We start from the raw sequence: 111,511 nt of genomic DNA, 5'->3' as shown, positions 1-111,511 counted from the left end.
GGCAGAACCTTTTTTTAATAATATATGTTTGTGCGTTCGGTAACGATGGTTAGCAGACGACGACGGCCTCCCGGTGCCTTGCGCGACTCCACTCTGCCTACAACTGATCAATGAAAAGCTCGTCCTGGTATACTGTGGGGCCATGATATGTGGGCGTCACAGACCGGGAAAACACGAGTAGAATAAGGATAGCATCATTGATCATAATATGAAAATGTGTATAGTATAATACAATACCGACATACACCCTCGCATATTGGGGGTGACTTTACAATTTACAATGTTTTATACGGATTATACGGTGAAGTTTTTCTTTGAACAATTCTTAGAACTGTTTACTTCAATTTAAAATAGATTATAACCACAGCTTAAACTTGCATTACATAATCTCTAGACAGGGTGTTAGGGTGTTGTACTAGAGCTTATTTGTAACATAATTGACCAATAAACCGGATATCGACAATGAACGGCATTCGAATAGGCACGTTTTTTAACATTTTCATACTTTACTAAAACGGGCATGTAGTTCAAAAACTTTTGCCTGATAGCTAACGAATTAGTTATTCCTTTTCGCATATTACTTTTTTCTACGAAGATTTCTTAAAAAATTCATTTTCTACTTATATGCTTTCAAAAATGTATAAATATTATCGGTTCTGAGTTGTTATGTGCCAAAAAACAGCGAATACCTACACGTCATCTTTTTTACTCCTTGCAAATTAATATTTTAATAAAAACTTATGATTATTAAAAATAAACAAATCATAATGAAGTAAATCAACGAATATTGTGTATTTCATTAATTAAAATGTAAAATTTAACGCTTATTAATCAATTTAAAAAAAGTAACGTCTTCGTTTTGCTCCTATACTCGAATATAGGTCAAAATTTCGATTAATGTCGTTTAATTCTCGTTCTAGTTGTTAATAAATGAAGAAGCTACTTCCTAAGCATGTTTTTAATGCTCTAATGTCAACAATTTCACAAAACTCACAAAAACAATGACGTCGGTTAAAATTAGTTTTTGAATTATGGCTTTCAAAGCACCACAGTTCTAAAAATTTAAAACCTAACGCGTAAAAATTACAGTTAATAATACATAGAAAAAATCTTACAAATCCTATTTAAATAATAAACTAGTAATGAGTCATAAACTATAATAATAATTCCCTAATAAATAATTGACTATGGTATAAAGCTTTAAATATTTCTGAGAGATGGCTCTAAATTTTGTTTCGACCCTAAGCGAATAATATTTGAAACCTGCTCGAAGAAAATTTCTCCGTGTATATTGATGGCAATTTTATATATTTATTACAACTAGTCAATCGTGTCACCTATTATACGTTACACCATTTATTTTCATCTAATTAATTTATTTACCGTATAATTGTAATCGATTGTTTTATTCAATAGTACATACATACCTAAAATGTGTTTTATTAAAATATTGTAAATGTTACTTCTTGTTCTAATACAACAATATCAATATTAAATATTTTATCCCAAAAAAATTTGATTTTCTATTTTTAGCTGTAAATCAATATAATATCGTTTTCATAATAGTGGAAAAACTTTTTCATTTTTTTAATCTATCATTCATTATTATCACGCGTAACTTTTTATTCATAAAAATACGACCATCGTGTGCGTATGATTCATATTTACAAATATTTTTATTCCTAATTCCTGCTAGTGTTTTATATGATTCGAGAAAGAAAATCTGGAATAGGGACAAACATCGAGTAACTTAAATATTTTTTAATAATTGTTTTTAAAAAAAGCAAAAATTCAAAATTTAACTTTTATTTCAAAAATTAAAATCAAATAAATATAATTTGAAACACGCGGGTATTAACACAGACCTTGCGCCATATTTATCGACGTCATAGTCTGGTAATAACATCGATGTACAGTTCATTTCGATGTAAATTGTGAATACTACACAGTGGCGGCTGTACATTTAAAGCAAAAAGCTTTTTATCACACAGCATTTCGTAGTTACATTCAAAACAAACAATGCTTGCAATAGGCTTGCTCAGCAAAAATAGGCGATTTAATACGTAATCGCTTTTATACGATACAAAATATTTTGTATGATCGCATAAAAGCTAGATAAAAGCATGTTCGTTATTATGTTTTATAAAAGAGAAACGTGCTACTTTTGCTAGACAAAAAATATTATAATGTACGGCCTATGTCTGCTGAACAAGTCCAATGTAAGGGCTCAGCTTTATACCCGCGTCAAAAAACGTAAAAAGCTGGAATTGGAGAATATTTATTATTGTACACCAAATTTTCCTTTTTCCGCGGATAAGAACGATTTTAACTAAACTAAGCGCTAGTAGCGGCACCCCATGTATGACATTATAGGGCTCACATCGGCGAAACTCAGCCAATGATTTGAAATAAGGAATTTAGTAGATTTGGTTTAGTCCATCGAGACCAATATTGATTGTTTACTTATCCAATAGTTATGACGTCGTTACTAAAAGATATGATGTATGACAGCATATATCCGAAAATCTTCGTAGTTTCGTAGTAAGCAAAATTACAACACATAAACGATGTATACACACTATATATTGAATGAATCTTCTAATAAAGTTTCTATCCTTGTTGTAATACTACTAACCTCCACGGATGTCCTTCCTATATATTTCGTCCTTTTCTGACTAATATTGATACATCGAAAGAAATAAAGATAATCGATTTGGTTGAACTTCCGCATGTTGCTTGATACTTCCTTTTTTAATACGTTACGAGTCGAAATATCTATACGTACATTTCATTCTATATATGTCGATAATAAAATTAAGGTGATTCGAAAATCATAAAATTCGATTCATTTTTCGAATAAAACTGTAATATATTGATTCTTTTCTATTACATATACCTTTATTTTGAATACGAATTGCAGGTTATATAGATGAGAATTTTATAGAAAATGGAATTCAGTTATATTTTTTCTGATTATAGTGTGAAGACAATCGAATAATTTAACGCAAAGTGGAATTTTATTCGTAGAGAATTTCGGGAGAATCATGACTTAGCTCAATAGTCTTCTTAACATCAACCCAATGATATCAAATTAGCTTTATAGCATTTTCAGTTTTCAGCAAAGCTGCCAGTTCCAGTTTGTCCAAAAAATCTTGCTCCAAAATATCAAAGCAATGGTTCTCTTAACTTTCATTTCATTCCCTGCAATAATTATTTATTTTCCTTCATTTACAGGCTTCATCCCGAAAGCTCAATTTCCTGTGATTATATCTGTGAATGTCCAGATTAATTTCTCCTTGTGATTTAGTAATGCCTTAGTCCTATTGTTAACAATTCTAGACTACAAGATTGAAGATACTTAACTTTGAAATTTATACTTTATGACTTACTGGACAGTAGCGTCCTTTAAAATTCCCCCAAAAATATTTTATATACAAAGTACAAACTACTGGAACTAATTACTTATATCCACATTTGTGTCAAGCATAAACGGAAGAAAAAGAGTTGCTAGTTCAAAAATGTAAAATCTGTAATAAAGTTCGAGAGAATTTGTTCATGTTCTAAATTTAAAATTGGTACATTTTGAGATATTTGGTTCCTTCTTTCCTATTTAAGTATTTCTTCTTCTCCCTTTCGAAGTGACTTCATTTCTTAGGAGACAGCGTTAAGATAAATTATAAAACAACACCACTTTAAAATATGTTAGTCTGTCTTAGAATTTAAGCGTTCTGGGGATTTGCCCGGCTGGTTCTTCATTTTCAAACGATTCATTTTCTTCTCCCTTCTTCATTTTCGAACGATTTTTTTCGCTCCCAGGTATGCCAATTTCCCCCGTCTTCGTGTTTGTTCTTACGTTTCTAAGAACAGCGCTTTTGAACAACTCATCACCACCTTACCATAAAGATCATAAGATCTTACCAGTCTTATGATCTTTGACATTTACAGATTTAATTAAAAATGTATTACTTTATTCTAAAAATAAGGATCTTTATGATCTTTAAAAACAAAATAATGATTTTTTATAAACAGTTTTGTGTAAGCAAACTTTTATATTTGTAATTAAAAAATATAATTAATTAAATCCTATTATAATTATAAAAACAATAAATTTTATAAAATAAATATCGATCATAAAAATCTGTTATTCTCTACGTAAATTATCAAGACGTGCTTGTAAATCAGCATCAGCATCGGATAGTGGAGATGAATTCCCACCGCTGGCCCCACCACCAGCACCAGCACCCACAGCCACTGGTGTCTTGGCACCACCAGTTGTAAGAGCACCACCGGCTTGTGGTAATCCAGATAATTGATCGTTTAATTGTAATCCTAATTCATCTAATACTTGAGTCACAACGGTATCGCTGAAAAAAAAAACAAATAAAAATGTTAATATAATTATTTAAATGTTAGATTTTTAGGTTAGGAAATATATTCCACGGTCATTAAATAGGGAATATTCATGTATTTTTTTTATATTTTTAATTCATTGTTTACACCGTTATAACAAAGTAAAAAATATAAATACTGCTTAAAAATGCTGTATTTAAGTGTAAAAAAATATTTAAAATACATTATAATTTTGAGATATTTAAACGCATTTTTTTGACGCTCTCTGTTGATGACGTATAAGTACGTGATCTGTCAATTTTTGACAGTTCAATGTATAATTTACACTTAAAAAAATGAATTTACACTCGTTATTATTAAGTTTTCTAATAAAAAGCCGTAGAATAGTATAATTTAATGAAATACCTTATAAAATGTAAGTAATTAAATATCATACAGTATGTCAACAAATTTGACAAGCCCGTAATATGATGTCACGTCCGTATAAAAATTTTAATTTCCGTTTTAGAAATTGTTAAATGCCCTCACTGAATTTGTACTTTTATTAATTAATTTTAAGTAATTAAAAAGATAATAATTACTAAAATAATGGTTTAGTTGAAATTTCCAGTCATTAAAATTACGGAAGAAAAATATTTGAACCAAATTTAAATTTCATGAATATTCCCTATTATCTAGTCTACAAAATTGGATGGTATTCCAATCGAAATGCCCTTTATTCCTGATTTCTCTGTATAATTTCTATTTTGATACTGTCTAATAAAGATTAATGCTTCACTGAAGTTTTCAGATACATACGTTTCTTCTTCATCATCATCTTCACCCATTGCATCATCAATAGCATCATTCATCATTTCCTCTTTCATATCCATAATTTCCGATTGTTTCTCAAATTCTTGTAATATTCGTTGGATTTGTGGCATATTCATTTGTCGATTCATACTAGCCATTGCTTTTGTAACACCACGCATCGCTGTTGCCATTGCATTTTGTGATCGTAACGTTTGTATTTTTAATGAAACCGCTTGTATATTTGCTTTCATTAACATAAATTTTTTCACATATTTTCGTGTTCGTACTAAATCTTTTGCCATTATTTTTACTGCATCCTATATACAAACAATTAATTAATTATCCAGTCAAATTACACTTTGAAGGTTACAAAAATTCCCATAGAGCTAAAAATTGGTATGAATGTTCAGAATACTATTATAAATAAATTGTGAAAAGTCCCCATCAATCTCCCTTGTGCAAAAAATTTTATTGAGGGGTGAAGTTTGCAAAAATAGGCTTTTCGCGTTTTTCAGCAAAACGATGAATTTCATAGCAAAAATTATAGTTAATCCGATTCTCTACCAAAAGTGTCTCTACATCTTGTTTCATAAGTATTGCCATTTTCGTGATATAGCGGTTCAAAGAATTGAACAAATTATTTTTTTCGTAATATATTTTTGAACCGTTATACGAGTAAAAATATGAGGACTTATTTTTGATTAACCAGCTTCCTCTTTTAACAGCATCAATGCTACTCTTTCGAGTATAATTTTTTCGACACTGCACATGAATTTTTACAGACGTCTGGTCTTTCAGGTACTCCGAAAATTTACCACCTCTTTCAATACTTACGACTAACAGTATTTTGTGGAGTATGAGACCTTTGAAATCAGACAGGTATATGAGCATCACCACGCTGACAATTGAATGGAAGACAGATGGTACTCAGGCCATGCTACTAAACAAAAATAGGGACGGAGTTCTTGGCTTTGATTTATATTTAAAAAAATTTAAAATTTGTATGTATAAGATATAGGGACTCATATTTTTACTCGTATAACGGTTCAGAAATTTATATAAACGAATAAAATAATTTTTTCAATTCTGTGAACCGCTACATCATGAAAATGGCAGCACTTATGAACAAAGGTGCATAGACAGATTTTGTAGCAAATTAAATGGTCTACAATTTTTGTGTGAACTATTTTTGCTGTTAAATTCATCGTTTTGCTGAAAAACGCGAAAAGCCTATTTTTGCAAACTTCACCCCTCAATAAAATTTTTTGCACAAGGGAGATTGATGGGGACTTCATTTATAATAGTATTCTGAACATTCATACCAATTTTCAGCTCCATGGGAATTTTTATAACCTTACTTATATTTTATGGACTAATTTGACTGGATAATAATGTTTTTTTAATATTCTGTTCATTGAGTTTTCTTCAAAATTTTTTCAGAAAAATTGTTTAATTAATAACAGGGAAAGTCTTCTAATAAGTTATCAGATAATGAAAAATTATGGACAGAATGGGACAGATTAGTTCCAAATTTAAAAAGTTAAAAATTTCTTTTCGAATGATTAAATAGTCAATACGTTAAAATTATGTTGAAAGTTTTCTAATTATTTAATTTCAAGATATAAAACTTACCATTTGGCCATCTTTAGCCATTTTCTTAATATCAGCTATAATTTTCTTCTCTTGTTGTTCCATTCTTGCTTTTTCCCTATCTAAGTCTCTCATTGCCTTATTTAACGCCCGTTGATTTTTCCGGAGCATTTCTTCGGGTGTAACTTTTTTCCCAAATAACCACTCCATTTTTTATTTATTTAATATTTTTAAGTTTTTTTGGTCTTTTTAAGGATAAAAATTAAAAATAGTGATGACTAATACTTAATTCTGTTAATATACTTCTGAAACAAAAATTAGATTATCTTTTTTTTTAATCATTTTTGCATAAATTTTATCTAAAAATCTAAAGAAAAATGGAAATTACCATAAGTTTTTATCTTAAACAAATACGAATTAACAAATTACGAATCAAATTACCATCATTATTCACATGAAATGTCAAAAATATGTCACACCAAAAAATGTACTGTCAAATGTTCAAAACTTCATGTTATTGTTTTCCCCATCTTACCCCACTAAACTCATGGTCGTCTATTGAGATCACATGAAAATTGTTGCATACAAAATAAGAAAAATGAACGAATTATTTTTAATTAAATCGTTGTAAAAGTGCGTATGTAATGTAATAAACGCCGAAATTCAAATTCTCAAGAAACACATTAGAACTAAAAATTTTGAGAGTGAGCGAAAATAATCGTAGCTCTTTTACAACGTGTCGAATTTCATTGTAGAAAGTATTTGCGAAGAACTTATATTAAACCATTCCACGTTGAAATAATTGGGTGTTGGGAAATATTTCTTATCTCTTAAAAGGATTAACATGAACCAATTTCAGTTTTTCAATTTCAAGTGTAAACGTGTACATATTTTTATTTGCACAAAATAATTGTAAAATTTATTCACTGCTTTTAATTAAGGCTCATGCTCAAAAAGGGACAAGATTTCGAGCATAAGTGAGTGACCTATATTCTTAGTAGATAATATAATTTTGATGATTGACAAAAGTGGAAAGTGTCGCAAATAATACCTACCTGCATTAAGTTATATAAAATTTGGTTTCAGTCAAAATTGGAGAGTAAAAGTTTCTATAGCAAATTTCAGAAAAGTATTAAGTTTCTAATATATTCATATCTATAAGTAGAATGTTGACACGATATAGAAAGTTATAATTACTGCGTCATGTTTGGTGAAAAAAAAGCTACATCTTTTCTTAATTTGTTGATTAAAAATGATGGTTTCTAAATCAGCTAGCAGGGCGTATTTAGCGACTATAGTAAATTTAGAAATTGTTTTCTGAGTATGGTCTACTAATATAATAAAATAATTACTAATCGCTTATATGAAGTAGGCGTTTAGTAATACTGCAAAATCTGAATAGAACCGCCAAATAATTATTGCTGAACTATTATATTGGATGCGATCAATCGATTTGAGCCATACTGAGCGAAAAGATATTCACATCTTATCTCGCCAAAAAAAGGATTATTTTAAATGGGGTGCTTAGTAATTTTTTAGCTACCGCTCAGTAAATTAATTCACTTCGGCTAAACGCAGCTTTTATTATTATTATTCGCGATCGCAAGATACGGTGGCGCCGCGCAGCGAGGATTAGTGAAACTATTATAGAGGATTTTGAGTTTTGACAGCTACACAAGTGCTGAATGTTTTTGTTGTTGAGATGGAAATTATCAAAAATGAAAAACGTTGTGGTGTTCCCCAGTGTGGGAAAACAAGATCTACAGGCGTCAGTTGTCGCACAATGTCGCAAAAACATGCTTGCACTTGCTTCCCGCGCCCGCTTTGCAAGAACAATAGCATTCGATTTTTTTGTTGTCATTGGCTACAAACACTTTGATTTAGATCTCATGAGGTTTCTCGGTGATGTTCGACGTTTGCAAACATGAAGATTTGATTAATAAACAATTATTTTGCTTCGATTGGATACCACAGAAAAACAAGTTTTTGGAACGAGAAAGCGCCTCTCCTTCCATCAACGGCCTTACTGATCCACCAAGTAGATAAAATATATCACCAATATTAATATCCAGGGCTTTCTCCATGTTAAAAAAACAAATAAACAAAAAAAAAATGCAAAAATTTATTTTGACAACTTGAACGAAAATCCTCTATATCGGCCATATTGCATTCACACCAGAGCCATCTCTAGGTAATTTCGTTCGCCAATACCTTGTAAAACGAACATGTGTGCTAGGCTTTATTATTGAAGCAATAATAGAGTTTATTCTCTATAAATGAATGCTATAAAGAACTATTCCAACCTTTATTTGTTTAACATATGTGTATTGGTGTATGTATGGTGTAATGGTATGTCACAGTTAAAATATTTTTAATATTTTGACATCCATCTTTTAAGAAAAATTGTCTTGAATATTCAAGAAAGTAAGTATTACATTATTAAATAACTTTTAACCAATTACAATAAAAAATTTTTTTGAGTATTTCACTACGTTTTAGAGATTTAAAACATTTTATTATGTTTCCCGTTTCAGATGGGTTCAGACGATGAAGATTTAGAATTTTTACGATTAGCAGCATTAAAATCACGGAAACGAAAATTGGAAAACTGCAATACAGCTGGATCTGTAACAATACAAAATAATTCATATAAAAAATATGATGGAAATAATAAAAATTTCAAACGTAATAAAACATTGAAGGGACATCGAGTTGGTCGTGGGGGCATCAATAGAAATGTAAGTTTATAATCACATTTTATTTAATTTGTATTGTAATTTTATTTTAATAAACAATCTATATTTGTGTATATAAAATATTTATGTTTATCTTTTCGTCTCAAATTTCGTTACGTTTTAATTATGTACAGTCAGATCCGAAAAAAAATGTTCCAACATGTAAAAAATTGTGAAATATTAACATTCATTATTTATTAATCGATCTTCTTTGTTATAATAATTGGTATAGCTAATCATTATCTTCGCCATAAGTAAATTTATTATTTTTATTTACGTCTTAAGTTTATTTCAAACTAATAAAAATCGCCTAGGTCCAAAATGGCAGCTAATGGCGGCCAAATACATTTTCAAAAAATTATATATTAGCCATAGGCTACAAGATGAAGCAATTAAACAGTTATATCTTCGCCTAGAGATCAATTGGGTAATAAAAATATTACTGATCTTTGAAGGCATTGGTCTCATACTTCGTTGATTAGTTCCATTCAATAAAGAAAAGTTATTGTTTGTTAATTCTATGCATTTTAGTTATCTATTCTCAGAAGTGATTTAAGTGAAGTTTAATAACAGGCTACCCCAAAAATATACCGTCCTGTAGTTTCGGTTACTAAGTAAAAGTTGTTTAAATGAAATTTTTGTTTCGATTTCGTATGGATCATTTGTATTGAACAAAGCTGTACGTAAGTTTGATGCGTGGTTCTGAATTTTATCAAAATTAACAAAATTAAAAATTAAAAAAACAGATTTTTCCTTGTAGCTCTACCCAAATTGAACCAATTTTATTGAAATATACCTGAGAACACTCTCCATTAAATTGCCATCGAAACAAAAATCGAAATCGGTTCATCAGTTCAAGAGTTACACACACACACACATAGCGGTCAAACTTCATCACACCCTTCTTTTTGCGTCGGGGTTTAAAAATTGATTTTTATAAACATAGCATCTTTAATTATTTATGTAACTTATTATAAATACATCTAGTTGTATGTTATACATTAAAGAGACTGCATTTATACTGTGTGTTATATATAGAATTAGATAATCGAGTGTAGGAGGTAAAATTTGTTTATTGTGTAGTATTTTTTTTTTCTATATTCTCTTCATTTAATTCGATGATTATTTTAATCTACATATAATGACAGTAAGATCACAGAAGGAATGCTAGGAGAATGAATTGGGGGTCGTAGGGACAATACTTTCTATCCATAAGAGCCACGGTTTGCAATTCGCGCACGAAGTCGTGTATATAAACTAATAGCCTAGAAAATTCTTTACAATTTTTATATAAATCGGTTTAATGTGACTATTCCGCTGTTAGTTAAAAGGACCCTGCAGTTTTTATAATGATAAAGGCACAAATTTTTATTTTGTTGTCTCCATTGTTGCGCAAAACATAAACATTTTGCTGCAATTGAAAAATTGTAATTCGTATTATTATTTTCAGAACAATTCAAATCCTCGAGTCAATACAAATTTAATTGCTATCCCAATAGCGGCCGATAGCACATCAAATTCAGTGCCAACCGAAAGTAAAGTAGATACCACAACAGATTCGAAAGAAGAAAACAATTCAAAATTTAATCGCTACGATCATTCTGATCAATCTGAAAGCGAATCTGAAACCAATGATAAATCAAATTCATCCGATAATGAATCAGTTAAAGATCGTTCAGAGCGCGGTGACAGTCTGGACCGGCTATTGGATGAATTAGAGAATGAAATCGCTGGTAATGAAAAAATACTCGATAATCCTCAAGCAGAACCTAAAGCTAAGGACAAACCAAAAACTGCCAAAACTGTAAAAAAATTAGATAATAAGTCTCCAACAGACAAGAATGAAAAGACTTCGCCGAAAAGTTTGCCAAATTCCGAAAAGAGCGATGCAAAAGTTAAGAAAATTGAAGAACCCTCAGTGAAAACTGAAACTGTAGATAAAAAACCATTAGAAAAGAAAGCAATTGATGAAAAACCTCCAAATGATAAAATTACCAAAGTGTCTCCAGCAGAGGAAAAATTACCTAACGAAGAAGAGTTTAAAGACGCTGCTAAAAGACGCACGCCCCCTCCGCGTAAATCCCCACCTCCACGTAAAATGTCACCTGTACGTATGGGGTCACCTTTACGTAAGACGTCACCCCTACGTAAGACATCACCACTACGTAGAGGGTCACCACCACGTAATTTATATCGGCCAAAAAGTCCATTATACCGACGAGGACCTTCTCCAAAACGACCAGCACCACCTTTATCTCCTTTGCGAATCAACACAGAAGTACTAAATACAATAACAATGGCACCTTTATCACCAAGATCTGCAGCGTTTGTTTTACAAAATCGTGAAATTCTTGCAAAACGAAAACTATCACCGTCTCGTCGATCAATTTCATCCTCTTCAAGTACCTCATCTTCGTCGCCGTATCGAAGCCCACTTCGTAAACGTTCAATATCACCATATTCACGGCCACGATTTACATATTCCCCGCCTCCTAGGCGATATAGCCCTCCTCCTCGGCGAAGATCAATATCTCCACAACGAAGTGATTTACGGCGAAGATCACGTACACCACCCAGCAATGATCGAAATTATAAACGTCGATCATTTTCACCGCGACCATTTGGACGTAGTCCATCTCCCGCTCGAAGAATTGTTAAAAAGAGATCAAATTCGCCAAAAGGTGGGAAAATTTCATCTCCATCGAATAAGTTTAACGTTTATAATCGATTGGGTTACAAGGGCTCTAAACCTCCACCAAAATATGAGAAGAAACTTCCGCCAAGAAATGATTCTCCAAGAAATAATTCAACAGAAAAAGTGTCTGCTCCGGTGGAACCAAAAGAAGCTTCACCGAAAACATTTACAGATCCTGTTCTCGAAGCAAGGCGGCGTAAATTTGAAAGTAATAAACCAATTGAAGTTCCTGGAGACGGCGTTATTAAAATTAAACTTAACAAATCACCCGTTGAAAAGGAAAATGAAATTGAAAATTTAAATGAAATAGAAAATGAAAATGAGATGATTAGTGAAACAGAGGATCTCTTTGAAGAAGAAAATAGTAACACGGGATTAGCAGATTTATGGTCGACCGACGAAAGTGATAATGAAAATGAAGGTCGATTTAAAACACAATCTACAAATTCTAATATTGTAAGACCAATACGAACAGTGAATAGGACGGTATCGTTAGAAAAATCAGGTCCATTAAGTATTAAAAGTCGTGAGACACGTGATAAAACTAGTGATACCCGACGACGCCATATTGATTCACGTAAACGTAAAATTCATAAATCATCAAACGATGAAGTAGTTCATAAAAAATTTATAGTTAAGGACTCGAAAGAGAAATTAAGTAGTCGAGTGGTTGAACAAAACGATAGTAAGAAATCCAGTGATTCGACTCCAGCGGTAGCACCGACTGTTGATGTAAAATCAACAAATAATATGCGTATTGTGATAAGTGAAAAACCAACGATAAATATTAAAGAAAATCGTAAAGTAACTGAAGTGATAACGACGGCATCGTCATCACCGCCCCCACCCCAACAACCATCTTCGAAGGTTGTTAAGACTGTTAAGGAGGAGAAGAATGTTAAAGAAGAGAGTAACGATAGCTTTGAACCAGAAATTGTTTACGATAATGAAAATGAGGAAACAAATACAACAGAAGCAACACAAAATTCAGATGGTAAGTTCTCGATTTTATAATTTTAAGTAAATTTAGCGCTATCTGTATAGCACACTAGCTTACAAACTTAGTTAATAGACCGTGACACCACGGTTGTTTTTTAAATAATGAATACATACTTGAAACTTTGTGAGTGGTTTCCTCTTGACGAGTCTACGAAAATTCAAATCCTATTTCATGAAACATTTAGGTCATAGTTTTCCCAATTTTATAAAAAGTAATTATTGACAGAATTTGCTTTCGAACAGATTATTACCCACAGTATATTCTTGAAAAAGAAGAATTTTTTTTAGATTTTCTTTCAATTTATTATAGATCTCAGAACAGAATTAAGTAGGCGACGAGCTGAAAGAAAAACACTTTCGTCTCAATCACACCATCATCACCATGGTTCTTTAAAATCTGGTCCACCAACACGATTATTACGAAATGCATTTCAAGAAATGTCGAAGAAGTCACTTACATCATTATCAGCATTTCAGAAATCCAGTAAAGGTATGGTATCTTATCTTGATTAACAAAAATTATGACAAATGAAAAATGAAATGTATGAAAAATATAATTCTATTACGCTTGGCAACGTAGCACATGTGTTGAAGATATGTCATTGTATTGTCAAAAAATAATTTTATTAAATAATGATATACCGTCAAACCTGGGTAAGTGAGAACTGGATAAGTGAGAAAACTCTGTAAGTGAGAGTAATAGCCAGGACCCGTCATTTTAAGCTCCCAAAACCTCTATTAGCGAGAAACAGAAAGCTCTGTAAGAGAGAGTAGTTTTTCCCTCATGGACCTCCGTAAGTGAGACTGCTACTTATCTATTCGCTCCGTGCGTGAGTTTCGTTTCCATGGTAACGATACACTACTTTATAGAATTGTATGGATGCATATATAATTGTATGGATTGCATTTAAGACTTACATTTAAAATTTAATATTCTTGTCTCACAAATTTAAATAAATAATTATGATAATTTACATTTGAAAAATAATATTTGTTCAATTTGATTTCTTATTTTCACAATTTTGAATGCATTAAGTTTAATTAAATAGTGTTTTTCAATAATTTTAATTTGACATTTCTATTACATTAACATGTAAAGAATTGCAAATTAGTCATAACAGCCCCCTTTAACCCCAAAATTTTTCACTTAAAGCGCTGGCATCGATTTTATTGTCCCTACCATGACTACGCACACAACGAATACCTCTATAAGCGACAGTCAAGCTTTATTTATTTATATTATTTAGGGGGAACTATTCGCTTCGTGCGTGAATTTCGTTTCCATGACAACGATACACTACTTTAATTATAGAATTGTATGGATGCATATAGAATTGTATGGATTGCATTGAAAACTTACATTTAAAATTTAATATTCTTGTTTCACAAATTTAAATAAATAATTATGATAATTTACATTTGAAAAATAATATTTGTACAATTTGATTTCTTATTTTTACAATTTTTAATGCATTAAGTTTAATTAATTAGTGTTTTTCAATCATTTTAATTTGACAGTTTCTATATCATTAACATGTAAAGAATTGCAAATTAGTCATAACAGCCTCCTTTATCTCCAAAATTTTTCACTTAAAGCGCTGGCATCGATTTTATTATCCCTACCATGACTACGCACACAACGAACCGCTACAATCATATTACATATTTACTACATTCGTACTTGCTGTGACTTGCTATTGCTGCGCACCTCTATAAGGGAGAAACGTCACCCATGTACCTGCATTAACGAGAAACTCGGGTTAGGGAGAAACCTCTATAAGCGAGAATGAGATTGTGCTCCCATGAATTCTCGCTTATCCAGGTTTGACTGTAGTTTTAATTTATAAATTTAAATATAAAAAATTCAAGAATAAAATAATTATACTATCTTCAAATACAAAAAATTTGTTTATTTATAGTTGGCAGCTGATACTTCACATTTTGCATGGGACAGAGTGAGAGGGATAATGAAACTCTCTTGCATTTTCAAACAACCTTAATGTTTATACGCTTGACTGATTAACTAATTTAAAATAAAATTGTCTTTTCCTTAAGGAATAGTAATTCCTTTCTTCAATGAATAGTAATATTTTAATCTTAAGAAAACCAAAATAATTAAATTTATTTTTCGTATAGGTTTGAAAAAAGAACGAATAGGAAAATTACCAATACATATGCGTTTGGGTAAAACATGTAAAACAGAAGATGAACCATTATCGTCACGATCAAGACACAAGGAATCAGATGAAAATGATAGTGATGACGATGAAAATGATAGTGATGATGAATTTAGTCAATCATGCAATGAATTAAAATCAATTATTAAAAATAAATCATCAACATCCAGATTACAGAGGACGGAATTACCTTATAAAGGACGGAAAAAACGAATGTTTGGTTTACAGGTACAGTATTTTATTTCAGAGTTCATTTATATATTTACGAAAATATATTTCTTTTTAATTTTTAAGGCCTTTTTATATTTTTTAATAGCTAGTTTTTATTTTATAAATTTGGACACTATTTATATAATTATTAAAAAGGGTATCTCTCTCAATCGACTGCAGATCGAACGGATCAATCGATTTTCCTTCGTGAGTTTATCGTAGTTCAAGCATATTTCATTAGCCATTGTCTGTCGTCATGTTTTCTTTACCTAACACTTAAAAACATACTTAGAAGCTTAGACTAAGAAAATCTGTCCACCTTTGTTGGTGGAGATAGGCACAGTAGGCGGGTATGAACTTTACATATTGTCCCGCAAAAAAAGTGGAGCACTTAAAAAAATTTTAAATTTTCTGGAAATTTCAAACAAGTATATTTCAGCGGAAAATAATTGGATTTGAATGGAAAATATATGATCCGATAGCTTGTAATTTACAGTTTTTGAATCAGAATCTCAAATATTTTCGGATCATATATATTATTCAGATCCAACCATTTTTCGCCAAGATATACCTAATTGAAATTTCGAGAAAATTTAAAAGTTTTTTAAGTGCGTCACTTTTTTTTCTCGGGGCAGTATATGTAGATGCAAGTTTGAAAGTAATAGCTTCGTGAGATGTATCATATCTTTTGCAACAACTATTTTAACGGTTTTAAGAACTTCTTGCTTCAAAACATCATTAGCTCCATTACTTAATGCAAATCTTATTAAATTATAATTATCTTTCTTATTGATGCTAGGAAACATCTAATTATATTGTTTTTGTAAAAATATTTGTTAGATTTTATCCTTTTGTTTCACAAATCTGCCAAAGATATTTATTCAAAGTCAAAGCTGAGATATTTAAAGTTCAACTTCTGTGATTTTAAAAGATCTGATACTAATTACTATTTTTTTAATTAAAAGTCAGATTTAAATATGTGATATTTTGAGAACCTATATTAAAAATTTGTCAATTATTATTAAATTATATTAACTGTGATATTTTCAAATTGACATAAAATTTTAAGTCTGTAAAATAAGAAATCTCTCAAAATCTCAATTGTATACTTTATCAATTTTATATTTTTGGGTATTTTTATTGTTATTGAAATAAATGTATCATTAAATTATCCTTCACACATTCATGTAATAATCTATATTTATGTCACATCAAAATTAGTTATTGGGAATATTCATTTATAATAAACAGGTCTAAAACTCCGCCTCCCTTTAAATTAATGCATGCATTTTCTATTAATTTTTATCTTTGAGAGAAATCTTTGTTTTGGTGGATAAATAAGTAATAAAAAATATTTCTAGAGGAAAATTAGAATAGTTGTACAAAATTGTATGCTGATTTTGTTATGAAACTCTTTCTATTCTTTAAAATTTTTTATATTTTATATACATATTTACAAATAATTTAAAAAAAGCACACTAAAAAAATGTCGAGAGTAAAAATTCCCTCCTTTCATTACCGGAAGAAGTTCGTGATGTCAAATAAGGTTTTTTTTGAACTTAAGAAAAATTAGGTAAAAGTACTTTTTAAATTCTAGTTGGATATTTTATGTCACGAACTCCTACTAAAGATAGGTTTAAAAGTTGAGATCAAACTTTTTCTAAACAAAAAATATTAAGGTAGTATGGCAGTATCGTAGTCATACCAATCTATTCAAATCAGCAATGATTACTTTTAGCTACAAAAATTCAAAAAAAATTCAATGACATTTAAAAAACATTTTTTAATGATAATTTGGCCTTGTCTTAAATATGACTGCTAACGGAAAAACAAAGACAAAGTTCAACAAAGTGTGTGGTAAATCATGTTGAAATATCAACAACAAATACTTTTTTAGTGCTATTTATAATTTAATACACCAAGATGCTTTTACATATGAACTGTTTCAATTTTCCATGCATAAACCATTTCCGTAAAAATTAAACAAGAAAATCATAAGAGGTCGTGTATTTTTGTTCTTTTGAATAAAATTTTTAAAAAATAGTGGTTAACTGTGATCCTCTATTCTGCTATACTACCTTAACTTATATTTTGCATGAAACAAGAGTGGAATAAAAGTGAATTCAAAAATTAATGTATTATTAATACAAATTTTTTTTTAAAACTATGGTCAATGCACTGTTTAACTGGTAAACATAACTCTGAAATTGCTGTCTTTTTCGAGTCATTATTCTATTTCATAGTGGAAAAATTCCTGCCTGTCAAATAAAAAATTCTCTGAAGTTTTCAGTGGGTTTGCAATCTTATTATTTTGAATATCGATGAAATAAGTATTATTCCTTGCAATTTCTTGCAATAATAAAATTTAAGACATTGTAGATTAAGTATTATTAAAATATTATAAATAACATAAAATTTTATATATGTTTAAGATGGAATTTTATTCTAAGAGATGAAGTAGAGAAAGGTATCGAAATTTTTACCGTTTGGTAATCTACTTATTATATAATATAAATTCAAAAGTGTGCTTATTTGTCCATCTTTCACGTCATAATGGAATAATAGTTCGATCTAACTTTTTGCTACTTGATGAGCCGGAGGATAACATAAGCTTTATTTCTCAGGAAAATATTCCATTTCTTCAGTTACTGGGAAAAACTTATTAGTAATACACACAACATACTATGATGTGCAAATGGCGTCGAATATACATAGTGGAGTGGGAGGGATTCAATTATGTTCATGCGAAAAATTTTATAACTCTTAAGGAATTTATATTTTCTATACCAATTTATTTCTACAGGGCGGTTATTTTCTATATATAATAATTCGTGTTTATATGTTTCAAATGCCATACTGTAAAAATTTCGATACCATTTCTAACTTTATATCTTAGATTATAAATATTTCTTCAAAATAAACTTTATGTTATTTTATTTAGAAATTTCTAAATTATTATAAATACTATTTATTTTTAAATATCATACATATGTTTAAGATGTGTAGGACATAGTGAGACGAATCAATTCATTCAATTCAATTCGAAACGAATCAATTCAAATAAATTTTCTGAAACTTTCAATAAATGTATTTTTTTCCAAAATAATATGTAAAAATTTTTAAAATGTAAGCCAACTAAATTTGTCTCACTATGTTCAAAGCTCGTGAATGTTCGTAAACAAACAAAAATTGTACAAATACAAATGTTCAAAACAAACAGAAAGGTATGGGTTTCAAAAATTGATGGTATGAGAAATGATGAATGAAATGTGATGGTATCAACTTAGAAAATATTACTTTATAAGGCAACGAAAAGTAATTTTACAACGCACAAGCTAACATTAAATTTATTTTGTATCACAATATAGGTGTGAAGAAAATTCATCAATTTATTAAAAAAATTATAAATAAAATATCGTAAAAACTTCTTCCTATATCCAACTACAAAAAAAAACGACCACATGAAAAATTTCATCGACAAAATTAAAAATATAAAAGCGTCAACGAAAATATCCTGAAAACACAGAAAACTACATCGCAACGTATTTTCATCACTGTTCGAGAGTTCATTTCTTTTTCCAATTTTTGATGTATAAAGTTTTTTTTTTATAAAAAAAAAAAGAAAGCGATACACATAAGAAAGGTAAAAGTATTTTTCATTAGGAACGTAAATAAATTATTGATAATTAATTAGGTTGATTTAATAATATCAAATGTAATTAATTATTTTCAAAACAAACAAACAAATTGTGTTTAATAATTATTAAATCGAATAATATTATATAATAGAGGATATATTTTTCATATTTAATGGTATCATTGTGTTGTTAATTAAAAAGAAAGTTCAATTTACTTAATATATCAAAACTTTAATGTTAAAAAAACACTGAATTTAAAACAAAGAGTGTTTTCAAAATTGAAATTAAAACGCTAAAAGTGGCTGCCCTATGCGGGCCCCCCCATATTTAGGGCAAATATTTGATGGAGGTACTGAGGAAGGTCCAAGAAACCCCCATGTCTTAATATGACGCGCTCGAATAACTACACAAATCCCCTCTTGGGCTCCCTTACTATTATTTTTCTCATGAAGACTTAAAAAGCTTAAAGAAAGTGCGGAGCTTGCAAATAACATGAAATTATTTTGAAAGCATACGCCGTCATAAGTAACCGATTGCTGCATGCTTGCTTTTTGATTTTTGGTGTGGAAACGATTTGTTTGAGACAGACGGAGACAAATGACGTGAGATAGAGAAAGTTCGCATATTAATAAATGTTATTTGTATAATTTTATACCTTGCGCTAATTTAATGCGGCTAAATTTTGATACAGCATTTCTTTTTAAGTAATCGCTTTGGCATATGTCGAATCTATTAAATATACCCGAAGTTAATATAAAACTCATGCCTATGTTTAAAAAAAATTGATGAAAATGAGAAATACGTTTTAATTGAAAATTTATCTAATGTTAAATGATTTTAGACCAAAAATGGCACTACCGCATCTGTTTTGATATATTACGTAGGTTGACTAATTTAGATATTTTTCATTTGTGGATTCAACAAGAGTTTATGATAATAATTTAATCTTTTTCCTAGATACAACCTATTTATTTTCTTTTAAACAACCTTAAAGAATTTTTCTTTCGAAAAAAATAATTGTTTTTTTCAAAAATATCTTTCTATTATTTTTTGTGTTTTATTATGTTTTTAATTTTTGACTGAAAAATTAGCAAGAAATTTTTTCTGAAATGATTATATAAGTAATTAACGTCTTTGATTTAATGATTGTTATCTGTTATTTAAAAAACTAGCAGAATTTTTCAAGAGGGTCGTAATTTTTAAAAGGTTTTTTTTTTTTTTTTTACTATAGTCACAATTTTCGTTTGTCAATTTTTAAAATTGTTCAACGAATTAATTTTTATAACGCTGTTTCAGAGTACAAGTGTTTTTTACTACTTAATTCATTCTCGGTATTTAGCAAACTTTTATCAAAAAAACTATTGGCTGCAGAAAAAATTCATTTATTTAAAATTTGCATGACTTGAAGGCGGAAAATAAGGTAGCTCTTATAACCGCTTAATTGGTTCCTCTTCAGAGTTATGCGACTTTTATATTAAATAAATTTTTGGACAACCCATAGTTTTTTTGAATAAAATTCGTAACGCTTTATAATTAGACACTCAATTGTCTTCCACTTTAATTATGCTTCACGAACATAAAGTGGAAAAATTTTGTAAAATATTTTGTATAGATAGTTTTAGGTATATTTTTTAAGTGTATTGTTTTTAAACATTTGATGAAAAATTTTTTAATTTAAATTTGACTTTTTACCGATTTAGTGACTTAAAGTGCTCTCTATGCAATTAGAGGTATCAAAAAAAATTTACGATACCGTTAAAACGGACTACGTGATGACTGACTCGAAATATTATGCAAACTGTGAAATTTTATAATAAAATTAGCACAGGCATTGACGATTATTTCTAGTTGAATCATTCCTATATTTTTTAAAGAATGAATGTCTATATTATCCGATTTGTCTTGAAAAAGAAAGGAACATAATCATACGAGGTCCTTTTTAAATGACAAAATTGACAGTTGAACTGGTATGTCGTTGACGGATGTCAGATGCATGTGCCATTTTTGAATACGTCAAATTTGACATCCGATTCTCGACAAATAATGCCAGACGGCTTGAATTATAGAATATACTTTTTAAAAGGCGGTAGAACATCCAAAGGTAAATATTTTTACTTAATTTAAAGTTTTCTTCTATTTAGAAGAGTCAGTTTTTAAAGGTTTTTGGTCGGTTTGTAATTAAAAACGTAGTGACTTGCGTATTAGAAGGCGAATATTTTTAACTGAAAAATCGATGAAAAATTTATCAATTTTATATTTTAGGTAAAATATTTTTAGTAAAAAATTTGAACTTATTATTTATATAATCATTTATTTAAAACAAAAGATGGATCCAAAATACACAAGACTTTTATAAAAAAAAAAAAAACAAAAAACAAATCAACATTACATCCTATACTTTTTTTTAATGTATTATTTTTTCTCAATTTTCATTTAATCATATTTTTTAGTTTTTAAATGTTTGTTTTGTTTTCTCATTATTTTTAAACAATCAAAATGATTTTATTTACAGAAAATATTAATTTTTAAATAAAATGAATTTAAAAAAAATAAAATAAACTGTGTACTATTATAAGTTGTATATACGTTTGTATATTTTTTGATTTTATATAATTATATTAAAAAAAAAAACATTTAGTTTTTGAACAGGTTAGTAAATAATATTTCAAGCTTGTTGTGTATAATTTAATTTTATAATGTTATTATTATTCCAATATAAATATTTTAAAAGAAAATAAAATAAAATAAAAAAAAAAGATAATTTAAAAAATTACTTGGTGTTTTTATTTAAAATAAAGCTTTTATTTTCAGACAATAAGTTAGGTGTATGAATAGAGATAACAGGTAGGAGACTTGTCATAGAATTTGTACGTTTTGGATGCTTAACGCTTTTAGGGTCGTAAAAAGAAATGCTTGTTCATGTTGAAAAACGATTTTCTCAACAAAATTTTGTGTAAAAGTACAAATGAATAATATATTTTATAATAAGCGCTTTAAGGATGTATGAGCGAGGGCGTGGGGGTAAAAATTTAAAAATAGATATTTTCAATTTTGATGATAAATTTATATTATTACTTGACGATATAAGACGAAAAGTAAGAATAAAATTTTTCGATATCTGGCTTAATTTTCAAAATATCGAAAATTGAAAATTTTGTTTAATTATTTTAGCTTTCGATATTTCGAAAACCAAGACACATATCGAAAAATTTTATTCTTATTTTTCGTCTACATTCATGAAGTTATAACAAAATTCATCATCAAAGTTGAAAATAAGATAAAAATAATTTCAACCCTTAATCTACCCTGCTCTTACATCCCTTATATGGACGGTGACACTTAGTATTTTTCTTTTCTAATTCATTGCTAATATGTTTACTTTCTATTAAAAAGTTTTTTTTAATTTTGTTTTCATTCATTCCAAATGAAAATTATCAAAAATTTCCAAAATATGTCGTTTTTTGAGATTCCTCCATAAGAGCCAATGTATTTTATATCGATTTTTAATGACTTTTTTCTTAAAAATTTGCCCGGTTACATAAGCTGAAATTTTAACCACATATTCTTTGAGTAAAAAACTACCTACAAACAAATTTTGAGCCTTTAAATCAAACATTGTTGTCATGCTCATACATCCTTAAGTGTACAAAACGAACAAAATCGTTGACAACAATAGGTAAGTAATACGAAGTATAGGTACAAGGAGCCTGAACGTAATTTTGAATGAATGGTCTCAATTTAGTTGACAGGTACGTCCTGAATTCTTGAGCAGCCAGTGCCAGAAAAGAGAACTATGATCTGAATTTATTAGTGTGTGTATGAAACACACCTTCCCATTTCTTTTTATTACAACTAATTTTAAATAAATAAATGAATATTTTATATTTAATTTAATTGAATACAACATTCGCGAGCCAGTGCGCATTTACGCGTGATAATAATAATAATAGAATCGGTACGTCCAGAATTCTTACGTATCAGACAAGGACACAGGGGAACTTACTGGCAGTCTTCTCTCTCGCTTGGCTCATCCGCTAACAGGCTAGCGTTCGCTATCTTCATATCTCTATGGTTTAGTTAGTAGTATTTATAAGAAAGTATATATTGTGTTTTATAAAGGAGTGTTCCAAAATTAACGCAAGAAGTTCGAATCAGGCGTTAATTTTGGTACATCCTTTATTAATATAATTATTATTATTATATAAAAGTGATAGAATTTTACTTATTTTGTATAAGAACTTTAATAAGAAAATAAGAATGAATCTCTGTAAATTTGTTTTATGAAAATATAAAATTTTTTTTGTTATAAATAACTAAAAATCGTTATATATTTTAAATTTTGTTTTATTTTTAAAATTTTCTATCCTAGTTTTTCTTTCAGAACAGAATTATCAATTAATTAATTATTTAGCAAACGTAAGTATTAAATTAATTATTTATTAAATAAGCTGGGTGGCTGTGTGGGTAAAACAATTACCTATGAAACCACGGTACGCTGGTTCGAATCCTGGTGTGGTTAATAATTTTACTTTTAAATTAAATGAATTTTTACTGATGCTAAAATTTTTTCTTTTTATAGTTTAACGGTAGGTATAATATTAATAATTAAGAAAAATTGATAAAAAGGATAATTTATTATATATATATGTACATATTTCACATAAAAAAATATGAATGAATAATAATAGTTATTTAATTCAGTATAAAATCAATTTTCGGGATAACAAATTTTTCATTTTTTCTAAATTAATAAAAATTAATATAAATAAATAAAATCGTTACATATTTTAAATTTTGTTTGATTTTTTTGTATCTCATTTTTCCTTTCAAAACAAAATTATTAACTAATTAATTATTTTTGAAGGTAAGTATTAAGTTAATTATATGATTTTAAATAAGTCGGGTAGCTGTGTGGGTATAGCACTTGTCTGTGACACCGAGGTACGCTGGTTCGTATCATGGTGGTGCTATAATTTTTACTTTTATATTAAATGCATTTTTCCTGATGTTAAAAATTTTCCACTCTTTTTATAGTTTATTTAAATTATTTACATACCCCGCCCTCTTGTCATAAATAACGTCAGTTATGCATATGCCATAAATCACTATTCTGTCAGGAGGTGAGAATTTAAGTATATCTCACTCTTTTAAATCATATTCTCCTGCTACAAAATACTAAAAATTTATACAAATGGCTTGGTTATGCTAAAATTTGAAACTTTTTAATAGGAGAACATGTCATATAGTTTATCTCACTCATATTCTCCTATTACAAAATATTAAATTTTGTAATTATAAAATAAAAATAGAAGTTTGTTGCGACTAAAATTTGAAATTTTGTGATAGGAGAACATGGCTTATATTTTATCCCACTTTTTTATAACATATTCGCCTATTACAAAATATTAAAAAAATACTTGCTGAAAAAATAATAAGTTGCTTTTTTGTTGTACATGCTAAAAATTTATTGTTGTTAAATGAAATTTTATAAGATTTTGTAAAAGGAGAATATGTTATTTCAAAAAAAAAAAAAAAAAAAATTAATTATGTTAGTACCACCTTCCTATTTATGTCATAAATCAATCTTCTGTCAGGGGGTGGGAATTAAAATAACATAAAATATACCTCCCTCTCTTACTTATTTGTCGCTTTTGGTTCTTACAATCTACAATTATCTAAAAAAAAGACTTTATCTTGACTATTTAATTAATAAATTAATCGGGACAATGCCAGATACGAACCGAGGTACTCCGTAACAGAAGGTGTCTGAGCTAACCACTACTCTATCTTTAACATAATAGCAATCTAATGTAATATAAATACGTTTTACTTACGAAAAACGTTTTACATTTTTTGATGGATGTATTGACCTGCGGTTTTTTGCATTGGCTTCAGAAAATTATCCCTTTATAGCCCCCGCGCCACTGGGTTGATTGTTTAACCGTGAGCACGCAAATTAGGACAATATTTTGGTTCGATTTTCTCAAAAACTATTAAAGATAAGGACTTAAAAATTTGCAGGTAGCTCTAACTAGTAGCCTTATGAAAGACTCTCGAAAAACGAAAAAAAAATTCTAGAAAATTATTTCGAAAATATTATAAATTTTCGGCTACCATTTGTAATTATGTTGGTTTTTAATGCTTTTCTAATTCAACAAAATTAATGCAAACACTGACATTCAACACCTTCTATACAGGGTATTTCAACAATTAACTCAGTTAATTGTTTGTTTTCATTTGTTTTAATCTCTTTCATCCAAAAAAATTGAAAATAAGAAAAAAAAACATATTTTTGATTTTGCTAAATAAAGTTTTTTTTTGTAAAGTTTAACACGTTCAATTAAAAAGAAAATTTATTGAAAAATTTAATAATTAAAATGAAATTTTTACAAAAAAAAAAACAAAATAGATCATGATAATAAAACAAAAAATTTGCCTTAAAAATATTTTATATTTCGAAAAATAAAAAATACATTTATAATAAAAAAAAAAATAAAAAAAAAGATATATTCATATTTACTTTTAACTAAATTAATGGGATTTACTTAAATATAGTAATTAATATTCATAAATCTTAAATTATATTGTATTCGAGTTCCCCCACTATATTTTTTGCGTGCGACGACATTTTACATGTGGTCTTAATGAAAACGCCGAACGATACCTTATATTATGGGACACATGTCACATAAAACTGTGAATCTCTTAAAGTCTTTAATTTTTTTTTTCTAAGTTTTATGTTTGAAACAGTTTTTTTGAACCGACGCTCAGCTACAAAACGACGCTTGACATATCTCAAAATGGTCCCAAATTTTTGATAATTAACGTACTTAAATTTTTTTTACTATGACCAATTTCGAATCCTTATTGTTATTAGTGTGTGAAGTGTTTATTGATATTCGACCTAAATTCTTGTTAATTCGGGAACAATTCCGTTAAAAAACATGAATTTCAAAAGTGAAACTAATTGTGGTAACGAGAAATTTTATCAAAATGAACAGCAACAATTATTATGGCAACGGAAAGTTAATGAGGAAAATATGACGGAAAAACAATTTCAAAAATTAAATATATCCGTGAATGATAAAAAATTTCATAAAAAATCGGAAAATAATAATTGTAATAATGCGTCGGTTAATCATATACTCGAACCTTCGGCGTTAAAAAATAATAATTTTCATAATTTTAATAATAATAATGAAAATGTGAGAAAATGTTTGACATGGGCTTGTAAGGCTTGTAAAAAGAAAAATATATCGGTTGATCGGCGACGTGCGGCTACTTTACGTGAGCGTCGAAGATTGAGAAAGGTAAATATGTATATTTTTTCTGGATTTAAGAAGACTATGCAATGTCAAGAGGTCGTTTAAAGGTGTTAACTTAAAAATTTTATACGTTTACATTTTGAGATCTGAAATATAGATTACACCTTCTCAGGCGCAGCTAAATAATTAAATTTCTGCTAAATGTTTCTTCCGATAAATTAAGTAAGGCGCGTGCTAAAAAAAATTTCCTAAAAAAATAAATAAGTTTAAATCAAGAAAAACTTTGCTTTTTTAAGACATTCGTAATTAATCCAAAGCGCGGATCTAGCACCCTAGGTAGATTACGAAGACAAAAAAAAAAGACGAATAGTAGAAGGAAGCAGACAAATTTTTGATCAAAGGACTCCCGTTGGGGGACCCAGGCTTATTTACGAAGACAAATAAATGTTTTCTGGCACTATAAATCCTGTTTTTAGTCTAAATTTAATTCTAGATCCACGCCTGATGAGGTCCTTTAATTTAAATCCCCGATAAAAAGGTTTGATATAACTTTAAACCGCCTGTCTGTATATGGTATCAAAGTTTCCAAATGCGTTAGTAAATTTCAATGTGGTTTTTCCTCAAGGCTTCAATCATCGGGTTTGTAGTTGTGTTTGACCCGGTTAAGCGTTTCAAAATTGCTAGAAATTTAATGAATGATATAAAATTTGGAAGAGCTGAAAAGAATAAATTATTGAAATTTCTATGTTTTAAAATTTATTATTTCCTAGCGCATCTTGTTTATAGATAAAATTGTTTTTTTATCGTTCTACAAGGAAATTTTTAAAAATAGTTAGGCGTTGTTTCAAATTTTACCATATTTTTAAGAAATTTTTTGCCAGAGAAAATTATAAATTACTATTATTTTAAATCTCAAAACAAGAATGGAGTAGCTGCGTCTATTGAGAAAACGTGCTTAAGTAGACAAATAACTGCTTAAAATTTTCAATTTAAGAACTTTTCTTTAAAATCTGAAAATTGAAAAATCTATTATTTTACACCCGCGGCCGTCGGCAAAGAATATGTAAATTTTAAATTAATATGTACAAGTTGACATTGTATTATTATTCCCCAGATAAATCTTTAAAGTTATCCTCTTTAAATCAGGGAAATGTTTGAAATTTTTATTAATTAATTTGCATTTTTTTTTAAATTTTAATTGCCGAGAAATAAAATCAAAAGAACAATACATAAAGTTTTGGATCTTTCACTAAAATAGAATAAAATTCAATAAAATAAATAAAAAATCAATAAATTAATTTTTTGACAGATTAATAGATTTTCGACTCTAGTTTTTTATTTTTTTGAAAATCAAGAAAAACCTCAACAGTAATTTTGTGGTCGTGTTAATAGCTATTTTAAATGAACTTAATCTGTTTGTTTTCGTTGATAAAAATCAATTATTTAATATTTATTAGTTTTAAAAAAAAAATTTTTAATATGAAATTTGGATTATGTTTGCATGACAATATTGTATACATAAATTTTGAGCTAAGCTTTTTTGCGATTAATTTATATGCGAATTAATTCTTGGAAATTAATTTTAGCTATATGAGTGAAATAAACAAAATTGATTTTTATTTTTAAAAATTGCAAATAATAACATAAGCAACAAAATTTTTAACTGAGTGTTAACGTCTTTTGAACTTTAAATGTGTTTTTCTCGAAACAGCATTTTCAAAGTTGGCGAGCATGTTTTCTCCGAAACGGCTTCGACCTTTTTCGAATTTTTACGCAATTTTCTTAGATATTGTCCCATGGTTTTAATCGAAAGAATAAGATTTCTGAAAATTATTTCGTTGTTTTAGACCTATTTAAAGTTGGGAATTTTTTTTCTTGGAAGCCGTCATTTTGTCAAAAATCATAATTTCGACTGTTCTTTCATATTAATACCTGAATTCATCTATCGACTAAAGAAATTTTTTTTATTTTTTCATTTTGGATAATCTAAGCCAGAGATATGGCGCTCATCGCTAGACACCTTTTTTTGGGGGACTTTCATTCAGAAGATCGTCTACAGGAGCAATACCATATCAAATTTTTAAAATTAAACAAATGTCCTATATGTATACGTATTTTATATTTATGTAAAATAAATGGTATTCCCAAAAAAAAAACTCCCATAAAACATTTTTTTTGCGCTCGCAACTGGATATAACCCCTTCCCTTTCCCCTAAGTCTTCATACACGACGAGAAAATTGATTACACGAATTGGTTTCGCTTAAATTTATTAGGAATTCTTTATCTTATCTTAAATTAAGTACCCAGAATCTTTAGTTTTCACTTCTCACTAAACTTACTTTTTGCCAGCAATTTTGTTGATGTAACTCGCGTCGTAGAGATCATAATAACTTTTTGTTTTGTTTATGACAGTTTATAACAATTTTTTTTTTGCAGGTGAACGAAGCATTTGAATTATTAAAGAAACGAACTTGTGCAAATCCCGGTCAACGTTTACCAAAAGTTGAAATATTACGTAGTGCAATTGAATATATTGAATGTTTAGGCGAAATGTTACAAAATGGTACATCTTCAACAATACATCATACAAACTGTGATTTTTCATCAAATGTTACAAATAAATTAATTGTAAGTCGATTTTATATTTTTAAAAGTATTTTTCTTAATTTTTAGTCGTTTAATAAGAATATTGTTTTAGCAAAACGTCCGATCATATAAAATGTCATTATACAAAACGTTTTAAGTATATAAAGATAGATTCATTTGAATGCAAACTGATTAAGGAAATATGCAAGGATTGAATAATACTAGGGATTTCAATAAAACTTTATAAATACATTTTTTGATTAACAACATTATAAATACAGTTTCCAAAAGTCATAAAAAAATTCGTTGGTCATCGGGCTTTTTATTATTATTTATCGTTCAAAGTTGGCTAAGTTATCCTTTTCAATTGGATATTTCTATATCAAAAAATCTAGAGAGTGTGATAAAAAAACTATCTAAAATATTTAGACAATCTTGTAGTTTATAATAATACCATAAAAATATAAGGTTGTTGATGATATAAAAACAAAATTTTAATTTAATTGTGAGTTCATCGAAAATCCATCATTTGATGAACAGATACGACTATAGTATTGATGATTGAAGAGTGATATCTATATTATCAAATTTATATGCATCAATTGCACACAATATATTATATATTTTTGTAGTTGCGTGTATTATAAAACCAAAAGTAACGCATTACTTGACTACAAAGCATGTATTTGGTTTATATGAATGTACCGTGCAATAAACCAATAAATTTTAACAATACTGTAGATTTACAATCACCTTAAAATTAATTAGCGCTTACTTCAATATATTTTTCCCACCGCTTCCACCAAAATTTCTATTTCGTAGAACGAATTGTAAATTTTTTTCTCATGTACAGACCAAGTTAATTAAAAAAAGCTTGTATCAATAGTTCTGGAATATGATTATGGACTAGAATGATTTCTTAGGAAAAAAAGGCGAAATACTTCTTTTAATGCAAATTTATATCAAATCTAAAATTTATTTTTTCATAGTCATTCGATTGAGTTTGAAATATATAAATTAAATTATTTTCTATGCATGAAAAATTTGTGTGAAAAAATTTTTCGACATAATATTAGACATATAAATATGAAACTAATTAATCAACTTTTCAAACTTTTTTTTTTATTTACTCTTTTTAAAAGTGGATACGCATTTAAAAGATTGTTTCATAGTAATTAAAATAACGATCAAAGTAAATTAAAAAATCTCTGCTAACAATAAATATATTTTATATTTAAATGTATACAGAATGTTCGATTTACATCTAGGCATATAAATATCACGAGTATTACAGAATACATGCATTAAGCAATGCATCTAAGTAAGAGGTATTATAGGTGTTATATGAAATTGATATTTATATGCCTAGATGTAAATCGAACATTCAGCTATATATTATATTAAAGAATGGACTCGTTCATCAAAAATTTAATCATAAATCATTGCGAAATCATCTCAAATTTTTTAATAAAATTAGTTTGATTAATTTGAACACTCGAAGAAGTTCAAAATAGAGGGAGTATGTTATATAGTAACGATGAATTCTGTTGATTTACAAAAGTATTTTTGGGCGAATATATCCATCTACGATCTTATTTCAAACGACAACTCGAATCCGTGAACAGCCTCGGCCAACCAACACGGTTTTACATATTCTAAAAAAAAAAACTTGAAACTATAGAATTAAAAAAAAAAAAACGAGATTTATCGATAGATTTTAATTACGGAGAGCGCTATTTTTTTTAAACTGTCCACGGGTGCAAAATTTTTTAATCCACCTCTGTACTCTCCAATAATAAACATACGTTTACCTACACACTAAAAATATGCAAAAGGAAACACAAAAACTAAAATGAGGAATTTCGAAATCAGAAGTATATTGTCAGTTATATCTATTCTTCTTGGCGATACCAATGATTTTTACAAATTACCAATCAACATAAAGACAAATTGTTTTCAATAAAGTATGTGCCCAAATTTTTGATCTCAACAACGACAAACATTTAAGTACCAAAAAAAATAATATTATATAAATTAAACATAAAAATATTTTAAGTAATAGTGTCAGGCAGTTGAATTACTGTCTCCTTTGTTTTATATTATATACATGTATTATTTAAACATTTTAACATTAATTTTACATTTGGAATGACGAAAAGGTCACAATACTCTTAGGTCGAAGATTAAATGATTGTGATTACATAGGCGACATCAGATTAGTTAGATTCTATTCTAAGTTTGTATGATGATGGCTTTATGCCAAAGAAAAACTTCTTCTCTTTTCATATACAAATTATATAGGTAGATATATACCGACGGACGGACGATCTGTGCAACAAACCAAAAGGAATCATTATTTTAATGTTAAAATAAAATTAAAGAAAAAAAAAAAAATAAAAAGTTAAGACAATGCATGGATAAGACTTTTCCTAGTCAGATCAAAAAGTGCTTGAATTATTTTTGATCTTATATTTGTAGCAAATATAGATAAATAGATCTTTGGGTCTACGACCTGTGAAGGACTTTTGCTTCACTTAAAAGGGCTTCCCTGGGCTTTCTACCTCGAATTTTTGATTTCCAACCCTTCATCGTAAATATCATTCTTTAAGGTATTTCACTCTTATAGTTATACCAAGTCTATAAAAATATGCTCTTATATTCTTGCACTATTTGTGATAACAGTATACAATACTAAGACATTGTCATCTCAACACACACATACAATTGCAAATTTGTAAATGGTTTTTATACCATGTATATATGAAATATATCAAGGTATACTAAGTTTAGTCCCAAGTTTGTAACGCTTAAAAATATTGATACTAAGAACAAAATTTTGGTATATAGGTGTTCACAAAATCCATTTGAGCGATTGTCCTTCTGAATGTCTGTCTGTCTGCCTGACTGTCGCTACGATAACTCAAAAAGAGATATCAAGCTGAAATATTAATAGCGTGTTCAGGGCGTAAAAAGTGAGGCCGAGTTCGTAAAGGAGCAACATAGGTCACTTTAGTCTTGGATTGTTTTAATATTACACTTCAATTTTATTGAATTCCTAAGAAAAGCCTTTTCACGATTGAGCTGTCTTAAATTGATTTTTAGCATCCACAACTTCGAGATATTTAAACTAAGGCGATACTCGAGGTAATTCTGTTTTTGTACCTTTAGCTGGTTAACTTCTCTGAATATGGTTTTGGTATAAATATTAATCCCTTCCTCAGTTTTCTCTCATTTCCCTTGAAGTATTGTCTCTAAAATTTTGCAAATATTTCTGAAAATATGAGACCGAAAATAAATACAAGAAAAGTTTATTTTTTAAGACGTTATTAACACGTTAATATAAAGTTATTGATTGCAATTTTCGGGGCGAAAATAATAAATTTCTAATAGAAATTTGAAAAAATAAAATGAAAAATCCTGATAAATAATATGAAAATTGTGTTTTAGTACATACGTTGGTCATCCAACCGTTCATGTAGATAAAACAATGTTTTTTTAGAATGATATTGTTTAGTAGTTTATTTTTTTTAGGTACAGAGTGTTACAAACGATATGTAGTCTACCAAAACAACAATTTTGGATAGTAATATTCCTAAAACAAAAGTATGAGCACTTTCCCGCTAACGTATTGCTTTGAAAAAAATCTATGATATAGAATCATAAGTTGCAGCGGCATGAATAATATAAATTGTGGAATCGTTTGGAAGTTCGATTAATTTTAATCATAACAAGTGAAAACAAACAATTGACTGAGTTAATTGTTGAAATACCAAGCATAAATAGTGTTGATTACTCTATCACATTGCACATACATATACAATTACATACTACACTGCTTACGCCTAATTTGCGCTCTCACGGGTAAACAGTGATGTTTACGAAAAAATGTTTCGAACAAAAGTTGTTTATTTTTTTATAAGGAACATTTTTTACATTTAAACTTTTGTTCTTTCTCTAACGGTTTACAAGATGGGTCCTACTGACCCATAGGCAAAGACCCAATTGACGATTTTACGCTGTAAAATTTTAGCTTGATATCTTTTTTCGTTTTTGAGTTATCGTGCTCACAGACGGGCGGACGGACCGACGGACGGACAACCGGAAATGGACTAATTAGGTGATTTTATGAACACCTATACCAAAATTTTGTTGGTAGCATCAATATTTCTAAGCGTTACAAACTTGGGACTAAACTTAGTATACCTTGCATATTACATATATGCATGGTATAAAATCAACTTTAAGGCGTTTCGATACCAAAACGTGTTACAACAACCTGAGACTTTTGTGTGTCAATTAATGAGTATTTAATACGCCTTCTGTATAAATTTCAAGTCAATTCTCTGTAGGGTTTACGACATATTAATTATTAAAAAAAGCCCTTTTTACATGGCGGTATCTATATGAAGAAGTGGTAATAAATAAAAAGCTTTTATGTATCAAATAGATTAGAAAGTACCTAGACTTAAACGAATTGAAAAGTAGAAAATAAATTTTTTCCACAACCTTGTTTATTTCTCGATTTTTCTCATTAACGATCTTGATCTTTTAAATACCAAAACCCTTCTTGATACCAAATTTTATTCAAATCAGACTTCAATTGCGACTGGAACATTTTTGACATCTATTAGGTAGGATCGATGAACATTTGAAGAAATTTGTTCAAACTTCTATCATCAGTACAAAAGGAATAGCTTAATTTCCTTCGGCAATTCGCATAAAAAGGTGCATTACATTCGTTGCGTTGCACTTGTAACATTCTGTAATATAAATATTTCAGTGCAATAATATATTTTGTTATTTTGAATATATCAAGAGAATGTTTCAAAAGTTTTGTATACGATAATTAATTAATATATTGGCATCGTTGTTTAATGCGTGTTCAACGTTGCAAAAGAAAATTATTCTCAATTATAAAACATATAGAAAGCACACCGAACAACCACGTAGACAGACACTTCTATGTTGTTTATTGTTTTCAATAACAATTATTCGTTTATTTGATTTATTTAAGATATTTTTAAGTATCTTTACAATTAAAACTATCTACATCACATTCACAGCCATTTTAATAAATAATATTTTGCGTGTAGAATTTTGATTTATGATGGATGGTGTTTTTTTTAATGATGCATGAAATTGTTTCGTTCGCAGTTTTGCTTTACCTAAAAATTTTAAATTATAGGTCAAAACAATATAGATTAAATTAGTATATAATAGAAATTTCGTTAAATTTTTAAGAAAGTTTAAAATGAAGATCATTTGTTTGCGGATAGCTCTTAGGTATTTAATGATAATCACATTAGGTGTTTGAAAATTTTTAGCTCTTTTAGAAAAGCTCGATTTTAGAAACGCTTTTAGCTCGTGTAGAAAATAAAAATAAAATATGATGTTAAAAATAAAGTTAATAACAAGTAAAATTTACAAAATTAAAAAAACCCCCGATTTAATTCTTGTAAACCGATTTTTGTAAACTTGACTATAAAATGTTCTCAATCAAGTCAGTTCGACCGTTTACGGGCTACGATGCCACTCAGAAACATAGACGCACAGATAAACATTTTAAACTTATAACACTCCTTCTTAAATCAATATCAAAGTGATGATCAAGGACTTCAAATGAAATGAAAAGGATGCTTAGAGAGCTATCATTTTTTGGGACCAATTTTTGGAAATATTTTAATTAAAATTGAAATATTTGAGTTGAGTTTGTTTTTTTGAATTACCTAATTATTTTACCATTTCACTTTTCGAAATGAATTGAGTCATTTTTATTTGACCATTCATTTCCATATTAATTATTTATATGTTAAAATTATATGTCATGCCTTTTCCAAACTGAATTTATTTTGAAGATCATCGCCAATTTTTATTTTTTTTTTTCGGGTATGTAACCCTAAACTTGCACTTGAAACATAGCTAAGAACACACTCCGTTAAATTACCTTTCAAATAAAACCAAAAAAATTAAAATCAGTTCATCCGTTTAAGCGCTAGGACATTTAAAAGTATAATTTTTTCGATATACCTATACATAAAACTACATAGTTTTTTTTAATAAACTTCTTATGATAAATTGCATCAAATAAAAAGCGTATATTACGGCTTTTTCCGTGTCAATAGAATTAAGATTTCGTATGACGATAGAATTAAGATCGTAATAACGTAAGCAAAATAATTAATACATCCATAGTTATATCTATTTATCATAACGAGGACACGAATTTAAAATTTAAAAAAAATAAAAAAACAAATTTCTTTCCTAATGATTGACGACTGATTTTGATAAAACGATTTGAGTGAGATGATGGCCATGAATAAGGAGGTATTGTTAATATACATATCATTTTATTTAATGATGATTATAAAGTTTGGAAGCTATGCCATCAAGTTTTTAATGTTTGCCAAAATGAATATTAATACAAATTTATATCAATAAATCACAAACGATGTTGTATACGGATTTAGTGCTACGGAAATTTTTTTAAACTCATTTTCAATTTAAAATATTTTATATTCGTATATATATATATTGTAGATATATATATTGTAATAAATCTTATTATCTTTTATACAGGCTTTTTCAGCCTACTCATAAATAATCCTACAAATTATTTTTTATTAGAAAAAATAATCAAAAACTTTAACACTTGATTGACATACTAAAAATTGAAAGTGCTAAGAAGAAAAAAATGTAATTTGCTTAGGTACCGAGCAGTAATTTTCACATTTTATTCAACCTTTTATAAAACAACTGCTGAACGCACAAACTTAGAAATAAACATAAAAGAATTATCCCTGAAAGCGATAAAATTGCAATTTTTTCATAAATACTATAAGCACATCTCACTACATTCTAGAATCTGCATTCAAGAATTTAATTGGTTTAAAATTCGATTTTGTTATGTATCCCTCTAGTCTATTTCACTTCGAATCTCGATCTAAAGAGTTTATTTCAGGCTTAATACTTGCTAAGCGCAGACCTATATCAGGCCTAGTAGTCTAAAAACTTATCCCAAATTATTTATCCCAAAAATTGGCTTATATTGACTGTTGGGGTTCCTTCAATGGATAATTCTAAACGAATTATAACAAAGGTACAAAGATCAGGAATTTCCTTTACTTAGCTCACTACCGAAAAGTATATAAAAACCCACAAACCGTTCCCGAATATATTTGATTTTTGTCTAGTATAGAGTCCTGAACCACTTTTTACTCTAAATATCGATTTATTGGATGTGAAACAGGCATAACGGGCAATAACATTTGTCTAAACAATTGTTTACTATGACTCGTTGTTCTCACGCCAGAGGTCGCCAAAGTTGCGCAATTTAAAAGCAGCTTATGCGCCTCTAAAACATAAATACAATGCAATGTAAGCATCGTAAATTTTCAAAATTATTTGTTTAAAATTTTGCAATAATTTTCCAGTAGATTGTTTAAAAGTACAGGACCTTTTTTGTAGAAAGTTTTATTCTCTGTTCAAAGTTCTCTCGGTACTTTTTTCGTTAAACCAAGATGGCGGTCTTTTCAGAAGGGGTAGTATCCCGCCTTTTCAAATTTAAACTTATCGTTGACCATCCTAACAGTAGCCAAGGAGCTGGGCTTCCCCCCAAAAATGCTATTTACTACATAGAATTTCGGCTATGATTACTGTAAACTATCGGGAATTCATATTGAATTTTTAAGTTTGCGCGAATGAGTCCTATTTTCTTTGAGACATATTATTAACTGGAAAAACAAAATAAAAATTGAGTAGGTGCTATATATAATAAATAAATATTCAAAAAACAAATATCAAAATAATATATAAATTTTTGAAAACACTACCTATTTATATTATCAAAAAAATTAATGCGTCTTTCAAATATTTGGCATTTGTTTTATAATTTATGGAGAAAATGTTGTTTTATAATATATTTTTGATATTAAATAATAAAATTAATATCCAGACGGTTTCAAATAATGACCTCACACTGTTAACTAGGTTAACGAAAAGGGATGGACCATAGTCATTAATTATATAAAAAAAAGTTTTATAATTTCATATATTTTTGGTTTGAAAAATGATATTAAAAAAATATTGTGTTTTTATTTTGTAAATAACTAATAAAAGGTTTAGTTGCAGGCGTAGCATTTGATAATTATTTCAGAACATCAAGAAATTTGAGACACTGTTGTCAAGATCGTATCAAACGTATTTTTCCCCTACGAAAATTTTCATTGCCGGGGACTTCAATTTTGACGGGCCTTCAAATTTATGAATAAATCATTGATATTTTTTTAATTCATATTCTGGAATGTTATCTGCGCTTCCACCATCAAATATTTTTTAGTTAATCCTTAATTAGGAAGATCCTGATCAGGAAAATCGGACAAATTATTATACTGCCAGCGGCCCTTGAAAACCTTGAGAAATTTCAATTCAATTCGACGTTTTGAAGTGAGGGAAAAATGAAAATCACGTTCAAAGAGTTCGCAACATAGATAAGTGGATACATACCAAGCTAATAAGGCGAATTAAAAAAGCTTCAGAGCTTTTAAAACTGAGGAAAAATTATCTGAGAATACTTAGGAGTAAAGCCAATGAGCATATGCCTAAAATCAATCACACAGGGAAATATCTCTGTAGATTTTATGTTGAAGAGTAGGAAACAGGAACACACACTCCCTCTCAAACGACACCACCAATTGGGACGAAATGATCAAACTGATCGCAGTACAAAAGATCTTATAATTTACTCCTAACTAAAATTTAATCTAAAAGAGAATTCTTCGACTATGAAAATTCGTTCTGAAATGACTGTCAAATACTTCGTCTGATTCTTGATCTATAACGATTAAAATTTAAAATAAAAAAAGCGATTTTAATAACGCGTTCCCGTAAAAATAATAAAGATTTTCGTCAATGCTGTACCATATTAAAATTGTTAAAATATATTGTAGGATTTTACGATCGTAAAATTAATGTTTTGTATCTCTCACTAAATAAAATTGTATTTATTTTAATAAATCCAAGCTAGAAAAAAAAATGTAAATCAACAAATCGTTTTGTTTTCTAAAATTTCATATATTTTTAGAAACGAACGTAATAAAAGTGCGAAATTTATTGTTAATTAACATACTTTTATTAGGTTAGACTTTGTAAATGGTTTTATTTAACTGTCCTTTTCGTGTTACTTATTTCAGATATCGAAATCGAATTTTATTAATTTCAATTGATTGTATCTCATGAGATCTTGCAAGTACGAATCGAGTGAAAGGTCATCGCGAAATTTGCTCCGAAACATAAAATAAAGTTAAAGTAAGTAATTACATGGAATAGTTGAATTATTGTATTCATTTTAAGTGGTTTCTGAGGTTTCAGAGTAGTTTCTGATAGAGTACAAACAAGGAGACCGCACGATTAGATAGGAAAATGGCTTTATGTGAAACTTTTTTAAACTGCCCCAAAATGTTGTTTTGATCAAAAGTTCTTATGGCCACAAAATTTTTCTACAAACAGTTTTCGAGCTATGGACTTTGATCGTCAGTACCTCAAAAACTCCATTTGTGGACGTTTGAGACTGCTCGTAAAAATTTTGTGGAGGTGAGAGTTTTTGATCAGAACGATCCGAAGAACATTTTGGGAATGGTTTGAAAAAGTTTCACAGACAGCCATTTTCCAATCTAATCATGCTAATGTTGATCTTCCTGAGCAATAACTTTAGTCAATTGTCGCTTAATCGTAAAATCAACAAATCTAGCTTATTTGAAAATGATTTGGGTATTTTCCGAAATAAATCGTTTCCGAAATAAAACGTTCCGAAATAACACGTTTCGTACACAATTTTAGATGATATCTTAAAAACTAGTGACCCTATCGTTAAATAAATCTAATTTTTGTATTCCAATTTGGATGAAAATCAATTTCTAGAGTATTTTTGACCCAAAAGAATGCAAAAATTGGATCACTTTGACGATTGAACGAGAAGTTTCATAAATACAGGCCAAAATCGAATTTGAATGGCGATATCACGGAGAAATTTCAGTGGAAGTAATCGCAGAAACTTCCCAAAAGTCAAATTTAACAAAATAAACCAAATTTAATTACATATTTCCCCCTACTATAAGTTTTCTGGATCTTAAATTGCTTCCGCCGTACCTCGTACTAATTGGAAATGGTATTTAATCAGCAAATTTTTGAGTTTCATTGAATTTTTAGAAAACGACAATCTTTAATATTGTTTTTAAATACTATGGAAAAAAAAATTGATTAAAAAACAAAGTACATTAAATGATCCAATTTATTCAATTCTTTTCGCAACAACAGAAATAAGTTTTTGTTCTGGTAAAATATCTGTTATTTTGTTTCCATTAAATACAAATTCACTTGAATTCACATCTAATAAACAATCATATTTAACTTTATCCACAAAAACATGTCTTGATAAATTTCCGGTAGCTATTGCATTTGCAGCACCAATTGTAATATTTTTATATTTTTCAACATCATATTCTCGATTATTGATAGCTTGTGCTAAACGTAATGTAGCTTCTGTAACTCCTCCAGCTAAATTTTTTCCACGATAATTTTTATGTGTTATTAGAAACATATTTTCTAATAAACAATCAGTCTTGTAATGTTCGTATAAGTTAATTTTTTCATCCACTTCTAGCATAAAATTTATTAGGTCTATGGCGGGTTTTTGTTTTATTGATTGTATGAATGCTGTGTAAAACGGTATTTCATTGGGTGCGGGCTTTACCTACAAAAAAAAAAACTCGAATTAATATGAAGAAAAAAGAAAAATTCGCTTCGACATTAATCATTTTCGATAAAATAAGTATTTATAAATTTTGTGCGTCTAAGAGTAAACTCAACAAAAACAAATTCTTTTTAAAACACATGCTTTTATTGTACTAAAAAGTAGAAATAATTTTTTCTATGAGTCACTCACCAGCCTATTTGTAAAAGCGAAGTGTCTCAAGATTTTACCAATAGTCGTGTATGGGTGACTCATAGAAAAAATTATTTTATACTTTTTAGTACAATAAAAAGCTTGGCCATTAAAAATTATTATACCATGTATATATGAAATATATCAAGGACCAAGGTACACTAAATTTAGTTCCAAGTTTGTAAGGCGAAACAATATTAGTGCTATGAACAAAAATTTTGGCATATGTGTTCATAAAATCACCTAATTAGTCCTTTTTCGGTTGTCTGTCTGTCGGTTGTCGTCGCTGTTCATCTGTCTGTCCATCTGTGGGCACGATAACTCAAAAACGAAAAGAGATATAAATCTGAAATTATAGCGTGCTCAGGACGTAAAAAGTGATGCTAAGTTCGTAAATGAGCAACATAGGTCAATTGGGTCTTAAGTCCGTAGGACCCATCTGGTAAACCGTTAGAGATAGAACAATAGTTAAATTAAATGTAAAAAATGTTCCTTATAAAAAAACAAACCATACTTCATCTAAATCGGCAACCGGAAAGTGGATTAACTGCTAAACTTGCAGGATTTGATTACAGATTTAAGATGCGAGTGTATTCGCTAAAGTTTCTTGTCTGAAATACTGTTTCTGGATAGTCGGCACAGAAATTTCTCACCGCTCTTCAAACTTCCTAGAATCATCCCGTTTTTTATGCTTTTTCTACAATGCATTGTTTAAAACTCGATCCAAAGATTTGAGAGCTACAGGAAGATAAGCTTAGGCTCGATTTTTCTCGAAGACCAGAAAAGTTTGTTTGGATTAATTAACTTTGCAGCAATTACTTTATGCTATATTGCTGATATTTTGCAAAAAGTAATTTAAGGGAAAATAGATAAACCGGAAGGGACAATGTACCTGTAACTAGGTTCCCTAAGGTTTGGCTGGAAGATGTCACCAAAAACATTTTTTTAAGTATATAGAATCTTCCAAAAAAGATTATTAAGTGATTCATTCTTACTTGAAGCTTATTAAACAAAACTGAAGCAACTTTTCCTGTAGCTTTTTCAATTGCCACAATTGTAAGACCATCGTTTGCTGTAACTCGTGATAATTCAACTAATTCTTCTGCAGCCGCTGGATTAATTGAAACACCAGAACAAATTGAGATCGTTTCATCTTGACAAAATGTATTTCTAGTTAAATCAAGTGCTTGATTCAATAAATCATTTGGAGCATCATCACCAGTCGTCAAAAGTGTAACAAATTCAAATAGATCTGAAAATATATATAAAATTTGTTTTAAAATATGTTAATTACAGTTTTGTAAATAAATAAATAAATAATTATAATATAAGAAGTAATTTTAGTAACGATAATATAATTAGTAATAGTACAAAAATTATTTATCGTAGGTTGGCGGTAATTACTGCTTTACGCACGCTGCATTTCATAAATACAATAATATTCTGTCGAATATAATAACGTCTTTGAAAATTTGAGATAAAAATATGGAAAAATTATGTTTCTTTGACATTAGTCGCATCAATGAATGTTTTTACTCGAAAGTCCTCAATAATAGCTCCGATTTGGATAATTTTTTTTTTCAAAATGATTATTTTTGTATATTGTTTAAAATCAGAAGAAGGGAAATAATCTGGAGGAGGAACAGACAATGCCGCGATTGATATATCGATGCCAATCCTAAATTGCTAATGATAGAAGTTTGAAATTTCGAGAGGATATTGATTTTATACTGTAGATGTCATTTAAGAAAGAATTTTTCGAAATTCATACCCTAAAAGGGTGAAATAGGGGATGAAAGCCGTCATTTTCGAGTTCACTACGTAACCGATTTTAAAAATTTTTTTCATCTATTAAATGCTACATTATCAGCAAGTGTCATGGCCGTATTTCTTTTCAAAGTAATTAGGGATTCGCAATAACAGTTAAAATCCATTAAATAGTGAACAAAAGGGAATCTAAGAGAATTGAAGGCTATAACGTGGATAACTGCTAGATATTTATATTGTTTAAACAATATATTTGCAACTTATATCAAAAAATGACTTTTGCGTCATGGGTTTCCACAAAAAATATATTTTAACTGAACTTGAACTTGAAAAATCGTCAAAATCCGAGCTGTTATTGAGCATTCTTTAAGAAAAGATTTTTGAAATATTAGATAATTTGAATTAATTTATTTACTTATCAGAGTGTTATTTTGCAGAATACGAAGCAAAAACTTTGATAAGAAATAAAATTTCAGATAAAAATAAAAAATAAAAATAGAAATATTTTCACTTACTATCATCTGTTTTTCCCCAGACAATTTTCTTTTCATTTGCCATTGTTTGACAACAATAATGGTTAGAACAACATCAACACTATTTTTAGTTTGCAATAATTATTTTATTACTGCAGGAATAAATAATTTTTTTCGTGATAAATAAACAGACACACAATCAAATTTGATTGTGTATACTTTCAATATCCACAATCAACTCTAATAAGTAGTTTAAACTACAAGGTGTTTAAAAAGTGTACGCCCAACACACACTGATGCGATGAAGCAAAACGTTTGTTATATGCATTTTATTATAGGATCCAACGCAATCTTATATATAATTTTTCTATCCTTTTTTCTTGGAAACGCAATTTCCTTTTTTCTATCGTTATTCCTATATAAAATGCCTTGATTTACCCTTCATTTTCAAGCTTTTCCTACTCGCCACTGACAAAAAATAAACTCACGGTCTAAAATATACAGCTTAGGAAAATACAGATCAAAAAAATAATATTAAGATTTCATTTTGTTTATTATGCAAATTGTATATCATATCTGTAATAAAATTGCCTACAAATAAAAAGAAAGTACATTACTAGATTATATATTATTTGCATAGCCTATTTTTAGCCACGGTTTAAGCTAGTAGTTTTGTATAGAGACAATATTATTTTGTTATAATCAATGTCTTCTTAAAAGGCTTTTCAGTTCAATTTCTTATCTCAATACATTAATTGATCTGGGCTGAGCCCAATAGCTAACTTCCACAAAATTTAATTTTTGTCATAATATGGTATTTTCAGCAAATTTACGTCTGCGATATTCAGCTTTCTATTTCGTCGAAAACTCCACATGAAAAACCTGGGATAGTTGGACGCTTTACGAGAAAGTGTAGAAAGTTTACTTAAAAAACAACATTTTTCTCTTATTTTCTCAAAACTTGAATTTAACAAACTTTTTGATTACTAGGTTCTTACTATTTATTAACTTTTACGCTAATACGTGCCTCTTTCTTTTCAACTGCACTTTTATTTAATTAGCAACAACTCATTAATTAAGTACTAATTATACAGATGATAAAGAAGTTAACATTAACAAGTTTACAAGTTTTATCAAATTTCCGATATAAGGTACTATAGGTTGGAAAGAATTTTAGCGCTTTAATTTTAATAAAAATTTCAAGGCCAATTTCGAACAATAGGTATGGAAATGTTATCAGGTAATTGACCGGTTTGATCGTTGTAAATATATTTATTTGAAAAAAAAATAAATATATTTTTTATTAAGTCAGTGATAATTATGAATAATTATTATGTTTATAAAAATTATCATTTAATTTAATTAATAAAAAAAATATATTAATGATAGATAGCAAAAGAAAGCTTTATTAAAGGATTCGACCAAAATATTTTTAGTAATTTTTTGCCCAGCTTCTAAATTGAAGAGATTTGAATTAAATGATTGAAATCAATTGAAATATTCTCTTTAACTTGACTATGCTGAATCTTTTTATAAAAGGGAAAGTCTAATCTCTCTCAAGTGTCATAAGTATAGAGAAGAGATAAGTATAAATAAAATAAAAATTGCATTGTACTAGTATACAAAAAATATTATTATACAAACTAATCACGCTAAAAACACACTGGGGGTGATTAGCTTTTGACAAGATGATGCGGTGAAATGTGGAACTGGTACTAAATTCCTAGTGTAATGTATTTAGAAAAAAGTTTTTTGAAAAATTTGCACGTTTATGTTTTCCTAGTATAGACTAAAACTGAAGGGACGTATTTAGTCTTCCAGTGTATATTTATCCCTGAAAAGATTTTATTTAACTTATTTAAACTGTATCCCTTATCGCACGCTTTAATTTGTTTGCTGGTTTTGAAGTAAAACCACAAAAAGTGCAACAGACCTCAAAATCCAAAATGTAGATTACTGAGGAAACTAAATCTTTTTAAATCGATTCTGCTTGCCAGGAATTTTGAGGATATGCAAAAAACACTTTATAAATCGTCAATTTTTTTTTTGTCCAAAATTTATGTTTTTTCATTCAAAAAAATAAGTTTTGAGTTATCAGAAATTAAACATAATAATTTATAGGTAGAACAAGGAAATTTTATAGGATCGAACCCTAGTATTTTGGTTAATATTTCATTATTTTATGAAGCAGGCTGGTTTAACTCGAAATTACCTTTGCAATATCTTAATACGGTATTGGGGATACTGCAACTATCCTCTAAATACTCTCGTAGATTGTAGGTTACTCTCGTTATCAGATGAAGATACGATATAATAACATTTTTTTTAAATAAAATAATATGTAAAATAAAATCGAAGTTTCTAAGTAGATTCAATATTTCCGTGATGATATTTTAATTGTTTGTAAACATGTGCTAAGCACATGTAAATTACTATAACTGAGTAATAAAATTATGTCTAATGTTTATTATAGTGATGATAAATATATCAAAATGGATGAAAATTATTATTATAAAAAATATAAATATACTTATACACTATTATTATTATTAATAAAATAACAATATGACATTTGACAAAAAATATGTTAGAAAAAAAAATATGTTAAGAAATTTATTTAACACATTTTTATAATTTACTGTTTGAATTAATTTTATTTATTATAATTTTTATAAATTATGAATTATTTTATTTTATTTTTTTTTTTATATATATATATTTTATTAGAATTTTAATTTAAATAATAATTTTTAATTCATAATATTATTTTTTTTGATATGGATGTTAGTTATTTTCGATTTATTTTTATTGATATGGTTTTATTGATTTTAATTGTATGTAAAAAAAATATAATTAATCGATTTTAGCCTTACTAAACAATAATTTTTTTACATTTAGACCTAATATTTTAGCGTGTGATCCAATAGAAATAATATAAATTAGATTTATTGAATGTTTTAAACATTTCATTTAAAGTACACTTTTTTCAGAGAAAGAAAAATATTTTCCATTTTATTATTGACAGTACTTTTCTTTGTCACTGCAATTAAGTCGATGGCTAGATATTTTATGTTTTTCACTAAACAATCTAAATAATTAGCACTTAAATGTCATAAAGATTAGTTTTGAAATAGTTTATGACTTTGACATCAGACAAACAAAGATTGTTTTTTTCAAATATTCTATAATAAGCCAAATTTAATTTAAAAGAAAATTTATTTTTGTTTTCCGTGTTAACAAAGCCTAAATATCAATGATACTTTGATATTTACGGAAACGGTTGCAATTTTCAGAATTTTAGCGAACGAATATCTGTTTTTTAGGACACTGGGAAACACACAGACGCACAGATAAACACTTTAAACTTATAACACTCCTTCTTTAATCAATATCAAAGTGATGGTCAAAGACATCAGATGAGATGAAAAGAATATTTAGAGAGCTATCATTTTTTGGGACAAATTTTTGGAAATATTTTAATTGAAATATTTGAGTTGACTTTGTTCTTTTGAATTATTGTTTTGAATTACCTTATTATTTTACCACTTCACTTTTCGAAATGAATTGAGCCAGGTTTATTTGACCATTCATTTCCATAGTAATTATTTACATGTTAAAATTATATGTCATGTCTTTTCCAATCTGAATGGATTTTGAAGATCATCGCCAATTTTTTAGTTTTTTCGGGTACTAAAAACTAAGCTCGCACTTGAAACATAGAACACTCTCCGTTAAATTACCTTTCAAATGAAACCAAAGAATTAAAATCGGTTCATCCGTTCAGGCGCTACGCTGCCACAGACAGACAAACACACAGACAGACACACATAGCGGTCAAACTTATAACATCCCTTTTTTTAGTTCGGGGGTTAAAAAGTATAAAAATTTTATTTATGGAGAATTGCAAAAAAAAAGGATGATATACTTTAAAAAGATAAATTGATTTATATTTAATATAATCATTAATATTATATTATTATTTAAAGATAAAATAGTCAAATATTTATAATGAATTAATTATAAAATAAATAAAATAAAATAGTAAGTTTTTTTTTTATAAAACATATGTAAATAAACAGTAATTAAGATAATATTTGACAGTTTGTATACGAATTATTTAGATAAATGTATTTGATTAGACAAGAAGCGGTAAAATAGTACATATTTCATATAGAAAATATGAATATATTTATTTTTATAGAAAAATATATAAACGAGTCATAGAATTATAAAATATTTGGTTTAAATTTAATAGATGTAAAAAATTGTCTTAGATGTTTGACGAATTATATATTCTTAGTTAAAAGTTAGTAAAAAATTTATTAAACTCATCAACAATTCTTTACTTTAATACATTTTTCCCATCGCTTCCACCAAATTTATTCTACTTTGTGATGAATTTTATTCGAATTCGAATCATTTGAAATTGGGAAGAATCTTATCTCAAAACTGTGTTTTCTTTAAAAGTGTATTTAACGGAAATAAAGTTGTTCGTTATTTTATAAATTTTCCAATACTTTTCACCAAGTTTAGATCGTGAATATCTATAGACCGATGATTATGTCATATATGACAGGAACTAAGGCGTTTACCGGTTTTTATTCCAGGAATTGTTCGATGGTGTATTAAAGAAGAAAAAATCGCGGATTGCTATTAAATGAGACTGTGGAAATTGAAGGTAGGGGTGAAAGAGCAACTCATTGCTTTTTCCCAAACCTCTTGTAATCTAAACCAAATTAGTTGTTTTATACCATGTATACATGAAATATTCATAGTATATTAAGTTTAGTCCCAAGTTTGTAACGCTTAAAAATAATGATGCTAGGAAAAAAATTTTGTCATAGGTGTTCATAAAATCACCTAATTAGTCCATTTCCGGTTGTCCGTCCGTCCGTCCGTCTGTGAACACGATAACTCAAAAACGAAAAAAGATATCGAGCTGAAATTTTTACAGCGTACTCAGGACGTAAAAAGTGAGGTCAAGTTCGTAAATGAGCATCATAGGTCAATTGGGTCTTGCAAACCGTTAGAGATAGAACAAAAATTTAATTGTAAAAAATGTTCCTTATCAAAAATTAAACAACTTTTGTTTGAAACATTTTTTCGTAAACATCAGTGTTTACCCGTGAGGGCGCCAATTAGGCGGAAATTTTGTAATATGTACTATACTTGATTATCAGTTATGTATGTGTCACATGTTTGTATGTGCCATGTGATAAAGAAATCAACACTGACTATGCATGGTATTTCAAAGATTAACTCAGTCAATTGTTTGTTTTCACTTGTTTTTAATTAAAATAAATGTTTCATGACAAAACAATTGAAACAAATGGGAAAAAAAAGACAAAATTTAGATTTTTTGCTTTTTCTTCTGTATCTTTTTTTTTTTGCGCAGAGATAGGTATAGAGAATGCAGCAGGCAGAAGAAAGTAGATTAAATTTCTTTTTAAACAATATACTAAAAAATGATTTTGGTTAAAAATTGACCGAGACATAGCTATTTCAACCTGACTTGTCTATCTTCAGGTATATCACCTTCTTTTACATTGTCACAATTAATCCTCATGCATTCCTTTACAAAACTTTGAACAGCTAATTTGCGACCACAGCTACCACGTCAACCCTTATTTCTCGTGTTCGTGGCCCTCTATGTTTCCCTGTGAAAAGTGTTTCTTTTGTGATAAAAGTATATTATGTGAAGCAAATTACCACACAACACTTACTTCTAAATTCAACAATGGAAAGGAAGTCACTTGAAGTCCCTGTGTTGGGGTTGGAAAAGGTTGATGTATGGACTAATTGCAAATTGGCACAAAGGCACCTCCAGCACCAGAGTTAGACTCAAATTCCCATGTATTATTTTCTTAATTCTTTAGATTTTCTAAGTCTATGAATATGATAAATTTCTATTTATTTAAAGCAATGTTCGTAATTTGTATTTTTTGTTTGTATCGTTGATTTCATTTTAGTTTTTAGATAAAATAGTTAAATAGACTCACTCAACTCAAGTAGTTGATACATACATATACAATATACATATACTCATATTATTATAATTTTCTACTAAGTAGTCGTATTTTATAACGTCTACTCGACTCAATTTAGCCTCAATGTGAGATGTTTTGCTTTAAATGAAAAAGATATTTCTATTTTTAATTGAAATCCGTTCTGCATTAAATAATATACCAATACATACATACATATATTTAAATAAATAAGACATTTAGTCATTTTTAAAATGTCATTGTATAAAACTATTTTACTTATTTATTATACCCTGTATATATATAATATATATCAAGGTATGCTAAGTTTAGTCCCAAGTTTGTTACGCCTAAAAATATTGATGCTACGAACAAAATTTTGGTATAGGTGTTCATAAAATCACCTAATTAATACATTTCCGGTTGTCCGTCTGTCTGTCAGTCTGTCTGTCCATCTAACATCACGATAACTCAAAAACAAAAAGAGATATCAAGCTGAAATTTTTATAGGACGTAAAAAGTGAAGCTAAGTTCGTAAATGAACAACATAGGACCCATCCTTGTAAGCTGTTAGAGATAGAACAAAAGTTTAAATGTCAAAATTGTACCTTATAAAAAAAAATAAACAACTTTTGTTTGAAACATTTTTTTCGTAAAAGTCACTGTTTATCCGTGAGGGCGCAAATTAGGACAAAACTTTCGTGTAGATTTTCGCAAAAACTATAAAAGATAGAGAATTGAAAATTTACAGCTAGCTTCAACTAGGTCTTGTGAAATATTCTCAAAAAACGAAAAAATATTCTAGAAAATACTTTCGAAATTTTTCGAAGACTAAATGACCGCCATAATTGTCTTTTAAACTATTCTAATTTATAAAAAATAATTCAAGCACTGGTATTTTTACTTTCTATACAGAGTATTTTAACAATTAACCCAATCAATTGTTTCTTTCACTTGTTTTGTATATAAAATGTTTTATAATTCAATTGTCATTTATGATTTTAGAGTATTTATTCATTCTGTATAAACTAATGCCATAATATTCAAACAAACATTGTATTCGAGGCTTGGCTTGGATTTTCATTCGATTTGATCAAAGGAAAAAAGTTGTGCATGTACACATTCCTGTCAGATTGGTCGGCTTGAAAGAAATACGAGGATTTAGGGTGGATTTAGTAGTAATGTGACGGTAACACGGGTGATTGTAATCCACAGGGATGATTTCATACTTGGATCTGAATACTCTATTATAGGCTATTTGCACTGTGCATGAGTTTTATTTCAGGAGTTTCCGTGGTAACGATACACTACTTTATTAATATAATTGTACTTTTGGACATATAAGTCTATGGTTTGTATATATAGTTTACATTGAAAATTTAATACTATTTTCTTATAAATTTAATTAAGTAATTAAGTTAATTTCAATAAAAAAAATATTATTTATGCTTATTACTTTTTGTTTTTCTTTACTTTTAATCATGCATACGATTTTTATTTACATCATGGTCTCTCGATTATAATTGATGTTTTTAATATGATACATACAGGCGTGAATTCAATATTGACAAATATTTTGTATAGTAATCTTAATGAAAGAGAATTGAAAAAAATACACTCGAACCAGGACTCGAACCCGGACAGTAGGGCGCTTGACATGAATCCAAGAAGTTCGGGTTCGAGTCCTGGTTCGAGTGTATTTGTTTCAAGTCTCTTTAATTATTAGTTATGCAATTTCGTCTCTTATGTTCACAATTTCTAATGCAACAAGTTTAATAAATTGCAATTTTTCAATTTAAATAATACAAATGTTATTTATTGCAAATTTTATGACGTGACAGTGAAATTGACATGACAGTGATCGATTCAGTTGTACCCCCCATCTACTACGCACCTAACGAATAGCATTCTCACAAAATTAGAATACATTAAGAAAGAATTACTGGATTGAATTAAAATTATCAACATCAATCTGGTTTTCACATCTATTGACACTCCGAGCAACAATTATATATAGCTACGGATATACTGATATAACCATTTCGGCGAGCGCACAGCATGTTGATGAAGCGAACCCATAACATTACCCTTAACAAAAAGTGCCCAACGTCGCTAAAGAAGTTTTCACTTCAAAACAAATAAGTAACGAAAAATTGTTCATTAGACCGTCTTTTAAACAAATACCATCTTGAACACATTTCCCACAATGAAAATAAACGAATGAAGCTTTAATTTATAAGTACCCCATATAATAATTCATTGCAATGATACACATTTACACATTTTTGTATTATTTAAAAGATGTGAACCATGTTGTGTTTTGTGTATCTGTGTATCCCTCTTAACGGATATCATAGTCAAAACATTTCATTATAAAATATATTACAACGTTTTTTTTTTTTATAAAACTAAACTAAACATTAACAACATAAGGTGAAAACTTTTTGACAATACTACTTGTATTTTAAATTAAAATATTTTACATTTTATAAAATGCGATTTCATACAAACTAACTAGCTATACTGATACTCTTTATATCTTGTGTCTTGTCTTGAGTAGAGAGAATAAATAAATATATTTGAAAATTTATATGTTTTGATCAATGTTTGTCAAAATTGTTTAATCTATTAGTGTTGAATCTTTATTACCTCTGTGCGCAAGATACTTCATTTTGACTATGGTCGTGGTTTTTGTTGGCTTTTTGAAGTAAATACTTCTTTTTAATACTTCTTTAGCAACTTTGAGCGATTTTATTATAATAGTTTTTTAGTAAAATTTCTAGCTTGGTGGTTACCATGGTTTGGATCGTCACCCCGGAACTGATATGCATTTCACCGCTTGAGAATAAAGTATACTATTGCCTTTTTATTATTTATGATAGTTTTTTATAGTCATTTTATTGAATATATAAAAATCTCGTGTCACGATGTTTGGTTGTACACCTTCGAAATAGCTCCAAAAAAATTACAACCCATGATATTGTGAACAAAAGGGGAAACAAGTAAGGGCAGAAGAAATGAAGGGTATAGCGTGATAGTCTTTTTAAAATTAAAATTGCCCAGCGAAGACGACATTCATTGACTGTTAGACAGTACGAAGTTCGCCGGGTCAGTTTATATCTAGTATAAACAAATTTAGATTTATCTGACGTCAGACTCGTAATCAGCGATCAAAAATATCTCCTAGATAACAGTTAGGACGATAAATACCGTTTTTGTGGAATTTCGAGTCAATAATGGCATGATTTTTGAAATACATGACAGTATTAGTGTAATCTGACATCAGATTTGTATTCAGACATGCATTTCAATAAAATTTGGGCTACATATATCACCCGCTGAGGCTCTATGCCCCTTTCTGACTAGGTTAAGATGGCTGAATGTTCTTTGGGGTCCTATAAACACGTTACAAAAAGTTTCATTCAAATCGCTGCTCTTTCTCGACTTTTCCACTTTCGACACTTCTTCCCGGCTTTTAAAAATGTAATTATCTAATGCCTCATAAAAGATGAATTTCATAATTTTTATAAGGAGTTAATATACTCTTTGGATCCACAGATACTCCATGTTTAAAAAATCAAATTTTTTTAAATTTAATGAAAATTTATGGGATAAAATTTAGTCATTTCTCTGTATATGAAGGTTGTAGGAGTGCGTAATACTAAAATTTTATGTAACGAAATGAGGAAATATTTTAATTATATTTGTTTTACAAAAGAATTTGAATATATATTTTCGATGACATAGTTTTTTTTTCGTCGTTTTCGAGGTCCTTTCATTTCATGTATATTTTGAAATAAAGTTATTTGTTTCCTATAAACATACAAATCTCTTTCACTTTTTGAAATTGTACAATTTATCAAAATATTCAAAGTAGGTATAATAAAATTTATCAAAATAATTCTACAATAAATTTATCCTTTACAGGAACAAATTAATTTTGACAAGTTAGATGTTACATCAAAATATTTTTTCATTTAGTTTTTGTATAATAAATGTTGGTTTGCAAAATTTTTATTCATTTATTATACAATTTTGATTTTTTTGTCTCAAATCTTCTTAATACATTTTTATCCACGATCGACCCTTATAAAACTTAAAAAGTCTTTTATAAAAGTCGATCGTGGTCGATCATGGATCGTGGTTATACTTATAAAAGTATAGGTAGTAACAAGTGATATTTACAAAATTTAAAAAACCCCCGACAAATGCAATTTATTCCTTGTAAACTGATTTTTGGAAACTTAGCTATAAAATGTTCTCAATCAAGTCGGTTCGACCGTTTAGGGGCTGTGATGTCACTGAGAAACACACGGACGCACAGATAAATACTTTAAACTTATAACACTCCTTCTTCAAGGACATCAGATGAGATGAAAAGGATACTTAGAGAGCTATCATTTTTTTGGACAAATTTTTGGAAATATTTTAATTGAAATTGAAATATTTGATTTGAGTTTGTTCTTTTGAATTACTGTTTTGAATTACTTAATGATTTTACCATTTTACTTTTCAAAATGAATTAAGCCAGGTTTATTTGACCATTCATTTCCATGGTAATTATTTATATGTCATGCCTTTTCCAATTTTGAAGATCATCACCAATTTTTTAGATTTTTCGGGTACAAAACTCTAAGCTCGCACATGAACCCTCTCCGTTAAATTACCTTTCAAATGAAACCAAAAAAATTAAAATCGGTTCATCCGTTTAGGCGCTACGATGCCACAGACAGACAAACACACAGACACACACACACATAGCGGTCAAACTTATAACACCTCTTTTTTTAGTTCGGGAGTTTAAAAAATGGTGGAAGAAACGAGAAATTTTAATTTTTTTTAAATTTTATGTTTAAATATTACAGCCTAAGTTTCGAAATAATTAAAATTTATTTCATTTTCATTTTTGTTTCAGAATAATCCAAATTTTCCAAATAGTCAACATCGATTTAATGTAAATGATTGTCGATTTTCATCGAATAACAATAATAAAATCAGTAAGTATTTTCTATATATTAATCTTAATAAATTAATAAATATTTCATTAAATAATTTGTACTTGTGTTTCCTTTATGTTTGTGCTTTTAATGGTTTTTTAATGACTAATATAAATTTAAAAAGATGACATTTTAATGGTCAATAATTAGTTATTTTGTACGATGAAAAATTTTCTATTTTAACTGAAATTTTTGTGAACACTTAGTTTAAGGGTAATAAAATAAGTATAAAAGAAAATATATGTAAAAATTTAGGTTTGACCTCGTTTGAAACGCACATAACTCGCAGAAAGTGAATTAGAAAAGTCTATCTAGAGAACAAATACGAAAAATTGAAGTATATTCAATGATTTGAACAAAATAATCTGAATTATATGAAATCTTCTAATTCAAAATGATAGGTTGATTATTTATGATTTTAAAAATAAAACCGGATGTCCTACTTAAATTTGATCACTAATAAGAAATTTTTGATGAAAATAGTTCGTCAGTAACAAAATGAATTTCATTCATCTCAAAAAGACATTTTTATTATTAATTTTTAATAAAATTAAATCGTTTGCTTATAATTTTTGATATTATGACATCATTTTTAAACTATTTGAGTCCTCTAATTGCACTATGTTATGGCACGCCATTTTACTATTTAATGTCCGAAAAAAAATGATCGTAATAATAATACATTATTATTATGTTAACATCATAATAATAATCATTTTCATTATGTACATAATTTTAATTCAATCATTTTTATTATGTACATAATTTTAATTCAATCATTTTTATTATGTACATAATTTTAATTCATATTAAATAGTAAAACGGCGTGCGCTATATTTCCATTATGTACATAATTTTAATTCAATCATTTTTATTATGTACATAATTTTAATTCTCTATTTCCATTATGTACATAATTTTAATTCAATCATTTTTTTTTAATCTAATTCAAATAAAATTAACTGATTTATTATTATGTATCATCATAATAATAATACATTTTTATTATGATGATAACATAATAAAAATGTATTATTATTATGTATCATCATAATAATAATACATTATTATTATGATGATACATAATAATAATACATTTTTATTATGTTATCATCATAATTTTAATTCTCATCTCTCTTTTCTCATCTTATCTTATATCAATCTCTCTTTTACTAGGATTTTATTTTACAAAATATTAAATATAAAATATAAAATTTCTGATTGAAAAAAAATAATTAATTAATTTTTTTCTCGATAAAAATTAGTCTATTAAATAGTAAAATGGCGTGCCATACTATGTAATACTACACTTCTAATAAAAATATAAATTAACACTTTTTTTGCAACATGTGGCGAAAAAACTTTGTGGGGTTTTTGAACAGAAGAATATTATATAATTAAAGAAAAATATTATATAAAATTTCCCAAAAATTTATTGCAATTTCAAATATTTTCAATTAATAAAATACTTTTAAAATAAAACCTCTTCTTTAATTTTTAATTAGTAGATTATTAGACTTTAAGATTCCACAACTGGTAATCAATAACAATTACTATAAAAATGTCGCCAAAATTTGGTTCAAGCAATTGAATACAAATGAAGTGAATTATTGAATCAATTTTATTAGCTAATTAATATATAGTTTGGTATAATAAATTTATTTTTTATTAAAGCATATTGTTTTGGCAGAAACATAATATATGCAACTATTTATAATAAATATTATTAATTTTGGTGAATATTTCGAGTTGTCTAAAGCAACTTTTAAATATTTCGATGATTTTTTTATTGTGAGACTAAAAGTCTGTAAAGTTTGAAATATAGAATACAAAAAAATTATTCAAATATTTAAATAATGCTCAAGAATATATTTGCATTTATACTTTTCAAATAATAATAATATAAGTGTAAAGCCAGCGTACATTTTTTGAAATTTAATCAACAATTTGTGTGGATATGGTCCTAAGACAAAACGGTGTGTTCGTAGCCCGAAATTTTGAAAATTGCAATTTTGAAAATGCCGGACTATAGGATATTTGTTTTTTTTTGGGTGTCAGATAAAATGCCATTATTAATTTTAAAATTTTCTGAATTTTTATCAATCTGGTGGCGTTGTTACTTTGATGAACATAGATTTTAAAAGCGCGCTTTAAAGCTTTTTTAAGTTAACATTTTTGCATTTTTTGTTAGCTTTAATTGCTTCAGAGACATTTTTCTAGACATCATTCCGAATCCAACGAGGAACCGCTTATATTTTTAAGAGCATTATCTCTATTTTTCTCCATTTTCAATTTGTCAACTAGACTAAACGCTTTTGCTAAGCTCTGTTACGCCAGCGAAAGTACAGAAATCGCATTTAAAATATTCCAAAATTAGGTACTTTTTAGACGCTAATTAGGTACCAAAATCAGAAATTAGATGTTTTGTAATTTATACCACAACTCAATACTCAAAATTGCGTTGGTAGCATTATGTGAGCAACGCAATGAAAATAAAAAAGAAATAATGAATGTTAAGGAAACACAATTAGGTGCTTATTAAGTGCTAAACAGTCAGGATCGTGAAATTGCCTAATTAATAAACGAAAGTCTCGAATTTCGCAAAACAAGGGATCTAAAATCAGGTCTCTCTAAAACTAGGACGAATGCTTAGTTAGATATAAACTAAGCGTAGTAATTAAGTGATAAATAGGTGCTTGCAAGAAATTAAGATGAAAATGATCATAAATAAACGGAAAAAAATTCGGGATACCTGATTTGGGAGAAAAAATAAGCAATATAGAATAAAGTCATAAAATGCTCGTAAACTATTACATAAACAATCAAAATAAAGTGCTTTATAAAAAACAACTCAACGGTTTTCTGTATTTTCTGTTTTGTTTTAATTACGAGTTGATTAGGTTGAGTTTTTCGACAATAAAGGAGTTGGTTGGGCTCTAAAGTTTTTACTCTTTTAGTTTTTTGTTCTAAAATGGGACAGTAATACAAAAAATGCATGTAAAATCCTAACTTGAACTTCCCAATAAAACTTGCGCTAGCTTTATACCTATTATACACGTTTACATATAGTATAGTATTATCCTGTATATATAGTCACAGCAAAAGCATACACATTTCACATATACATTCACATATACATCATCATACATTACACTTTCAATTTTCGATTTTCCATTTTAAACTAATCTACGATTCGCACTGCTGTGCTATATGATAATAAATATATTTATTTATATGTATAGATATATATTAAATTTTAAATAAACTGTTTGGCAAGCTCAATGAACATATATCATATAAATTACTTTACGGCCAACTTACCTTTTTCCTTTGGCTTCTTTGGTTTTTATGTTTGTGTGTTTGTCTTGTATCAAAAGACATTATTATAAGTATTTTACTTTATTTTTTTGTTCCAAAACAGAACATGTTACTTTTTGCAAAATATAATACACACGTTATAGATATAGAAAATTTATAAATAACGCAAATAAATTCAAAAGGGTACATAAATATTTATTTATTATTTTAAAATATCATCAAATATAAATAGTCTGACTCACATCACACACGGATTCCATGGCCGTTAGTATTTGCATAACGTATTCTGATTGTGGGGTGAGATTGAATATATTCAGAATTGAATTTGAAAGATTTGTGTGATTATTTATTATTACAATTCATATTTCTAGTCTTTATTTTATTAAAAAGACACATTTATATCTTCCTCAGAAGTTTATTTCCCTTATCAACCCCCGAACTAAAAAAGGGGTGTTGTAAGTTTGGCCACTATGTGTGTGTGTCTGTCCAAACGGATGAACTGATTTTAATTTTTTTGGTTTCATTTGAAAGGTAATTTAACGGAGAGTTAAATTCTTAGCTATGTTTCAAGTGCGAGCTTAGTTTTGTGTACCCGAAAAAAAACTAAAAAATTGGAGATGATCTTCAAAATCGATTCAGTTTGGAAAAGACATGAAACAAGTTTAACATATAAATAATTACTATGGAAATGAATGGTCAAATAAACCTGGCTCAATTCATTTTGAAAAATGAAATGGTAAAATAATTAAGTAATTCAAAACAACAATTCAAAAGAACAAAGTCAACTCAAATATTTCAATTTCAATTAAAACATTTCCAAAAATTTGTCCCAAAAAACGATATCTCTCTAAGTATCCTTTTCATCTCACCTGATGTCCTTGACATGTGATATTGATTAAGGAAAGAGTGTTATAAGTTCAAAGATTTTATCTGTACATCTATGTGCTTCTCAGTGACATCGTAGCCCTTAAAAGGTCGAACCGACTTGATTGAGAACATTTTATAGCTAAGTTTCAAAAAATCGGCTTACAAGGAATAAATCACATTTGTCGGGGGTTTTTTAAATTTTGTAAATTTCACTTGTTTTTAAAAAAAATTATATTTTAGGTCTTCGGGATGTGTAGTTTTTATTTCACTTCGAATTATATTTAACCTGTAATTTTAATTTTTTAATCATCAATACTTCAATACTATCTAATTTCGATCATTCTAAGGTCATTTGTTAAGCAAAAAAATACAATTTTTATATTTTTAAGTATAATAAACTAAAAATTGTTTAAAACAAAACTTTTTCTTTTAAATTTTGAAATAAACTTTAGTAGCATAAGAATTATATTTTTATATCGATTTTATTTTTAAAATTTTATTTAATTGTCTATAAAAATCCCTCAAAACTAAATCTTTTTCGTCTATGATACATAAATATAAAAATTCATACCGGAAATGTGTTTACCGCACACGCATAAATAACTAAAGCAATACGTTTTAAATAAAATGCTTCATTTCAAATGCAGATCTATTTCAACATGTTTGTACTAAAGGTTAATATAATTTTGTCACGTTCAATATACAATCTTCCTTTGTCGGTATATAATTAGTTAATTAGTCGATAATTTCTAACCATAATATAATATAAAATATATTTCAGACATAATTTCGTGCTCAAAATTAACCTAGCTCTAATAGGTTTCAACAATTTGGAGTCCTGGTCCAGGAATTGAGCACATTAGTGATAGCTAGCGTAAAACTGACATTGCAGCTGAAAAGAATGACCCAAAGTTAGTGGGTTTCAAAAAAAATTCCGAAAAGATCGGATCAAATTTGCCTGTGTTATCAAAAAATCGAATTTTTTAACTTCATGACGTCATCAGAATCCAAAAAATTTAATTTTGCTCTATCACATCCAAATTTTATCCAATTTTGATAGATCAAGTATGTAATCCTACTAAATTTGGGTCATACTTTTCAAGTTTGTGATCAAAATGAACCTTGCTTTAATGAGTTTCAAGAATTTGGAGTAATGGTCGCGGAATTAAGCATATATGTGATAGCTAGCGAAAAATTGAATCACGGCTGAAAAAAATGACTCGAAATTAGTGGTTTTCAAAAAAAATTGATGCATCGAATGACATTTATTAGTTTTTCTCTAAATCTTTACTCATAATAAATCTTTAATCAATATATTTCATGGTATATATCGAAAAATATATTACTAAACTTTGGTATATATCGAAAAATTTTACTCTCAATTTTCGTCTAATTTTCTCAACTTTTAACACCCACAAAATTAGAAACGTAAGTCTCAAATATAATCATGCACTCATTTTTTGGGAACGTCCCTAAAATATAGATTGCTAAATTTTGTTATGATTTGCAGACGACGTAAATGTGTATAAACCGTGTTATCCCACTTTCTGAAATAAGTAAACACAGGAACATAAGATTATTTAAACATATGGTTAATCAAAGAACCACGCCCGATATCCCATATCGTTTAGAATGAGATCAACATCATTTATCTGCAATATTATCACATAATATACATTTGTATAAAAGTGAACAATTTAAAAACAGTTTAACTAATGCGAGAATCGTGTCAAATCTGTTGTTTACAAAACACTTAACGATATGAAAAGAAGATCGTAGATGATACTCAAATATCTTTTACGAAAATAAATTCTTCGCATATTCATTCTCTTCTCATTTTGTTTTTTTGTACCGTTCTATATCTTTTACTACTTCATATTCACACCAATCATTAAAAACAAGCCGTAGTGAATATGACTAAAAGCTAGAAAATAAATTTTACTATAACTTATCAATGAATACAATAAATTACTTAATGAGAAAGTTCTTGTATTAATTGATAAGTTAGTAGTCAAAATTGTTTATAAGGACAAAATGTTGAACCGTGGAACCGATACATAAATATAAACGTATATATGAATGTATCTGCTATAATGACATCGATTATAATGACATATCGGTTATAGTGGCCAATATTCATTGAAATTAATTAATTTAAAATGTGTAAATTTCACTTATAACGACTATCGGTTATAACGACCAAAATTGTTGGTCCCTTCAATGTCGCTATAATCGATTTTGACTTTAGTAAAATTTATTTTCTGAAACTTTATAAGTTATGATGCGCCAGTTTTATCGCGATTTTCGTCGAAAATAAAATAATATTTCATCGAGAAATTAGTTTAAGATTATTTCTTTTACAAACGATTAAATTTAGATAGACATAATTGGCTTTTAATTAATCAAAAAAAGGATTTATTTGACTCAAAAACACGTTTTGATAAACTTAGCAGTTCTTTTAAAAATTTGTAATAGACAGTTCTTTATGGATTTAAAAGAGTTTGAGAAGTTTTCATTGCCAAGTAAATGAGACAGAAGAAAATATGATCAGAATATGAATTGTAGCAAAATATATTTGCTAAAAATATGCTAATATAAATATTTTCATTACTACAATATTATCCCAATTTCTTTTAAGAACCCCTCTCATTTTCCATGATCTAATTTTCCTGTAAATATAATAAAAAATTGCCAACGCAAGAATTAAGACATTTGAAATTGTAAAGATAAAATTTTTTTCGGAGTAAGTACAACCACTTTCTATCATTAAATTAAAAAAAACTATCCATTTAATTTTTATTTCACATAATTTATTGTTTTTAATGACTTTTGCTGTTTTATTTAATATAATCATAAAAAATTTATAGCAAAAAATTATATTTAAAATATAAAAAAAAATTTAATGCGAACGCCACTACATAGCCCGTTCGTGCAGACTAAAAGTCTCTTTACTTATTTAAGTAAAATAAAATAAATAATTTTTTTACTTACTCAAGCCATATTTTAGTCTATTTCACAATTTAAGCCTTTTCTCAGCGTTTTAGGGCTTTTTGTTTACCATCTAACTTGATCCTTAAATTAAGATTGATTCATTATCCAGTTAATTAAAAATTAAAAAGATGAGTTTAATGTCCCAAATTTTATTTCCAATAAACAGTGAGTATGACAATTAATCACACGATAAACGCCGTATACACCCTTCACCATAGCTGGGCCTTGGTAGTCCTGATAAAAAATATGCCAGGAAAACTAAAAAAATAAAGAACAATTATAAATACGTTTTTAAAAAGTATATCCAAATAAAATTTTTATTAGTGAAATTCCAGTACTCATTTTGATTGCTCTAAAGTTTTTATTTTTTTAAATTCTTTCAGATTAATAACGCTAATATATCAAAAAATGTAGTTTCTAATTTTACATTATTTTATAGCTTTTTTTTATATTAAGTTTTTATCTCTTAAAAATGATATAAAAATTGTTGTTTTTATAATGTTTTAATGTTCTCTTAAAAGTGGGTAGATTATTTTCAAAACATTATTTTTATTTTAAATAGTAATTTGAGTCATTTTCAAAAGTATTGTAGTCATTTGAACAATGAAAATTTTTTTAAGGAAATTAAGTATTTGTTTCATGTGTTTAGGTCGTAAAATCTTCTTGACAATGGTAAAAAAACTTTTTTAAATTAATTTCATGTGTTATATTATGTATAAATAGCTCTAAAAAATGCTCAAAGCCTTCCTTGTTTAAGGCTGATCGGACGGTAGGGCAATGTATAGATCAAAATCATTTACAATTTAAATCAATACATTTATATTTGTATCATAATATTTCATACGTTATTAATGTGTACTTTCCGATCAACTTTAAGTTTAACCATCTTTTGACCTTTATGAAGTTTCTTAAAAAGCTCAAAATGGAAAGAAAATTATTAAAAATTAAGCTCGCGAATTAAATAATTATAAATACAAACAATGAAAAAAAAGATTTATTTCTAAATGATATGTGATGTTTTAACAGTAATGTAATAAGGGTTGTCTATATTTATATTTGTATCATAATTAAATAAAATCGTGTTGCTGGAGAGAAGCTCATGGATTTTATAACCTTGTTAAGTAACCTTAGTTAATTTTCTCAAGCGTGAGTAATTTACGTTTTTTAAATATTTCCTGTTAATAATATAATAATTTTTCAAATTTTTATCTATGTCTATTTGTATTTTGTGCGTACGGAGGAACTGACCGTAACGGTTAATAGCTATCTGCTACGGGGAGAAAGTTCATGGGGTTTATAATAAATATTCCACAAAAATTATTAAAATATTCCACAAAAAAATATTACTAATTTGAATCATTAATAAAAATACATAGATATTTAGACTAAATCTAGATCGATAAATTTAAAATGCTCATAACGCGAGTGCTGACGGGTTAATACAAATGCATATGGTACTCTCAAAGATACGAAGAAAGAGAAAACTAATCCATTATATATTCATTATTTAATTAACCCCCGAAAAAAGGGGTGTTATGAGTTTGACCGCTATGTGTGTGTGCCTGTGTGTTTGTCTGTCTGTGGCATCGTAGCGCATAAACGGATGAACAGATTTTGAATTTTTTGGTTTCATTTGAAAGGTAATTTAACGGTGAGTATACTTATCCATTCAAGTGCGAGATTAGTGTTCCGTACCCAAAAACACTTAAAGATTGGCGATGATCTTAAAAATCGATTCAATTTGGAAAAGGCATGACATATAATTTTAACATATAAATAATTACTATTGAAATGAATGGTTAAATAAACCTGGCTCCATTCATTTCGAAAAGTGAAATGGTAAAATAATTAAGTAATTCAAAACAATATTTCAAAAGAACTAAGTCAAGTCAAATATTTCAATTTCAATTAAAATATTTCCAAAAATTTGTCCCAAAAAATGATAGCTCTCTAAGTATCCTTTTCATCTCATCTAATGTACTTGACCATCACTTTGATATTGATTTAAGAAGGAGTGTTATAAGTTTGAGTGTTTCTCAGTGACATCGTAGCCCCTAAAGGGTCGAACCGACTTGATTGAGAACATTTTACAGCTAAATTTCCAAAAATTGATTTACAAAAAATAAATTGCATTTATCGAAGGTTTTTTTAAATTTTGTAAATTTCATTTGTATCATTTGTTAGCTATCTAAGCTTTAATATGAACATCCATGGTGATAAAATTTAAAGTGAGCATATTATTGTTTTATTCGAATGTGTAACATTTACGACCAAAAAAATTTCAAGTATATAGTAACTTTGTATCTAAATAAATATGTCACTTGTGATGGATTCTATAAATAAGTATCGAGTTACGTCTTTTAGTCTTGTACACTTATTATATATACACACAAACTCATACATAAATACTCTGAAAACAAATTAATGACTGTAATTACATAAAATATGAAAGAACGTTATATTACCGGATATGATTTAACAAATAAGCTATGAATTTATAATATAAATCAAATTTTTATTTTAAGTTTTTTTATTTTTTGTAATGTACTAAGGAAATATTACAAGAATTTTGATTTTCGATTTTTTTAAATGTAAAATTCTTAACATATTTTATCATTTAAAAAAATTTTCTTTAAATATCAATTTTATTTTTGTATTGGAAATAATTCTAGAATTGTAAAATATAGAGTTTTCCTCAAAGTTTGACACTGAACATAGAAATTATAATATGTATTCAATAGGATTACAAGAAATATAATATTTACCCCTTTTTTTATCCATGACCAATTTTTTTGAAACTAAAACTTTCGAACAAATTACAATGATTGTCTCAAGTTTAGGAACGGTCAAGAGAAATAATTTTTGCCTGAACGGTTGAGACCCAGGATTGAGAAACAATTTTTAAAAATGGTGGAAGCGTAGATAAGTTTATTTAACATATCTATTTATCACAAAATTGAATGTTCCATGCGCTTCCACCATTTTATTTCATTTAAAGATCATAATTCTTTTCCATAGCAAGTGTTGGGGATCACTGTCATATAATGGATATCTTAAGATATTTAAAACATGAACGATGATATTTGTCGACAAATTTAGCCTATTTTTATTTCACAGACTCAGAATAATGTTTGCTGTGAGATCCCGAAGTTGCAGAAAAACAAAGTAGGAGAGTTTAAAGAAGAAAATTTCATATTTTACATGAATCGAAATACGTTTCTTGAAAAATTGATTATTGTCATATTTCTTCTTAGCTCAAACTTTAGAAATATCATTTTCCACTAAGTGAGATTGAAATGGTAAACTAATGTAAATTGACATAGGCATGAAGAAAATAATGTTTAAACAAATTAATTATTAATAATAAAACAAGTTTTGTTTACACTTAATTAAATATCTAATTACAAAAAAAGATTGTTAAGACATTATCTGTATAATTTAACTTTTTACTACCGGATTTTTTTATAATAATTCTAATCCTTGAGTAAAAACCCATATTTTCTTACTTTAAACTTGAGATGTTTAGGAAAAATTACGAAAATACTGATTAAAGCACTTAGATTGTTTTGGAGAATGAGTATTTCGATTTGGAATATGTGAGGTCTAACAATTTTTCGATATTTCGAATACAACTCATATCAAAAGGAAGATTTTTTAAACATATTCAATTACGTTGTGAAAGATACTTTAAAAAAATAAATTATATATTTACATATATATTTTTAAATAGGTTGTGTTAGATCTAAAAAAACATATCATTAGATTAACTGTAACGAATATACAGGGTGTTCCAACAAAATATATACACTTTTCAAAATCCAAAATAAGCCATACATAGAAAGGTTCGAATTTTTTGGGTATTTTAACCCAGGCAGAGTTGCCAAAATGCTGACTGATGGAATCGAAAACGCACCTAATTGTTGTAATTGGAATTAGGGCTCATTCATTTCCCATGGCTGCTTGCTACTCATTGATTTATAATTGCTCTTGTGCTATAAACATTTTACTTGAAAAGCCAAAATTCATGAGCCATAAATTTATCCAGAAGATTATTGAAACTTCTAGATAACTAAACTAACCTTGCTTCTCGTGGTGTCGGTAGATGATTGTGGTCTTGCGTAACTGCTCTTGTAGATATTTTAAGCAATTCTTTCAAACTTATCTTACAAACAAGTAACATTGAGTGGACCAGCTGTTGAAAAATAGGTCGGTACTTAAATTTTTATAGGCTACTTAGATAATTCGCATTTACGTTTACTTCGAAAAAAAAAAACTATCTGCCTTTCTTTTGCTAAGCAAATTGAATCTTGACGCCATTTGTTCTACCGATAAAAGATGCAACAAAATTTATAAATTTTTGCCTATTCTAGGGTGAGGCCGATTTTTAAGCAAAAGTCTATGTATAATATCCAATTTTCCCCTTTTTCGAATTCGTTTTAAAAACTAAGAAGCCCATGCACGATTTATCAAACAGTTTTTTACTGATATAAATGGCGATCAAATGTAAGAAAACTAATTTAAAATTGTTATATTTCTAAATAAGCATGAATGAAAACTACCGGAAGAAAATAATTAATGTGAGTGGCATCTAGACCAGAGTTTCGACCAATTTTTCAGGCTGGAGACCTGTCTATATATACATTTTTTCTTGGGACACTGTGTACACACATTAAAAAGAATTTATTTAAAGTGTTTGTTATTCGGAGTGTTTCTGTGTTCGTCTTAGTATATTCGACATAACTTTAAGAGATGATCATGCTTCATTTAAAAAGGTGTTTTACAAAACTAAAAATATATGGTTCATTTATAATAAATATAAGCCTACTCAATAAAATGCAATATTTCTTAAATGTTTCTTTTTTTTTTTTGAATGTTGATTCTGCTTTGAAATATATATTTTTATTTATTTATTTCCTTGACAATTTTTTATTTTTTGAAAAATTACATGGAGGTAGTTTTTATTTTTTAATTTGAAATAATTATTTTCATTCAATAACACAAACCAAAACAGATTATGACATATTTGTTAAACATAGAAATTTTTATGTGATTATTCATCAAAATTTTGTTTATTAAATTACGTTTATTATGTTCGTTGTTTATCGGTAATTTCCTGTTAATTTTTCTCGAAATCAGAACATGTATATACAGACAAATTCACCAGAACCTTTAAGACGTTCGACTGTAAGTGACGTTTCAAATTTCCAGGGTGGATTCTGTTAGAACTTGGGAAAATTAGACAAAACTTAAGAGTAATATTTTTTGATACATACTATAGTTTTTGAAATGTTGATGCCTAAAGATTTAGAGAAAATCACTTATAGAAGAAATAACACACAAATGCATGAAATTTTATCACTTTAAATGTATTTAATGGAAAAACGAGTGCCGCTTGTTATAATTTTCTTTATAGGAAAATATTTATATTGCTTTTAACTAATAATTAATAGTTTTCCAAATTAATCTTAAGAAAATTAGCCTTGTTACATAATAACGCATACCTTTAAAAACACTTTTTTTACCTGTTAAAAACGCAAAATTTAACAGTTCAAATCTATAAATTTAACACAGTAAGGAGCTATCTGATTACACAATTTAATCCTAAGAAAACGTGATTTATTTGTCCTTCCCGAGGATCGTCTTTTAGCTAAACTTTTAAGTTAAAAAATTTCTTGAATCAAGATCGCCTTTGTTCATTGCCAGATATCCGTTTAAATTACAGGAAAAATAGGTTTTTTACCGTCAAAACGCTACCTGAAAATCGCTATTGTTTAATATGGTGAATTTAAAATGGTGGAAAAGGCAATAAAATTTTATTTTTTATTAAAAAAACTTGCATACTTTTCGATTAACTATCGAAATATAAAAAGTTTACTACTTTTGAAATAAATTTTTTTTTATTTTGCTCATATATTCTTAATATAAGTATTCAGGAAAATTATTTCAGTTATTTTTCGCATTAATAAATATTAAAAAAAAAAAATATTTTAAAAAAAATCGATATTTAAAAAAAAAAAAAAACCACTCTTACTTCTTAAGAATTGCTTAGCCCAAAGATATGAAAATGAAAATTCCATTGTAATTACATTAAAAAAAATTTGTAAGACAATTCTATCAATATTTTTCTTGCGGGTAATAAATAACTTCTTAAGAATTGCTTAGCCCAAAGATACGGAAATGGAAATTCTACTGTAATTATATTAAATTTTCCCCGACAATTTTTTATAAAACTGGTTTAAAATAACAAAACAAGAATGTACTTTTCCTTTTTTTGTAAATTGTTAAAAGATTAAAAGCTTGAAAAACAATATTTTTTAAAATTGTTAATGTTTTATTGTTTCAGATGCTGAAAGTAACAACAATACATCAAGTCTTGATTGTCTTACACTTATTGTACAAAGTATTACAAACCAACAGAAAAAACAACAATTTCATGACATACAACAAAAATTACAAGAATTGTAAAAATTCAAAAATAGATTTTTGTCTATTTTGATTAAAATAACAAATAATTATATTGTAATTTATATTATATTTAATAAAAAACAAATTATTCTAGTTTTTAAAATAAAAAGTAATGCGTATTATTTAACCAGCTTTCAGCCCAAATAGGGAGGGGTCAAAATAGGGATTTTTGATCTAAAAAGGAGCAAATCATGAATTATTGGATTAAATTTTCGTCAATTCAACAGTTTTTTTACAGAAGCACGTACTAAGTCAACTAAATCAATGGTAAACAGGTCTAGGGGAGGAGCCTGACCTACACTTGCTTCGGTCCATCAACATTTCTTAGCAATACAAGCCCAGATTCAAGCCGAAATATTGAGGTAAATCTTCAGTCCAACATACTCTGATGCAGAAAAACATGTTAAGAAGAAACCATTTTCAAATTGGTTTTGCAAAAACGACGTTTAGACAAACGCCTTAAAAAATTTCAAAAAGTCGAGAAGAATTGTTTGTTTCCAATTTAGTTGAATTTCTGGAATACTTTTGACCAAGAAAATACTAAAATTTGTTCCATTTGACGATTGGACAAGTAGTTTCTTAAATATCGCCTAAAATCTTATGCGAGAGGTGATAATACGGACAATTTCTTCAATTAATTTCTTAGAAGCTTGTCGTTTAATCGTAAAATCAATCAGAGCTTTGTGTGTTTGGATACCTGTGTGTTACTTAGGCTTAGACTTAGGTAGCTACGACCCAAAAAATGTAAAAATTCAGTTCATTAGAATATTAGATGCCTTAAGCTTTAAGTTAAATAAAAGCTTTTTGTGCGAAGTTTTAGGCGATATCTCAAAAATTACTTACTCAAACGAAAAAAAGAAGAAGTATTTTTGGCGATTTTCCCATTTTTTTCCACTTAAGAGATATATTCGCCATATGAAAGTTTTGAAATTCCCCATTTGAAAGTTCTCATTAATTCGTGTCTAGCTTATAGAGGTACAAGGTCTGTCTAACATAAAAAGGTCATTATTCAAAATATTTAGAATATCAGGGTAGGAAAAACGACTGTTACTTACAAAAATATAGAAATTGGATCTTCTGGCTCCACACATGAACCGAGGTGAAAAAGCTGGCAAAATTTTATAAAAGTGGAAAAATTAAATTAATCTTTATCCTCAAAGTGAAAAAAATATATGATGCTCAATGAGGACTGCCCATTTAGTTCTGTGTTTAAGGTGGCCTTGATTGTTAAAATTAATTGATTTTATGATTATTTTTAAATTTTTTAACATTTTGTACTTATTATTGATATTCACTCAATAATTTTGGCAATTTACATCCAACAGTGACCACTTTATAATTTTTAGGAAATTTATCAGCATATTCTTTTATTTTAAACTCACTAAACTCACTAGAACATAAGTCCTCACAGCCCCATTTATTTGCAATTAATTTGGAATATTGAGACGAACAAACCGCCCGAAATGCATATCGATCTACATTATCCAAAACATCTTGACGATCTTCTGGTAAAACTGCTCTATTTTTCTGCAAAACTGATTTTATAGCAAATCCAACTAATTTTTTACCAAAATCTTTACGACGAAAATCTTCATGCGTTACCAAACAACAACATTCAATAACATAATCGACATCAAAACGCTCGTAAATATTAACTTGGGTACCAGATGCATCAATAAATTGTAGTATCGCTTTGGCTAATTCATCTTCACAATGTTTGGCAGCAAACTCACCAAAAAATGTTTGATTATTATGTTTTGGCTGAAATTCAATTTAGATTTTAGAAAAAAAAACATTTTTTTATATTGCAACTGGGCATTAATGAAAGCATGACACAAAAATTGTAAAAGGTTCGGGACGTACTGTGTTATAGCCCTCACTTATCCTCCCTTTTGTTCACAATTTTATGGATTTCAATTTGTTTGAAACTTTCTACAGGTGAAATAATTTTAAGCTGTTGTGGAATTATTGTAAGTGAGAATATTTCTTAAAGCTTTTCGACTTTTCTAACTTGGATATAAAGTATCTACTCGTCATTTTTTACCCGTAATGTGAAACATATAGCAGCAATATATCGATTTGAAGATTTCTCAATAACCGCCACAGACATTTTTTCGCCGACCATCATTGTTAACATCTTTGCAAAATCCATTACAAATACAGGTTTTTCCAATGCCCCAACACTTTTACACATTGTTTCTGATGTAAAAAAATGTTCGCTTAGAAATACCAAAATTTCAGCAAGATTTTTTTCATTTATTTGTACGATATCGAATAAGCCTAGAATTGAAAAAATAAAATAAGAAAAATCCAATATAAAACCAAACAAATTTAATCGAGAAGGTTTTGTTGATTTTGTCTTTCAGTTTTTTAAGGTAGGCAACTTTAATTACGTAAATGTCAAGAAAGAGAGTTGAATAACTTTGAATATTAAAATGAAACGAGAAATTTAATCGTGAAAGTTTTGTTGATTTTGTCTTTCAGTTTTTTTGGGGTAGGCAACTTTAATTACGTAAATGTCAAGGAAGAGAGAGTTGAATAAATTTGAATATTAAAATGAAACGAGTATTAAAAATAAAACTCAAAATTTCAGTTTTTCTGAAACCTTTTTTCAAAGACTTTTTAGTTTATTCGTTGTTTCGGAATATTTTGATTAGGATAATCGGAGAAACGTTCTTTCATAAGTGTGCGCAGTTGCAATCTAATCCGACATTTTGAAATGTGTAAAAATCACGTCCAAAGATTCTGTTACATAATCCATAACTACGCTAAAAAAAGCGTGGTAAAAAATAGTATGACTCTCGATACTGCAAACCTACCTTATACGATCATTTAATGTTGCATGCCAGCTTTGCATAAGATTAATAAATAATTAAATTGTTGTTTTGCATGTTCATAGAATAATTGTCATTGATTAAGTACTTTATTAAGTAATGATTATATTCATGTACCTAAGTCGTAGCTCATTTGCATAGAACAAACTTTCGGAAAATTTGTTATTGAATATATAATTATAATTTATTTTAAATATATGGATTTTCTCTTAAGAGGTTTTTAAGTTTTTTATTTTTTACTTGGCTTTACGAGTATAAAAATTAATTGTTTTTACATCTAATGGCCCTTTGGGGCGAAGAAAAAAGAAAAACCATTTTACAAACAATTGTATTTAAAAAAGCATTCATCTTTTTTAGTTTATTTCTTGTAAATTTAAATAAAATATTTGTGATTATTAAGTTAATTTTTTTAATTTCAGATTTACCTTAAAAATTTAAAATAAATATTTTGAATTTAAGTCAAAAAACATTTGCTTGTAATATTGATTTAAGTTCAAAATATCAAAAATAAATCGATTGTTGAAAATTGCAATGATTTTTATTTTTATAAAAAGTTTAATATTTAAAAAATAATTCTAAAAACCATTTACCATCACTTACCATCATCAGAAGTTTGTAAAACAACATGTTCGGAACTCATTTTTAAAATTAAAAATATTTTACAATTGACCAAACAATATCGGAAGTTTAATGCAGTGCTGTGGAGATTACAAGAAAAACTAAGTTACATGAAGATTAAAGATATATATGATTGGGAAAAAGACAATTGTTAGAAGGTTAACCTTCATTTTGTAAACACGTAATTATTTATAATATTAGTGAAAAAAAATAAAATAAAATAAAAATTATTGAGTACAATTACAGTCAAGGAAATTATAAATTTTTTTTTAGTATCCTTTATTTATGAGTGCACATGTAATTCAACATTAGGATTATTAGGAGAACATTAACAAATATTTATTTATTTATTATCGTAACTAAAAGTTTAAATTTTACTATGCTTATTCGAATAATTCCTTTCTGTTGAAAATCAGCCCTATTTCTAGACTAGATATTCAATTTTTTTTGTAACCTGGACTCATTGTAGTGACCAATCAGAACATAGCCGTTGTGGCCGGGTATAACTTATCCGCACACTCTTCACAGACGTGCAAACTAGACCGTATAAATAATCGTGCAAACCCCACCCACTAAAATTTTCAGAATTGATTTAGACTTAGTCCATTAAAAATTGCCTTGGTGCTCGTACATCCTTTGTCGCTCTTGATAGGCTCGTCCGTAAGAATCATTCAAAGGAGAGAGGTCGTTGCCAAGCGTTTAATAAATTCATCGAATATTGTTTAATAACAATAATGCTTTTATATTCTTGAAAATTTTTTCCCTTCTTGAACTGTACTTCGAATATTTTAATATTATAATTAATTTAAAATAAATCCTTAGGGCTATTAGTAAATCAATAAATAGGGAAAAATTAATTAAAATTCAATTAATATAAATGATTCATTATGCGTGTGCAGTAGAAAAAAATGTCAACATGTTATAAAATAGTGTCCGATCTATCTGTGAATTTGGCACCCTTATACATTATCTATCTCTTACTAATAAAAAAAATATATATCGGGTGCTAAATGTATAATAAAAAAAAAAAAAAAAACCGTGGAGGCTGTGAGCCAATTGGAATCACACTAAAATAACATTTTTCAGTTTGTTTCTATGGAAAATTACTTTTAATTAGACAAAAAATTTATCATTCTGGATGTTATTTTATCATTTCTCCTTGCGGTGGCGTTGCTTAAACGATGTGTTGACGTCACTGGCGTTTGAATTTATAGTTTACAAAAACCATTTTCATTTGTAAGTAATTTTTAGTAAACTTTCGAGAAAAAAAATAAAATTAAAGAACATGCAACTTCTCTATTGAAATATTCAATATAACATTTTTATGCAATATTTATAATATCAAGAAGGATCAAAAAAACAATTAATCTCGAATTTTTATTTAATTATTTAATTAAAAAATTATCTATGGAATATTTAACATAATAAATTATTCATTTTTCATACTTTGTAATTCCCTTTCACTTGTACTGAATTCCTATTAAATACTAGCTGACCAGGCCACGCGTTTTTGAGGCTCGATTATAATAGAATCAGTTAATATTATATAAATTTTTAAACACAAATTAATAACTAAATACATACAAAGTTATATATTTATTAATATTTATAAATAAGAGTACAAATCAACATTTTCAATTCTATATTTTACTTAGTGCAATAAGTAACAAATAACTAATATCAAATAATTTTATATTAATTATTTATTTTTGTTATCAAATAATTATTATATGATAATATACAGGGTGGAACATTTTAATCTATTATGGCTAATAGCTCGTTTTGTAGTTAACCAATCACAAATAAAAATTACTTTAACAAAAGTTGCAGAGTTTGATGAGGAACATCATGTGCTGACATTAAATTGGATCTGTAATTCCCCGGGTTGCTTTAATAGTCAATTAAGATTTCATTAAAAACCTTGTTTTTACTGAATGAGACTTAAAAATATGCCATCATTGCATTTAATCGAAAAAAAGATTTGTAGATAAAAGTTACAATAAGGACAATAACAAAGGTCAATCGTCTGTGTTAATAACTTTTAAGGTCAGGTAAATTTTCAAGATCATTTGAAGATTAAAGTCAAATGACCTTGAAACTAGAATTTCAGTTCAAAGCCATGGATACAAGCAAATGCCCTCTATTGCCGTTAACAATTTTTAGCTAACGTGTTTCTTTTTCGATTAAATACAATAATGACATATTTTTTAAGTCGCATTTACTCCGAAAGCTAACGATTTTCGAAAAAATGTTTTAATTAAAAAGTATTATTTTATCTTTTACCTTTTAGGATCTAAATTGGCAATAAAAGCAACCTAGAGGACTAGGTCCAATTTGATGTCAGAACATGATATCCCCCCCCCCCCCCATCAAACTCTGAAGAAACAGGATAGATATTGTTTTAGATATTTTTTGAAATTTTATAATTGAAATAATAAAATATGATGTCCCCCAAGCTTTCATGATGGAGATTTAACAAGGGGGTTGCTAATTGGGTGGCGCACCATGACGAAAAGGAGGAGGAGTCAAAAATGGTGTAATTTAGCGTGACATACCTTTGAACGGCCTCTAACGGAACGACTGGGGAAAATTGAAAAACAAGAAAAAGAGTCTCTTATATGCCTACGTGGTTTTGTATGCCTAATATTTACTGGCATACGTTTGCAATACCAATTTAGTTAATTTACAACCAACAGTAAAAACTTTCTGCGATTTAGAAAATTTATCCGCATATTCCTTTAGATTTAATTCACTTAAATTAGTAGAACATAAATCGTCACATCCTCCTTTATTTGCAATACGTTTTGAAAATTGAGATGTACATACAGCACGAACTGCATAATTAGCGAAATTTTCTAAAACATGTTCATACTCTGATAAGAAAATAGAGAGATTTTGTTGCAAAACTGTATCTACTACAAAATCTCCGAATTTTTTCCCAAAGTTTTTTCGACGATAATTTTCATGTGTCACCAAAACATTCACTTCAATTAAGTAATCCACGTTGAAATGATCATATATATTGACTTTCGTAGTGGCTGCATCCAAAAATTGCAACAATTTTTTTGCAAGATCATCCTCGCAATATTTCTCAGCAAATTCACCAAAATATGATTGATTGTTCCTCTTTGGCTGAAATTTGAAAGAGAAAAAACATTCGTTGGATTTATTAAAAGAAAAAAGTAAATCGGGAGCCGATTAAAAATGTGTTTCTATATAGATTTCAGAAAAATTCTTGTATATATGAAATTATATATCAAGGTATATTAAATTTAGTCTGTATATTAAAGTTTGTAAAGCTTAGTAATACTGATGAAATTTTGGTATGGGTTATCATAAAATCATCTAATTAGTACATTTTCGAATGTCCGCCCGTCAATCTGTCTGTCTGGAAACACGATAACTCAAAAATGAAAAGAGATATCGATCTGAAATTTGTATAGTCAGGAAGTTTGAATTCGTAAATGAGCAATTTAGGTCAAATGGGTCTTGAGTTCGTAGGATCTAACTTGTAATAGTCCAGTCGAGTCGAAATTTTGAGAAGGTTAATATTTTATTTGACGTAACCCCTTTAAAACATGCTCCTGAACCTAAAAGTGCAGGTTGCCGGTAAGAACCCGGATATTGTTAAAGCTAATTTTTTTTAAACAAAAGTAATATTGGTCGAATTGCTACGGAAAAAATTTTCTCACATAATTAGGGTCAATGTTCTTAGACATTTTTCTCTAAACCCTTCAGTTTTCGAGTAAAAAACAAAAATTAAATTTTTAATATGTCTTAAATTTTTATTTGTTTTAATAATATCCTACCGGGTCACCCATCGACGGATTCTGCAAAAATTAATCATGCTCAATGACGGATTTTATCGGGACTAAATATGATTTTTGGGTGAAAAAAAACACATTTGATGACATGGGCTCACAGATTACATGTTTGGAGAAAAAATTCTCCGCGAATTTTATGTAAATGAATTAATTATACCCGCAATGAGCCACACCCGACACTAATAATTTTATTCGTCGATTTTTCAATAACAGCTCCTGATACAAAAGATCCTTCGCCTTCTTTTGTAATCATCATTGTCACCAATTTGGCAAAATCCTTGAGAAGCATTGGTTTCTCTACTGCATTAATAGCTTTACATATCGGTTCTGATGTAAAAAACTGATCTTTTAAAAATATTAAAACTTCTTCAAGCATATTTTCATTTATTAGTACAATTTCAAATAAACCTAAAAAGATATAACAATTAATAGTTAAATATTTAAGTATCCTGTATATTCCTCCTACAATGTCAGATCCTAGTTTACGGCTACCCAAACAATGTAAAACACTTCAAAATGTCTAAATTATAAAATTTTTTGTCTTTAATCTGTCTTTTTGAGATTTCAAGAATGTAAATCCTCGTCCCGGTATTTATTTCTAGGTAGGTCTGGAAAAATAACAAATTGTCTAATTTGTTGAAAAGTTTCAAAGTGTTTAGAAGACACAATAATTTTTACAAATTTTTAATTTAATATTTGTGACGCAAAAAGACCGATATTCAGCGTTAAATTAAAATTATAAATAATGGAGATAGACTTCCGAGAGTGGGAGTTTTTTGTTGGAAATTTCCTCGTCTGTAAAACTCCTTTTTTCATAAAAAGTTAAGAAATATTGGCGAAAAACTATGTAACTTTTATAAGAATTTTTTTATGTGATAAAAAACGCTTCCGGCACATTTTTTTAGAGACCATTCCAAATACAAATATCTATCGCACATATTTTTAAGACCATTCTTTTCTAAACTAACATTAATACTTTGCCCAAAATTAACAAAATAAATATTTAATTTTACTTACCATCATCAATATTTCCCATAGTTCCTACAACAACTTTTCCTGAACTCATTTTTTTAATTGTTGTGTGTATAAACAATCAACAATGAACAAATTTACAGAAATTTATTTCGTTATCCTTGAGATAACAAAACTTAATAATATATTTATGAACCTGCGTGAGAAAGACTGCTTTAAAGAAGTGACCAGTGTCAAGGTCATCGTTTACGTAGATTCTCCAAAATATTTAAAATATGTGAAAATAAACAATAGACTGAGTTAATTGTTAACATACCCTGTATAGCGTTTCGAATACCTAACTTTATTTTATGTAAAACAAAATTGTGACCTTCTGGCCGCCCTTTCGTAATTTTGAAACTTTTTCTATTTGTCCCCCTTCATATAAAGCGAAATGTTTGGTATAAAATTAGAATCAATATAGACTATCAACTATTTAAAGTTACCTACAAATTCTAAACCTTCTATCTTGCATAGATATGGAGAAAATGGGAAATTTGTGTTCTGGCCTAATTGGGATCCTGACAGACAAACAATGATTTGTACAAAAAAAAATGTTTCAAACAATAGTTGTTCATTTTCTCATAAGGGACATTTTTTATACTTATAAATATTTATTCTATCCTATGAACTGAAGACCCAATCGACCTATGTTGTTCATTTACGAACTCAAACTCAGTTTTTACGCCACGAACACGCTATACAAATTTCAGGTCGATATCACTTTTCAAATGGACTAATTAGGTGATTTTATGGACACCTATGCCAAAATTTTGTTCGTATCATCAATATTTCTAAGCGTTACAAACTTGGAACTAAAATTAGTATACCATGAAAATGGAAATACAAGGAAAAAAATATAATAAAAATGGAACAAGGAAAAAAATATAATAAAATAGTGTTAATGGAGTTGAACCTGATTGTACTTTGGTAGGTATCTTTTATACTATGGTTGCCCTTAAACAATCTTGCACACCTATTGTAAAATTAAAAAAAAAAAAAATAGGAATGTGATTTGTGATCTCTAAATTTTATTTGCATTATCTGATTTTGGAAAGATTTATCATGTGTAGCAAAAGGAAATGTATTTTTTGGTCATGGGTTAACATAACAGAATATTCATTCACACTGGGTTCATTCGCTCAGGAAAGGTGATGGGAATTGTCTAAAAAACAAAACCCCTAGATCTAGAACTGTCGATATCCACCTCATTGATGATGTAGGATTAAAATTATCAAATGTGTTACAAATGTAACAAATTTATCATTCAAATGTAAGCAAACTTTCAATGATTTTAGAAATAAACCGCCCCCTCCTCAAAAATAAGAAAATTATGAGCTCCTCCAAATTATAATACGTAATAATTTTTTTAAAAGTCTCTGCTATAACTAAACGCAACTTTTTGCAAATTCTTGTTTTGCAGTATTAGTGATGACATCTATTGAAGTAGACTAGAACTACAATAGATTTGTCTCTTAGGACCACGAGGCCGTAGGTGATGGCCAACGTCTTACACCACCACTGAGTATAGTGAAAATAATGAATTGGAAGCTGCAAGAACATTTTATATTTAATTTTTTTTTTTATCTCTAACGGTTTACAAGATGATTTCTACGGACGCAAGACCCAATTTACCTATGTTGCTCATTTACGAACTCAACATCACTTTTTAAGTCCTGAGCACGTGATAAAAAATTTAAGCTTAATATCTCTTTTCGTTTTTGAGTTAACATGTTCACAGGCGGTTTGACGGACACACAGCCGAAAATGGACTAATTTGATAATTTTTTTTTTTATTAGGACTATTTAGGTGAATTATTAATAAAATTTTGTTCGTAGCATCAATATTTTTAAGCGTTACAAACTTGGAGCTAAATTTTGTATACCTTGACATATTTCGTATATACATAGTATAATATATTTACCGCTATACCGGTTTTTCGTTCAATTTATTGAATTAAATCCACATACAAAGCATTTGATAAAATAAAGTTCAAAAACTAAAACCCCGACGCTCTTACAAAATCGTGCTCAAAACAAGAAAAAAATTTCATCTGAAATTGTTCTGATAAATAAAATTGTCATTACAGTCGGGGGACCTCGAAGAGTAACCAGTTTTCCACAGGACCGAAAACAGGTCCCCGACTATAATGACGATTTTATTTATCATAACAATTTCAGATGAAAATTTTTTCTTGTTTTCATACTTTTAACAGCACGATTTTGTAAGAGCGTCAGGGTTTTAGTTTTTGAACTTTATTTTATTTAAACTATTTTGGGGTTACAGTTTCGTGATAAAGTATTACAATACATGGGTGGGAACAGACGAAAATACATACACTTTAAACTATTTCGCGGTGAATATTTCGTGATTAAGTATAACAATATATATATTTTTAAAAAGTGCCCATTACGCTCTTTAATTTGATACCAATCACGCTATCATTAAATCGAAATTTGTTTTTCGATCATAACTTTATATCCTCTAAAGGGCGCCATATTCAATTTAATGTGACGCATAGCCTATAACCAGCAAACAATCAAGACGCTTCTAACGATTTTGCATAATTGTGATAAGTAATTTAGAAGCTGGGTGGGAACAGATGAACATACATACATATGTACCAAACACATAACCCTCGCCATTGTATAGTCGGGGTAAAAATATTATATCCAAATAATATTTGGATATAATAGAACCTGTTTTAATCGTAAGTAATCACTATAAATTAAATAACATAATTAACAATCATTAATTATATAAAAACTGTCATATTACACAAATATATATGTTACATACATGTAACACATATAAAATTTTGGTATAGGTGTTCATGAAATCACTTAATAAGTGCATGCATGCATTTTTTTTAAACAAGTTTTACTTACCTGCGCACTCCCAATTTTCTTGATTTTTCATAACTTTTACACTGTCCTATAAATTATTTACTAAGGGTCCTCGTGCACTAGTTTAGCCACCATTAACAATTTCCCGCTCTGTTTGTAAATATCGAAGGAATAGGATATTCCACTATTTTTGAAAAAGTACTTCAAAATATTGATTTTGCTAATAAAAAGCCACCAAAAATTTATTTCGGAAAAATACACACGCTTTCTTGCCAAAAACTTAAATTAAATTTTAAACCTTTTTTAAACTGTCAAAAACGCGGGCATCCAATTTGATGACGTAATATGGGTATCACTATACGAAATAACACAAATAAGTTTGACAGATATATTCATAGACATCTGATTATAATAAATATAAATACTTATTATTATCTATGTATACATTATACCCAGCTGTCTACACTGAACCAACTGATGGTCTATGACTCATACAGCTATGACATCACAGCAGGACTTACCCGCGTTTTAGCTCACGTGATATACAGTTTAAAAATTACGATTTTTAATTTAAATATTTTAAAAGAAAAATGTGCTTTTATGACTCGAAATCAGAAATTTAAGTATATTTTTACATAAATTTTAACTTTTTTCAAATTTCATGATTTATTTTTGACTAACGATAATACCCTATTGCTACAGCCAGGCTCGTGCTCGGGTGCCCCATAACTCAATAACATATTTATTCCAAATAAAAATCTCTTTTATTTAAACATGAAAATATTCAATAAAACGTAAAAAATTGACAAATACACCATTTTTTTTTAAAAAAATCTCAAAGGAAACAAAAAACCTAACATACGAAATATTCAACTCTTTCGAGCTAATTTATTATTCACTAGATTTTGTTTTCTTAATTCAATATTACGTAACATACATAAATCACGAGCAACTAAATCACGATTCGAATTACACATAAATGTACCCTTGGACGTTGATAAATCATAAATACGCAGCAACAAATCATACGAGAATAATTCGGGTAAACATTTTAGTAAATTCGGTATTAAATTTGATGGCATATTTTGTAAAATAATACTTGCCAAATCTTTACCATACAGTACGCATGCTTTTACAAATTGAAATATAAAATAAGTTTCGTAACTGATATGCGAATCGCGTGTTAAAATATTCAAAAAATCCCGATACAAATTCGTTAACGCTGATTGTAACGGTTCTTTTAAAATATCATTCCTGGAATTCGTTGATTTTGTGGATGGAAATCCATATTTACCCGTACCATTATTACTTAAAATTGCCGACGATACAATATTATTTATACTTGAACCGTTTCCAAAATTATTTGTACTATTTCCGTTTGCTCCATTGTCCGAGGAACCACTGTTACCTTTTCCGTTTCCGTTACCACCTGATGCCGAATTTGATGAATTAATTGCACCGGCTAATGATAAATTTGCATCTGTTGATGAAGAATCATTTAAACGTAATAATTTACTTGCAGGTGATGAAGAATCATCTTCGGAATCGATATCTTGTCGACCGCGCTTCTTTGAATTGAGGGTACTCGTACTGTTGCAATTTAAATATTCGATTGTTGAGACAATACAATATACACATAATTTGGCTAATGTGGAACTTTGTGGTTCGATTAATATTTCCGATCTGAAAAAAAGTTATTAATTAAATCAGTGTCCTTTTGGAGAAATAATTAACTAAATGAATCAATAGGGAATATTCATGAAATTTAAATTTGGTTCAAATATTTTTCTTCCGTAACTTTAATGGCTGGACATTTCAACTAAACCATTATTTTAGTAATTAATATCTTTTTAATGACTTAAAATTAATTAATAAAAGTACAAATTCAGTGAGGGCATTTAAAAATTTCTAAAACGGAAATTCAAATTTTTATACGGACGTGACATCATAGTACGGGCTTGCCAAATTTGTTGGCATACTGTATGATATTAATTACTTATATTTTACATGGTATTTCATTAAATTATATTATTCTACGGCTTTTTATTAAAAAACTTAATAATAACGAGTGTAAATTTTATGTTGTAAATTCATTTTTATAAAGTGTAAATTATACATTGAACTGTCACCAATTGACAGATCACGTGCTTATACGTCATCAACAGAGAGCGCCAAAAAACTGCGTTTAAATATCTCAAAAATATAATGTATTTTAAATATTTTTTACACTTAAATACAGTATTTTTAAGCAGTATTTATATTTTTTACTTTATTATAACGGTATAAACAATGCATTAAAAATATTAAAAAAAATACATGAATATTCCCTATTAGTTAATTAATTGAAAAGAATCATTATCGCGAGCGACACTACGGGAAAAAAGCTAGTAAAAATATATATATACTTACTGAGATGCGTTTAATAAATACACGGGCAATACTTCGGTTAACAATGAGATTGTACATTTTTCAATGTCTAAATGAAATATTGAGAAAGCTAAATCGACAGCTTTATTTAAACTTTCTAAGTATTTTAACTTCAACATTTCCTACAAATTTCAATATATAAATTAGATTCAAATACAATGAAAAGAATATTTTTCAAAATTTACCTGTAAAATCGAAGTAACAAACCATTTAGCACCGGCCATATTTAATAAATTCTCTAAATTACTTGTAGCATCAATATTTGTAATTGAACCTTTTGCACACATATCTAAAAACATTTGTCGTAGCTGCATTATGGTCGGGTTTAAAGATGTCGCTGGTTTAATTTTAGTACTTCCACCAGGTGGATAAATATCATAACATTGGAATTTTCGTATTATTTGTGACATTAATGACGATCTGTAATAAAAATCATTATGTTATGAACTTGGACCTTAAATATCATGCGTGAAAATATAAAATGTTCTTACCGTTCTTTAAAACTATCTTGGTGCTGATTTAAATCATCGTTACCTCCACTATTTGATAACGCTGAATTTGGAGTATCTAAGAAATAAAAAAATAAATAAATTAACTTAATCTTAAAGCGTTTATTATCGTAATAGACTTACTTCCCCCACTATTTGCTTGAAATGATGATGCATTACAACTTCCAAGTTGTTGAACCATATTCATGGGTTTCAAGAGCGCATCATGATGTACAAGGCGTACATGCGCACATAACCATGAAGATGCACATACAGCCAAAGAACAACATCCACCGCCAGGCCAGCTTGAAGATTTCCCACCTTTAAGTATATCCAAGACACGTTTCACATCCGTGGCACTAATTGATCCACGTTCCCATGCATATAATATTTCTTTAACAACACCACTCACGTTTAAACATACTTCGTGCCATTTAGTTTGACTAAAAATAAATGTTTTTTTAAAATAAATTTTTGCGATATTGAGAAGTACGAGGACTGGAAAGAATATTTACCCATTTTTAAATTCGGCAACGGCGTCGGCTGAATTAAATTGTTTAATTAGTGCGTCCACTTTGGAAGGATCACATAATTTTAGGATATGATCGGGTGATTTTGGTAAATTGGGTTCAACCATACTTGAACGAACCCATTGTTCGAAGAATGAATCGCCATTTTCCTCTAATACGACCTAGAATTAATAAATGTCGCATGTAAGTATTTAAAAGTTAGTTGATTCATAATTACATGATTTTCATTTGGCTAAAACAGGCCTTACAATTTAGAATTTTAAGGACATATCTCAAAATATCTGAATAAAATCCGTTTCTATATTTTGTAATTGTGCTTACCTTTGACCCGTAAGTTTGTACTATCGAGCATAGCATTAAAAAAGAAATATCAAAAAGCATAGCTCGTGATTGTGCCGTTTTTGGTGATTCTGGTATACTCATTGGCTGTTTTGAGTATTCATTAAATTTGATTAGTTTACTAACAAATGTTTTTAATTTGCCTTCAACTGTTGCCACTGCCAATATTAGCTCAAAACTTTTACCGGTAAGAACTTGATGTAACATACTCATAAGCGCTTCCTACAAAGAAAACAATAATTATTACGATTTCAAAGTTTTGTAGTGTTTTGGATAAGTTATTATACCTGAATTTTTGCAGGTTCAGCATTTAAAGTTTTCAAAATTCCTGCTAATGTTGGTTCAGCTCGAACAATTACTTTGGGAATACTGGCGGCTCGTGAAGTACTATTTGGATCTAATTTTTGAAGATTGTTTAAAATTCCTTCCCTAAAAATTGAAATAGAACAGTTAAATCGAAAAATAACCTCAGAAAAAATTACGTTATAAAAGATTACCGTTTTCCAGAAAAATACTTTAAATGTTTCTCACTAACTAAATTTAATTTAGCTAGTTCATTAATTAAACATTCCAGGCAGTTACAGGAACATTTAATATCTGTTGTATCCAATAATGGAATATATTGTAGAAGCATTTCAAATGCATCGATTATATCTTGTGAATAATCCTCGTCGGAATCAACACCTAAAAAAATTGTAGTACATTTGTTAACCAGCAAGTATGAAGCCAGAATTTTAAGGTAGTATAGCACTATCGAGATGAAAGGAAACATTTTAGTCAGATCTGCAATCATTTTAGAATTGTATTTTTAACAAAAACGATTAAAAAATCTAACTTATTTCTCGAAGGAACTATGTTCTTTTGAATAAATTTCAAAAAAGGAGTAGTTAACTTAACCCCTGATACTGCCATACTACCTTAAAATCAAAATTAACTTGAAAAACTATTAACTTTTATTTAAATTATTCAATTGCTGTAAAATATGCGGTACTTTCAAAAATGTATACGCTCCCCATTGACTTTCCCGCGACGTACCACTGGCATTATTCAACGACATTAAACAAGCTCGAATCAATTCACAATATAGTCGGGCTGTTGAATATCCTACAGAAAAAAAATATTAATATTACTTTTAAAATTTAGATAAGTATTAATTTATAAGAATTCTTTCTACCTTTAATACGTTTCAACATTAATAATTGCGAGACAATGTTCTTAGTATCGCTACAAGGATTATAATACACTTCCACAGCTAATAAACTTTGAATACAATGCGTTATGGGTTCTGGTTTATTTTTATCGGGAAATACAACATCAATATTGAAATTTGAAAATATTTTTAACGTATTTTCAATTGGTGTTGACGGTTTTAAAGCTATATTTATGTTTAATAATGCTTCGATTTCTTGACTTTTTGATTGAATTTCGGCATAAGTTTCTGTGAACAAAAAAAAGTTTTTGATTTCTGTCATAAGGAATATTCATGAAATTTAAATTTGGTTCAAATATTTTTCTTCCGTAACTTTAATGGCTGGACATTTCAACTAAACCATACTTTTAGTAATTAATATATTTTTAATTGCTTAAAATTAATGAATAAAAGTACAAATTCATTGAGGGCATTTAAAAATTTCTAAAATGGAAATTCAAATTTTTATACGGACGTGACATCATCGTACGGGCTTGTCAAATTTGTTGACATAATGTATGCTATTAATTACTTACATTTTATATGGTATTTCATTAAATTATACTATTCTACGGCTTTTTATTAGAAAACTTAATAATAACGAGTGTAAATTCTGTGTTGTAAATTCATTTTTTTAAAGTGTAAATTATACATTGAACTGTCACCAATTGACAGATCACGTACTTATACGTCATCAACAGAGAGCGCCAAAAAACCGCGTTTAAATATCTCAAAATTATAATGTATTTTAAATATTTGTTTACACTTAAATACAGCATTTTTAAGCAGTATTTATATTTTTTACTTTGTTATTACGGTGTAAACAATGAATTAAAAATATTAAAAAAATACATGAATATTCCCTATTACTGGAGGTATTTTGCGAACTATAGTATCACCATCTTTGAGTGAATTAAACAAGTTATCAGAAATCTTAGTCTGTAACGTAGGTTAAAAAAATTCTTATGTATATTTGACGTACCTGGATTATCAAATTTTGCCAAATAGAGCATTGATATAAAAAATTCACCCTGGACGAAAGTATTTAGTAAAACACATGGTTTTTCAATTATGTCCGTTTGGTTTATAATATTTGTATTATTTTGAAAATTCGTCAAATTATAATGTAAGACATTTAATAGCCATAAGCATACGTTTAGTAAAGCTGTTGCCAAAGAGCTTTCCTCTGGTTTCGCTCTACAAGTAATTCCAGGCTAAAACGAAAAATTATATACATCTAATATCTGGTCATTATTTGACAGAAACAAACTTCTACTTATAAGATCTGCAATAAATCGAAGGAATTATAAGAATGCTACCTGAATTGCTTCCAAAAATTCTAGTAAACTACAAATACAATGCGGTTTACTATACTGCTTTGATCCACATTTACTAATCTGCTGTAAAACTGCCGAATAACTAACCAATTGAGCACTTAAACTATGTCGCAAATAACTCAAAACCAATTGATTTGCACCACTCCCGATAACCGCTTGTTGAAGGATACAATCAGCTAAATCATAAACATCTCCAGATACACCTCGCGGTAAGACTGTTTTGATATTAATACCCCATTGTAAATCGGACCAACGTTCTCGCCAAGCTTTTAACAACAGCGCTTTTAAGGAACTAGTTTTTGATGTTGTTTTAGTTTCAGAGGTTACTTTTACACTACCAGGATTACGTGCAAGCATTTTGTCGAAATTTTCGAACAAAATTGGAATTAAATATTTTTAACCTCAAATTAATTGGAAATCACAAATTATTTATTCACTAAGAATTTTTTGTTCTTATTAATTACAAAAATCTATGATTAACATTTTGTTTGGTAATTATTAATTCACATAATTAGTTTAATTTTAATTTATTAAATTAATTTTTACATAATTTAACATCGTAAACAATTTTGTATCATACAAAAGTTGTCAATTATTTATTTTATTTATGTTGTCAACAATGTCTGCATTTTGGCATTTATTCTCAGTTGATAAAATGATTACCTCTCTTATTGTTTCAATTATTATTACATAGATGGCATTACATTTCGAATTTATATGTAATAATTGTTTAAATACTCTGTATGTACTGAATTATATTTAGTTTACGAAAATATTTTCAAAGTTGTTTGTCTTTACGATGCATTTAAGTATTCCTTTTGAATTATTTGTTTTCCTTTTATGAACTGAATTATTTTTCAAGTATTCTAAATTAAAAATTGCTTTTGTTTGTATTTTGACGGAAATCCGTCACTGGTGGTGTCTGTGCTGTCTTACACTCAGTTTGACTCAAATCGATAAGTTAAAGCGGTTTGAGTTATTCATTGAAAACAGTAAACCACAATTTTGTGTTTGTGGAATTTTTTTTATCGAAATACCATTTTAAGAATTTTTGGTGATTTACGACCAGAACCAAGGATCGGTTTGCTTGATTCTGGTCAAGCTATATAGATTTTTCGTCATTTAAGTATTCTCCAATTTGCCGAAAAACAATATAAATCATAGATACTGATCCTCTAGAATTCTTGAAAGTCATTTATAGTGATGATGGATTAAAATGGAGGAGTCAATTAATGTCGTTATTAAAGATCAATCCATTCATAATCAATTCGACGGGTGAAAAGAAAAAGAAAATGAAAGCATATTTTAAATAAAATAATTTAGTAGGTATCACTATAGCGCCTCAAGTATGAAGCTCCCGAAGAAAATGTGACCAATTTAAATAAGATTATTATGCATAATTATGTTTAATAGGAATTAAATAACTTTATAAGAATAATATATTATTATTATTTTTTTTAAATAAATACTTAATAATCGATCATAATTTGTTCGTTTTTTTAAAAATTATATAGAAAAATAATTTATTTTAATATATAATTATGTAAAAATTTTATTGAAAATTATGGTTGTTACATATTGCCTATATTGATTTAAGGCGGAGAAAATTAATTTAAGTTATTAATTATTTATTAAGAAGAACAGATTTTCAAAATGATTTTAAGTTATGTTAAATAATATTTGTGAATTTGATAAGCGGTTTTCGAGGTATTAATATTTCTTATAAAAGAATTTTTTGCTGACTTTCAGTTAAGACAAACTTAGATGTTAAAATAAAAAATAAATGTGGACGACGTCCTTCTAAGCATATTGGATTAGTTAGGGTAATGAAGACCTAAATACATAAAAATTCGGCTGAGTATCGAGATAGATTCAGAATCGTTCTGAAATAAAAGCTTATCGTTAACTGACTTTAGTCAATATTTCAAAAATTATTTATTTAATCGGGTCAAATTTTGTAGGATTACATATTTGGTTTATCAAAATTGGATAAAATTTAGATGTGATAGAGCAAAATTATTTTTTTTTTATTTTGATGACGTCATAAAGTTAAATAATTTGATTTTTTGATAACACAGGCAAATTTGATCCGATCTTATTGGAATTTTTTTTGAAATCCACTAATTTTGGGTCATTCTTTTCAGCTGTGATGCCAGTTTTTCGCTAGCTATCACTTATTCGCTTAATTCTGGGACAAGGGCACCACATTCTTGAAACCTATTAGAGCTCGGTGAATTTTGATCACAAATTTTCAAATTATGGCCCAAATTTAGTAGAATTACATACTTGGTTTATCAAAATTGGATAAAATTTGGATGTGATAGAGCAAAATTAATTTTTTTGGATTTTGATGACGTCATAAAGTTAAAAAATTTGATTTTTTGATAACACAGTCAAATTTGATCCGATTTTATTGGAATTTTTTTTTAAACCCACTAATTTTGGGTCATTTTTTTCAGCTGCGATGCCAGTTTTTTGCTAGCTATTACTTATTAGCTTAATTCTGGAACCTGGGCACCACATTCTTGAAACCTATCAGAGCTGGGTGAATTTTGACCACAAATTTGAAAATTATAGCCTAGATTTATTAGGATTACATACTTGGTTTATCAAAATTGGATATTTTGTTGTGATAGAGCAAAATTAAATTTTTTGGATTCTAATGACGTCATAAAGTTAAAAATTCGGAAACGAAAGTTAAAAATTAAGGGGATGAAAAGAATGAAATTATTAATTACTAAAAAAATACTTCATATTGGTTCCTCCAAAAATTTTTTTGGATCCGTGCTTACTTAATAAATAACGTAACTGAACATTTATTGAATATGAAATATAAAAAATTACACTATTTGAGAAGAAAATTCTTCAACAACATAAAAACCTAACAAATATCGAAAACTATGTTATTCTCGTACAGATTTCCGAAAAAGCAAAAAAATAATAATATTTTAAAACGCCAAAATGAAAACCATTACAGTAAAACCATCAATAGCAATGAATATAACATGCTTACAAATAATTGGAATATATCCAATACAAACAAAATATAAAATTTTCAATAAATTTCACTATTATTGGGCATACATTATATTTGGTTGGTTTGCCACATTTTTAACCACAGAGTTCATCGAGTTATATAAAATATGGGGTGATGTAGAAGATATGACCAAAAATTGTACGGTTTCATTATTATATGTTCTGGGAATTGGTAAAATATCAATATTGTTATTTCAAAAAGAACGTTTATATCGTTTGATTAATATAGTCTTGGCGACAGAGCAAAGTGTTTGCGATCATGGTTCACCGGTGTTAATTAAAATTTTTGATAAATATTGTTATCAATCACGTTGGGTTACAAAGTATTTTTTGTTTATGACCTTATTTACGTTGTTTGGATGTTTTAGGTTAATATTCAATTTTATTTCGAGTATTGTAGTATTTAGTATCCAAATATTAATTATTTTGTACCCAAAAAAAGGCGAACCCTGGTGGAAAAAATATTTGAAAAAAGAATAAGTCTTAATAAGTCTTTGGAAACTCTGAAAAAATCTTAGAAACTTTAAAAAAGTATTAAGAACTCTGAATAACTCTGAATTAGACTAGTCCGAAAACGTTGAGAAATTGATATGACTTTTTCAGAATTTCTTATTCTTTCTTCCAATATTTTTTCCACCAGGGAAGCTTTAATTTTCACTAATTATCGATCATGTTTTAGCATCCCCCATACAGAACTATTTTTATCGGGACCATCTTACGTAAAATATCCGAACGGAACGGCAACGAATATTATTCGAAAACCATTTGTGTTTAGCTCATGGTTTCCATTTAACGATAATGAAACACCAGGTTATGAAATTGCATTTATAATTCATATAATTTCGGGAAATGTTGGTGGATGGACGTCAGCAATTGCAAATACACATAATTATGCAATGATGGTGTTTGCAGCTGGACAATTAAAAATTTTACAAAATAAATTGGAGAATTTAGGTAATAAAAAATCTTTACAAGGAAAATATTCGATTAATGTTATTAATGATATTGTAAATTGTGTATCACATCATAATGGAATTATTAGGTGAGTCTCTACATAAATTACAAGTGACTCGGAGTTGAAAGATATCTAAGATCACTCTCCATTAAATTACCTTTTTCCTTAGAGCCACCTCCAAACTGAACTGATTTTGAAGATCGTCGCCTATTTTTTAGTTGTTCCACTCTCCATTAAATTACCCTTCAAACGAAATAAAAAAAGCAAAATCGGTTCATCTGTTTAAGCGCTACGATGCCACAGACATTCAGACACACACACTGCGGTCAAACTTATAACACCTTTTTTGGTTCGGGGGTTGAAAATGACACTTGAAGTAAATGCTCTCTACAAGGCAGAGGCAAAACCGAGAAATGAGGCACCCAAATGGCAGAATGCAAATATACTTTCTTTCTTGTGATATTTTTTTTTTCAGATTTGTGAATGAGCTAAGAGTATGGTTTAATCCTGTTATGTTTTTGGAATTACTCGTGTGTTCAATAATGTTATGCGCAATTTTGTATCAAGTAACAATTGTAAGTAAATGATATTAGAATTCGAAAATGAAAAAATCGAATTCGTCTTTTTGGAATTCAAATTTCAAATGGATTATAATAGTTAGTTGAAAATTGAAATTTTGAACGAATTTGTAAACAAAAATGTATGATTTCTCGATGTAGACCAGAATGGTAAAACTGTCAGAGTAGACTAGAAATTTTGTTTTTGAGAATATCGGAGTCATTTTTCGATGACATTTTCTCTAGACATATTTTTTAAAGATAGAAGCAACTTACAAAAATTTCTAATTTTTTTTCAGCAAGATTTTAATGTTCGCTTATTTTTTACTGTCGAATATTTGATAGCAATGATCATTGTTTTATTTATTTCATACTGGCATGCAAATGAAGTTTTGGTTGAGGTAAGACAAAGTTGTCCGCCCATCAAAAGAAGTATAAAAAAATAATATATGAAACCATTTTGATCCATTTTAGAGTCTCAAAGTAGCAGATAGCGTTGGTATCTCAAGTTGGTATACATTTGATAACAAATCGAAACATTTGTTGCGACTAATTTTAATGCGGTCACAGAAGCCATTAGTTTTAACAGCTGGGCCATTTCATAAGATGTCCTTGGAAACGTTTTTGGATGTAAGTAAGATGTTGTGAAACTTACCAAATTTTAAAAATCCCCAACAAATTTATTGGGTACGCAACCCTAAGCCTTTGAAACATATCTAAGAACACTCTCCATTAAATAACATTTATCCTTAAAGCCTTTTCCAAACTTTTTTCGGGCACGGAACCCTAAACTCGCACTTGAAACATAGCTAAGAACACTGTCTAATAAATTACCTTTCAAACGAAAAAAAATCAAAATTTGTTCTTCCGTTTAGGCGCTACGTTGCCGCAAACAGACAGACGGTCAAAGCGGTCAAACTTTTTTTATTTCGTGGGTTAAAAATAAGCTGCCTAATTAAACATAATTTAATTTTTTTCCAGATTTTAAAGGCGTCTTTCACATATTTAACCTTACTCAGGATAGTTTACGAAGAAGAGTAAATTTAGGAATTTACCTCAAAATATTTGTAGATATCTAGGTAATCTATACAAACATAGAATACATAGAATCAAGCAGGAGTTCAGTAGTATTAGTGAATATTGTAAATGAAATGAAGCCACAGCAATATTTAGAATTATTAGAAACTATAAAATAAAACTAAAATCGTACAATTTATTACATATTTTTTTGTTCCTCTTTTTTTAGTGAGTTCGAGTTCTATTTTTTTTCTTTTATTCTAAATTGAATATATTAAAATTTGCTACGCAGAACATGTAGCGAAAAAAGTGAATTTTGGGACACCAAATAAATTCAATTCAATATTTTAGTTTATTTAGACAATCAATCAAATTTGAATTAACTATCATTAAAATTTATTTTATTGCAAAAACATTTATTACTCAATAATAATAATTTAATCAACATATTTACCAATAAAAGTTTATTATATTTATTTTTATTGTAAATTATGGAATACATATTTCAAGAATTCCACTAAAAATATTCCAACTAAATTCCAAATAAAATGTTGCAAATATTCATAATTTTTAGTTAATTGACTATAGCAGTCCCTCGGGAATTCGTATCTGAGTTCCACACACAGCCGCATACTTATGAATTATTTTCTTTTTTTATCTTTTTAAAAGGACGGTTAAGAATCGTTTTCTTGGTCCCAAAAATTCGTCATAAATTAAGGCAATATTAATTTGTTTTAGAAAAAAGATTTAAGGACGTTATCAAAAAAAAAAGGAGTGTATGAAAATATTGGAGACTTATGTTTCAAATTTAGAGGGGATTCTGTTAAAGGAAAAATTAGACGAAAATTAAGAATAAAATTTTTTGATATATATCATAGTTTTTGAAACATTGATGCTTAAAGAATTAGTTAGAAAATCACTTATAGAAGAAATAACACACAAATTCATTTTATAACTTTAAATGTATTTTCTGGAAAAACGCAAGCGGTATTTTTACCTGCTTATGAACGGCATTAATGAGAATGCATATACACGATTTAAAGATGATCCTAAGAAAATTAAGTAATTTAATTAATTAGTAATTTCTAGGGAACGTCCTTAAGATAAAAGTTATCTATCACTCTTTAAAAAAACCCTTTAATTATACTGTGTTGTATCTCCTACTTAATGCACCCTCCCATATAAAATAATTTTAGTATGAGAATCTATTTCTAATAATATATGACGTGTTTAATCATGAATAAAATTTTTCGCAGATTTTTCCTTGAAATTTGCTTAATAGATAAAAATTCACAGTTTTTTTCATCGTCTAGTTCATTACATAATCGTTTTTGATTATTCATTATAAAATAATAAAATAAATAAAATAGACCACAAGTCAGGCCAGAAAACTTACTGATACTGATTATCTAAATCGTATTGAACTACTTCTTAAATGAACATGTTTTCGGTATTTGTGTGTTCTTTTCCAGAAAATTTTTTATTACACTTGAAAAAATAGTTTCATATGCTATTTTGATAAACAAAAAAAAAAAAAAAAAAAAAAAAAATGTATAAATTAGAAGCAGAATTAACCGTTTAATGTATCCATTAACCGTCAATTCACGGTAAGAAATGCATGGCGTTTATTACAATGCTGGTTTGGTATAGAGACAAATACTCAAAAAGTATCTGATAATACTCTATATAATGTTAACATAAGATCCAGAACTATGACGTTATTTACAATACTGTATGGTATAAAAAAATATTATTAGATACTTTTTGAGTATCTGTTCCTATACCATACCAGCATCGTAATATACGCCATGCATTTTTTACCGTATCGAACCTAAGTGACAAACTGCTGGGATGACAAACGCTAAGACGTTGCACGTTTTAACGCTTTTGGACACGGTCTATAGACTATCGTTTCTGGTACCACTTTGAGCTACATCACCAGAGTGTTTGGGGAGGCATTATATGATTTCACCCCGAGTTTTAAATAACATGGCTTAAAGTAAACACTCTACATATTTATAGTATGTTTAATTATTATTTAATATTTAATAATTATTAGGATTTATTAGTTTAATTAATAAACTGATAACAATGGAATCCTATTAAAATAATGTTAAAACATAATTGATTATAGACAAGTTCTTAGCCCGAAAAATGTTCGGCATTCTGATCTGGACACAACTTTCCAAATACATTTCTACTTCGATAATTGAGTTGTTGAATAAAAAATAAAAATCAATTTTTATACCATGTATATATGTAATATACAAGGTATACTAAGTTTAGTTCCAAGTTTGTAACGCTTTCGGTCCGTCTTTCAGTACATTAACACGATAACTCAAAAACAAAAAGACATATCAAGATGAAATTTTTATGGCATGTTCAGCACGTAAAAAGTGAGAGCGACTTCGTAAATGAGCAACATAGGTCAAGGTTTTGGACCCGTAGAACCCATCTTGTAAACCGTTAGAGATAGAACAAAAGTTTAAATCATTATTTTTCGAAGTAAACTTGATTGAGAATTATCGGATTGGCCTATAATTGTTTTTTTTTTTTGGAGGTTTTCTAACAATTGATGTGAGTGGCGTCTAGATCAGAATCGCAACTCAATTTTTCGGACTAGAAACTGAACTATTTTTAAATACACCTACTTATTTTTAGTGTAAAGACACGTTAGTTGTTGTTATTAGTTAGTTTTACATAATATGTAAATTATTATTATAAATTATTTATTTATTAAAGACATAGTTGTGTGTTATGTTTATTATGGTAGATTCTTCAAGTCTTCACATATCAGTGTTCAAACCCTGAACTGTCATTAACTATTTGTGATCATACATGTACACGTACCTACATTACATTACATGTACACGCAACGCTAAAAGAAAATAAACATTGACAGTTTTTAATATTCACATATTATTAATTATTATTAGTGAAATTATTATTAAACTGACTATTTGCACACATTAAGGATGGACGAGCGGTAGGGATATTTTTTATAAAAGGCCTAAATGCCTAAATGGCCGAGCGGTCTAAGGCGTTTGTCTCTGGCTGTTTGTCCATTTAGACTTAGGTAAGGGGTTCGAATCCAGTCAGCGGCAGTGTGAACAATTTATAATTAATGGGAGTGCAGAATTGATCACATTGTCGTCGCTAGGATAAGAACGAAGTAACCGACTCCACCCACATCAAAATGTAATTGTAAATATGTTTGTAATTAAATAAAAATAAATATTAACAAATAATGATGTGGGTGGAGGCGTATATGTCAGAGAAACGGAGGTTAAACCCCATTATTATTATTATAAAAGGCTTGATTTTTTTTCAATTTGAAGTTGGACTTCAAAATAAATAAATGACTTCAAAAGTAGGCATATTTAACTTTGAAATTAGGGAAAACGGTAGGTGGATGGATGATATGTTTTCATAGATTTCTCCATAACTAGTCGGTGGAAATTAAAAAAAAACTATTTAAATTAAAATTAAAATCTTAATAAATGATTGAAAACGAAAAAACTCGTTGTGCCCGACTAATTAAGGATGTATGAGCACGGTACTGGTGACACAAATTTTAAAAAAAGTATATATTTTCAATTTTGATGGTGAATTATGTTATAACTTGACAATATAACTCTCGAGTAATTTTCAAAATATCGAAAATTGAAAATTATGTTTAATTATTTAGCTTTTGATATTTCGAAAACCAAGGTAGATATCGAAAAATTTTATTCTTATTTTTCGTCTACATTCTTGAAGTTATAACAAAATTCATCATCAAAGTATGAAAATAAAGATTACTAGACAAGATATTTGTCAATATTTAGTTTACGCCTGTATGTAACATATTATATCAAAATATAGTCGAATAGACCATGATGTAAATATCGTGTGCATGATTAAATGTAAACAACAACAATAAGTACATAAGGTACAAATAATTTCAACCACACGTCTAAACTTGCCTTGGCGCTCATACTACCTTAAAAAAGTATATACTCTTCAACAATAATGACGTCTTTGTATTATAATATTAATTGTTTCCCGGGACTTTGTACCCAAGTTCCACCTTTTGCAGGGACGTCGTCTAAAAAAAGGCAAATCGAATTTTTGAGCTTTTCTTATACATGTGACTTCATTTGACAGATTTATAGATGATACATTTTGCTTGATTGATTTTTGATGATTCTTAAGTCATATTTAACGTATCTTCAAAATAAGTTTCGAAAATGTAGTTTCGTGGCTTCCACATTTGGCATACAGGCTAATATAAACGAATAACTGCCACAAAAAATGGAAAATTTGGCCAAATGATCAAAAAAATTAATTTTTTTATCTTTATGACGTCATAAAAATTCAATAAATTTGATTTTGCTCTGCCACATGCAAATTTAATCCAGTTCAATCAAGTATGTAATTTCACTAATTTTGGGTCATATTTGGTCAAAGTTTCGAAAATACTGTATCGCGGCCAGAAATAAGAGATGGTGACGTTTTTGTAACAGCAATTTTTTAATGTAATTGTGTATATCTTAAAATTTATAGTATTTTTATTAAAATTAAAACATCGAACAGTGATTAAAGAAAATTAAAGCCATACGAAGAAGTATACGAAAATTCCTTCCCATCTTCGGAAAAAAAGAAGTTTTACACTGAATTTTTATAAAGTAAAATATGTCTTAATTTCCAGTTCTAAAAATTGTGATATTAATAAAGAATTCACCGCTTCGGCGGCATTCACTTCCTGAAAATCAAAGTCGTTCTGAAATCTTAAACGCATCTTTATAATAAAAAGCGATTGAAACATTTTATTTATAATTAGAATTTTCATATTTTTATAAAATAAGTTTGTTGCATAATTATTTATACACACATATTATTTAATTGAATGCGCATCACATCAAAATCACGATCGATTTAAATGTCAGAAATTAATTTAAAATCATTGAATCGAACTGAGATCTCATATAATATTAATCAATTTTATTAAATATATTTTAAATACATATTATTTAAGCTATTTATATTGCAGATTTTTTTAAATAAGAAATATGTCGTTTTTAGTTTTAAAAGCCGCAAAATGTTTAAAATTAGTTTTTAACCGACTTCAAACAAAAACGGAAGAGGCTATCAATTCGACTGTATTTTTTTATTTTTATGTTTGTTACCTCAGAATTTTTGACTGGGTAAACCGATTTTGATGATTCTTTATCTATTTGAAAACTAGTGCTTCCTGTGTGGTCCCATTTCATTTTGGTGAAGTTCTGATGACGGCATCCATGAGAAAACCATAAAAATCTCTAATTTGCATTAAGTATGCACGACAAGAGGACGAATAACTCAATATCACGCCAACCGATTTCGATGATTCTTTTTTTAGTGACGAATTAGTTAGCGTACTTCAGATTCACTAAAAATCACAAAATAAAAAAACTTTTAACAAAAAGAAAACCGACTTCAAAAGAAAAACTTTTCCAAAATAAATTAATATGCACTAAAGAGTAAAAAATAACGATAATATAATGTAGTTTAAATTATTGTTATTTTTGGAGTCGGTGTCAGCCAAGCTAATGTAGCAAACTGTTCTGTCAGAGTTGTTTCGTTGGCTGACACCGACTCCAAAAATAACAATAATTTTAACTACATTATATTTTTTATTTTTTAGTGCATATTAATTTATTTTGGAAAAGTTTTTCTTTTGAAGTCGGTTTTTTATTGAATAGTCGAATCCGCCAAAATGTGAAAATATCAAAAAAAGGCGCAAAAAAAATTATATCTCTTCTTTTCACGAAAACTTTGTTGTTATATAGCTAATATGAATTTACCCAAAACGTCGCCAGTTTTTTGTATAATGGTTCTCGAAATGTCAGTTACACAGTTATTCGTTAAAATTGGATTTTTTCCCATTTTTTTTTAATATTATATTTCCCATTTCTTAATTTGTTACAAGTAATTTAAAAATATTAAAAATTTCCAATTTACATTGCAGAAAAAATTGTGCTTGATTAAACTTGGCTTAGTCCACCTTTTTGTCTGATACAAGTGCAAATTAGAGTGATTCAATTCAAATACTCTGTCCTCATTGGCGGATTTAAGCTATTTGCAAATTTCTTGGCTAATTGAAGCTACTTGCAAATTTTCAACTGCCTTTCTTTTATAATTTTGGAGAAAATGGACACCAAAGTTTTGTCCTAATTTACGTCCTCACGGGTAAACAATGATGTTTTAATTTTAATAAAAATACTATAAATTTTAAGATATGCACAATTACATTAAAAAATTGCTGTTACAAAAACGTCACCATTTCTTATTTCTGGCCGCGATACAGCATTTTCGAAACTTATTGGAGATACGTTAAATTTGACCAAATATGACCCAAAATTAGTGAAATTACATACTTGATTGATTCAAATTGCAATAAATTTGCATGTGCCAGACCAAAATCAAATTTATTGAATTTTTATGAAGTCATAAAGATAAAAAAAATAATTTTTTGGATATTTTGGCCAAATTTTATCGTATTTGCATGAATTTTTTTTAAACCTACTATTTTTGGATCATATTTTTCATTTTTCGTGGTAGTTATTCGTTTATATTAGCCTGTATGCCAAATGTGGAAGCCACGAAACTACATTTTCGAAATTTATTGGAGATGAATCATCAAAAATCAATCAAGCAAAACAAATGATGTTTACGGAAAAAAAATTTCCCCTCAAAAGTTGTTTATTTTTTTTAAGAAACATTTTTAACACTTTGGTTCTATCACTAACATTTTCAAGATGGGTTCTACGAACCCAAGACCCAATTGACCTATGTTGCTCATTTACGAACTAAACCAAGCTTTTTACGTCCTGAGTACGCTATTGACATATTAAAAAATGAATATTGCGAAAAAATTATTGCCATTCAATTGGTTCGTTTTTAAAATTTTGACGTTTCTAAAGTTTTGCCATCCCCAAAATTGTGCTGCCATGAATCGTTCAACTTCTGCACCAATTAATCACCTTAAACATCTTGTATTTTGTGTGAAATGTTAAAAATGTATTTTAAAATCTTGTCAATTTTTAAATTTAGAAATAAATTTATTTTTTAACACAAAATAATTCAATTTTATTATCATTTTGTGTTTATTTACATTTGCTTTGTATGGGCTCTGTTTTATTACAAATACAATATGATGACGAATATTTGTGAGAAACCCACGCTTGTAATATAATATTTTATATTTATTAACAATAAGCTATAAAACAGAATACTTTCCTGTGTTTTTATTTTTGTATTTTTTTTTTGAGGGGAAACCATTTAAAACGTATAATAAAACGTATAAAAAAAAATTTAAAAACTCGATTGCGTTAAAAAAAGCCTGAACAGAAAAAAAAACAAGTCCAGTAGTTTACATATCGACTTTGTCAGTAGGGACCCATTAAAGTTAGTTTGTTGGCTGTCCATTTTTTATTTTTCACTATATGGTGTCTGGTTGTCGCCATATTGAATTTTCATTACTGCCATGTATTTAGTGACACTCGTTAGATTAAGACAAATGGATTGACGTAAGAGAAGAAGACGTTCTTCGTGTCTATTGAAGATCCTACGTGCAGTCATGAAAATAATTTGAAAATTTGGTCATCTCAAAATAAAATATCAAAAACCTTGCCAGCTATTAATTTTCTTAATTAGTTACTATATATTAAAAGTAATACCACCAACATGGCATGTGATATGATGAGTTATAGTACAATTAGTAAGCCGGGATGCATTGGAAAAGAGAAACAGAACCGATTTGAATGATTTGAATGAAACTTTTTGTAACGTGGACCGCAAGGAACATTCAGCCAACTGAATCTAGTTATACTGGGGTATATGTAGCCCAAAATCTTTTTGAAATTTTTATTTTGGCATAAAATTGTCATTTAGTAGGCACAAAGCTGAATACAAATTTAATGTTGGATTTTACGGATTCTGTCATGTCTTGCAAAAATGGTGCCATTTTTAGCCAAGAATTTTACTTTTTTGGCACGGTAAACTAAAAATTTATCGTTCAAACCGTGCTCTAATGGGTATTTTTGGTCATTGATTACGATGTCAGATTACACGAATCAATTTTTGTAAGCAACTAAAAATTAAATACTTTTTTTTTCTGAACATAGTGTCTAGGAACTATCAATACCTTGATATATTTGCTTAAATGTAAAATTTAGTATTTCCAACGTCAATATTTGTATGTCGAAAAAAATATTGTTGGTCAAAAATGGCACAATTTTCGGAATACGAGGCAGAATTCGTGTAATCTAAGATTCGTATTCATGACTCCCAATAGGTCCTATGTACTTCTATGAATAGCTTCGCTGAATGTGTTTTGGGGTCCTATAAACACGTTACAAGTTTTATTAAAATCGATGGTGTTTCCAAACTTTTCCACTATTAACACTTTTTTCCAGCTCACTGTATTATTTATATATGAATAAAAAGTTAAAACGTCAATGATTTCATTCATTTTAATATTTGTGAATGGATATTATCATGTAATTTGTTTTAAAAATAGACGGAGATTCAATTACAATTTTATTACTTCAGTCATCTTAGGGTTTCATCTCGGAATTTTTGTACAAACCTTTATTTTGTTAGTACAAATGTGGTCGCAAAAGTTACATATGGCTACGTCTCGTGATGAGAAAAATTCTTACAATTTCTGAAAGGATTGAAAAAAAAATTCTTAAAAAACTGTAGATAGATTTTAAAATGGTGCAAAATTCATAATTCGAAAATAGATAAAATTATTTAATTTTTCAAATCGACCGTAAGATAAATGCTTATAACGGAAGTGCTAACGAGTTAAGAAATGTTTCGCGCTAAGAATTGTTCTATCAAGCTTTGAAAAAAATTGAATGTAATATGTAAATTATTTTAAAATGCTGTGTAATAAAAAACTGCATTAACACCATTAATTCAAAGTTTTTATCGTGGGATTCTTTATTGTGGAAATTTTTTAAAATTCTATTACCATCCAGCGAACAACCAGATTTCAGCGTGTTTAACATTCTATTACGAGTACAGGATGGTCCAAGTTATAACACAAGAAGTTAATACAACAGAAAATAACTAATTAAAATCATGACAATTTGTTCTTACATTTATAGTCGGAAAAGTGCTTCTTTCTAGATAAAGTGTTAAAATTTATTTAGTTAAAACATATTTTTGTGAAAATTTAGCAGAATAAGCTATAAGGACTCTTAATGATATAAGACTTAAGATGATAAATTACGAAAATCAGATGAAGAAAAATGCGTATGCCATCATTCCGTTTCGAGAAAAAATCAATAGTGCCACTGATTTTATTATAAATATAAAAGAGTGAGCGGTGTCCTGGAACACCCGATAAGAACTACTATTCGTTCTTTTCGCTATTATTTATGTAATTTTAATTTAAAAAAGAAAGTTCAGGCAGTCGTAGGGACTGTCGATAGAAGTGAAAACGGAACTATTAAATTAAGACTAATTGAAATTATATGCAAAAATTATATGCAATTTTTTATGTTTTATTTATTAGTTACATATGATGGGTTAAACAAACCATGAACAAAATATAAGTACAAACTGGTTGAAATAATAATTAACATACAATTATCTTAATTATACATAATATTTTTATTTACACGAATTTCAATGAATTCAAGTTTGAACATTATTTTCAGAACATTTTGAACATTATTATACAGTCAGAAATAGTCGATGTATTAGTGTATACGTGTACACAGGCTATCCATAAAGAGCTAGTCTGGCTATCCATAGCTATAGATATACTATTATCATTAAGGTGTCGGTGACGCCAACCGATGATTTTACCGTCTACCAAAACGCTCAACGCGCCTAAAGAAGTTTTCACTTCAAAAAAGTTTATAGTTTAAAAAAATCTATTGACGTGTATGGAAAATGTAGCATTCATCCGCCGAACGCACATTAAGAAATACCCCATTTTGGAACATTTTGTACCAGGCATCCAATTTTTTTTAGCAGATATCTTGGCAATACCCACTAACTAATTAAATTATGTTCCCAAATTCATAGATTTTATTTATTTCGTAAATTTAGTATTTCGATTACCATGTAGTCATCATCAGTATGATGTAGCTAATCGTAATTACTCTTATAGTGTATGTTACTCGTTGCTAATTTGGTGACGGCGCTAAATAAGATTACATGGTAGTCGAAATACGTATTTATATAATACAGAAATTGATCAAGGAAATTGGGACAAAATCGAAATTTAATCAGAAATATCCTATATAGCGTTCTCATTTATTATCTTTGTTAATATTAATAACGTTATCTACCACTTGATGATGAAGTCTTGATGTCATAACTTAAAACATCCTGTATTAAGGATGGAATCTAGAAGTGATGTGAAATAAAGTATACATGTATAAGAAATTCATCTTTAACACGTTATAAAATTTACATTTATTATTTTATAAAATATCACAAATCTTTTAAAATATTTAATCCACGTTAGTACGTGCAGTAAGTACACTTGTTTTCATAATAAAATGAAACATAGTTATAGCTGACAGCGCTTAAAATACTATCAATTGTGTTGTTATAAACCAATGTCTGCCATCGACACAAATATTTAGTTATAGTAAAAAATGGCACGAATAGCTCCAAAAGTTGGTTCGTATAAAATAACAAACATAACTTTTGTTCGAAATATGTTTCGGTAAACTTAAAAGTTAGGGTTTCGGTTTCTCGAACTTTTATATTTTTTCATTAGTAAAATTAAAATTTTATGATCAATTTTGTCATAATTTTCTATGAATCGTACAGGGCACTTCCCCAGCGAGGCTAATTGTGGAAGAGAGGTCTTTGTGCAGGTTTATTAAACTTTCATATGAAATTTATCTTTCATTTTTTTTTAATTAGGTAAATATTGCTGAGTCGATGTAGATATGACGTAATAAGAAGTTGATTAATTTTAAATTGTTTATATTTTATCAATAAAAACAGTTCTGGTACAAAAAATCGAATCAAACTGAAATTAAAATAAAATAAAAAAATAATTTAAAAATTCAAAAAAACCTGACTACGTAAAAAATGAGCTTCAATTAAAACCTAAAAAGAAAAAAAACCAAGTACAGTAGTCTACCTAGCGACGTTAACAGTCGGAACCTATTATTGGAGAATATAAGATTTGAGGCGGTCTAGGTTTTTATTGGGTGTTGGTTTTTAATGGGTCTCGACTGTTAAAGTCGCTATGTAGACTACTGACATTGTTTTTTCTTCTTTCCAATCCTTCAATTTGGACGCGCCGTTTTTGGCAATATTCCGAAAAAACGCAAAAGCATGTCTCCAAAAGTTTTCGCACTAACAGACTTCCATTTAAAGTAGTGCTGAAACTTTCCTATAGATACTGGGAAGTCAAAAAACGCAAAATTCTTTTTGTCCCACAAATGTTATTCATAGGGCGTCCAAATCTTCCGGAGAAAAAAGCTTAAATTATCCAGCTATAATAGTATGTCTTCCACATCAATGTCTCCGATTTTGCGAAAAATATTTTATTGAACGTATGACACCCACTATTGATTTTTGGAAAAATTTAATTAATACAGTTTTTAAACGAAACTTTCGTGAAGTTCGTTGTTTTCTTGTTCGTGACACGTTCTCACTTAGAATGAAGGCCAATCGAACTTATTTTAGAAATTTTTTTAAATAATTTGGTTTCGATTTGGTGGTATACGATGCAATATAAAGACTAGATCGTTAAAGGTATCGGTCACGCGTCAAGCTCTCAAAAGGAACTTACTAACCATTTTCCTCACCCCTTAAAGTTTCGAATATTGCCCAAAGTATTACAAAATTGTTTGATAAGATCAGAAAATTTTATTTATCGACTCAGGTATCAAAACGCTAAGCATACTTTTGTGTGTTTTCAAGTGTACACATATGCTTCTAATGTATTGCAGAAGCATAATTTCTATGGAATAAGCGCATGTTTTGTGATTGCGCCTGTTATCATCTTCAGTGGGAGAGAGTTTTTACTATATCTACACATACACAAATATACAGTATGACATACTCAGTACACGGATATACAACCAAGAATATCATCATCAGAGAAAACATATATAATGTCTCTTATAGAATAGTAAAAGATTCACACCACGTAGTGTAGACTGTAGACAGTGTAGACGATGTTATAAAATACTATTTACAACGTTACAATATACACATTCATACAAAATATTTACAACGAATCATTACAATCCGAAGCCGAATAGTTTGTTGTAGTAATACACAATGCGGTTCTTCGTTTGATTGTTGTACAAATTGTATTTTCGGTTGTTGTTTGTTTACATTGTCGCTCGAATGTGTTTTACTGCACATTTCCTTTGTAAACAATCCATGTAATGTAGTAAAGTCAAGAGTAAAGACAACGAAGAACGTTTTAGTAATATTTGTAAAAAAAATTACACTTTCCTGTGCTTTGTTTGATGAAATTTTAATAAGATTTTCCTTTGTATTAAATAGATAAAAATAGTGAAGTTTTGCTTTTTTTTAATTGTAAATTTTCATTTTATAATTTGTGTGATGAAAATTTTCCAGTGGAGGAACAGAAAATTTTAGTGGTTAAAGAATTTTACGTAAGTGATATTTAAAATAATTTTAACTTAAGGTTTTACGAGCGCCAAGGCAAGTTTAGACTTGTGGTTGAAATTATTTGTACCTTATTTTCAACTTTTAAGACGAATTTTGTTATAACTTCGGGAATGTAGACGAAAAAAAGAATAAAATTTTTCGATACCTGTCTTGGTTTTCGAAATATCGAAAGCTAAATAATTGAACAAAGTTTTCAACCCTTCTCCCCCTAAAATTTTCAGAATTGATTTAGACTTCGTCCAACTTCATTTTAAAAAAAATCAAGTCTTTTATCCAAAATTGCCCTGGCGTTTATACATCTTCAAAATGAAATTTTGAAGTTTAATATTTAAAATTCTACTTTTTTTTTTATCGCGTACGCTTACGTTTTTACTTAAAAATTATATTTTAAAGACTAGCTTTTATTAAATTTATGTCAATTTTAATGAAATAAATAATAAAAATTATTTTTTTTATCGTTATGTGAATAAAAAACGTAAAAGCTTGGGGCACTCACGTTTAAAATGTTCAGGAAATTAGATTTGGCATTTATTAATAATATAAATATAGTGGTTAAGCGGAAAAACATTTATTTTATACTTTTTAGATCATTAAAATTCACTGTATAATAATATACATTGTGTTAAATAAAAGCTTTATTTTAAAAAGTGTTTTGAATATGAAAATTTTTGTAAATTGTTTTTTAATGAATGAAATTAAATTGGATTTCCCAACGCCTCCACCATTTTTAATCTTAAAATGCCGTATAGGTAATGTTCTTAGACAGTATTTTCATATCCCACGAAATAAACAGCTAATAATATGCAAAGCTTTTTGAAAATTAGTCAAGATTTTATAAAGGTTTCCAATCAAGAGTTTCTAATCAAGAGTTCTAGAATGTATTTATAAACTTTGTGATTATTGCAAATTATGGGGAGATAATTTTCCTCGTTTGTGCATTAAAAAATTTTTTGTTATTTTTGGCAATTGAAAAAAAAAAAATATTATCCCGTAAAATGTACCAAATGCATTGAAAATGGTTACTCAGGGGGTTTTTGGGGACTCAGTTTGGGGTTATTCAGGAGACCTGGGCATCTCGATTTCAAAAGCAGAAATTAGAAAAAAAATTGGAAAATTAATAAGAAGTCGCCATTACTTACAGAAAATTTTATGCTTCATATATTACAATCTTCTTTGATCATTTTTACATCTTTAGTTCAATAAGTGAAAAAAGGATAGCTATTTCAATGCTTCAAGCTTCTATATAATTAGCTGTCATCAACTATTCCTGTATAGTAAAGTTTTTTTTATTTATTTTTAAAACTGCTCTTTTAAATTTAAAGAGTTCAAGTACTATTTAGTAAAAAAAAACTTTTAACAAAAAGAAAACCGATTTCAAAAGAAAAATTTTCCCAAAACAAATTAAAATGCTCTAAAAAGTAAAAAAATAACGATAATAATAATGTAGTTAAAATTATTGTTATTTTTGGAGTCGGTGCCAGCCAAAGAAACAACTCTGACAGAACAGTTTGCAACATTAGCTTGGCTGACACCGACTCCAAAAATTTCAATAATTTTAACTACATTATATTATCGTTTTTTTTTTTTACTTTTAGTGTATTTTAATTAGTTTTGGAAAAATTTTTCTTTTGAAGTCGGTTTTCTTTTTGTTAAAATTTTTTTTTCTTTTGTGATTTTTAGTGAACCTGAAGTGCACTAACTGATTTATCACTAAAAAAAGGATCATCGAAATCGGTTGGGTGCACTAACTGATTTATCACTAAAAAAAGGATCATCGAAATCGGTTGGCGTGATATATATGAGTTATTCATCCTCTTGTCGTGCAAACTTAATGCAAATTTAGGACTTTTATGATTTTTTCATGGATACCGTTATCAGAACTCGATCAAAAGGAAATAGGACCACACGGGATACTAGCTTTTAAATAGATAAAGAATTATAAAAATCGGTTTACCCAGTCAAAAGTTCTGAGGTAACAAACATTAAAAAAAAAAAAAAATACAGTAGAATTGATAACCTCATCCTGTTTTGTTTGAAGTCGGTTAAAAATGACTCAAATATTATTTTTCATGAGGTGAAAGAAATTTGGAAATTAGAAGTGGGTAAAAATGAACATTCTAAATTTGTTTACAACTTAATACAATTGTACATGCAATTGTACTACAAAGTTTACCATAATTTCTAAGAAAACTTAAATAAAGCGAGTATTTTTATCCTTGCAAGTCCAATAAACTTTATCGAAACTAACTGGTTGTTTAACATTTTGCTTGGTTTGGGAATTAAAATCTTCATTCGAGAAACAAACAAAAAATTATATTATTATTATACATTAAAAATTAATTATTCTCAAACCACGAAGATGACTACTACTACTCTAGAGAATATTTTCCTAAGAAAATCTACTTTGTTGATTAAAGAAATAACAATTTTTATTACAGTAAAAGTTGTAGGTTTGGAACCAGGTGGAGTATTTGAGAGTCATTTCCGGACGGTTGAAAATTCGAGAAACTGTTTTCAACTCGTGCCTCACAACATTTTTTTCGCTAAGCAGGCTTTAATTCTCTGGGCGGCATGCTTAAAATTGATGAATAATCATAGAGAACGATATTCGATTAGAAGAAAACTCAATAAATTATTGTTTGGCACTAAACAAAGCATAGTTCCCGCCTCCTGATTCATTCAAAATTTTGGATCGAACCAAATGATTATGCAACTATCGTTTTGATTATCATCTTCAATAAATTTTTAAAATTTTTAAGCTTGCAATCAGAACTTTTTATATGTTTCCCGAAAGAGAAGTGCTTGGATATGCAAATTTTTGTAAAGAAAAATTTTGGCGATAAAGGAGGCTGTTATGACTAATTTGCAATTCTTTACATGTTAATGTTATAGTAAATGTCAAATTAAAATTATTGAAAAACACTAATTAATTAAACTTAATGCATTAAAAATTGTGAAATTAAGAAATCAAATTGCACAAATATTATTTTTCAAATGTAAATTATCATAATTATTTATTTAAACTTGTGAGACAATAATATTAAATTTTCAATGTAAGTGATAAATGCAATCCATACAATTCTATAATTAAAGTAGTGTATCGTTACCATGGAAATGCCTCCTATAAAACTCATGACGGTGCTAAATTTTCAGCCGTTCTGAAATGATTGTCAAATACTACGCCTGTCTCTAGACCTTTTGTTTTAATTTTAGATAAAAATTTTTTATTTACTTACATTTTTTTTTATTTACGTTCATTTTTTTTGTATAAACATTTCAACAGGTTTTTTATGTCAAAAATAACAGATTTAACTGAAAATTTTTATTTTTAAAATCTACGTAAATAATTGCTTTGTTTTAAAGTATCGTGTCTGTGAAATTCTTTCCAAGAATTTTAAAAAGTTTTCTTCACAATTTTAATGGAAACGAAAAAAAAAAAAAGAAAAAAATGCAGAAAAAAATAAACGTTGGATGTATTTTTAGAAAATTTTTTATTGTTTATGAGTTGTTATTTGTATGTTTACCGGAATACAGGGTTATAGTGTCCAAGTTTTTTCAAGGATGATTTTTGTGTTATGAAGTATATATATTCCAATTTTTTCTTCGTATATTCCTATGAAATCCACCAAAATCGCCTTCACATTTTAATTTGTAAACTTAATATAATATATAATAATAATAATGGGGTTTAACCTCCGTTTCTCTGACATATACGTATATAACAGAGGCCACCCACATCATTATTTGTTAATCTTTTATTTATTTAATTACAAACATATTTACAATTACATTTTGATGTGGGTGGAGTCGGTTACTTCGTTCTTATCCAAGCGATGACAATGTGATCAATTCTGCACTCCCATTAATTATAAAATGTTCACACTGCCACTGCCTGGATTCGAACCCGCAACCTAAGTCTAAATGGACAAACAAACAAAGACGCACGCCTTAGACCGCTCGGCCATTTAGGCTCTTGTAAACTTAATATGTATATTGCAATCGCTGAACCACTATACATTAACCATGTAACAATTTAAATCTTGTCAGAGTCAGAAAGGGTGCTTTGTAAAATGATAAAACATGCTTTCGTAAAATGATGAAACAAATTTCGCGGGTGATTTCTTTCCACCGAGTCTACCAAAACTTCTCTCTACGAATTTTCAAATGCGCTTCGTTCTCACGAGGACGTCATATTAAAGCTATCGGTCTGAAAAAACGAAGCAGGGAATTTTATTGAATTGCAAAAATACTTGAGTACGGCATGTCCGAGGTCGTTGACAAGCTCATCTCTGCAGGTTTTTTCTTTGGCAATATAGTTTATTGTTTAATAATTATTAATGTTATCAAGTGGTCACAGAGTCCGACAAATTGCTGCGTTTTTTCAGACCGATAGCTTTAATATGACGTCATCGTACTTATCTTAGAACTCAACATTTTCGAAATAAGTCGTCAAGTTTGGTAGACTCGTCAAAAGGAAGCAATTCACGAAATTTAAAGTATGTATTAATTATTTTTAAAAAACCATTCTTTCTACGGTCTATTTTAAACACGAATAAAAAATATCATCGATTTCTCGAAGGAATAGTTTAGAAATAACCACTTATTCATTTACCTACATTTTGATTAAAAAAAAAAAACTTGTTTTTCCTTTAGGTATTTTGTTATTTATATCGGCATAAAAATGAAGAGGTATTTTTTTTTTCTAGACATGTTTTCCAAAGTCATTATTGTTTAGGAACGAAAAACTATCTCCAATACATATAAATTTCTTTGTTCACTGATTTTTTTTTCTTATACAATTTATTTTTTACTCTTTTTTACCAAAATTTATTTTTGTTGCGGTCGTGTTTTGTGTTGGGTTTGTTTAGTGGAAAGCTTTTAATACTTTTTGTGAGATAAAAAGTACACGGAGAAAAATGCATTATATACATTGTTGCGGACTCATTGTGGTAACTCTCGGATACTTTTTGACTAAAATGATTTGAACATGTTTTTTTAGAAACGAAAATATTGTCTGACTGGCAATTATTACTTGATAAATTGCTAAAAGGACTTGAAAAAGGATTAAATGAAAACTTTAATACAGTGAAATCTCGATAATTCGAACCTCATTAAGTCGTAATCTTCAGTAAAAGTCGAAAAACAACTGAAATTCCCTTCGCTGAATCCTTATCTGAGAGGAATTGGTAGTACTTATTTTTTCTGAGTAATTCGAATTTCAAAAAGTAAACTCCGTAAGTCGTAGCCTTAGATCATATATTTTAAAGTCGTAGCCAGTAAAATATATTGACTTAAAAATCGCGTCTTTCTTAGTCGAAATTTAAGCAATTAAATCCTTTGTATTTCGAACTACGTCTTAAATCGAAAACTCATTAACTCGAAATTTTTTGCATTTTTCGTTGACGTTCGAGCTATCAAGATTTTACCGTATCAGCTATATTCGTAGCTTTTTTCGGGAATGCACGCTAATAAACGTAGTAAACGAAATCGTCTTTAAGTCTCAGGCGTATTTTATTCATGAGAAATATAGCCGAGGAATTTCGATAAATATTCATCAATTTCAGTTTTGCTAATTGTATTTGGTGGACTCACGAAAATCCAAATAACAAATCGTGTTGTAAATTTACAACATAAATAACCATTAATTTTTGTCCGTGTATTACAAAGCAAGAGCCAAATCCTTAAGGATTTATATTTTTTCAATCTATTCAACAGATGAATATAGAACTGTATGCAACTATTTTGCTTTCACTGTTTTTTCTTCTTCCACAAAGTAAGAAAATTTCATATTTTTGGTGGTAAAAACAAACTGAATACCATAAATGAACTTAAATACCATAATATCATTGAAAAACCGCATTTAGTTCGAAAGGCAAATGAATGCCTAACTGAAAAAAAATACTGTGATGTAATATTTGTTTATAAAGTTGTCCATTTGTCCAGATTGTCCAGCGAAGCAAACAGCAGCCGGATAACGGCTAGTTTAAGATAAATTCTATTACAATTAGTTTTAAAAAGTGTTTGAGTGGATTTTTAAATATATTTTCTATATTAGTTTTCCTAGAAAGACGGAGAAGAGTATTTGTTATATGTAAATAACAATGAAGTGGTATTATTTTAATACTGTTATTTATGTTTAGATTTCGAAGAAATTCTACGTGGAATAGTTGCAAGTATTGCGATTAAAGAAAATTGTTGGATAAGTAAATACCCACATTCAGGCTTTATTAATTTAAACATTCATAAAGAATTTAATAAATGCAATTCGAAGAAGTTCTTTTGAGTAGGTAATAATGGTAGCAACACTCGAAAATGTTTTCCCGTACATTTAAATCGAAATTTTCAGAAGACTATTAGTGTTGTGAAGTCTATTGAAGTATTTGTTAATGTACTTTGTTAAATAATGATTCTGATCTTAGGTAACTTTTGATTACTGTTCATTGATGGCTTTTGACATAAAATTTGAAACACGTCTTATGTTTTAACAAAAATACAAAAATAATTTCTGGAAACTTGGACGATACAATAATCAGATGTTTTAAAATCATTTCAACGTTTCGTTGACATTTTATTTCCCAAGTTCTTCACGAGATTTTTAGATTTATGCCCTTTTATATTTGAAAAAATTCGATCGTTCATCTCCACTTTCACCCCTTACACCATTTCCCCTTGCGTAGGGATTACAGTTTTGTAATGTACACGTCATGTTCTTTTATTTAATACCTCACTTGGGTATATTTGAAAATATGCGGTTATTCAGCCCCCACTTTCTCGCTTGAGGTTTCCACCCCTCGGAGGTTAAAAAAAAGATAAAAACAATACTTGAGGCTGTTGTATTTCGTGTCAAAATTTGAGTTTGATCGATGCACAACTTTTTACGTTTTTCAACCCCTTACAGCCGTTTTTCGCATTAAAAAGTATCAAATGTCCTTCTCTAGGATCTAGACCATCTCTGTGTTTCGTGATTTCGTTACATACATACAGACATACAAACAGACAGACATAGTTACTTTCGCATTTATAATATAAATAAGGATAAGGATAATAATAATTAATATTAAAATGTCTATTTGCATAACTTGATAAATGAAAACTTGATAAATGAAAAAATTAAATACTATTTTATAATCATTCCTTCATCGGTCTTGTTATTCTATAGTGCATAATTTATAATAAAAGAAATGTATTTTCCTACCGGGTGTCCTACAACACTCTCTTTTTATAAAATTCAGTTTCCAAATTCGAAGTTTGTATTCCTCTGAAACAAATCAGACAGAAAGAAATTACCTTATTAACTGAGTTTTATCAGATTCCGAAACAAAATTTTTTTTGTAAATTTTTCGATTTTTTTGAAAGGGTATAAAAAATTTCAAAAATCGAAAAAAATTTTTCGTTTCCGATTTGGATGAAACTCACATTATAAGGTAATTTTGACCCAAAAATTCCAAAAATCGTGTTCATTTAACATTTGAACGATTAGTTTTCGACAAAACGTCAAAAATCAATCGAAGATATCGTTTTTCTTAGAAACTACTACCTCAATCGACAAATGAACCCAATTTTTGAATTTTTTGGGTCAAAATTACCTTATGAACTGAGTTTTATCAGATTCCGAAACAAAAATTTTTTTGTAAATTTTTGATTTTTTTGACAAAACGTCTAATTGGATGTATTTCTCAACTGGCGTTATAGGACTTTGATATGTTAAACACGCAATAAATTATGATCAATGAAAGAGAACAATCTCAAACATTAAAAACTTTTTGAAGTCATTAAAAAAGAAATTCACGGTTAATAAAACAAACTAGAAGAAGCTAATTGAATGGATAATAAAAATGGTTAAAATACAATTAAACCAATTAAAAATTATATTCAATGAGACAGAAAACTCGTTGAGGAATAAAAGGTATTGTTTTTTAAACTGACTCTTGTTATATAATTGACCTGTATGTATGAATGTAATGGAATTTTTCAATTCTGTTTTCACTGCTTTTTCTGTAAGATCGGAAATTATGTATCCTGAACCAATAATACAATATAAAAAAAACTTTTAACAAAAAGAAAATCGACTTCAAAAGAAAAACTTTTCCAAAACAAATTAATATGCACTAAAGAGTGAAAAAATAACGATAATATAATGTAGTTAAAATTATTGTTATTTTTGGAGTCGGTGTCAGCAAAGACAACATCTCTGACAGAACAGTTTGCTACATTAGCTTGGCTGACACCGACTCCAAAAATAACAATAATTTTAACTCCATTATATTATCGTTATTTTTTACTCTTTAGTGCATATTAATTTATTTTGGAAAAGTTTTTCTTTTGAAGTCGGTTTCCTTTTTGTACAAAGTTTTTTTTATTTTGTGATTTTTAGTGAATCTGAAGTACACTAACTAATTTGTCACTAAAAAAAGAATCATCGAAATCGGTTGGCTTGATATTCACTTACTCGTCCTCTTGTCGTGCATACTTGCTGCAAATTTGAGACTTTTATGCTTTTTTCATGAATGATGTTGTCAGAACTGAACCAAAATAAAATAGGACCACACGGAAAGCACCAGCTTTCAAATAGATAAAGAATTATCAAAATCGGTTCGCCCAATCAAAAGTTCTGAGGTAACAAACATAAAAAAAAAAAAAAAAAATACAGTTGAATTGAGAACCTCCCCCGTTTTTGTTTGAAGTCGGTTAATAAACTATAATGCTTTTTTAAGTTGACATATGCTTAAGGTGGTTCAGACAAAATAAATTTTAAAGGATATTTGCAATTATGGTTTGACGATTTGATTTTGAATTATGATAGAGTTGGATGGAATTAAAAGATTAAGATTAAATAAGATATACCTAAAAACATGAGAAAATTCTGTACGTGTTTACTTGTGTAAATACTAAAAACAGATTTTACTGAAAGATTAATTATCATAATTATTTTCAAATAAAGATATTGTATTATATACGTTATTTAATTGAATCTAAAAATAATTTATCACACCTTCATACACACAAGTAGGT

The 111,511-nt window shown here is 28.3% G+C and overlaps 8 protein-coding genes across 9 annotated transcripts; 3 read left to right on the top strand and 5 right to left on the bottom strand.

Annotated features, from left to right (window-relative positions):
• Positions 1-4,088: 4,088 nt before the first annotated feature.
• On the bottom strand, positions 4,089-7,262 carry LOC123298532 (charged multivesicular body protein 2a). 2 transcript variants are annotated; one of them, XM_044880563.1, is made up of 4 exons: positions 7,121-7,262; positions 6,775-7,037; positions 5,149-5,459; positions 4,089-4,364 (listed from the first exon to the last, which is right to left on the bottom strand). In XM_044880563.1, the coding sequence occupies exons 2-4, from the start codon at positions 6,940-6,942 to the stop codon at positions 4,142-4,144; spliced, it is 702 nt and encodes a 233-aa protein (XP_044736498.1). In that variant the 5' UTR covers positions 6,943-7,037; positions 7,121-7,262; the 3' UTR covers positions 4,089-4,141. The 2 variants fall into 2 exon arrangements, with proteins under 2 accessions (XP_044736498.1, XP_044736497.1); XM_044880562.1 differs by having other exon boundaries at positions 6,775-7,034; positions 7,121-7,234.
• A 1,801-nt stretch (positions 7,263-9,063) lies between these two features.
• LOC123298505 (serine/threonine-protein kinase PRP4 homolog) lies at positions 9,064-18,962 on the top strand. The gene is made up of 6 exons (XM_044880533.1): positions 9,064-9,156; positions 9,267-9,470; positions 10,918-13,156; positions 13,472-13,651; positions 15,298-15,566; positions 18,917-18,962. Exons 2-6 carry the CDS (start codon positions 9,267-9,269, stop codon positions 18,920-18,922), a joined length of 2,898 nt encoding a protein of 965 aa, XP_044736468.1. The 5' UTR covers positions 9,064-9,156; the 3' UTR covers positions 18,923-18,962.
• Positions 18,963-25,875: 6,913 nt separating this feature from the next.
• Positions 25,876-66,875, top strand: LOC123298529 (transcription factor SUM-1). Its single transcript, XM_044880559.1, has 4 exons — positions 25,876-26,496; positions 28,889-29,080; positions 53,117-53,198; positions 66,718-66,875. The coding sequence occupies exons 1-4, from the start codon at positions 26,131-26,133 to the stop codon at positions 66,837-66,839; spliced, it is 762 nt and encodes a 253-aa protein (XP_044736494.1). The 5' UTR covers positions 25,876-26,130; the 3' UTR covers positions 66,840-66,875.
• On the bottom strand, positions 39,306-42,400 carry LOC123298528. Its single transcript, XM_044880558.1, has 3 exons — positions 42,260-42,400; positions 40,973-41,229; positions 39,306-39,785 (listed from the first exon to the last, which is right to left on the bottom strand). Exons 1-3 carry the CDS (start codon positions 42,300-42,302, stop codon positions 39,324-39,326), a joined length of 762 nt encoding a protein of 253 aa, XP_044736493.1. The 5' UTR covers positions 42,303-42,400; the 3' UTR covers positions 39,306-39,323.
• An 84-nt stretch (positions 66,876-66,959) lies between the features above and the next one.
• LOC123298530 lies at positions 66,960-70,395 on the bottom strand. The gene is made up of 3 exons (XM_044880560.1): positions 70,274-70,395; positions 68,884-69,119; positions 66,960-68,600 (listed from the first exon to the last, which is right to left on the bottom strand). Exons 1-3 carry the CDS (start codon positions 70,311-70,313, stop codon positions 68,121-68,123), a joined length of 756 nt encoding a protein of 251 aa, XP_044736495.1. The 5' UTR covers positions 70,314-70,395; the 3' UTR covers positions 66,960-68,120.
• A 1,646-nt stretch (positions 70,396-72,041) lies between these two features.
• On the bottom strand, positions 72,042-75,234 carry LOC123298525. The gene is made up of 3 exons (XM_044880554.1): positions 75,133-75,234; positions 74,273-74,523; positions 72,042-73,423 (listed from the first exon to the last, which is right to left on the bottom strand). The coding sequence occupies exons 1-3, from the start codon at positions 75,179-75,181 to the stop codon at positions 72,932-72,934; spliced, it is 792 nt and encodes a 263-aa protein (XP_044736489.1). The 5' UTR covers positions 75,182-75,234; the 3' UTR covers positions 72,042-72,931.
• A 3,608-nt stretch (positions 75,235-78,842) lies between these two features.
• Positions 78,843-84,694, bottom strand: LOC123298869 (mediator of RNA polymerase II transcription subunit 24). Its single transcript, XM_044880965.1, has 13 exons — positions 84,266-84,694; positions 83,929-84,160; positions 82,932-83,195; positions 82,709-82,861; positions 82,255-82,441; positions 82,045-82,186; positions 81,740-81,979; positions 81,404-81,579; positions 81,033-81,331; positions 80,892-80,967; positions 80,586-80,820; positions 80,383-80,522; positions 78,843-79,656 (listed from the first exon to the last, which is right to left on the bottom strand). Exons 1-13 carry the CDS (start codon positions 84,638-84,640, stop codon positions 78,843-78,845), a joined length of 3,333 nt encoding a protein of 1,110 aa, XP_044736900.1. The 5' UTR covers positions 84,641-84,694.
• Positions 84,695-87,445: 2,751 nt separating this feature from the next.
• On the top strand, positions 87,446-89,989 carry LOC123298868 (odorant receptor Or2-like). The gene is made up of 6 exons (XM_044880963.1): positions 87,446-87,642; positions 87,999-88,278; positions 88,763-88,849; positions 89,131-89,232; positions 89,306-89,461; positions 89,813-89,989. Exons 1-6 carry the CDS (start codon positions 87,446-87,448, stop codon positions 89,870-89,872), a joined length of 882 nt encoding a protein of 293 aa, XP_044736898.1. The 3' UTR covers positions 89,873-89,989.
• The last annotated feature ends 21,522 nt before the right edge of the window (positions 89,990-111,511 follow it).

The sequence above is a fragment of the Chrysoperla carnea genome, chromosome 4, assembly GCF_905475395.1.
Source record: "Chrysoperla carnea chromosome 4, inChrCarn1.1, whole genome shotgun sequence".
Classification (NCBI taxonomy): domain Eukaryota; kingdom Metazoa; phylum Arthropoda; class Insecta; order Neuroptera; family Chrysopidae; genus Chrysoperla; species Chrysoperla carnea.
The sequence above is the reverse complement of the archived record's forward strand: the minus strand, read 5'-3'. Positions and strand labels throughout refer to the sequence as shown.

Bases quoted from the DNA above. Each gene is read 5' to 3' on its own strand.
- LOC123298528 (XM_044880558.1), bottom strand. From the start codon at position 42,302: ATGGCAAATGAAAAGAAAATTGTCTGGGGAAAAACAGATGATA. The intron at 41,230-42,259 runs GTAAGTGAAAAT...ATATATTTTCAG, and splicing joins CTGGGGAAAAACAGATGATA to ATCTATTTGAATTTGTTACA. The intron at 39,786-40,972 runs GTAAGAATGAAT...TTTTTTTTGTAG, and splicing joins TTTTGTTTAATAAGCTTCAA to GTAAAGCCCGCACCCAATGA.
- LOC123298505 (XM_044880533.1), top strand. From the start codon at position 9,267: ATGGGTTCAGACGATGAAGATTTAGAATTTTTACGATTAGCAGCATTA. The intron at 13,157-13,471 runs GTAAGTTCTCGA...AATTTATTATAG, and splicing joins AGCAACACAAAATTCAGATG to ATCTCAGAACAGAATTAAGT. The intron at 13,652-15,297 runs GTATGGTATCTT...TTTTTCGTATAG, and splicing joins ATTTCAGAAATCCAGTAAAG to GTTTGAAAAAAGAACGAATA.
- LOC123298869 (XM_044880965.1), bottom strand. From the start codon at position 84,640: ATGCTTGCACGTAATCCTGGTAGTGTAAAAGTAACCTCTGAAACTAAA. The intron at 82,187-82,254 runs GTAATCTTTTAT...TTCAATTTTTAG, and splicing joins AAGTATTTTTCTGGAAAACG to GGAAGGAATTTTAAACAATC. The intron at 81,980-82,044 runs GTATAATAACTT...TTTTCTTTGTAG, and splicing joins CTGAACCTGCAAAAATTCAG to GAAGCGCTTATGAGTATGTT.
- LOC123298529 (XM_044880559.1), top strand. From the start codon at position 26,131: ATGAATTTCAAAAGTGAAACTAATTGTGGTAACGAGAAATTTTATCAA. The intron at 26,497-28,888 runs GTAAATATGTAT...TTTTTTTTGCAG, and splicing joins AGCGTCGAAGATTGAGAAAG to GTGAACGAAGCATTTGAATT. The intron at 53,199-66,717 runs GTAAGTATTTTC...TTATTGTTTCAG, and splicing joins GAATAACAATAATAAAATCA to ATGCTGAAAGTAACAACAAT.
- LOC123298530 (XM_044880560.1), bottom strand. From the start codon at position 70,313: ATGAGTTCCGAACATGTTGTTTTACAAACTTCTGATGATG. The intron at 69,120-70,273 runs GTAAGTGATGGT...TTTCAATTCTAG, and splicing joins TTTACAAACTTCTGATGATG to GCTTATTCGATATCGTACAA. The intron at 68,601-68,883 runs GTAAAAAATGAC...ATTGAATTTCAG, and splicing joins CTATATGTTTCACATTACGG to CCAAAACATAATAATCAAAC.
- LOC123298532 (XM_044880563.1), bottom strand. From the start codon at position 6,942: ATGGAGTGGTTATTTGGGAAAAAAGTTACACCCGAAGAAATGCTCCGG. The intron at 5,460-6,774 runs GTAAGTTTTATA...GTTTGTATATAG, and splicing joins TGGCTAAAGATGGCCAAATG to GATGCAGTAAAAATAATGGC. The intron at 4,365-5,148 runs GTATGTATCTGA...TTTTTTTTTCAG, and splicing joins GATGATGATGAAGAAGAAAC to CGATACCGTTGTGACTCAAG.
- LOC123298868 (XM_044880963.1), top strand. From the start codon at position 87,446: ATGACCAAAAATTGTACGGTTTCATTATTATATGTTCTGGGAATTGGT. The intron at 88,850-89,130 runs GTAAGTAAATGA...ATTTTTTTTCAG, and splicing joins TTTTGTATCAAGTAACAATT to CAAGATTTTAATGTTCGCTT. The intron at 89,462-89,812 runs GTAAGTAAGATG...ATTTTTTTCCAG, and splicing joins CCTTGGAAACGTTTTTGGAT to ATTTTAAAGGCGTCTTTCAC.
- LOC123298525 (XM_044880554.1), bottom strand. From the start codon at position 75,181: ATGAGTTCAGGAAAAGTTGTTGTAGGAACTATGGGAAATATTGATGAT. The intron at 74,524-75,132 runs GTAAGTAAAATT...ATATCTTTTTAG, and splicing joins TATGGGAAATATTGATGATG to GTTTATTTGAAATTGTACTA. The intron at 73,424-74,272 runs GTATAATTAATT...TTCAAATTTCAG, and splicing joins TCGGGTGTGGCTCATTGCGG to CCAAAGAGGAACAATCAATC.